Here is a 144179-nt window from a genome sequence, read left to right as displayed (position 1 = left end):
ACTGTTATTACTGCATGATATTTTTCACAGGATAGTTTTACTGCTTAAGAAAGCAAACCTAGTCCTGCATTGAATATATCCAGTGAAATGCATTACAGTTAAATTAATCATGATTCATTTAAATTTAGTAGATTTCAGTGAACTGTTGTAAACCTTGATTCAATGCTGTGCATATTATTTTATTGTTTTTCTGGCAGTTTTTAAAAAGTACATACATATTAATTTGTGGGAGCCAATTGAGTGGAATTGGTAGGATACAAATAAAGGTATTCCCTTACTGAGAATCACCTAGATATTACAGCTGTCAAATATTAAAGCTGTTAAATGAGGAATTCATTTAATTTTTACCATTCCCTCCCTATCTGAATCATAAGTTTCTTCTAAGCATTCCGAACAGAAACAACTGAACAGTCTTCCTGCAGGCTATCAATGATAACTTGATTTTCTGGATTAAATAGATGTTGGGGGTGGGGATCACATGAAAGAGTTGACTCTGCTGTAGTAAACACAGGCACATAAAAGGGAATGAGTTAGTTTTGGAACAAACTTCAGAGAAATCCAAGCAGACTACGAAGTTGCCCTGAAGATACCCAACACCTATGAAAAAAGATGCAAATAAGTAGTCTCAATTAATTAGTCCTCCTTTCAGCAGTGTCTCGTTTATGGAACAGCTGGTTATGTCCTTATAAGAATAGACAGCAGTCAAAGAACACTCCATTCTGATGAACAGCATTGCTGTAATTTGCATGGTTGACAGGCAGCTCTCTTTTATGTGCAGTAAAGCAACTGTTACTCTGTGAGTCATATTAGTTCTAGCAGATATTAGGCAGTCTTCTTTCCCCTTCTTGGGTGGTTAAAGATGGGCAAGCATTGATGGCTATAATTACCTTATTAAATGCTGCAGACAAAGATACATTAAATGCCTAGATAGCAGCTGGGTAAATTCTACCACAAGTATCTGAAGACCACAAATTTGGGATGAATCCAAGGCACTTGAAAAATGCCATCACTACAAAGCATTAAGGCTTTCTGAGCAAAATAAGTTAATCATAACAACTTGATAGCAATACCACATCACAAAATATCCTTCTGGTGTAATATTGAGCAGGAACATTTCAAAGTTATCTTTATGGGCCAATTATGCCTTGATAAAACAGCAAAGTTTAAAATCACAGAAGCATTACAGAGTCTGCTCTGGGCCTGCAGTGCCAGTGAACCTAGCTTGTCATGTGTGCAGCTGTGCTTGTATATCATGTGCCTTTCTTCTCCTTTGCTTCATTAAGACATTTGAGAAATTACAAGATTTTTGCTTCTTTTTAGAAGTTGCCAAAGTTTTACCAGCCACAGACCTTCTGATTTATGCAGATCAAGCCATCTGGAAAAAGGAAGGCTTTTTCCCTGCTAATTGGATGACAATTTTGTTTTCAGTGTGGGCAAATATCAAGACAGTTGAAAGGCTTGCACCCATAATGACTATTCTCAGTGGTGCCCAAATGAAAATAATCTTAGCTAAGAGCACACCAGGCCACATTGTGTTGTCCATGAACCATAACATTTTTTTCAGGACAAAAATTGCAGGTCACTGATACCAAGTAGGCATGACTGTGCTTTATATATAGATAGTGTCTGCTGTTTCTGGATGAAATACATTGAATGAAGTGCATTGGCTTCAAATGGTTTCTGTATTAGAGGTAATAGCTTGAATAGAATATCATGAACATATTTGAGTAAAATTGGATTTTGATTGCATTTGTGGAATACTTCCAAAATATCTAAAACAGACTACTATTGTCCTCACTACTAGTAGGAAATGCTGCACGTATCAAGAGTAGGATTAAAACTACATATTCACTACATTATTAAGGTATTACTATGTAAGAGCTAAGATATCATTATGCTAAATCTTGCTCATTTATTTTATATTTTATTTTACTTTTGTTTTAATCATACCATGGGTGTTTAATTTTTTTATACAACTTATTAACTGTGAAAACTTGTGAGATTGTGGCAGGACATAAATTCAGTAAATAAATGCTTTACTAAAACATGTGAAAGATTTGATTGTACAAAACCACAATGGGCAATGGGAGATCAAAATCTATGGGCCTATGTGGTACAGACCATGGCATATGGAACATTGAAGAATGTGGTGTAAGAAGAGAAAATGATCAAGAATGTGAATTAACAAATGAAATGAATAAAAGAGAAATAGATATGCTGTGTATCTGTGAAACTAAGTTAAAAAGGAAAGACGTAATAGATCTTAATGAAGGTGGAGTGGAGTTGTTTAAAGAAGTAGGTTTAATCATCAATGAAAGGGTTAAAATGTGCAACTGAAAGCATGATTTGATGTCATCTGTGTGGTTCCAGGTGCATACTTTTGGAGTAGGTGAAGAAGGCTAAGCAAGAAGCCTTAAGGGAATGAATGGATGAAATTGAATTGAGAAATGATGGAAGGAGCACTTTAAATATGTATATGGAAATAATAATAATATGTAGAAAATCAGAATTGGAATGAATTGTATAAATATTATTTCTCAAAGAAAAATGGAGTTCTGTGGAGGAAAGTTCTATTGACTAAACAAGGTTAATATTTAACAGTAGATTAAAAAAATTGTGGATATTTATTTGTAAATAAAATTCCTTGTAGATAAGTGCATCAGTGTCTCAGCAGGTGGAAGCAGATGGACTCAGAAACGAAGCTCTTGGAGCTGGCTAGGACTTAGGTAGGATCACTAGGGAATAGTGGGGCTATAGATTGGACTGGGAAGTCAAGTCAAAATCAAATCAAATTTTATTATAATGATCAATGATCAGTAATACTAAAAGAAGTTAAATAAGGATGGTAAAAATAATAATATAAAATTAGTAACATTAATAATAATAAGATAGTAAAATTAATAAAATAAGTCCAAGCTTGAAAATTTATCACATTTGCACTACAGGTACTCCTCATTTAGTGACTGCAATTGGGACTAGCAACTCGGTCATTAAGTGAAGTAGTCACTAAGTGAACAATCACGTGATCCAACTGTGCTTATGATTTTACTTCAATTTTCCTTTGCTTTACAGCAGATACAACCCCAAACATCTAGGTGAGCCCAAATGGTGGGGAAGGTTTCTGGAACTCAAGGAAGCCAGATAAAAGTACAAATCTCATAGCCCTTTTTTCCCACTTCTCCACTCTTTGGAATGCTCACCCCGGCACTGGGATAATTAGCAAGAAGAGAATTAATGTTTGTATTTACATTCATTGGAAAGGATTACAAGAAGTAAGTAGGCACATAATGGGGAATACACACTGAAAGGAATGTGCTAGTACCTGCTATTTGCCTAGTGCACTTGTAACTGTGAGCCACAAGCCACTTAGGAGTCAAAAGAAAGTCTTTAGTGTGAAACTTGATTAGGGACAGGCAGCAGCTGTGAGCCTTCTGGAGGGTTCTAATCAACTAATTAAGGTCACAGAGCTGAGCTTAACTTGAGGTTAGCACTTTTTTAGGGATGTGTTGTGCTGTGGAGAAAAGCAGGTCAGGAAAAGATAGCTTGTATAGGCAACCTTTCCACTCTGCAAGGTTGGGGGGAAGTAAAAAATGGGTCAGGCACAGGACAACATGTACTAATTGAGTGTAATGGTGAACATGTGACAGAGAGAGGGAGATGCTGTGACGGTCGTAAATGTGGGCATTGGTCACAAAGTTACTTTTTCATGACCTTTGTAACTGCGAATAGTCACTGTCCAAGGTAGTTGCTAAATGAGGACTACCTATAAATGTTGCATTGTTTTCACTGAAGCCACACAGAATTTGGCTACTGTGTTGGTAATAGTGTGGTTGGAATTTGAGAGGGGAATATTGATGTAGTATTCTTCTGTCCTCCCTGGGAGGCGTTGCAGCAGAGGAAATAAGTAATCCCTATGCAGATCCCTGTAAAATTTGCAGTGAAAGAGCACGCGTTGGATAGTTTATATTTCTCCAGAGTCACATGGGCAAATGTGTTCTATTTAACAGAGTTTTAGTAAATCTGGCCTCTAATAATATTGATGGTAGCACATTATGTCTGACCCTGAAGAAATCCTTCCTCATCCTTGGAAAGTTCAGTGAATGTAGATGTATCTATGTAGATAGTTGGACAAGTCAAAAAACATCAGAGAAGAAAGCAATGGCAAATTCATTTCCACATTATCATCATGAAAATTGCATGGTTATGCCAATGTGATTAACAAGACTCAAGCTCACACTCAACAGTGTACTATTTCAAATGATGAGTTTGAAAGAGGTTTTGTTTATTATAATAAGTATCAAAACATGAAGAAGAACATTACAGGAAAAAATTAGTTAACAGTTTGGGGATAAAACTGTAAAAAAAGAACCATCCATCAGGGACAGCTCATGAACTAAGATTAGTTTAGTTTAGTTGTTTAGTTTACTTTCTCCCCAGTTGTCAGAGATGTTTTTGGGGGAATATGATCTACAACAGCTGGTGGAAACAATAAGCAGATCTAATAAGCAGATCCTTAGCTATGAAACATTAATGACAGAAAAGGGGGGATCCAATATTCCCATTATAAGGACAACATTCAATTAAAGAGTTGCTCTTCTGTGTAACACATTAACCAAGCAAAAATTCATTTTAATATCTTCATGTATAGCTTGGTAATGTTTTAAAAATGTTCTATTTTTAATGTGAAATTGTCATTTTTTTTTTTTTGAGGCATACAGGGTGGAGGACTCTGCAACTCCCTTAGTGATCAAGCAAATAGGAATGAGCAAATGGGAATTTTATCAAAATTTCTATTCAAACCAGATCAGATTCAACCAGATCTACTATGAGCAGAGAAAAAGCTGCTGCTAGTGGTTTTTGCACTGGTGAGCATTACTAAGAAAGGAAAAAGCTAGACTTGGTTCTGCCAAATCTTGAATGTTCTCCAGAATGGACACTGGTCTTCCATCTTTTACTCGGCCAGCAGGACTTGGATTCTGTGCTTCTCTTCTGCAGAGCAACGCTAAGTTGTTCTATGGACTGTGGACACCTAAGTCTAGGGATGGGAAACTGGATGGATGGATGGATGGATGGATGGATGGAAGGAAGGAAGGAAGGAAGGAAGGAAGGAAGGAAGGAAGGAAGGAAGGAAGGAAGGTAGGTAGGTAGGTAGGTCTGGGAAAGTGTAGATACCAGCCATAAAGAGACGAGTATATGTGTAAATTTATAAGCATCTTGACAGTGATATTATACCTTGTGATATGAAGAACAATAATTGAAATAATATATAATTGCTCTGATATGGAATTATTTAAAATTGAACACTCTAGAGCTTAAAGATTAACATTAACATGTTAGCACTTTGGCTAATTTCAAAACATTAAGTAGGTGGGGCCTAGTTAATTTTTGGATGGGAGACTACCAGAAACCATGAAACTGTTGACTATTGGGAAATTGAAACACTTTCCAAAAGAAGGAAATAATACACCACTTTCAGATTGCTGGCAGGACAGTTATAAGCATATGTTCTGAAATGAGAAGAAGTCAAACTCAGCTGGAACTTAATTTCATCCTTACATCACATCAGGTAATCCCTTGCTTTTGAATAGAACATAAATAACTCCTCTGTACAGAATATCACATTTTGATAGCTCATATACTTTTCATTAAGGCACTGGCTGGAGTTCTTTGTTAGATACAGCATGCCTCTTCAAAAACATCTACTGTGTCTTCAAAGCATGCTTATCAGTAATTTTAATTAAATTAAATTAACTATTCTAATAATTTTGATCATGACATGTTGCATGACAAATACTTGCCGAAACTTGTTCTTTCTGAAAAAGCTGGTTGAACTTCAAGAGAACCCTAAAAATAACCCTATTACACATGCAATCCATGAATTTATTAGTTACATCTGAAAACATGATTGCTCAGTATTTTTCCTCTTTGGTGAAAAAGAATTTACTGTTGAAATTATTTTATGAAAGAAGTAATCCTATTCCTGCTGGAAGAAGCTTAGTGCACATTTTTCATCCTGATTTATCAGCTATGCTGTAACTGTCATGTTTACTTATTATATTTATATGCTGCTTTCCTCAAGGCTCAAATCAATTTGCAAACAATTCTATACTCAAATCACCATGGGTTTGAAGACATGCCTTCACTAAAGTGGTAAAATGTCCACAGGATCCAGGGTCTACTAAGGGCAGGCAAAAAACTTTAATCTGGATTCCTTCACCGAGTAGGGGTTGGATTTAATGGCTAAATGGCCATTTCCAACTGTGATTCTCTGAAATGGAAATATTATACTAAAAGATCAAATGTATCTCTGAGTATGCCAAGAAGTACCACCAAATCTCATCGCTCAGAGACTGTAAGCAACCACATAAGGACACAACTAATGAAATTGAAATGACTGGAACACAAACGCAATATATGGGACACAGAAAGCTACTGCAGTGTCAATAAACAAATTAGTATATGTTAAGATGATAAGCATATACTGTGACCAAATTCATTTCACATGTCACATGTTTGCATCCAGCATCCTAAAGAGACAATCCCATTGGGCATGGGGGGGGGGGCTATAAGGAAAAGTCAGTTACCCACCTCCTTATATTATTATTATTATTGTTGGTCACACAGTTAGCCAGATGTTTAAACTGGATTTGGCATTTTTATCCACCTATCGAGTCCTTCCTGAGAACCTGGGATAGGCAGATGTTGTTGTTTGATGGTGTTAAAGGTATCATCACAGGAAGTAAGCTGTTCCAAGTAAAGCTGCCTTTTGCAATTGACCGATGGTAATTTTGTTAATGCCGATGGTGTTCAAGTGGTACTCCAGATGTTTTCAAATTGCATCCAAGGCACCTATTACTATTGGTACTATCTTTGCTTTTTTTGCCATAGTAGTTCTATTTCTATTTGCAGGTCTTTGTATTTTGTGATATTATTATTATTATTATTATTATTATTATTATTATTATTATTATTATTATTCCTAGCTCTCTGGAAAAGGCTCTAATGGTGGGAAATATGGAAGGAAAGAGATGAGGATGGCCAGCAGCAAGGTGGATGGGCTTAGTTACAGTGCCTATGAGTGCATTGTTGGAAGATCTGAAGACCAGATTAAGAGTCAAAAATGACTAATGGCACATAACCAATCCAAAAAATGCACATAATTATCACAGCATGAATACAACAGTTCTCCAGGAAGATTTTTAGGAAACTGGAGAACAGATTTCAGCAAAGTATTAATTCCAGAATGGAACATGGAGAAGCAGAGTAAAGACTTTTTAATTTTTCAAATAAAACTTGGTAATGACCTGAAGTTCTAGCACAACATTATACTTAACAGCACTCAATCTGTAGCTGTCTCCTTTAAGTCTGCTTCCATAGATATTTTGGCAGAATAATAATTTTCCTCTCATTTGGCTCTGGCAATGTAGAGACAGTATTATTAGTACAGGAAGTGGTCTATGCTACTATTCTTATATTCAAAAGATCAAAGTGTTTTGCTGATCATTAGGTTACCATTAATCTTCATAGTATTAACAGGATGTGGGTTCTCCCTCCATCTTGAAATGCTGTGGTTTTGATTTTGCCTCCCACCTTCCACCTACAAAGAATATTGGTCTGGAAAGTACCATCCACAGAATACCAAAATCTGCCAACATTTAGAGGAAACGTTCATTCAGGAAATCAGCTCTATTCATCGGGACCATCAAATATGTTCCTATTTTAAAATGATGTTGGTGAATACCAAGGAACAGAACTATGTCTGAAAGGATATTGTCCTAAAGAAGCCTAAAAATCTTACTATATTAAATTGCAACCCCCCCAAACAAAAAGTTAAATATAACTTTTTATTTTACTTCTAAGAAGACTGAAGAGATATTTAAGACTTACGTTCTCATATCAAAAAGGTCTAAGTAAGGGTCTAGATAAAAAGCAAAAAGAATATTTTTTCATAATTTTTCAAGAGATTTTTCTTCAATTATGTATTTTGTGTTGCGATCCTGTATGCATTTCCTTCTGAGGAAAATTTATTGAACAATCCATGAAGACATGGATTAGATCACTGTTTTATTCTTTGATGGCTTTGAAATAAAGCATTCTTTCTCTGCATTTCAGAGATTGCTGGATTAGGCACTAAATCAAGTTGAAGTAAATCAAGCATGTTCCTTTCTCTTCCAAACCTTCACTCACAAGAAATTAGTTTCAGGCAAGTTTCTGGTGAGTGGGTGATTCAATGTCAACCTCCACTTACTTCCATAATGGAAATGCCTTGTGCCTTTTTTTTTTTTTTTAATCTGCACTCCGTCATTACTGACTCTGCAGTGACTGCTTGGACAAGTCCTTGCAGTTTTCAAGGCAAGTGTTTCGGAAGTGGTTTGCCAGAGCCTCCTTCCTAGAGCAGAGCCCAGCTGGTGCGCGCAGGAGGCGGGGTTTCCGTTGCTTCGCGCCCTTTTCGGGCAAGCGCGGTTTTCGCATTTTACTGGTAACTGCTCCTGACTCCTTTCCAAGGCGCCACCAGCATTTTTCCTCCCACCAGAGTGAGAGTCCCCATTTATCTACTCACGTGAGTTTTCGACCTGTTGGGTTGACAGGAACTGGGGAGGAAACAGGAGCTCACCCTGTTTAACGAGAAGGCTGGACTCAAACCGCTGAAATGCCAGCCATTTCTGGCCGGCAACTTTCAGCGTCATTAAGCCGCTGCGCCACCGCGTCCCACCTTGTGCCTTTACTCATATTTAAACTTGAATGGCTTTCAACCATTTTCATCTCATACCGACCCATTTTTGGGTATTTGAACAACTGACCTCAGGCCATAACTGTTTATTCATCTTGTTAAATAACTAAGGACTGATATTTTCAAAACCAAAATTAAAAAAAAAATCTTCCATTGGAGGTGATAATCCTATTGGAGAAATTGTATAATATATTCTGTTGTACAAAATATGAGTGACAAGTTTAAACTGAAAGCTCTTTAACTGCAATCATATTTATCTTTTTTTTTTAATCCCTATATTAAAAATGAAAGGAAATATCCAGTTTAATTCCTGGATCCATATAATTGAAGATTAAATCAATTATCCAATTCAATATGTCAACTACATGTTTCCATAATGTTTTTTATCATTTTTTCAGATAAACACTTTTCAAGGCCACTCTATTAACCACTGCTCCATTTAAATCACTTCAGATAAAGTAACATGGATGGTATCTGACATATTTTTTAACCTCCTATATTATTCTAATTGATAACTTCATTTGTCCCAAGTGCGTGCTTTCTTCTCAAAACTGAGAACTCTAAATTCTTATCTTCCAAATATTTACTTTAGTGAATCTATAGCACTTTCAGTCAATGTATACCCATTCCTATTAAATCATACCAGGAACCTTCTGTCCTGTGGAAAAAGTAATTTGCAATGATGTGATCTGGACTCTTTCAGTACAGTAGCTTTTTCCCCAGTTGAGGTTTCTAAGAATGCACCTACATATCTGAAAGTGGAAATGTGAACTACAATAGCAAATTCAATTTAAGTCAAGGAAAGCATTATTAAAGATAGGTTTAACTTAGATTACATCTCCACTCTGCTGTGCCTTCTAGTATTTGTTAGTTAATATGGACAGCAAAAGGCTTCTATTCCTTGGGGTTTTCATGACAGGTAAAAGTGGATCTTATAGCCAGAGACTGTGCTCTTGGATGATAATTCTCATGCCAATAATGATCTATGCAAGTAAGACATTGCTGTGGGGATGACAATCTTATTTTCTTCTTAACTCTTTCCCAAGGTAAGGATATTATTATTGTTGTTCTTAATAGAAAGGATGAGAAGTACTTTAATGGAGCTGTACAATGGTCCATCAAACAGCCTAAAAATCCACAAACTAGATGTGTTCAGCTGGAATATTAATTTATTTAAAATTTCTTAAATTAAAGCAGATTTGATTTTGGTGCTCTCTGGAAGTGATTACCAGGATTAAAGAAGCATGTTTCCTTTTTTAAAAATAAGAGATTATATCAATCAAAGAATAAACCCTTCCAATATTGCCACTTTGAATCTGTGGATATACCAGGTTGCATGGACTGTTTTTTACCCACTCGATGAAAGACAATGGCCTGCCTCAGATCTATGAGCTTTAGACTCTGAGAACTACATGTTTACATCTCTGTAGAAGTTGTGAGGAAAGAGCCGTGCTAATAAAGATAACTGCACCCTTGTGCCATTCCTTTTATTTTCTCCTTTTAATAGCTAGAGGGAACTAAAGATTCTAAGTAGAAGGGGAAAAAAATACAAGCCAGCTTTTGGTGTCAGTTAACTGGGACTTACAAAATGACACAAAACTGGCTCTGTTCTTTGAAGAATGGAGTCAGAAATTAGTAGCTACAATATCAACAGTGTCAGTAATGATGTCTGATGCTATGGATAGATTATGTCCAAAAGATGTTAATAAGCAAATTTTGTCTGACAAGACAGAGAAAGTCCTGAGAGTGGAACTACACATAACAGGCCAAGAGAATGATTTGGAAAAGGCTACTTTATTGAATATATGAAAGAAATTGGCTGAAGTTTTAAAAATTAAAGGGTCAGGTACAGGACACTGTATAAGAGAACTTTACCTGAATGAGACAGGAGCAGCCAGTGATCTTTGCAGTGTCTCTCTCTCTCAGTTACGTGTTCACTTAGCAACTATTTCACTTAATGAATGTTGTCAGAACCAATTGCAATCACTAAACAAGGACTACCTTTTAAAGACCACCAAAAAGCAAAGTAACTATAGATAAATCTAGTTTATACCAACATGATTCAATATACCTATGCTTTCTATCCTCGAAAAGCATCCTTGTTTCCATGATGTTCATATACTACTTCATAAAGTATTCACCTATTTTTGTTTGATAATCTCATCAAATAAAGCTTCATCCAACCACAGCTTTTTCAATCTTCCTTTTCCCCTTGACCAATTCATTGTCTATGTGTTTGTTTTGGAATCTGATTCCCAATTTTTTTTTTTTTTTTGTGATCAATTATTTCAGTGCACTTCTTTGATACTGGTCACATCCATATTCAACTATCACTTATTCACTGAGGATCCTGTTATCTTGGTTCACTTTTCTTAAGGGTCCCATTCCATCTTTTGTGTGTGTGTGTGTGTCTGTCTGTCCCTCATGTCAGTGTTGACTCCGGCTAACTGTCTGGACTAGTCCCTGCAGCTTTCTTGGCAAGATTTTTGAAAGTGGTTTGCCATTGCCTGCTTCCTAGGGCTGAGAGAGAGGGACTGACCCAAGGTCACCCAGCTGGCTTCATGCCTAAGGTGGGACTGGAACTCACAGTCTCCTGGTTTCTAGCCTGATGCCTCAACCACTACACCAAACTGGCTCTCATTCCAGCTACATTTCAGTTATTTTTCAGTTTCTTTTGACATAACCAGCTCTCACCTTTATATAACAAAGTCAGCAGAAGCACACTACTGTACATAAAAGTGTGCTCTTATTTTGACAAATGTTTATTTTTTACAACACATACTAGCCACTACCATTGACCAGCATTTGCTCTTTTAAGATTTCTCCTTCATTTCCCCATCTTTAGCCAAAATCCTACTGAAGCACACAAAATCATTTGTTTGGTTTTTTTTTTCCTTGAATGTGTAACTTGCAATTTTTCACTCTCTTATACCTGTGAAAAACAACTACCCTGGTCTTTGGTGCATTAATTTTCAGATCCATACTACTGAGCATCATGTATGTACAAATGTACACATACTGTATGTTCACATCCACAGCTAACACACCTCTAACATCACCAACCAGCATGCCTTATACATTTATACATAAAGACATTAAACAAAAAATCAAAGAAACATCATGTTCTCTCATCTTACACCCTGTTCAGTACTGAACCACATCCTAAGCACTTATGATCACACATGCTTTTATTCCATCATATGCCACTCATATTCAACAACCATTGTCAACCATTTTCTTACAAAATTTTCCATAATTCAAGCATATTTACTTTATGATATATTTGTTCCACATTGACAAGCATAGAATAAACTTTATTTCTCATATTCCAAATTTTGCTAATCATTAGCTCTCATGAAATTGAATTCTGAATATATTATGGCACAATATTCAGTGTGCCAACTAAGAGAGGTGCGTAGTTTATAGTTTGCTTACTGTAAGAGATGTAAAGATTGGTTGAATGATCTTCATATACAAATATTCAGATTAATAACAAACTAAAAATGAGAACAAAAATATTTGATGGTTTGCAGGACTTCAACGATTTGGTCTGTGTATATCTTATAATGCATTATGGAAGAAAGTAAGAACAAAAATCAAAGGAGGTTGTTATGGACTTACATATTTTAATTACAAAATTAGCAATAATTTTAATCCTAGAGAAAGCTTCACATAGTACATGACCTACATATTCTGGGACAGAGTCTCCCAAAATCTGCCAGTTTTAAAAAATGAAGCATTAAATACAGCATTCGCTTAAAATCTCAGTCCATTATTACTGATTAATCCTCTGAAAATTAATTTAATTGCTATTATCTCACAGTCCCATCTGGGCATTGGAGAAGGGGATGCAAATTTCAAAATCAATCCTAAATGAGATAAAAACAACAGGAACTAAGACAAGCTGAATTATTTCAGTTCAGAAAAAAATGAGGCAAGTTCTGTGTCTCCTGCCCTAAAATCAGTCCTCATATTTTCACCTCTGCTAAGTTATTTCAATAGCAAAGATGTTACCAACTTTATTGTAATTTTTTGGTAAAGTTCTATGAAACAACTCTTCCATATTTTATAACAATGTATAGATGTTCCACATTATAAGAGCAGCCTAGATCTTTTGGGTTCTTCCCATACCAGTCATACAACACGCCTATGAATTATCACACTTCCAAAATGGCAATCCAATCACAAAGACAAGTGCTAAACTACTCAGAAGTTTACACAATAGGCGCTGCCCCTTTGTTTTATATGTGTGTACCATTTTTCTTCCAAAAATTGCCCCCAAATTTCAATACTAAACAGATTGAAACTCTGTAATTCGAATCTTATTCCAACATTCTGCACCACCAACTTACAGAAAATATAGGAGACCTTGGCTGAATATAGCCTTGTATAACATTAAAAACTTAAGGAAATATGTCAATACTATTTTCCTCGTAAGACACTTAGGTTTCCATTTTCCTTCACTGAGCATTTTTGTTCAGTCCAAATCTTCTAGATGTTGAAATACTAATTTACTGAGCATGGATTTAAATGCAAAACCTATAGCCCAGTTTTCTAACATTAAGTACATTTATAAACAAGACTAAATCATGATGTTTACATCATATTTTTGGTACTCTGACTAGATTTTTAGAGAGCAGCTTTGATCAACATGCCCTTAATGTTACTTTGTCTAATGACAGAAAACACACATATTTTGGGCAGGGAACATTTTTCAAAGAACCAAGTCTAGACAGTATTTTATAATCTTGTTGCCAAAAGTTGCAAATCATTGCACTTACATGTCAGCACTCTCTATAGATTTATTTTGCTGCATATCTTATGATAAGCAAAACAACCTTGATTTTATAGCAGGAAAATAAGTTAAATCGCAACTGGATTCTTAATAATTCTATAGCCCATAAATACTAATTTTTCTCTGTGGTGAAAAGTTTTCTTTCCAGCTGACTACAAGATAGGCCTTGCCTAAACTCTTTTGGCTGAAAATTGTATTTGCTGAAATACTGTAGTCCCTTTAAGTCCTCCATTAATTGACAGAACAGCCCCAGACTTATGTAGAAAAAGCCACTACTAAGACAATGGTCAGATGAAAGAGGGCTAAGTCCAGGGCAGTATAATGTCATTCGAGAAAACATCTCAGACAAGACCCTTCCTAATTCTCCCGAAGATAAAAGAAGGAAGGGGGGAAACATATTCAAACTTGCAAGATTCTGTTACTGCATTTTTTACAATAAAACTACGATTGGCCTACATGACCTTGGTTTCCAGTCTGGTTTACCTTGAAGGGCTGACATTCTTGGCACTTCCATGTAAGGTTTTAATTGCACAAGCGCCCTCAATTTCTCATAATATGTATGCAGGATTCAGGCGATATCATTATATCATCTATAATTCTACTATATGTCCTGCCATCTCTTCCCTTGTTTTTTTTTCCCAGAGAAAATCTGTCAAGGAAGAAAAGGTGGAACAATTGCACAGTAACCTTTACAGTAACCTTTGATTAAGAAATATTGAAACTGTCTAGGTAATGTGAATCCATGCAGAATATATCTGTTCATTACTTCAGCCCAGTTAGACAGCACTTCCTATCTTGCTGTGTTGTGCTATCTGAGAAGCCTCAAACAATGTTAGTAGGATTTATCTCTAATCGTTGGAAACAAACCTACCATGTCACCTCTTTGGGTCTGTTCTTTAACCTATCACTGTGACTCCATTTTGTCTGGAAATGTTATTTGAAAAAAATAAATTTCTTTTTATTACACATATTTTATAGGTGCCACAGATTCTTATACCACCCAAGATACCTACTAAGATCAGCTAGGCAGGACTTGCTCATGGTCCCACCAATGATTCAGTTAACAATGCAGTGGACAACAGTGGGACCTTCTCAGTAGCAGCACCATTATGGAACCCATACTGCCCTGATATAAACAACTGAAGACATGTCTGTTCACTCAGCCATTTATGAGATAGCCAGTATCTTAGTACCTGGTCTTAGTGTCTTGTTGTCTAAAATAAACTTTGAAATTTTGGGTGGCGTATAAATTTAAATATGTATGCATGTATGTATGTATGCCTCCAAAATCTTGAGCAGAAATCTTTTCCAGATTTGCTAGATGATAATTCCTCTGACTGAACTTCACATCTTCTATGTGGAATGCATGAATCATATCAATGAGCTCTTCTTTGGATCATAAAGGCAAACCCCATTCTTGATTTCCAGTGGGAACTGATTAAGAAATTGTGTGCTTTTGTAGAAAACTCTTAAGGTTTGGGGAAAATGCTAAAGAAATCATGCCAAAGAGATCCTCCAACTAGTCCTCTACTTTCTCTCTCCCATTATAAGATACATATTTGGAAAGGAAGAAGGCAATAAATTTCCAATAAGGAAAGTCTGAAATACAAGTGTGCTAAATATTATCTGCATATATGCATTTTAATGTATATGCATGTGTAAGAAGTGGGGTGGGGTGGGAAGAAGTTATATCTCCATGTTAATTAATCATAATTATTTCCTAAAGTTTATTTGTAAAGTGCCAAGGAAGGCAAATCAATAAGAATTTTTGTATGACCTCTTACCTGGCACTCTTAAATTATTCTAAATAATGAAACTTTAAAAGTGCTAAAATTCTATTCCCTCATTCACATTTGTAGAACTTGTAGTGGTAGGAAAACTAATGACTCCCAGATATTTTGATATGGGTTGAAGACCAAAATGTCTGTTGCCTATTCCTGATATATTCTATTGAAGGAGTAGAGCTAGAGTCAGGTGCTGTAACAGGACTTGCTCTAAGTTGGTGAGAGAAAAAATAGGTGGGAGATCATATGGAAAGAAAGAAAGACTGGTTATAGGAAGACTTTATAACAAACTTGATTTATTTGTTCAAATAGCATTTGACCTTGTATTTTGATTTGTTATGGGCCTTTTTACAACAAATGATACAATCTGGCCCTTCTGCAAATACACTCAATGGCACTTCTGTCTATCGGCTGCAGATCATCTATTTGTGGTTTGCTTTAAGGCTGCCACATAATATGAGTCCAGGTGAAAGAAACTACTGTGCAAGACAAAAACATTTTTAAAGGCAATGTTAAAACAATCCATGGATATGGCCTTGTTGCTCAATCACAGGACTCCTTGGGCTCATTTGTGAATAATCCAGATTTTTCTTAGTTGTGTCATGTAAAGACACCTTTAGGCATCAAAGTGGAACTAAAGAAATGTGTCTATCACTTCCTCCACCCAACCACTGTTTTTCCAGGGGTTCTCAATTTATTTATTTAATTAATTTAGCCAGTGCTTCAGTGCTACATTGAGAGCTTTTATGAAATTAAAATGGTAGTTCCATCAGAGCTCTGTGGCTGTCTATCACTGTGAAATGAGATCACATGTGTAATTTATCAGAAGGTCATTTTTCATATGGAACCAATTTCCTACTAACACAAGATGAGATTTAACCATCTTAAAGAGGAGATTCTTCAGTGAATATGTATACCTATCTGAAATATATATAGTACCTCCTTGAGACATCCTACATTCCTTGACTCAGTGCTAACAGTTTAACTACAGTGGTAAATGAAAGTGATTTAAACTGGAGGTTCTTCTATTCTTTAAACACAATACAAATTGGAAAGGTTTACATGTCCCAGGAGGAACAGGATTAGTGGGTGTGGAAAATGTCAAAAGAGAAAGATAATCCATCATGTGATATACAAAGAATGACAAGTTAGGTATGAAGAGTGGGTCTTGGGTTAGGGCTTCTAGGCAACAAAATGATATGGTATAAGCAACCTTCTTTCTGCCCTTAACCAATTATGTATCTTTGACATGCTTACATGTTCTGTGAAACAAAAATATTTCTTTAAAGAGTAACACACTGGAAAGGGCACAAAAATAGATCACTTTCAAAATCCCATGATTTCAGCTGCTGTGAAGATTGGGGCCAATGAATAGAAGCAGCATTATGACCTAGCCCATTGCTTTGAATTAGTTTTGTTTGTTACAGCTGTTGCCTAGAACTCTGAAAATTACTCAGGGAGTCATGGCTCTGATCACAATTCAACATTCAATACAGCATGCTCAGGTCTCCCAAATGTTAGCATGAATTAACTAAACAGTTTATAAAGAAACAAGTTGGCACTCATGTATCTGTTTAAGCAAACACATCCTCATGGAAGGACAAAAACATATGAAACAATTTATTTCTACAACCACTTAATAAGGTTAGCAGCCTCAGTAAGCCCTTCCATCAGACCAGCATCCTGAGGAGACTTTATTTAGCTGCAATCTGCTATTATGGGAATATGTATCAGAGAATGAATTCAGAATGGAGTTTGGATTCACTTGTCTCCCCTTTCACTTGCATAACAGGGCATGGTTACTCTAAAGGCTTTGAAAGGAACCACTTGTAATAATCTGATGTGATGGAAGGGAAACAGGATGAACCTGAGGACCTCTTGCTTAGTTTTTCCCCACCTAATATCCATTGTAGGGCATTTCTACTCATGCCACCTGCCATGGTGTTTCATTGAACTCTCTGTGTGAAGCTAATGTGGAGTTATGTTGGTTGTTGGCTATATTTATTCTTCCATTCACTTATACACACATTCCCTCCTTATCTCAATGGGACATATTTTGTGGCTTAACATGCAAACAGACATAAACTGAAAAGAAGATCATACTGCATTATAAGCAAGCTACGAAAGTTGTTAAATTGAAAAATAGTAATATCTATCATAGCTATATACAGTACATTAGTATATACATATCATTTATACATTTAGTGGCCTCTAGGAGGCTAGGAAAAAGAAATGAAGTCTTCTACCGTACACTGGCAGGAGAGTTGACTAATCAATATATTTATTGTCTGTCAACCCCTTTGGTCTCTGTGCTACATTTTAAGGAAGGGCAGGGGTGTCCACTGACAGGATCAATAGTGTCAAAATGTTGGCCACAACTGGGTGATTAAAGCCCTACCCCTTTTAACATGGATTGTACTTATCACATGCACATAAAAAGGGGCAAGCCTTTGATAGCCTGAGCACACCCACTATATTGATGATGTTGATCCCTCCCCAGCCCCCCTTGTGGAAGGAAGGGGCTTCCTTTCTTACATATCCAGCATGCCTGGGCTAATGAAGTGGGATGGATGTGTGTTATTAAGGAACAGCTTAATTTCTTTCTTGGTTGACCTTCCTTCCTTCCTTCCTTCCTTCCTTCCTTCCTTCCTTCCTTCCTTCCTTCCTTCCTTCCTTTCTCTTCTCTTCTCTTCTCTTCTCTTCTCTTCTCTTCTCTTCTCTTCTCTTCTCTTCTCTTCTCTTCTCTTCTCTTCTCTTCTCTTCTCTTCTCTTCTCTTCTCTTCTCTTCATTTATTCCTGCCTCAAATGATTTTTGCATCAAATAAAATACAGGAAATTTGTGCAGTTAAAAGAAGCCAGTCTGTCTCCTCCAGCCTGGAATGTTTTTCTTCTGTACAGATCAAGTGATGAGACAGAACAAGGGGGTCTAAAGGCAGCTGGTGTCACACAGACCTTGATTTGTTCCCAAATGAGAAAGTAATACTGTTTTTCCAAGGTAACAAATTGTAGATTCTTCAAATATTTCCTCACAAATGGCTAAAACAGACAAACAAAACAAACAAACAAACAAACAAACAGACAGACAGACAGACAGACAGACAATGAGAATGAGCATACCCAAGGAATTCATGGGGTTGGAGATGGCAGCTACACTACTGGATGTGGTTGTAATTTGTGTACATACTGTATATATGCTGCTACAACACACCAGTAACTTTGCAGGGAAGGGTACATTTGTATATCTTGTTCCTTAATTATATATTTCATGACAATTATCTAGTACAGTGGTTTTTCAGAATATATTTGGTATTTTTGGCAATACCGCCTTTTCCATAAATTTGATTATTTCAACCTTTGCCGGAGAAGAGATGTTCTACAAAAGGAAACTGGAAAGCTGGCTTATACTGAGTCACACCACTGGTCCACTTAGTTAAGCTTTGTTCATACTGATTGGCAGCATCTCTCCAGATTCCAGATGAGAGTCTTTCCCAGCACTTGCTGAAGAGGCCAGGTGTTAAACCTGGCTCCTTCTGCATTCAAGGTAGAGACTGTAACCCTAAACTCCACCTTGCCTTTTATTTTGGAAACATTGGTGGGCATTCTCTAGAGAAAGCTGGAAAGACAAATATCACAGAAGATTAACAAAGAGTTTCAAAGAGCTGTTATAAAAGAAAATAAGCAATATTATAACAACATTTATAAAGACATAGAAGATGGAAACAGACATGAAAAAAAAAGGAAAGTCTTACAAAAAGTCTGTGAACTCAGAAGGAGGTTCTAACCTTGAATTGGTATTCTGAAGGATGCCAATGGACAGAGAGTAACAATTTAAAGATCAATTTATAGAAGGAGTATACTGAAACACTGTACAGTAGAAATGTCAAAATCCAAGATATGTTAGAAGATGTTCCCTATTTACAAGAACCTCTGATGCTAGAAGATGAAGCTAGATCAGCACTATATTCATTACCAAGTCAGAAGGCTACAGATGAAATACCCACAGAAATATGGCAACCAAGAGAGGAGGAATGAGGAAAGGTTCTAAATAAGCTATGCCAGCAAATCTGGAGAACAACGCAATGGCCAACATATTGGAAGAAGTTAATCTACATTCCAATACCAAAAGAAGGAGACTTAACAGAGTGTGCAAACTATGGTGCAGTATCATTAATTTCACATGTTAGCAAAATAATTCTTGGGCTCATCCAGTGCAGATTGGAGCTCTGCACAGAAAGGGAGATGCCAGATTTACAAATTAGCTTTAGGAAAGCCCAAGGAACATGAGTCATTATTGCTGATGTATACTGGATAATTGAAAATGCCAAAGAAAACCAGAAATAAGTCAATATGTGCTTTCGTAATTATAGAAAGGCCTTTGATTGTGTTGATCATGTCAACAGGTAAAATGTACTTAGAAAAATAGGAATCTCAGAACATTTCATTGTCCCCATGTGAAACCTATATACAGGTCAGAAAGTCACAGTACAGACAGAACACAGCATTATCTGCCTCAAGGTTGGCAAAGGAGTGAGACAAATACGTATATTCTCCCCTTATTCATTCAACCTATATGTTGAATATATATTAAGGGAAGCTGGATTGGCAGAAGATGAGGGTGGTTTTAAAATTGGAGGAAAAAACATCAATAACCTGTGCCATGCTGTGGACACTACTCTGATAGCCAAACAGCAAGGATCTGCAAACTCTAGTAATAAAAGTCAAAGTGAAAAAATTGGATTAAAATTAAACACAAAGAAGACCAAACTAATGACAACAGGTACAACGACCAGCCTTAGAACTGATAATGAAGATATCAAAGTGGTAGATAACTTCTGCCTTTTCTGATCAACCATCAAGGTAAAGGTACAAGCAGTCAAGAAATACACGGCAGACTAGCACTTGGTAGAGTAGCCATGAAGCTCCTTGGAAAAGATATGTGGATGCCATGATGTATCCATACTTCCAAAGATCAGAACAGTGCAAGCCATGTGATTCCCTGTGACACTCTATGGAAGCAGAAGCTGGGCTTTGAAGGAACCAGATAAAAAGTGTAGTGCCACTTCTGAACTTTAGTGTTAGAGAAGACTCCTGAGAATACCATGCACAACCAAGAAAACAAACAAATGAACAAACCAACTAATTTGAGGCTCAAATTACCCTACTTCAAATATTTATGCAAAGACCTAGGTCTTAGAATAAGAGACCATCCTGCAAAAGCTACATAAAGAGGAGTAAAGATCTGATTTCCTCTCTCACGCACATACGAACATATACATTATGTTTCAGATCCATGTATGAAGTCCAATATATCCTTGCCTCTGATAATGGGAAGGTATATTTAAAGGTAAATCATAGCATATGTTCCTCTGTTATATTGCTCTTTAGTAATTTTAACTTGAACGTACTTTTCAATGAAGACATTTGAACTTGCTGTGAATCTTCTGCTTTTCCCTCTAGAAATATCTTTTCTTTCCTCTACTGAAATCTGATCTACTAACACCTTATTTGGCAGGCATTCAATTCCAAACAAATGAAAAGTGAAATGCATGCCCCCTTGTCATTCCTTCTGTTACCATTAGAGAAACAAATGCTAGAGTTTTTATTGCAGTTTGGTTACGGCATATCTTATTTGGCATTCATTCAGAATTATTTTCGCTTTCACGTTTCCTAGCAGAGAAAAAGGTCAGATGGAGATGGAGAAAGTGTGTGGAGGAAGTCGAGAAAAACAGACTGACATAGTAGGCCAGGATGGATTCACTTTTTCAGATCACATGATATCTCTTCATTAACCATTAATCTATGTCTGTGTGCAAGCTTTTTATTAGTTTCAATCAGAAATTTGGCAGGTCTGACACTTAAAGCGTAATAGAATGCCTGAAAATGTTAAGTTGAAAAATATAGACATTATAGGCAATAGAAGTACAGCTGAGACTTCCACTGAATTAACTGGAAAACTAAAATAGGGGGAAAATAATAATAATAATAATAATAATAATAATAATAATAATAATAATAATAATAATTCAATTGGAAAAAGCAGCTTTACTTGAAAGAGCTTATATCCTGCAGCAATACTTTTAACACCATCAAACAACCACATCTATCTAGGTGGATAAAAATGCCAAAACCAGTCTAAACATCTGGCTGGCTGTGTGACCAACCATAATAATATCAATATCATTTACTATATGAATTAGGATTTTAATAAAAGCCAAAGCAACGAACAAACAAACAATAATAAACTCCAGTTTCTATAATCCTTGGAACTCCTTAGAACTCTTAATTATTACAGGTGACACATGAGATTCTTGTCACTAGAAAAAGAGTAAGGAACCAGCTGTGTCAGTTAACTGACCACATTTATTATTTTCAGCCAGTCTGACTGAAAGGCAATCGACTGGGCTAAAATTATAATTATACTTCTGCAATAGATGTTTGCATTTAAATGATAAAATAAATGATTATTGTTAGCATTACATAACAATGCTGGGAAGCCAACTATCCCTTCATGCAAATATACCTGCAAATTTTAACAGTACATTTTAAAGCCTTTGTGACATGTACAATGTACATTGAGAAGAAGAAAGCGTGCATCTCTGTACACAGTTCTTTTCAGCCTGTGTATATGGTTCCATATGAGACATAGTACTTATCAGTTCAAATGCTTATGTGGACATGCAACTAGTAAATTTTTCTTAATAGTTAATTGATGGGCTATATATTTATACTGTGACTTTGTTGCTAAATTAGCCTAGATTTTTCGTTTAAATCATTTTACTGAAGTTTTTAATAAACATAGTAAAAACTGATACCAACTAAACTAGGAGAAAAAAGAAAAAGAGAAGTTCAGAATGTGCAGGAAAAAGAAAAACAAAAGAGAAAATAGAAGAGAAAAGAAAAAAGGCCACAAAGACAGTAATAAAAAAATGGTTTCCAAACATCATCACCCCAAGCATAAGCTAACATAGTAACTTTTCACCCTACTTTAAAGTTACAAATAAAAAACTCTTATCCCTATAGCCTAGCTTTTATCTACACATAATCCAGAAATCATCCTCTTTTCACTCCTAGTTCAGCAAAAAGTGAGTTACCAGAAATATCAAACAAATCGTTTATGCCTAGTCCAACTTTATATTCCTTCTTTTTTGCTCTGCACAATCTCGACCTTTAAATCATTCCAATGGCATTTGATCTTAGATTTGATTTTTCATTGCTCTTTGGCATTTAAAAGAAGTCTTCAAAGCTTTCACCATCCTACTTTGTAAATCCTATAAAGAGGCATCATCCAGGATTTCTTGTGACAGCTGCTTGATGTCCAGATCCTTTTCTTTATTTGTCTTTTGCATTTCCATTTTGGGGATCTCAATTTTGTTGTCTTCCATGCCTTCAAACTCTATAACGTCTATGTTAGGTAGAAGTTTTTCTCATCATCTTCTAAAAGTTTATCCATTGAAACCTGGGTTATTAGTATTTCAGTCCATTTTTCAAAGGACTCTTTAAGACAAGAAAAAGTTATAGCCAACTTTTAACTCTTTTCTGCCTGGCCCTTTAGTTCTCTCTAGTGTCCATTTGCAACCTTCATCATCAAGCCTCAGTTCCTAATATGGCTTTAGTTCTATTTCAGTCATTTCCCAAGAGTGTATTATTCTATTATATACTTGTTTTTCAAATCTTACAGCAAAAATAACCAATATCCCAAATCTTTCTGGTCTCCTAATCCATTTAAAACTTTATTAAATCAAAATCCTTTTTTTTTTTTTTTTGCTTTTTGCCAATTGTATATTATTTTAAATGCTTAAGTCTCTGTTTAAAATTTCTTAAATCCAAAGAAGGTAAACCCCCCCAGGTGTCAAATTAAGCTTGCCATTTTGAAGGTCTCTAATATACTTAAAGGGGTTAAATTGAACATTTACTAATGTGATTAGAAAGTGAGTTTGGCTGACTTAGTGTCTTTATTAAAGGCTTCACCACTGCTGAGAGCAAAGATGTCATCTCCCTCGGCCCCTGGCGCTTCAACCCATGGGAGACAGCTGTTTTATGGTCTCCTCATGAGGAGCTGCCATTCAGAGCACTGAAAGGTGATCTCCTGTTCTCTCCTTTTCTAAGGAGATTCAAAGGACCAGTCTCCTTGCCGGTCTTTCATTCTTCACAGTGGTCGTCATCTCCACTCATTTGTTGGGACATCTTTGGTCAGTCATGATTCACACCAGCATAAGTGTTTGAATTTTCTTATATCACTAAGGACTATAAGACTCTCCGTTTCTGTGTATTCTAGCTGAAAAATAAATACACTTTGCTAAAAGCTTTAATTCTTAATAATGTATTGCAGATTTGTGGCTTGGCATGAGGTCTGGTTTTTTTATTCTTTTTAAAATAACAGAGAAAGAAAGAAAAAAGGAAACAAAACACAAAAATATATACATTGTCAAATAAAAATATATAACAAGTGCTTAAAAAGAAATAAGTGAAAAGAATACAACAGAAATATATAGTATAATACATTGTTACAACAATAAACAGTTACAATTCTATATATAATTTTCTAATACAAACATTATGCAAGTATATATTTATTTCTAATACATTTGTATAACTATCATGGGTTTTTTTTAACCTACTGTATTTTGCATAAATGAGTCCCAAATTTCATTGTACTTAAACATACAAAGTCTGCATCTGTGGCAATCCGCTCATAGGTGGCAAGTGCAATCAGGTCTTCAATCCATTGAGTCAATGGGGCCATACATTTATCTTTCCGATGCTGCAATATGAGTCTTTTGGCCCTAGTAAGGGCATGGAGAATCCATTTACGTTTTCCAGTTGTCAAATTCCATATACTAGGTATGTAATTCAAAAGAATACTATGCTCTGAGAAGTTTAGTTTTTGTCACACAGTCACATTTATATGGTCTACTACTTTCTCCCAAAACTTAGTAAGTATAGGACATTGTAAAAACATATGTTTTAAAGAAGCATTGTCCTTTCTACATCTCCAACAAAATGCTGGAGACAGTCCTTTTCTAAACAAACATAATGGACTCCAATAAATTCTAAATACTATTTTTTGTTGTATAAGTCATAGTTTAAGGTCCATTGACACTCTTGCTATAAAAGTTAAGGCACTTTCCCATTGTCTAGGCAATATAGAAACCTCTAATTCTTTATTCCACTCATCTCTTAACATCTGCATAACAAATTGATTTATTGATAGCAAGTATGTATAAAAAGTAATAGTAGTTTTTTTGGTTTTAAAGGGTTTAAGAGGTTGTTCTGGTATCTCAGGTGCCTCACTAATGGCATAAGGTCTGCTTACACCCTCTGCTCTATGTGCCTTTTTAGTTCTTGCTTATTACAAAGGGAAGAACTACATGATACATTTTCAATTCAAACCTTTATTGGCATTGCAAACATTAAAATACAAGGAATTAGCATATCATAAGGATGACAGCAGGAAAACAATACTCAAAGAAGAGTTTGGTTACATTTCCTTTTGAACACTTCCTCCAGGAACTTAGCAACAATTTGGGTAATCTCAGGTATAGCATCACAAAGCAAATACCGGCAGGATGACACAGGATCCACATCGTTCAGAGGATATTTGCCCTGCAAGGGTCTTAGAAGCAAATCATGTCGAAGAGACACAAATAAATTACAATCAAAAATGATATGATAGATTGTATCTGGGCTGCCACAAAGACAGAGCCTGTCATGGATGGGAATGCATTTATACCTTCCAAGGAGCACCTTAGATGGAAAAGCATACACTCTAGCCAAGAAAAAGGCCCTTCGCTGGGAAGGTAACACAAGATTGTTGAAATAATGCGCCATCTTGCCCTATACCAAGCATGGCAGGGGAGCATACATGAGGTTGGGCTGGTCTGAATTTGTGGTATTCTCAGTCCAAAAGTCTCTGTTTAATAGTGCTAAATACAAAGCTTTCATCTGAAAGGTATAGGTCCTCAATTGCAATCCCAATCAGCTTAAGCTTGGATATAATATGTCGCGACCACAGCGAGATGGATACATTTAATATACAGCTTAACAAACTGTAGCTATGATTTTTCAAGGTGTCAGCATCATCATGACCAAGAATTCTGGACTCATGAGAAGGTGAATTGTGCAAAGCAACTAGCTGGAGAAAAGCAATTGGAATGGTGAAAATGTCTAGATCTGGATCAAGCTACTATATGCTTAACCTGGTATAAAGGAAATCTTTAAAGTGTTTTGCCCACAGTTGTAGTCTTCATTATTGGATCCCTCCACATCCTACCTAAGTACCAGAATTGTAACAAAAGAGGAAGCTACTCTAAAGATGCACACACATGAATTTTGAAAAGATCCATTTCTAGTGTTTCAAAAGATGAACAAGAAGAACATCCAAGTGGCAGTCGTGGCTAGGAGGGCCTTTGCATAACTTCATGTTGTGCGGCAGTTACGCCCCTTCATGGATCAGGAGGACCTCTGCATGGTCATTCATGCCCTGGTCACCTCCGGGTTGGATTACTGTAATGCGCTCTACATGGGGCTACCCTTGAAGAGTATCCGGAAGCTACAGCTGGTGCAGAATGCGGTGGCGCGGACAGTTCTCAATGCCCCTAGGAGGGCACATATAACACCGCTGTTGTGTGAGCTGCATTGGTTACCAGTTTGTTTCGGGGTCCAATTCAAGATGTTGGTCATCACCTTTAAAGCCCTTCATGGCACAGGACCAGGTTATCTGAGGAACCGCCTTGCCCCGGTCATTTCAGCCCGCCCCACTTGGTCCAGCAGAAAGGGTTGCAGACCCCACCAGTCAAGGAATTTCGATTGGTGGGGTCTAGGCAGAGAGCCTTTTCTGCTGCAGCTCCCGCCCTATGGAACATTCTGCCTCCTGAGATCCGGTGTGCCCCCTCCCTCATGGCCTTCAGGAAAGGGATTAAATCCTGGCTTTGCCAGAAGGCCTGGGGGCCAGAGGGGGGCCCACACCTATGGAGATGGCTGGTGGGATGATGGGTTTGTCCCCCCCCCCCAGCATCTTGCAGGTTTTTAGGGCTAAAAATTATAGGAGGTTTTTAGGGCATTTTTAATATATGTTTTTTAATTATTTATAGATTTTATCCATGGTTGGAGGGACTTGTGTTTTTTCCTTTTTTATTACTGTGAGCCGCCCAGAGTCACCCTTTGGGGGAGATGGGCGGCATACAAGTTTGATAATAAATAAAATAAATAAATAAAACATCATGTTTAGTTATATTAATTGAAAGCTACATTTCAAGAGTTTTTTTTCCTCACTTACATGACTGCTCAGTGTTAGAGCTCATTCACCATCTCAAGCTGTAGGGTTCTGGCATTAACCTGATGATGGTAGCGAAGGCATTTAAAAGCAAGTTAAAGAAATCCATCTTGCTTTATGTTGACACAGCTGGTTATATTCTAAAACATTCATATTCAGTAAGTTTATGTGGATTTTAAAACAGCAAGTGGAGCAAATTTGTGTAGCTCATTATTATGGAACAAGTTCTGCTTGAAGACTTCGTTTGAAAACAAACCACGCTACTCATGCAGCTCTTACCCTAGGAAGATCTGAGTGGTTTTGTTTAGCTTGCCATGTCACTGTTGCTTTCAGAGGACAAAGTCTCCATGCTGTTAGAACTTCATGAAGGAAACTTATGAAGAGATTGGTTGTGTCCAGTTCTGAATATGCATTTTCATGCAGCTAATTTAGCCTATTACAGAACTTCTGCTACTTCTTTCCATCCTGGATCATCTTTGAGGACTGAGGCTAAGGCAGTAGAATAGAGAAGTCCAAGCTGTAGCTTTTCATCTGGGGGAGGAAGGGAAGATGGAGACATGACATGACAGCTTTTCAACTGTTGGACTTCAGCTCCAATCAATAGTTGGAGATGATAGGAGTGGAAATAAGCAAAATCTTAAAGACCAAAGGTTTAGCAACCCACTGGTTTGCCTACTAGTTTCAAATGTGAATTAAGTAAGATCACATTCAGAATTCAGATATGAAAAACATTAAATCCTCCCTGATCTTTACTACTATCTCTACTCAGCAGATGAAGCAATATTTGTGACACATGCTATTTATCACTTTTTCCATTTGAAACATATATTAGTGATGAAAAGAGAAAGATGTTGAGCTTTGCTGAGTATGTCCTAAATCTGAACTCCTAGTGCATTACACTTAGGGAGATGGGAAATTCCCATCAGCCCATTTTCTACTCAATGAATCCCTCATTCAGTAAATCTACAGCCATTGTTTGAGCCTGGAACATCTGATCTAGTAAGTAGTCCAAATGTATGTACTGTACATGTTCATCTTATTTGAAAGAAGTTCTTCAGATCTTGCATAAGTGCAACACCTCTCTGCTAGTCATTAAAGTAGCCTATCAATATGAGCCTGAACAAAACTGCAACTGCTTTAAAGAGTCAACCTCAAGGTGACTCCTAAAGGAGATGCATCTTGTTTCAGGCTTGACTGCAGCCTGAATAAAGAAGGGTTGCTTTAATGAATAGAAAAGAGATACTATGCTTATGTTCCCTTAATAATCAAAGCATTCTATATGAACTATTTTTTAAGCATCCATGACCCTATTTGCTAATCCTTGTTTCTCCACTGACATGGGATTTTATGAAGATGACTCCCCCCCCCCCTTCCTCCCATTAGCTGTTCCCAGATAATGCCAATATGAGCAAATACAAATAATCTAACTGGGAGGTAATTAGGGCATGAGTGATTGTGAACAGGACCTCCTAGTCCAGCAGTGGTCATAATTTGTACACAGGTTATAGCTGTGCAAAAGCTCTCCAAACCACAGCTGCTACTTGCTCTTCAAAGGAGCTGTGGACCATCTCTGAGCAAGGGAGAACAGCCCAGTTCAGAGATAAGATGAAATGTCCCTAGAATTGTTGGGTCCACAAACCCAAAGCCATTCCACCTTGGAGGGATTCAGCTTGACTGTGTTCTTCTCTATCCAGACCCTGATATCTTCCAGGCATTATGTCAGCATTTTCATCACATCACCTGTACAGCTTGGAAATGAAATGTATAACACTAACTCCACAAACGAGAGGTTTTAAAGCAGATATTGTCCTATTCCACTACTGCTGTCTGGAACTGCCCCTTCAATAAAGAAGGGTAACCATTGCAAGTCAGTACCCCTTCTCTGGTCGCTCAGATACAGTCCAGAAGAATATCTTGGTTGATGCTATCAAGTTACTGAGCCATCAAGGAGGACTGAAAAGGTTGCAGTTCCCCAATCCCAGTCTCTCCATAGATCATTCACAGGTGTGACCAGTGCAATTTGCCGGCCATATCCCAGCCTGAAACCTGTCAAGGATCCAAATAATTCACTTCCTCTACGAATCTCTGCAGTTGCAGGACCACAATTTTTTCCACATTTCCTAAGAAAAGAAGGTTGGAAATAGGTCTAAACTTGTCCAAAACTGCTGGATCAATTGATGGCTTCTTAAGCAGAAGGCACACCACAGTCTCCTTTAGAGATAATGGAAATCCCCCATTAATCAATAAACCATTGATTATTGCTTCAGGCTAATCTCCTGACACCTCATGGGAAGCCTTAACCGACTATGAGTGTCCGGGATCCAACTGGCAAATGGCAGAACTGACTTTATCTGTTTCCTTAAGAGTCACAGATTCAAAATGATCCCAGATGACTTCACAAGTCAAGACTCCAGTCATCTCCACTAGGACTGTCTAGCTGGAATCCAGATCCTCTTGAATTTGAGCACTTTTCTCTGTCAGTGTTGTCAAATTCTTCACAGTGGCCTTTCATATAATCTTGGCAAGCATCCTTCCTGAAAAGAGTGCAAGTCATCTTAAAAAGGGCTGCTGGGAGGTATTCAGCACACTGAATAAGTATGGCAAAACACCTTTTTGCCACTCAAAATGCCACTATGTAGGCTCAAATGTGAGCTCATAACAGTGTCCAGTCAGACTTGATCTTCCTCCAGCAGCACTCTAGGCATCTCCACTGCTGTTTCATCTCTCTGAACCAATCACCAAACCAGGGAAATGCAGAAGATCTGGTGACCTGGATGTCCCTTTATTCCACTGGGTGATCTGATCTAGCCAAACAGTCTGCCAAGTCCTCAGAAAACTTCCCAACAACTCTCTGAAAACTCAATGTGTGTGGGGGATCACACTGCAAAACTCTACAGCAACCAGAGAGTATTCTGTCCTTGACAAGGGACAGAGCTCAGCGTCTTCCACTTTCTGTGTCAAGCACTCAATAACTTGGGTCAGGTCCATGTTTGTCATGGTAATCATGAACTCCTTTGCCACTCCAGACCCCTCACTGAAGGCAGGCAGGTTAAAATCCCCCAGCAACGCCACCTGTATCTGTTCCCCTACAAACTAAGTACAAATACTAATTCAGCCTATATTCTGAAGGAATCTGGTAGCAAAGATATCTTGATCCTTATGCAAAGGCAGTTGTTTTGACTTCTGTGTTATTTGTCTAACTAAATTAGGCATGGCATTTTAGCATATTTTTCACATGAGGTTTTATTGACTGTTTAATGCCCAAGGGTGTTTAATTATCCTGTAACTAAGCATTTATTCCTTTGTGACGATTTAATTTCATAATCAGAACTCATATACAGAGTATGTGTGTTTGTATATGTATATATAAACTCGTATGCATATACAAAACAAAGATGGTAACTTGGTGGGTGAGATTTTATATCTGTCTAACTGCCTGTCTGTCTATCCATCAAGTTAAGCTATTATAGAAAACAATTGTTCATGAAGAATATTTACAATATTGACTTACCAAAAACGTACTGACCGAAATCATCCCAGAAAGGTTACAAAAAAACATGAGGTTTTTTTTTTAAAATGTACTCTAATCATTTCAGGGATATAAATTTACTTCTAAACCGAAGCCTTCTCTTGGATGCAAGAAGAGAAAGTTCCCAAGGAAAGGAAGCCGAACAGAATCACTTTCTCTGCCTTTTTCACAGATTTGAAGATCAGCAATACACATTGGCTGCTGCTCAGTTCCCTGGGTGATTTCGGCATAATTATTATCCCAAATTCTGATTTTTTTTTCTTTTGTAGGAAAACAAAACGCAAGTTATTCATGCGAAATGCATTCCCATCTCCCTGCATTCCCCAGCAAAAAGTACAAAATGATTGAATGCACATTTGTGGTTCCTGTGGGACAAACATTCAGCAAAGATTTAAAGCAATGTCAGCTTTGTGTTACAGAATGTTAACCAGACCCAGAGAGATTAAATAGCTCTGTCTAGGTCTCTGCCTATTCATTCACATTTGCTTATGCTCTGAAAATGAGTCCTACAATCTAGATCATGTAACCCAAGAACAGTACGTCAACTGTATAATATTTACAAACTTATCAATGACAATATCTAGAAATAGCTCTCATGCTTATATGCAAAACTGGACATTTTGCATATATGTGGAGTAAGTCATTCTAACTTCAGCTTAACATATGTTAAGTGTTGGCCTAAGATAGACTGAAAACTGGGAGTAACCAACTATTTCATGAACACAGGGCACTGTCAGGTAATTGCCATACGTTAACTTATTTTTATGTGTCAGTTTATAACATGTTTTACCCAAGAAGCTATGCAGAAATGCAGGGACAGTGGGAATCACAAATACAATCACAAAAGTGATTGCCAAATGATTTTAAACAATTTATATTGCCATGAGTAACCCATAAGGAATTTATTGTTGTGGAGGTATCTAAATAATCTTAGTCAAGGTTACTCAACAAGGAAGAGTTATCTCTTTTAATTTTTTTTTCATCTATATGACTGTGAAAAGAAATTCATAAAGCAGGTGTTCATAAAACTGCAGAAATAACAAGCTCTGTGAAATATCCAGTTGTGCTTCCAGGACATCAGAAGGATTTCAGAGCGGACATAGGTTGATAAAGTTAGAACCAAGCTGTAGCACTGACACATGAAGAACCACAATTTTTAGGTGATTCCTTCATAATGAAATCTAGATCTGAGATAAACTAATGCTAATGTGTTAATTACACATATGTGGGTGGGGATGCAGCTAACTCTGTTTTGTGATAGCCTGCTGAACCTATAAAAATAAACCTGATCTGCACATAAAGTAGAGAGATCAGACAGAACCAACTCATCAGTTTCAGGGCACATTGATGTATTCGCCAAATCACTTGTGCACATTCCACAGTGTTCAAGAATGTACCCTTGGCCTACACTACCCTGAGAGCAAGCTTTATTTATTAGGCATCACTTTTGCCATTTATGAAACAAGGTTCATGGAAAGTCACAAAATGTTCTTATGACTATCAATATGAAAGCTCAGTGAGACAGGCCAGCTGCCTTTTAGGCAAATCTGTAGGCCATTTATGTTCTTTTACTCAAGAAACAGTTAGTAAGCTACTCTGGAAGCTTCAGAACGTAATACTGGAAACTCTGCTCAACAGGCAAATGTATAAAAATTCTACAAATTATGTATACATGAATGTATTTATTCAAACAGATTTTCTGAAGATTCTCATTTATTATATTTACTCACCACAATGTTCCATTAAGGCCTAATTCAGCAGAACAAAACACAGCCCAAGTTGCCTTAAACACCATGGAAAAAAATTGAATGGATGTTTTGTTTATTTCTACATCAGCATGGGATAAAATTCTTAGGCACAATAGATGCTACTCAGATGATCAAAGCTATTTAATTTCAGAGAGACAAGTGCAAAGGGTTTTGGAGCTTTTTTTCTTATAAGAGTTGTAAAGCAATTCTATATGTTTATACTCAGAAGTAATTTCCTGTGAGCTGAAGATTATACCCGGGAACAGGAACGCTAAATTCCTGGACAGTGGGGATATATATGCATATAGAACTACCACTGAAACCTGAATTCTTTTAGCATAAAGAGGTATAGGAGACAGCGATTTGCCTATTTCTATACCATGTATGACTGTGTATACAACTTATTTAGCCAATGAAAGGAAATTACACCAACTACAGGCTTGTCTACCTTTGGATTCTGATGGAAAGCACTTACGTAGAATATAATTTCATAAACACATAAAGGAAGCTTCATACATGTTTTCCCAAAATAATGCTGAACTATACAGGCAAATAGTAGTGCAAGTATTAGGGATCACATTAAAGATTTCTTAACTGGTCTATCAGTTTAAGCTCCCATATATAGTCCTGGATAGCACTACTATTATTATTCAGTGGCCTATTTAGAAACCCAGGAGGGAAGCCAGAGTTTATCTGTTTCTACTCTATCCCACTGATTCATACACCTGACTGAAGCTTGGCATGCCGGCCATTGTTCCTGATACATTTTGGAGTAAACTGGAACCACTGGCTGGATTTACATATCATCAGTTTTTTTCAAACTTGGCAACTTTAAGATGTGTAGACTTCAAGTCCCAGAATTCCTCAGCCAGCATGTTATGTACAGTATGTATTTGGTTTGGACTTAGTGTTTCATATGAATGCAGTTATTACAGTTTGCAAACCCTGACTAAATGTCTTAGCAAATCTATAAGGCTGTATATCATGGCCTATCAAAAAGTATGGTGAAATAAACCATGGTTTGTCATGTTGCATGGACAATGTTACTCTGCATAAAAGACAGCTATTATAGAAAGCAATCCCAAGTTAACAGTGATGAGAATCATATGAGTCTATATTTCTATAGGATAGTTTATTAATTAAACCTATGTACAAAATCTAAACATGAAGATGAAGAACAGAGCAGACTATTTACAATTAATTTTACAAAATGTTTTTACAAGAAACATTGTCTCTAAATAACATGACAAGCACAATCCTTTTTTATTACATACATAAATAAATACTGACTTTTAAATGACTGTTATAAAAACATAATTTCTACAGCCAGTTTAGTTAGCAAATATGTAGCTCTGTTTTCTTCACACTACAATATAATTACATAAAAGGGGAAGTATTTTTACATATAGATCATCTGTTAATTACTTTTTAAACTGTACCTTACCATTATATTCAATAGAGGTAAACAGTCATACACTTCACGCCTCTAACTGAATTATGATTTTTGGCATGCAAAACCTAGAGATCCAACAACATCCGGAGGCATTAATTTCCTTTTTTTAAAAAATAAATTTTGAGGTTTTAAAAAAGCATGCAACCATTTAAAAGCATATCTCTGGACTACAATGTACAACTGTATATGACATTTATAGTTATGTGTCCACAGGTATTAATCAAAGATTTAAGAATACTTAACAAAACCAGGACAAATAAAAGTAATGCCATCTAAAATAAATAAGTTTTTATCACAACTGCTTGTATATCTTTTAAAAGAAAAAAGAAAAAGAATGAAGTTACTAACTCCCATTTCTACATTTTTTTTTTGAAGACAGCTAATTTGTAACTAAATCCCATTCCTGCATAAAAGAGCACTAATATAGTTTGATAAATCTCAGTGATTTCAATATTTAAAATCTACTTAACAGAAACCAATTAATAGCTTTTTCCCATGTATCTCCCACACACGTAACTGGATTTCTCAAGATACAATTGTTTTCAACTGAGTGAAGAAACAAACTGCGCTGAACAGTATTGTGTTGGCAGCATTTGGCAATTTTTTGCTTTTAAGCAATTAGTCACTGAAAACACTGAACTAACTTATAAAACATACCGGGGACACCTGGACTCACATTGGTCTCATTTGGACTAAATATTTTGTTTTATTTTTCTTGAAGTTAGAAAAATAAAAACATTAAATGAAAATGAATACAGACAGACTATTTCAACCTTTTCATAACCTGAACTGTTTTAAAAAATTGTCTTTCCATTATTTGTTTCCATTATCTGAATGGAAACCATTCCATTATAATTACATAGAATCTTAAGCACATTTTATGCATGCAAGTCTTTACAGATATTGTAGCAAGTAATGAACATGTGCAAATCCTCTGTAATCATATCTGCATATACAAGCTAGGGAACAGATGCTTGAAAGAATCATACATGTTCTGAAATAATTCAAGGACAATCTTGTCTTTGCTTTCCTGTCTGCTTTCCAAAAACATTTATTTGGCCTTTTTTTTTCTTTTAAGAAAGCAGGATATTCTTAATCTTCTTTATGAACATCAAAAAGTAATCAGATGTATTCTGATTAAACATATATGCAGAAAAGTGTCACTACCCTGTAATTTTCTACTCAAGCAGCTGTGAACAGCATTGTTTTTCCTTAAACTTGATACAAATCAAAGCATGTAATGTAGAGATAATGTCCCTATAAAAATAGAGTATCCAAATACTAATTTCTTCTAAAGGACAAGAGAAAAAAAAAGTTTAAGTCTGAAGTGTGATCTACAACTGTTTCGTTTAAAACATGTGGAAACTAGTTAGTTAGTAAAGTGTGACTATGAAGTTCCCTATACTTTATTGTATAATTCAATAAAGTTTTGTTTAAAATAGAGATGCTGGAAGTTTTCAGATTTAGCTCAATTCAATTGATGCTATCAATATTTTAATATTTAATAAAATAATTCTGTATCGTGAACTTGGTCACCATGTGTCCTGCAATCTTCTCCCTGTATGGGGATTCCGTTTTCCTGAGTAAGCAGATATTTGCCCAAAGATGTTCCTACACTGAAATGAAAAACAAGGTCCTATTGGATGGGATATACAATGTATATATTGCTGGACGCAGAGAAATATCTTTATTGGTTATCAAGCACTGGAAAGGGTAACTATAAGAATACTTAGTTCCTCTTGCTTTCTGTCACAACTTTGCAGAATCAATTGTTCCTTCTACTGAACTCACATATTGCCAGCCAGTGTTCCCTCCTGCTACCTCATGGGACTGTACCAAAACCCCATCTGACATTCTTCCCTCATTCTGCCGTCGCCAATGTGTGAAAGGGCCTAGACTTCATATGATAAATCTCATATTATCATATGATAATACTAAACTACTACTAAAGCAGAAATCTAGTATCAAAGATCTCAACTGCAACCCTGGCTTTAATTTATCCATTTTGTGATGTATTTGATGATACTGAATAGCACATAGCCATGAGACAGACTTTATTTACATTTTAATTAGTGTAATGTTACTCTAGCTACTCCATCTGGTTTCAGTTCCCAGTGTGAAAAACTCCTGAAACAAAAACAAAAAAGTTTGACCATTTTTCTTCATAACTTGGGGGGAAAAATCCACTTAATGAAACCCTCAGAAGTTAATGTGTCTACTTCATGGACATAAGATAGTTTCTTCCTCAAATGGACAGGAATTTTTTCCATTTAATGGGATTCCTGAGAACCACATTAGGTAGAAACCTGAAATTCTGCCCCATTACCAAACAGGTATTATTAGGCCATGTGGATATATATCATGAAATAGACAGGAATTGTTATGTTTTGTTTTTCATGTATCAGTCACAGATAACCTAGGTTTAAATGAATGGTTAAAATCTGTTTAAAAAGCTATGTAAAGATATTAATGGAGAGTGATAAAACAAGGTGTCATGTAGCATATATTACAGTAATAGGTAATTGCTATAATTATATATATATATATATATATATATATATATATATATATATAATTTTCATAGATGCTGAATAGTCTGATTATGTGAATATAGCTGATCCTTGCACTATATACTGTATCCTGGAATTAGCACAAACATGCTTTCTTCAGTCCATTTCATACAGATTTATATGCAATTCATACATGATAAACATTCACTAAAACAAGAGCTCATTCCATAATTCAATAAAGATGCATTTTTCTGGTCTTCTTTCAAGAACTCGGTTTGCATTGTTTCCAGCTGGTTAATAATTCAGGGCAACTTAGTACTTTTCAGGTGGTGGTTTGTAGTGATGTGGATGGTGCTGCTTCAGATGAGGTCCTAAGAAAGGAAAAAAAGTTACCATAACCCTAATTCATAATTACTAGATGCTGGCAATCCTTAAATCCCTACAAGTTGGTCCCTCAACCCACAGCTTTGTAATTCTTCTGACCAACACAAATTCAATCTGTAATCCTGTGACTTCTATTCACTTCAGAAGCAAATCAATTAAATCTTTTGTTTGACTCCAGCTCAAGCAAACTGCAAACTGTGAGGTACCTGGTGTTCTTTGCCTATTCCCTGTAAATCTGAGTCAAGATTCTCAGAGTAACTGAAGAAACCAGGATACTGATACAATTAGAGCACTGATTTCTGATTGATCAGGGATCCATTTCACATACGGTCAATTCACTCTTGGTATGAATTTACTTATTTACATACATACATACATACAATTTATGGGCCACCCAACTCCTAACAACTCTTGATGGCTTACAGTTAAAAATATGAAAAAGGATAAAAGTCAAAAGATAACACAAGTAGCCCAAAGGCAACATATAATGAGAAAAAGCTCATTCATCAAGGCCTCAACCTTCATCCTGCCCCAAAGTTGGGAGAAAAGCTAGGTGATTAATAGCTTCCTGAATGTAACAAGGTGAATCTGGTTCTCTGGGGCAATATCATTCCAGAGGACAGGCACCATGACAGGGAAAGCATGCTTCCTGGGTCCTGCTAGATGACACTGCTTGATTGATGGGATTCAAAGCATACCCACTCTGCACCACCTCACCAGATGGGCAGAAACAACTGGAGACAGGTGGTCCCCCAAATAACCAGGCTTTATGCTATGAATGACTTCATAAATGATAACCAGCACCTTGAATTGCATCCAGAAGGTAATCAGTACAGCCCTCAGAGTAGTGAGGTCCCATGGGCATAAGGGCATCACTGCATGCATTGCTGCATGCTGGACCAGCTGTAGCTTCTGAGTGGTCTTCAAACCCACATCCATGTAGAGCGGGTTAATCTATTCATGAAATGGCTAGGGTGTGAATGACTGTCTGAGGGGCCTTCCAGTCCAGGAAAGGGTATGAGTGGTGCACTAGATGTATCATGCAAAAACTCTCTTGGCCACAGCTTCCACCTGCTTTTGAGGAGGAACTGTAAATCCAAAAGTATCCCCAAATTGCACACCAGTCTTGAATGAAGAAGTGTAACCTATCCAAAAATAAAGATGGAAGGTCCCTGGAACCAGGGGGCCCAAATATCTGCTGTCAGTCAGACTTGGCAAGATTGAGCATGGCTCTGTTCCTCCCTCTGGGGCAGGACCTCAGCACCACCACTTGGTCAGCCCAGAACTGAGATGTACAATTGTGCATCATCAACACGCTGATGTTACCTGACCCTGAACAAATAGGTGATCTCATCCACTGGTTTCATGTAGATGTTAAATAGAAGGGGTGAGAATGTTCACACCTGAGGCACCCCACAAGTAAGGGGCTGTAGACTGTATGTCCTCCTCCCATAAAAACCAATTAAAACTCATCACAAAGAAAGGAGGACAACCACTGCAAAATGGTGCCCCAATTCCAAATCTTGCAGCTGGTCCAGAAGATTACTGCGTTCAATGGTATTAAAAGTTGCTGAGAAATCAAGGAGCACAAGGATAGATGCACTACCCCATCCCAGTTCTGTCACAAGACTCAACAATAGGTCATCTTCTAGATGCTCTTGACCAACCAGGTTGGACAAGGATCTAACAAACAGATGGCTTAAAGAACCAAGATGTTTTTGTTTGATTTGGTGAGGTCATGAGAGAAAGCACAATTTTGAGTTTGTTTATTAAGCTTACACTAGCCTGTTAAACTTACTGGTGGACAGACTTGCCCATACCAACCTTGCTGGTTTTTCTTCTGCGACTCTTGTCTAAATATGCAGAAGCTTTGACAGCAAGTGCTACTTGTACATCCCAAATAACTGTGATCATCAATGAAATGAAACTCTGTTTTTAGTATCATCTTCCTTTCTTTCTTTTCCTCATATGGCCATCCATATGCCATAGAAACTCAGATTTTCCGACTGCAAATATACCTTCCTAAACTGCTTGCCATTACCCTAAAACTCTCCAAGTTCTTATCTGGCAAAACACAATACCCCACTTTAAACTTCTTTGTCTTTATTATGCCTATTAGAAATAATAAAGAAATAATTTACCTGTCTATTAATAATATGGATTAAAATATGAACAAATTATATCACTATTTGTATATTTGTATTTGTATGTTTCTCCACTGTAACTAGTACAGTATATGATGTATTTCTTAGTACTTCTATAAGACTGAACCAGGAAACTACTAACCTAACCTAACCTAACCTAACCTAACCTAACCTAACCTAACCTAACCTAACCTAACCTAACCTATCTGTCTCACAGTCACAACAAATTATTCTGCAGATATAAATGCATGGTTATATGCACACAGGATCAAGGACTCACAGTAGCAGTTTTAATTTACATTCCATTTTTCATTTAGGAGCTCTACACAGGTAATATACACAGCACACCCTTCTCCTACATTTCCCCGAACCAACATTCGGCTGAGAAAGAGTTCCAAGTCACCGATGGAGCTTCCATGCTTACGGGCAGACTAGAACCTGGGTCTCTCTGGTCCTAGTCAAACACCTGGACCACTGTGCCACACAGGCTCTCCAGCTAGAAAAAGAATAGCTCTTAGTAACTGTCTCTGCTTCTTTTGGGAAGCTAAGTGAACACATTGGGCCACTATGGAGTAAAACAAATTCTAGTAACAGGATTTTAAAACAGGAAACAGGCAGTTTTATTATCTGGCCCATATCTCAAGTGAAACAAGCATGTGTCCTCACATAAGTATTATACTTCAAAGTATTAACTGTATCTCAGAAAGATGTAACTTTTAGCAAGTTGAAACAATTATTTAACTTGGAAAATTAGACATTTCTTACTAGTATATGAATAGAATTCAGATGCCTAATAAATCACATGAATAGTTAGAATAATTATGAATTGTTTTCATACTAGCCTGTAAACCAATTGTTTCAATAATTTCCAATATTAAATTTGCCAAGTGATGAAAACTATATTGTCTTCAAATAGAAAGTGGGCGTCAATAAAGCAATCTTTCAAAAAATGGGACAATAAATCACTTTATTTCAGAGTACATGCAAAGTCAGAAACTGTGATGCATCCTGTGATATCATGCAGTCACTCTGTTGGATTCCTATATTTGCTAGTGTGTCAAAGAGAAAGGGCTATAGCTGAGTGATAGAAAAAGGTTTGCATGAAAAAAAATCAGCTCCCAGAAATTCCAAACAGGACTACAAAAGACTCCTGTCTGAAGCTCTGGAGAAGCTGACAGTTGTGGGATGTTGTCTGATCTTGCATGACAAAATTGAAGTACTTATAGCTGCTCTCTCAGAGTTGCTGCTTCCTTTACCCAAAACTTACTTTGAAGATGGCAGAGAATTTGAAAATAGGCCCACACCATACCTTAGAAAAGTCTTAAGACTTTTTAGTCTTAATTCTGTAATGTTTAGCAACATACAGAATTATAGAAACATTCCAGGGTGGAACTGTGTGAGATTCTTGAATGCAAAGAATGAACATTCAGTGTAACATCTAGGGAATCATAAGGAGGCTGGATACAAAAGAAAGTATAGATTTGGACTGCACCCGTTGACAAAAGCTATTCTAGATAGATTTTGCCAGCTTTCCCTTTGTTATAAATATTGCAATTTAAGCTGGGTGAAATCCATTAATGAGAAAGTCTGTAAACAAGGTAAATCGAGTTGAGCCAAATATAAGCTAAGAAGAAGTTTCAGACCAATCTGACTGCCAATTTCAGATGGATTCTTAAGCATCTCCTCCCCTAAATAAATTAAAGACTATTCTCAAGCTGTTAGGTCAAATGGAGAAGAGCATGTCTAAAAATGCTTATAACACATTATATTCCATATAAGAGAGTAATGTCAATGCATGCATCAGAATTTATTATTGTAACATGTCAACACTCACTGTGTGGAGACGTCAGCAAATTGGGTGTTCGAAATGATTTTATTGTAGCTGGTCCCTCACCACTTGTGGTTAATGCTTGAACTTCTAAACGGTAAAGAGTTGATGGTCTTAGGTTGGGTACTGTTAACATATAGTGATCCTAAAAGGAAATGGAAACAGTGATTTGAAGTAAAAGAAGAATTATATTCATGCCATTCAGTGTCATTGGTCACACTCAGCTTCTTCCTTTATTCTCCCCTCTTACCCCACACTGAAGAGGTACACACTTACTACTGGCAATATTTGTGACTGGGAGATAATGCTGTTTGGTAAGCTGTTTTGCCTGCTTTCTGTTGTGACTTCTGCCCAAGTGACTTGAAATCCCGTCATTGGTTGGTGAAGATTTGCTTTTGATATTTTCCATGAAAAATGGCCTGTAATATTAATGTCCTGAACAATGAAAGAAGCAGAAAGATTCTCTGGTTTTGCCAATATTTTTGAGATAACAGGATCTGTAAAACAAACACCACCACCAAACAAGAGAGAAGTTAGCATCTCTGTCAGTCTTAAGTACAATTTTAAAAAGATATACAGTGGGGCAAAAAAGTATTTAGTCAGCCACCAATTGTGCAAGGTCTCCCACTTAAAAAGATGAGAGAGGCCTGTAATTTTCATCATAGGTATACCTCAACTATGAGAGACAAAATGGGGAAAAAAATCCAGAAAATCACATTGTCTGATTTTTAAAGAATTTATTTGCAAATCATGGTGGAAAATAAGTATTTGGTCACCTACAAACAAGCAAGATGTCTGGCTCTCACAGACCTGTAAATACTTCTTTAAGAGGCTCCTCTGTCCTCCACTCGTTACCTGCAGTAATGGCACCTGTTTGACCTTGTTATCAGTATAAAAGACACCTGTCCACAACCTCAAACAGTCACACTCCAAGCTCCACTATGGCCAAGACCAAAGAGCTGTCGAAGGACACCAGAAACAAAATTGTAGACCTGCACCAGGCTGGGAAGACTGAATCTGCAATAGGCAAGCAGCTTGGTGTGAAGAAATCAACTGTGGGAGCAATAATTAGAAAATGGAAGACATACAAGACCACTGATAATCTCCCTCGATCTGGGGCTCCATGCAAGATCTCACCCTGTGGGGTCAAAATGATCACAAGAACGGTGAGCAAAAATCCCAGAACCACACGGGGGGACCTAGTGAATGACCTGCAGAGAGCTGGGACCCAAGTAACAAAGGCTACCATCAGTAACACACTACACCGCCAGGGACTCAAATCCTGCAGTGCCAGACGTGTCCCCCTGCTTAAGCCAGTACATGTCCGGGCCCAACTGAAGTTTGCTAGAGAGCATTTGGATGATCCAGAAGAGGATTGGGAGAATGTCATATGGTCAGATGAAACCAAAGTAGAACGTTTTGGTCTAAACTCAACTCGTCGTGTTTGGAGGAGAGAGAATGCTGAGTTGCATCCAAAGAACACCATACCTACTGTGAAGCATGGGGGTGGAAACATCATGCTTTGGGGCTGTTTTTCTGCAAAGGGACCAGGACGACTGATCTGTGTAAAGGAAAGAATGAATGGGGCCATGTATCATGAGATTTTGAGTGAACACCTCCTTCCATCAGCAAGGGCATTGAAGATGAAACGTGGCTGGGTCTTTCAGCATGACAATGATCCCAAACACACTGCCTGGGCAACGAAGGAGTGGCTTCGTAAGAAGCATTTCAAGGTCCTGGAGTGTCCTAGCCAGTCTCCAGATCTCAACCCATGGAAAACCTTTGGAGGGAGTTGAAAGTCCGTGTTGCCCAGCGACAGCCCCAAAACATCACTGCTCTAGAGGAGATCTGCATGGAGGAATGGGCCAAAATACCAGCAACAGTGTGTGAAAACCTTGTGAAGACTTACAGAAAACGTTTGACCTCTGTCATTGTCAACAAAGGATATATAACAAAGTATTGAGATGAACTTTTGATATTGACCAAATACTTATTTTCCACCATGATTTGCAAATAAATTCTTTAAAAATCAGACAATGTGATTTTCTGGATTTTTTTCCCATTTTGTCTCTCATAGTTGAGGTATACCTATGATGAAAATTACAGGCCTCTCTCATCTTTTTAAGTGGGAGAACTTGCACAATTGGTGGCTGACTAAATACTTTTTTGCCCCACTGTACATTAAGGGAGCTTACAACAATGTGCTGTATAAACTTTATTATTATATGATGAGGATGGAATGCTTATTCTCAACTGAATTGTTCACCAATGTAATACTTACCTTAGCTATCACTAATATAGTTTTGCTTCATACACCGCACTTCAATTAGTAAACATCAGAAATTCTAATTTCATGATTTGATATTGTTCTGTAAATGATATAGGCCCATTTCCTAAGAATTCTAAGAGTTATACTGCATATTATCTATGTAAATCAACTGTATTTGTATACTTCATATATGACTAAAAAATTTGTTCAAAAAGTAGTATTACTATTTATTGAATTGGGTACTTGCGCCACTAACAAAGAATACAATATTTTGTCATATATTTATGTAGTGTATTTTAAACAGGTAGCGTATTCTTCCTACATATTTTTAAAAACATCAGGCCTTTATATAAATATTAATCAATTAGTATTTGAAGATATTACATTCATTGTTTCAATATCCAGGATATCAAATATCAAAATATATCTGATTTATATTATATTCTGTATCTGCTTAAAACTAATTACATATTTTGATATATTTGAGGCAAAATGTCTCAGAATGCAGATATAAAATATAAAACACATGCATGCTTATTCCAGAACAAGGTTGATATGCTGCATAGAAATAAAGTAACCCCCACCCCCAAACACCCCACATCCTGCTATCTAAAGGTCCAATGCTTCTGGCTGATTGACTAGGAGAAAACTTTTTAAAAACCATTGTTCTAGCATTTTCTAAATATTATTTTTGTTTTAGTTTCAAAAGAGAGACATGTGACTCCTTCAAAAATCTAAGATATTAGAGAATATTTGACCACATTTTAGTTTTATTTATTGTAAAAGTTTTAACAAATATTAAGACAATTTGTGGCACCAGATCCGAAACTATGACTTAAAATACTGTATTTTTTCTATCCAAAGAAATTGCCTTAACACTTAACCCTAATTAAGATTAATCTTAATAACAAAATTACAAAATAAAAATGAATAAATATTTATCTAAATAGCTTAGTGGTATTTTCTTTCAAGATCTTATTTTTTCTTTATTTATTTCCTTTCCATACTAATTCTATGGCTCATGAAAGCTTGAGAAATAGTAACCAAGCCAATGAGCTTCTACTGATTCCACATCAGCAATACTTACTCTGGCAAGCATCCTATGTAGTGTAGAAATTTACATTTTTTTCTAACAATCCCTAAAATGAACTAGAGTTAGCATAACGCTGTCCAACAAACTCATAGCTATTCCTTCACTGGTATGCAAACCTTTGTTAGAATATTTTGATTTGGATAATCATATCCTGGCTTATCAAGATAAGGTGTAAATAAGTCTTTGTTTATGCATGCAGCTCTTTGGGACACAGAGTTTCCTTGTCCCCTGAACTGAAAACTACGGTGATCTGCTTAAAGTTACTAAACCAGTGTCAGCACTGGCACCACAGACTCTTTCTTCAGCCAAAACAGGACACAGCAAATAAACTAAAGAGCTGTGACTTTTCAAAGAAAAGATAAGATTGTTGGAGATAGCTTAGATCGGCCGTGAAAGGCACCAAATCTCATCAGGAAAAAGAGGTGTACAAATATGTAACATTTTGTTGTATCTAATGCTTATATTCTTGTGTTACATACAAAACTTGTAAAATAATTTTGTTTAATATTGTGTAAAAATAAAGTAGCGAGGAAGGTCACACTGAGAACTTCTAACTGACTGACTGTAAAATCAGATTACAAAGAAAATTAAACTTGTAGTTGTTTCTTTTGTATTTCTGTATTCTTACTACTTAGTCTGCTGCTGCAGTACTAATGCGTGTTAATGTAAGGGGTTACATTAAGAATTTTAAATATCTTCATATAGTGATGGAGGCAATCCATTTCAGAGACTGGCATTTGAATATTTAGCTATTGAAGCATTTTATTTCATTGTAATTGTTTTGAATCTTACCTCTTTCAGCCAGGCAGCTGATGTGCTTGTGTTTTTTCCCTTTAAGATCAGAACAAGGTGGAGTCGTAAAGAAAATGCTTTCAGATTTCAACCGACCTTTGGATCTTACTGGCTGAACTGTAACTTTATATTTGCATGAAAAGGACAGGTTCTGAAGAATTATATAGTTTTCCTATGGAGAAATAGGAAAGAAGAAATATAAAAAAAGAGATTTTTATTCAGAGAACAAGACAGCTTACAAAATATGCACATATTCTAACAAATAATTTATTTATTATATAGTTAAATATTGCTTTCAATCCTTTTCTATTAAATTGAATAGATTTAGGCCAAAAGCGCCTCAAAAATTGATCGTAGTGTTTTCATCCCCTCTCCAATAATAGATTAAATAGGTATAGCTGAAGGCAACACATTCAGCCCAAATCTCTAGATTACTTCATCCAGAGGAATGCAAGTTGAAAAGGAAAAAAAAATGTGCCACAGGTTTTAATGGAACCACAATGGTATGGTTCATCAATATGGATTCTACTACAGCATGGATGGGCAATAATTCTCCACCCAAAAACTTGCACAAATAAGTGTCTATCTGGTAAAAGTGCATCAAAAAATAAATTATATAGATAAATTTAATGCAATAAAGCATATGAAGACAATAGTTGATTTTTAAACAGCACTGCACCAATCAGGAAAAGGTTCCAATTACCATGAATGAGGATTTTCTAACTGGTTTAAATAAATTTAAATACAAGAGGATGAGACTGGCACCTCCCTGAGGAATTCACACTGTTGTGGCTGGAGGATTTGGGGAATTGGGGTTTTAGTCTGAGAAGATTCTTGCTAGAGATTGAAGCTAATAAACATAGCTGAACTGAATTAGCATGGTCTCTTGGAGTTCCTTGGGCTAGGCCTGACATCAATATTGGGAGATGCCAGTCTCATCCTCTTGACCCTCCCACGCGGTTCTGGCGAGCTAAGAAAATGTTTGTCTCCCTGATCTCGGCCTTCATAATTCCATTCCATCACACTTATATAATTATATATGCAAAATTGCAAGTATATAACTTTGAGTGCTAGCAATCTGGAGTAGCACCAAGGGACTTAAAGTTGGATAAGTAGGCAACACCGTTCTTGAACTTCTTTTTGTTTTCCCCAAAGCATACTACTATATTTATTCAACAAACCCAAGAAAAATGGAAACTTAATTCATACCAGTTTTAGCAGGTGCTTTTTTTAAAAAAAGATTCAATTATCCATAACAAAATAAACCCCAGAAAGCCTAGTGCTGTCTCCATCTACAGTATGACTGCCCTACCAGCTGCAGCTACTGACCATCTAAAAAGATTAATTAAAAATCTGGCTCGTCATCCTAATGAACTAACTCAATCAACCAGCCTTCCTCAAAGTAGGACACTTCAAAGGATTCAAGTCACATAATGCACACCCAATATGGCTAATGGACATATCCACTCCATGGGAACTGCAGCCAAATACATGTGGAAGATTCAAGGAGCTGAAGACACAACAGCTTCTCATTATAAAGGACAAAATGAATGTCTTGAAACACAGAATGAATCTGTATTGGAAATGTATGAGAGATCATAATGGAATCTTAAAAATCATTTATACTCCCCCATACAAAATGAAGGATCATATCTTGTTATAGTTTTTGACAACTAAAACTTAACTTACGTATGTTATACCATTGAATTTTTCAAGCTCTTCTGTATTGTTGTGAGAACATAATTCTGGGAACCACTGAACATGATATCCTTCTCTGCTGGTGGCATCTGTCAGTGAAATAATATGGGAAGAAAATTAACAGAAGCTTACACTTAAAGTTTTTGACTTTTTTTGAACAGTGCACGCAGACACACGCACAATACAGGACATATTTATAATTTATAGGACAAATGTATACATTGAAAATGTATAAATATTCCTTTGAGAATATTGGCAGTTAGTCTGAGCAGATCTGAAAGACCTCAGGTTGAGCTGGTTTAGCAGTTTATATGCAGCTGTATTGCACCATTAAAATGCCACACAGAAGAATGGTATTTGCAGTTAAAAAGCCTGCAGAAAAGTGGAAGACATACATAGCTAAAGAATGATTATAAATACATAATAGTATGCTACACATTTAGATAATCTGAATATGTAAGAGTAGGTGGAAACAAAATGATAAATTAACCATTTTATTAATAGGCTACCATTCAGCTAATTCTGCAAGTATTTTTACTAGGTTACTTTAAAAAATCATGGAAGTTCTCTCTCTCTCTGCTTTGATTGGTTCTAACAAATACAAGGTTATCAACATTCATTTGTTTCTTTCCAGAAAACCAATTTACTTAGATGAAGTCTCTCTACCACTTCAGCTAAGGTACAAGCATAATACTGAAATCAGCCACATTTTTGTTCCTTGCATTTTTTCTTTCTTTTTATTCTGTCTGTTTTCTGGAACTTGAAAATAAGCATTTACTTTGTATAACAGTTGCCCTAATAAGGGTATTTCTTCTAAATAGTAAGGTGTAATAAATCATAATTTATTATTATGAAAATGGAACTAGCCTTCCTACAGATTTATATGCTTACACTCCTCCGTTCTGAAGCTTTGCTTGTGATTTAGATTAACTGGATCTCAATCTGAATTGGATAAAGTATGGTTAATCTAGTTTAGATTCTAAATTACAAGTGGATTTAAACAAGATTACTTTTCCAACTCTATACATGTAAGTTATTTGCAACGTATATTACAACTATTTATCGTACCTTCATGATAAAATACAAATTAACTTCATTTATAATAATATTTAATCATAACCTAAACTTTAGAATATTTAATTTGCAGGTAAATCTAAGTAGGTAATCAAGAGAACATAGATACAAACTATTATACTGGAAAACTATCAGATTCATGTGAACCACTGTCAGAAGTAATGGCAGTGACTGTGGATGCTTGGGGGTTGAATAGTTTTCTGTACATAGTTGTATCTCAACACTATACATTGAAACCTTTATAGAAGTGGAATGTCCTGTGGGTTTGTATACAAAGAAAACATAATGGAGGAAAGGACCAAGAAAAGACTATTGATGTATAAGAGGATTCAGCAAAAAGAGAAGGCTATTATTATTATATGTATAGCTTTCTAACTACTCCCTCCCCCCACACACAAAAATTCTGATCTAACTCTGTATTTAAAGCAAATAATGCCCACCTACATTAAATGCATTAACTGCATCTGCTGATAACTCCAAGATAAAACAGTAAAATTATAATTATTGAATTATAAATTCTATTAATATATTAATTATATTAATTACAATTATTTGAGTTATGACAAAACACAGATGTATCCTTAGATTTAAACAATCTTTAGACATCTAAATTTTGGATTATGGAAGTGGGCAGAGCTCAAAATTCTATATTGTAAGCTTTTGAGATAGTAAATAGTCATTTTTCCCTAAAAGGGTATGTAACAGATAGTATTTAAAAGGTATTGCTTGAAGAATATTATTACTTTCAGAATATCTCTGGAAAGTAAAAATGAATATTAGCCATGTGGCTTCACTAACATGATTAGATTGTATTACTATACTGTAAATAAATGGTAACTTGTTTTATTAAATCACAGATAACTGACAAGCATAAAAAATTACTGGAGTCACTGAAATTATATTCCATGTTGAAACCTAGTTCCCACTAAATCTATGCAGACAGTCCTCACTTTCACGTATAGACAATGAACTGTCTTCACCTTTGTTATGCCACACCTATATCTTCTCACATAAAGGTTATAAGCTCATACGTCCAATTATCCAAGAGGGGCAGATAGTTTAATTATTTGGATAATACTCTCAGCCAAGAATATGACTCAGCAGAGAAACAAAAATGTTTGGATAAGCAATCCCATACTTGTACAAAAGGAAAAACATTCATTTAAAAGATCTCAGTCAGCAAAACAATAGCCTAATTAAGATAATTTACTTGAAGTGGGATATCTGTACACACATATCCATTACTTTTCTGTAGGCTGCAGAGGCTTAAAAGTACCCAAAAATTTCACTTGGAGAGTGATCTTCTCAAAATGTTATAAAAATAAGCTACAATGCTTTAAGGTTTCTTTCAGGGTTTATTATTATTGTTTTTTTTATATATATTTATTTTAACTGAAGTCCTATTTCAAGACCTCTTCTTGAGGTGGGAACTGTTCTTGACCTGCTGAGTAACATGCAGAAATAGTTCTCCAGTACAATGGACAGGGCCAAGACAAAGCAGAGGGTAGGAAAATGATAAAAGTTAATTTTGATTCTATTTAATTAAAAGTTAAATGTCAATAAATTAAAAATAATTTACATTGCTTGCCATGTATTTATTAATTTCCCACTCATAGGACATCAAAAATTAGAGTTGTAAAAAGTAGATGAACTTTTGAATTGTTGAAAGTTGAAACAGCCACATTCTCTGAAAGCTTGCAGAGCTGCTATGAAGACTGACCTTGGTTGTCCAAGTCCTCATCTATACTACACCAGCAATGTAAAGTGATTATGGATGAAGACAGCTTTTAAAGCAGCCATTCAAGCTTTACAAAGAGTGAAGCACACTAAAGCATAATTTATTTGCAACATTTGAAGTGCCTGGGGGAGCAGCAAGCAAGATTTCGAGCAGGGTAAGTTTGGCTGGCCTGCTTATATGAATTAAGAAGGTATGATTGTCATGATGTAGCGAATCAGTAATATAATTTATTTCATGAAAATACACTGCATTTACAATGCAGACTGCCATAGCAATCATATGAAAACCAAATACTGAAGTTCAAACTACAGCATGTGCTACACTTATTTACAACCAACTACTTTGGCTCTGCTCAAATACACAGTTGCACACCGTGAGTAACCCAAAAGAAGGTTGGGTCAGCATCACACATTTCTTTTTTATGCAGAAAGAAACCTTCAGTAGATCTTTTGTTTGCTTTTCCATAGTATTTGTTTTATTCATTCTACCTTTACCAAGCAATCCAGTTTAACTAGTTTATTTCACATTCTTTAAGATTCCTTTTCTTATCTTACCTAAAAGTATTATTTGCTTTATATTAAGCAAATATTAAAATAAGTTATTCAGATGCCCAGTTTCACTAAACTTGATAGTCATTTAAGATGTAGGAAGAGTAGACAATCTGAGTACAAACCAAGCACAGACAATTTCCACTGATTAAAGGCTAACCCAACACAAAAGTCCTTTTTAACAGAGAACTGTATATGAATTAAAATATCAAGATGCTACGTTATTCTTGAAAAAAAAATAATGTAAGCAATTTAAAGCCATGCTGATGTGTAATTTTAGAACACAGAAGATCTAAGCACATACCACTATTGCAAATACTTGCCTACCCATACAGGATCCTACACAACTGTGCTGGTATGTTATTGTTAATTATCTCTAAATCAGGGATGACTTATGACTCAGTCTTGCTACTCAGTAATCGATATGCATACCAAAAGATACAGGCCATGATCACGCTAAAAATTGGGTGGGGTGGGGTTCTGAGACTGTAACTATGCTCTAGAGTCTTACCCAGATGATTTGTCCAGGATCTACATGCTGCAATAGGAAACTTATGTCCACATGCATTCTGTGCTCCTACATGGCAGCACCTCTTTCATCTTGACCATCAAAGGGCATGGCAAGGCCATTTCTTGAGTCATTTGTACAGCAATTATTAGTCTCCCATAGGGAATCTTCAGCAGATCACTTAACTGCCATTTCCTTTTTAATATAGTTAATGGTTTCCTAGACCCATTAAGATTCTAACTGATCTGTCAAGAGCAGCCTTCTACTTGAAACAAAGAACAAAAGGCCTCTATAACTGATTAACAAAGATAACCTGATTTTTGTTTTATCCATAGTCCTATATGTTATCTAGTTTCATAGTTACTCCATGAAGGCAAAGTAGCTATTAGGGAGATAGCAAGCATTTGAATGTTGCAATTCACAGAAATGAGTGCTCCTAATCAAACATTCAGAAACAGTATCAACACAAGCCTTGCTTTTGTCAGTGCTTAGAGTTCGAATGGCCCAACATCTATTAACTTCATTCAGAGCACAGGAAGGATACAGGTGGATGTAGAAGAGGGCATGACCAGAAAGCTTTATATTGCAGCGATATCAGTCTCATAAACTCCCATAGGAAAATGACTAGTTCCATCGCTACAGCAGGCTTCATTACATGCATTCCTGCCTTCTCAATGAGCCAGCAACTTACTTGCAACAGTGGAGATGGTGGTGGTAAGCAAGTACAGCTTTTTCCTTCTCTTTTACTACATAGCTCTCTGATTCGGGGATCTTAGTATGTCCACCAACGCTACCTCCATTGCTGCAGGAAAGTTGCTGCCTCCTTAGGATGTAACAAGAAGAGAGGTGGTTATGCCATCAACTTTTGAAATCAATCCCATGAAACACTCATAGGAGCATGATCCATTTTAGGTTTACTTTGCTTAGTTTGGAAATCTACAGATTTCCCCCCTATTTTTTCCATGCCAATCCTATCTCCCTTTCTCATTCCTATGAAACTGGATGGTTTAAGAAAAGATATCTGCATTTGTTTAATGACAACATAGTCTCCATTGCTAAGCTACAAATGAGAGAAAAAGCTTCTAAATATTAAGTGAAGGATATTTATGTATTAATCAAAACTATATGGCCACCCATCTCACCAAAGGTGACTCTGGGTGGCATACAATAATCCAATAAAACAACACATATATAAAAACTATATATATATCAGTGTTAAAAATTAAATATTATTAAAATTAAAGTTAAAATATACAAACCCCAAGTATGGAGAGAGTGAGTATATCCACCTCAGTAATGGAGCCATCTAAACATGTCTTCAGTTTCCTGGCATCCCCAGGCCTGGTGATATAACCAGGTCTTGAGGGACTTACAGAACATCAAGAACATCAGAATATTTCATTGCAAAAAGCCTGACACTGAAAGATCCTAAAGTTTTCTCATTTAAATGCAAGTACTTCAATTCTCAATTTTTCAATTACAAGGAAGCAGAAGAGTGACATGAAAAACCTTTATTTATTTCACTGCCATTATCTTACATAACTGCTATATCTTTCAGTGACAACTATCCTTAAAAAAAAGTAAGAATATTTCTCAACTATATTACATAACCTGGGCATAGAATTAATCATGTTAATAGGAATCTTGAAATACATGTACTACTGCTTTCATGAAAATAATATTTCAGCCAAACTTTCATTCATGATGTGATTTGTCTGTTATTTAGTAATTCTAGACCTTATATTAAGCAAGGTTATCCACATGAACCTGGATGTTAGATTGTTTATTGTGTGAGCAATATATCTAAAAACTCCTAAATAATATATGCTTTGGGTTCAAGGGAGTTCAGGAATTGTTCCATTATCAGTCTAATTGTTTGATTGTTATTCTTATTTGCCTCCCAAACCAATTATGACGTCTTATTGTGGATTCAGAATTAATTTTTAAAAACCTGCTTTGATGAAGTGTTCAACTTTGCAGTGTTTTTGGAAGCAGGAGATGATTTAGTGCTACACTATACTACCATAAAACAATCAGCATTTGTTTGAAACTTTTATCAGATAGGTAGACTTTAGGACTGTTAGTTGAGCTTGAATTTTTCAAGCTATAATCTGGGAAAGAAAGGTGGGGATTGATAGGATGGAAAATCTCCATTTGGAAAGAAGAGATAAAAATAAGATTCCCTTTAGCTTACACCATTATTATTTTCTATTGCTTTTTGCGAGAGTGAATAGGCAAAAACTCCCTAATTGTGACTACACAATTTATTTGGCAACTACATGGAAGTGTGGCAACACTGCCACCTTCATTTTTCTCTCCTAGTTGAGCCTATAGCCCAGGAGTTGGCTTGTGATCACCGTTCCAAATATTAACTAGGTCTAATTCTTCTTAACTTTTTCAGAGATTAGCCAAGGTTGACTAAGTATTGCAACTAGTAATAAGGTTTTTACTAGAATAGTGTTGAGATAAATATTAGGACCTGCAATTTTGTTCAAAGGTGAGAAGATGAACATTTTTCCCCCAAGACATCAAAACTGATTGTAATAGCCAGAACTACCGAGGACGGTAAGAAAAGGAACTGCTATTATCATGGTTGAGAAGATGAAAAAAATCTTTTTCTTTAGTATCTAGATCAAATCCACACTAGAAAAAAACTCAAGGAACCATAACTGTTGGGTCATATTGATGATAAACACTTTATTTGCATTTGTACACGTGGAAAACAATCATGCATCTCAATAAGCAGATTCTTCTGCTTCATTCTCTTCCAACCGTGTGCTCAGAGGTTTGGAAACTTTTCGTTCCACATTAGCTTAAATGATAAACAATTGTTCATACTAACTATAATTTGTCTGAAAAATCCAACAGTATATCACAGATCAGTCAGATTTTCTGTATTTGGATGTCTAGAATTACCAGGAAGCTATCTGAATCAAAGTTTATTAATTACCAACAAATTACTTAGGGAAGGTAAGATATCGTTTTACAACTACCGTCTGTTTTCTTCCAGTAGACTTTCACTTGAAGCTGATCATCTTGGTAAAAAGGCACTCCAATTTCAAGAAGATGATTAAGTCTACTTCCTTTGAAGAATGGAACAACATCACTTGCTTTTCCAATGGTAGATATCCATTCTTCTGTAAAACAAAGTATTTCTGGAAATTTGCCAGTTGCATAGATGGCTGTATAATTAAATTGTTTCAAATGATACTTTAAAATTCATCTAATAAGAGATCACTGGATTAAAAAATTAAAAGAATAAAAAGAATAAAAATACAATAAAAGGAACAATACAAATTTTAAACTAGATTTAGCGATGAAAAGAGAATAAACTATTTGTTTTGCAGTACTGCAGAAGAACTTCCATTGAAATGTTAATGTTGCAATATTTAATTAATGCATTAATATTCAAGGAGCCATAACTATTTATTCCTAATTTACCAAACATAATTCCAATAATGCGTATATCAACTTCTCATGAGCTAATTATTAAAACAAGGCACACAAGAGAAACACTACTTTAAAACTGTCAGCTCTACCAAATGTGTCCAAGAGCTGAAATTCCTGCCACATTCATTCCAGGGCAAATAGTGAATTTTAGCAAGTCATGTATAGTCATCTATGGGTCATATTTTCTCTGATCCTGCTTTTACTCAACTGTCAATCTAAAATATGAAAATCCACTAACAGGAAGAAAAAAAAGATGAAGAATTCAACAAAGTTCACAAAAATGTAAGCCCTTATAGAGCAAAAAGGAAGACCAATAAAGTAGTGAAAGTAACTCTGTATTTCCCAAAGTAGCTTAAAGAATGAGTCAAAAATTAATTGTGTTATAGGAAAGAAAGGGTGCCCTTGAAGTGAATGTAATCTGATGAAACTTCCATACATGAGGAAATCAGGGTAACTGGACCTTGATTGGCAAAGGTTTTATCTGCTATGTAAATTGAATACGATCTGCAGCAGGGGACAGAAACTGGTAACTATAAAAAAGGAGTTTGTATCAGTTACCTTGCTGTAGGGTACATACAGAGATTAGATGAGAAGTATCAGTGCACATAGCAAGCACTAAAGAAAACAAAAATATGGCGTCTCATTAAATCTCAGTTTTGAAATCCTCTAGCAAGTCCTTGGAAGTCTCATTAAATCTCAGTTTTGAAATCCTCTAACAAGTCCTTGGAAATCAAAGCAATTTCAAATATTTAACTTATTAACTAACATTAACACTAGCACTTTACAGTAGAATGTTCCCAGTGTACTAAACAGGGAAGAACAAGGTATATACAAAGGACATGCATTAGTCTGCTTAATGTCTCTTGTTGGACACCAAAACCCAGAGCTGTTTTAAGCATACTGAAAATTGACATCTAGTTCTTTTTAACATCTCCCAAAATAGATAACAGACTCGTGCTTTTCCTGTTTGTATGCTGTATGTGTTCGTTAAGGGTTAGATTCCTATTCTACTTTTCATTCAGGACCTGAAGGTGTTATATATATAGTGCTCTCTCTTCTCATTTTTTCCAACAAGTCTGTGAGATAGGTTGGGCTAAGAGAGAGTGATTGGCCCAAAGTCAATGAGCTTCCATGGCTATGGATAAATTAAAACCTGAGTCTTCTCACTCATTGTCCTTAACTATAACCCATGATGATGGTGATGATGATTTATTTTTATATTTGGAAGATCTTTAAATATGTACATATTGTGAGAACTGAATATCAGTACTGATTCCCTATATGTGCCCAGGAATAAAATGAGATTATTAGCTTCACATTATTCCTATATGTGAAATATCCCCTAACCAAACGAATATCCTGGAACAAGGAGAACATGCCCAGTAAACTATTTAGGAATGCAATAAAGATTCCTTATGTGAGTGTGTGTGTGTATGTGTGTGTGTGTGTGTGTGAGAGAGAGAGAGAGAGAGAGGAATGTATCTCCATAAGCAAGATTTCTATTGTTTTATGGAAACACCACTTACTATTGTTGACAGTTGTCTGAGTAGAACTGAAGTAGAGAGACACTTTTGCACTTTTCAGTCGCACTTGACCCCAGTATGTAACTCCCTGCAGTTCCACCATGTAATTACTATTGGGTTGAAGGCGTTCAAGGATCACATAATTCTGGGACTACAATGGAATAGAATTAAGTTGCATAAATCAGTTATGGTTTTACAAACACTGGGACAGTTCAGCTGTTGCATATTCTATCAAATGAACAGGGTATTACTGGTTTCTTCTGTACCAATTCTGTATAGGAGATTCAAGAAAATTTTACTATTTTACTTTATTAATAGTATTTTCAATAGTATATTGAATTTTACCAGACTCTACACAATATACAAAAACATTATAAACAACTTGTACAATAGAACATTATAAAGCCTAGTACCCCAAGCAAAGAGTACAATAATCCTTCCCAAAATAGAGAAACAGCAAGAAAAAACAGCAGCAGCCCATTAAACTTTGAAAGCCTGCCTGAATAAAACTGCTTTAACAGTCTTGAAAAATGGTGGTAATGAGGGGCCAGGAATACCACCTTGGGGTAACACAGAGAAGGCATTCCATTCCATTCCATTCCATTCACATGACAAAGTAAGTTAGGTAAATGGATAAGATTAAGAAAGGAACACAAACATTCTATCAGGACTAGCATGCCAGAATAATTACTATCATATTTGGAAGCAAGATATTATATTCGCAAATAATACTAAATTTGCCATTTCAGTGTTTCTGGATAAGCTACGTTGACCTGCTTTGCATTCTGCTTTATTATTTTGTGATTTAAATACTACAGCAAAGAAAGACATACCAGAAATCATCACTGCATAAATTCAGTTCAAGAGCTTACCAGGCCCTTATCAAGATTTGCAAAATCAGAAGCCTCAATAAAAATAAGGCAGCACTGCAATTATTGTAAAAACACCTTGTTTAATTCAGTACATTATGATCGTGCAGGCTGTTACCACCTCAAATCTTTATAATGACTGCAGTAAATGATCCATAAGTGGCCAATAATATGAAAACAATTTATTATATAATAGAATATTAAAACCATATATGCATTAAATATCCAAAAATGAGTACTAATATCGTATATTTATCATTACAAATTATGGATTAAGTTGTATTTGTGATAACGGCTGAAGTTAGTTATTGTAATATTTTACTCTGTTTTGATGTTCACACTGGGAGTCTTTATGTGATTATAGAAATTTGATAAAAACATAAATTTGGTGAGTAAATAAATATGGTAAATCTTTTTCATATTCACATATAAGTACTTAACTCATGGACACATGCAGTCTGCCAGGGGGACTAGGTCTATCCCTTAATCCCATGTTCTGCCTCTGAATTATACCACCCATAAGTTCAACCCTCTTGTTCTGCCTTGTGCTTCTTGCCATCCCACTTTCATTATCCCCATCCCTTCTTCTTGCCTGTCTCACTGTTTTTCCCATCATATCCCAGCACCATGTCCTATTCCTCTATTTTTGTTCTACTTCTTCTTAATCCTCTTGGGGATCAAATGAAACATGAAGGAGCAGGTATCACTATACCTCCACGTGCTTGTATGAATGTGGGAGAGCATGCACAATTGCATGTGTGTGTGTCTGTACGCATGTGGGAGAGAGAGAGAGAGAAAGAGAGAGAGAGAGAGAGAGAGGATGGAAAGAGAGGAAGCAGAAGAAGGTTTCAATAATATATCTAATTCATTACAAATCCTGAAATCAGGACATGGGAACCATAAGTTCCCACAACCTAAAATTTAACAAGGAAATAATTTAAATAATATAATGTAATTGATTTAATGTCTCCCCTGCTCCCATGACCTTCTAAAATATTTAAGTGCTCCTTTTCCCCCATCCTCTTTTACAATGCGGTCCTTAAGATACTGTTCAAAGACTGCGATGGCCTTTAGCCTAAAGAAAGTTGAACATAGTAAACAGAAGCAATTGAAACAATTAATTTTAGTATCTCATTCTATTTCTTTCTTTACTTACTCCATCTGTAGTCTTCCTTCTTTTTTTTTTTGCTGGGACAAGAGTCTTGCTGTTGACAGTCCAGCTCCAAAAGATTTTGTAATGATGGACTGGAATATCAGGTTCCTCTGGGACATCCCAAATAATCCTGATATTTATACTTCCATCACTGTTTACTGTAGAATTGGCAATCCTGAGATTAGATGGAGCAGGTGGAGCTGACGGATCTGGTAGGGGGAAAAAGAGCTTTGTTGGAATGAATAATTTCCTTATAATCAATATTAACATGTTCCAAAGGCTTTCAACAGGATCCCCTTTGCCCTTTTTGACAAGTGTTTCAAATAAGTGCTTGTGGTACAGGAACAGAATATCTGCATGGGCATCAAATTGCAAACAGCTGCAAAATGCTACAGGTTGCATGAGATGGAGAAAATGCATAGGGATAAAACTATCTGAAAGAAAGAGCCTGTCATCCCGTAAGCATAATACTAGCTATGTGCTTCACTAATTGTGCCACTTAGTTTAACCAAAGATTAGACAAAATCATGGATTGTAAGGCTGCCAAGAGCTTCTAATCATGATAACAGTACATCTTTAAATACCAGCTCCTGTAGCACTCACATGGGAGAGAAGGCTACACTCATGCTTTGCTTGTGGTCTTCCCATAGGCAGAATTGGAACCATGTGCTAGACAATACAACTCTGGTCTGATGAAGCAGGGCTCTTAGACTCATTAGTAAATAATCAAAAGTACATCAGAAGACAAGGATTTAAGTATCATAACAGAAAACACTGAATAGAGATTTCCTAAATTCCTAGGCATGCCCTTTCCCTAAATACATTTTTATTATAATTTTTTAAAAGACCTTTTAAAAAATATGATGCATGTGTTAAAGAAACTATAGTAAGATTATACTGTGTGTATGTACCTTTGCTATCCAAGTTTTTACATTTTAGATGATATGTATGAAATGTAAAATGAGAGAAGGAGAGAGAGAAAAGTAGCTTCATTTATATTGGCAAGGCAATAAAACTATTATTAGTTTCAATGTATTGCTCATAACGCAGTTCAAATAAACTGTTAGATTGCTGTTTAGAACTGTGCATACAATCATAACACTCAGTTTAGATTGCCTGCAGTATAGCACCTAATCATGCTTGACTTGGGGAATATTGAGTAACTGGGCCATTTTCTTTTCATATACCATTATTAAGACTAATTTTGACACTTTCCTTAAAAAAGGTCCTATCACACCCCTCTACAAGCTTTATTAGCAAGTATTCCTAATCCTATGATGCAATCTTTGATTCAGATTGATTGGTAGCTATTGTCTAGCCAGGCTAACCTTAGACCCACAAGAACAAGCTGTAAAGAACAGATTCATTAAAGTATCTTTTGCATTAGGCATCTCCAAGGTATTTTTCCTAGTCAAACCCTTCATCAGGTATAACATAATCTGTCTCATAAATAAGTTATACAACTCACACTGATGGATTCCCTTAACATGAGAAACCACTGGATGAAATTGGTACACCAGAGCAAAAATTGTTTTAGTGATTTATGTCACTGCAAATAAGCAATGAAGGCTCATAAAGACATAGTATGTTTCAGAAACCTTGCTATGTTATGAACGTTATATTCACTGTAAAATATTAACTTTTTAATAAAGCTATCAGTGCTTAAAATATCAAGAAAATTCTAATTATCCATTGTTAATTTAACATTTAGCCTAAATGATAATCATGGAATTAGCTAGAGTAAGTGCCAGAATTTTTAGAAAGATTCATAAGAGTAAATATGTTAGAAATAAGAATTGCTAAAAGTTCATAATAAACAAAAATCTACATAACAGATTTTATATATTTTTATTTTAAAAAGAACAGCTGAATGGTGATAACTCTTGGAAATTAAGTACCTATGAGGATGTTGTAGATTCTCTATAAAAATAATATTTTTATGTTGTTACATATCTATAAAACAACACATAAAACTGCCCTAAAAGTACATAAATACTTAAAAGAAAGGGCAACCTCTCATAATCCTGTTGTGCTCAACCCAGCAAAGGCTTTTATAAAAGAAAATCTGTTTATTTTTGTCAATTTTTTTGTTTCTCCTATGGCCCTAAGTTCCTGTAGAGAGAAAGGGAAATGACTTGACAGAAATATGCAAGAACCATTACATAAGCAAAGAGGGCTGCAAAAAAACCCTAAGACCTAGAAAACAAAACAATATTTGAAGTGGCTTGGGCAAATGATTCACTGGTTCACTTGTAAGAAGGAGGTGAGGTAAAGTACAATCAGACTTGTAAAATTCTGTAAGTATAGCCCATCTCATAAAGAATAGTTCCAGTCTTCCTGTGGAGTTGATTTTCTGGTTTGGTCTGCCTAGTGGGGCTGACTGTTCTACCTTGCAGGAGGTCCTCCAACCCTTTGACCAATATTTGAAATGGAATATATAAAAGGGAAGGTAAAGTATAAAAATTGCCCCTCCTAGTCTGGTAGATCAAACAATATTAGGTATGTGGAATTATAGCATTAGGTATAAACCACATTATTTAAAAACAGAATTAAAAAGTAACTTTTTTTTCATAGTCTAGGCCAAAGGGAATATTTATTTCAGCAAAAAAGTAAACATAAATGTAATTCATTGGCAGCTTCCTGCTCGTTTTCTGATTTAAAAGTTTGTCACAGAGTTTCAGAAATGCTATGGTTAACAAGCCATTGTCCTCCTTGTGAGAAGGCAGGGAGAAGTGAGGGCCTCAAACGAACCATGTTTGCTAGGGGAGAGCGCTGTGCACCATGGGGCAGCCTTGGGGGGACGGCAGGAGGGAGGATGGGCAGAAGGCACACTCGCACCAGAGTGGAGAGGGACGGCAGGAGGGAGGAAAGACTGCAGGCAAGAGGCACGTTCGCTCCAGAGTGAAGAGAAACGGCAGGGGGCGGCTGTCGGGTCAAGTGGGGATTGGAATGTGTATTGCGCTGATTGGATTCGGAAAGTGGAATGTCTGCGGTTTTGCGGTTAATTAGCAGCGCTTCGGGGCGGTAAAAAGGTGAGATTGTGAGCCAAGCCCTCGTAGGAGGGGGAGGACAGATAGGGGGTATAAAAACCTGTCAGACCTTGCTTCGGGGTTCCTCCATTGCTGCGGAAGGGACCCACCTTTGCAAACGTGCCCAATAAAAACTTCTGTCTACTGGATAACCGAACCCGTGTCTGTCGTTTTCTGACAAAATTGGCGAGCCAGCCAGGAGTCCTCGACGTGGACCGGACTGTGGGGAACCGGTGAGTAATCGGCCGTAACACCCCGTTGAGGTGTCTCCCGTTTTCCCCGGAGTCGGGTCCAGGACGGGACTCCAATCGCCAGTCAGACAGAAGTAAAGAGGAAGTCGGCCGACGAGGAGACCTCCGGGAGGTCTGGTGAGTACAGCCTACCCATAATCTCGGGGAGATTAGCGTGGTTACGAGGCGTTGGACGCCGCAAGGGGACAGAAGAGTCCGGGACCTTCTGTAAGGTGGGAAACGTAGTCAGGAAGGATGGGTAAGGCGCAGAGTAAGAGTGTAAGGCCAGGGGCCAATGGGAAAAACACAGTAGGGGGAATCCCCACGGATTCTCCATTAGGACAATTGTTGCAACAATGGGAGACACCCTGGTTGTGTCCATTCACCAGGGGTCTGGAAAAACCAACCATGATAACTTTGTGCACTAAAGAATGGCCAAAATATCCACTAGTGGACCCCGAATTCCCCTACCATTGGGATACTCTTGGAATCCCCAGTAATTACTGGGTGACCCAACTAAAAAACTACATTGTGGAGCATAAAATGTTAACACAGGAACCCTATGTGGAAGTCTGGTTCCATGTTCATTGGGAGGGGCCTCGACCCAAGTTAGCCAAAATTTTTGTCCAGAAAGAACAGGAGGATGAGGAGGAGGACCTCTGGCTGACTAGACCTCAATGGGGGCCGCCACCTCCTCCTCCTCCTCCTCTTCCTACCGCTCCCCCTCCGGCGCCCCCACCCTATCCCGGGCTGCGGAAAGAGCTGGACCAGCTGAACCAAGACATTCAGAACTTGCCCTTTAGTCTAAGGTCGGCCAGTGCCTTCCCCGTCCGGGAAGTCCCGAACGGAACGAACGCACAGGGGGTGACCGTCACCAGTTACGTAACAGTTCCCATCAAACCCAGTGAGTTGAGGGAATTAAAAAGACCCTCCCTCGTATGCAAGAGAATGCCCATACCGCCGCCGAACAATTGGAACTTTTCTCGGCCCGGTGGAATACTCCTGGGGGAACTGAATTACATTTTAGCCCACCTCTATACGCCAGAAGAGAGGGGCCAGATTCGGCGAGCTGCGCTCGGGGCTTGGGAGCGAAGGAATGCAAATGTCCCAAATGCCCCGGCCGCAGATACTAAATTCCCTCTGGCAGACCCAAATTGGGATCCCAATAATGCCGCACACCGGCAGAACATGAGAGACATGAAAGAGATGATTTTGGAGGGCATCCGAACAGCAGTGCCCCAGGGGAAGAATTTGACCAAGGCTTTTGAGGTAACCCAGGGGAAGGATGAATCGCCCGGAGATTTTTGTGAGAGGATCCGAGTTGGCCTGACCAAATTCTCGGGCGTGACTCCGGACACCCCAGCCTTTGAGACCTTGTTAAAAATGCAGTTCGTCACCAAAGCATGGCCAGACATTCAGAAGAAGATACAAAAACGGGAGGGTTGGACTGAACAGGGGATAGGGGAACTCCTAAGGATTGCTCAACAGACCTATGTGGGGAGGGAGGAGGCGAAGACCAGGCAGAAAACTCAAATGATGATGGCAGCCGTTCAGGCGGCAGCCAAGAATGAGACGAAGGGGGAGGGACTGAGGGAGGCGCGACCTTCTCCCCATCTGGTCCGGGGACCTTGGCCCCGGAGAGGTGGCGTCGACCCCAGAAGGGAGAGGTGGACTGGGGATAGGCAAGGTTGTTTCCGCTGCGGGCGAGTAGGACACTTTGCTCGGGACTGCCAGGTGGATCGCCCCACGGGTGAGAGGAGTTTCCCCCTGTACAACTAGGGGGGTCATGGTTCCCCAACCGGGACCCACAGGGAACCCTTGGTAAACATCACGGTGGGTCCCACTGGCGAGGAACGGCAGTTCCTCGTGGATACCGGAGCCTCTCGAACATCGTTGTGCCAACCGATCCCAGGGATTGCGAAATCCCGGGGCGCGTCGGTATCGGTGATGGGGGTGGGAGGTTCTCCGGTCAAGGCAGACGTACTGGAGGGAGTGAGACTGGAGTGGAATGGGAAGGAGGTAACTGCAGATGTGTTACTGATCCCACAGGCAGGGGTGAACTTGCTGGGAAGGGATCTAATGGGTAGTCTAGGAGTGGAGTTGTGGAATGTGGAACAGGCAGAAAGGATGTGTTTGTTGCGGGAGGCAGATGTGGAGGTTGTGAACCCTGAGGTATGGGCAGGAGAAGGGGGGGCGGGTCGGTTCCGCATTGCCCCAATTAGCATCCCCTTGAAACCGGGGGTGACTGGTTTGCGGCAAGCCCAATACCCGCTGTCCCGGGATGGGAGGCGTGGGCTGAAGCCCATCATAGATGGGCTGAGGCGGCAAGGGCTGTTGGAACCGGCTATGTCCCCCTTCAACTCCCCTATCTTAGCTGTGAAGAAGAAGGACAATAGTTACAGGCTGGTGCAGGATCTGAGGAGGGTCAACGATTTGGTCTTGGCCCGGACCCCGGTAGTGCCTGACCCCTACACTTTGATGGGGAAGATCCCTCCCGGGGATCGGTGGTTCACGGTGATAGACTTGAAGGATGCTTTTTGGTCATGCCCTCTGGCAGAAGAAAGTAGGGATCTGTTCGCTTTTGAGTGGGAAGATCCGGAAACTGGGAGGAAGCAACAACTGAGATGGACGGTGCTGCCCCAGGGGTACACCGAGAGCCCCCTCTTGTTTGGACAGGCATTGGAAGAGAAACTCCAGGGGTTCCGGGCCCCTGGGGGTTCTCGGGTGCTGCAGTATGTGGATGATTTGTTGGTGTCTGGAGAGAAGGAAGTAAAGGTGAGAGAAGATTCAGTGGCTTTATTGAACTGGTTGGCTGAAGAAGGATTGAAGGTGTCAAAAGGGAAGGTCCAATTTGTGGAAAGGGAGGTCAAGTATTTAGGACATGTACTCCGGAAGGGCGAGAAGTTGATTGATCCTTCTCGGATACAGGGGATAATGCAGTTGAAGCCCCCTCATACTAAAACGGAGGTGCGGCGGTTTCTGGGTCTAGTAGGATATTGCAGGCTATGGATAGATGAGTACATGAGCAAGGCTCAGTTTCTGTATGAGAAGTTGAAAGGATCATCTGACAGGGTAGAATGGACAGAGAGGGACACAGAGAAGTGGGGGGAATTACGAAGGAGCCTGGTGACGGCCCCGGCTCTGGCTCTACCGAACTTGGCCCTCCCCTTTCACCTATATGTTACAGCCCATGGGGGAACTGCCATTGGAGTACTGACTCAGAGACGGGCTGGGAAATATCAACCAGTGGCCTTCCTGAGCAAAGCCCTAGAACCAGTGGTGAGGGGATGGCCGACTTGTGTGCAGGCAGTGGCTGCCGCTGCTGTGCTAGTAACAGAAGGGAAAAAACTCACTTTTGGGAGCCCCGTGATTGTCCATTCACCCCATCAGATCTTAAGTGTGCTTAGTCAGCAGGCGGCTGCTTGGATGACAGAAGGGAGGATGTTGAAATATGAGACAGTTCTCCGGATAAGTCCTGATGTGGTGGTAGGAACAGACAGGAATTTGAACCCAGCGGAGTTTCTTGCGGGGGAGCGGAAAGAATGGGAGCCGGCGGAGCACGAGTGCTCCACCCTGTTGCAGCTGCAAACAAAGACCCGGGAGGACCTGCAGGAGGTCCCGCTGGAAGAGGGTGAGGTCTGGTTCGTGGATGGGTCTAGTCGAGTAGAGCAGGGACAAAGGAAGTCAGGGTACGCGATAGTGACTGCGGAGGGAGAGACAATAGAGAAGGGGGCACTACCAGCGGACTGGTCGGCTCAGCTGTGTGAAGTGCATGCTTTGAAACGGGCACTAGAGTTGGGAAAGGGAGTGTCCCTCACCGTCTACACAGACTCGCGATACGCCTGGGGAGTAGTGCACACTTTCGGGAAAATTTGGCTGGAACGGGGTTTACTCACAACTGCTGGGAAGGAGGTGAAAGCTCGGCAACTGATAGAGGGGATGATGGAAGCTCTTCAAGAACCCGACAGGATTGCAGTGGTGCATATAATGGGACACCAGAAGGGGGACTCGATGGAGGCAAGAGGGAACCGACTTGCTGATCGAGTAGCAAAGGAGGCAGCGGAGGGTGTCCCCATTGCCATCATGATTGCAATCCCCCAGATAGAAGAACCTCCGGCTTGGACGCCGGGGAAGTTGGATGAGGTGCTGCTGGAAAGGGAAGGTTGCAGGGAGGAAGCAGGTCGTTGGGTTACAATTGAGGGGACCCCAGTAGTGAGCCGTGCTGACATGAGGGGGATGTTGGAGAAACTGCACGAAGGGTCTCACTGGGGGTGCAGGCTTTGATAGATACTGTAAAGCCGTGGTACTGGAGCCTGGGGATGTGGACAGAGGCGCAGGCTGTGTGCTGGAAATGCCTGATTTGTCAGAAAACCAATCGCAAAGCCATGAGGAGAAGGGAGAGGGGAGGAAGGCCCTTGGCAATATGGCCCTTTCAGCGAGTCCAGGTGGACTTTACGGAACTCCCTCCTGTGGCTGGGTTGAAGTACCTGTTGGTACTCAAAGATCACCTCACTGGCTGGGTGGAAGCGGTGCCCAGCCGGAGGGCGACTGCACAGGTAGTAGCAAAAGTTCTCCTGGAACAGATCGTCCCCCGGTATGGGATAGTAGAGAGTCTGGATTCTGACAGGGGGACCCACTTCACCCACAAGGTGCTGCAGGAGGTCATGCAAAGCCTGGGGGTTCGATGGGAACTCCACACCCCTTGGCATCCTGAATCCAGTGGGAAAGTGGAAAGAGCTAACGGGGTATTGAAGCAACATCTCACCAAACTGGGATTGGAAACAGGGCTACCTTGGACAAAGACACTTCCGGTTGCCCTGCTTCGAATGCGGACAGCCCCTCGCAAGGATGTGGGGGTCTCCCCATTCGAGCTGATGATGGGAAGACCTTTCCTGGCTCCAATGGGAGAGCCTATCCCCGAGCTAAAGGATGCCTTCCTGAGAAAGTATCTCCTGGTACTGTCACAATCTCTCTTATCTTTAAGAAAACAGGGACTCCTCGCTCAGCGGCCCCCCTTGCTGGAAGACCAACACCCCCACAAGCCAGGGGATTGGGTCCTGATAAAGACGTGGAAGGATGAGAAACTGAAGCCGTCTTGGGAGGGACCATACCAAGTTCTCCTGACAACTGAATCGGCGGTTCGAACCCGACAGGGGGGTTGGACCCACTACCATCGGGTTAAGCGAGCTCCCGACCCCCGACCGTGGACTGCCCAACCAGGAGACGGACTCAAAGTAAAACTTAAAAGGAACTGAACTAAGGCAGGGGAGGAGATGAACAACATGAAGGCTTGCATCCAGGTTATTCTATTATGTCACTGCTTAGATGCTCTACAGCACAGCTCTAACAACAATTTTTTTGTAGAATTGGCACAGACAGCTTTGAACAGCACAACTTTTTGTGTGGGGCAACTCTTGACTGTGAAGGGTGTCACCTCCACCTGTTTCTTTGGAATGCCCATCAGCTTGGAAGCATTAAAGAATGTTACTCAGATAGCGAATATTGATATCACTGGGGATGATCCCCCGTGGGGGGATGTTCTATCATTTTGGGTCTTCTCCCACTCCAAGACCCTGGACTAATCAAAGGCAAATAGCTCTAAATCTCTTGGGGATAACCAATGCAACTCAATGTGTATATTTCAACAATACCCAGAACCGTACCCACCCACTGCCCTCAAAAGGTCCTGCTTTCACTTGTGGAGGGATCTATAATATCCCTTACGCCTCAACCCCTCTATACCTACCTAAAGGTTTCTTTTTGTTATGTGGACATGAAGCTTACACCTATGTTCCAGCCTATAGTTCAGGGGCCCTTGTGCCATAGGGCGCCTGACCTCTCTATATGCCCTGCCTCCAATACAAGCGCACCCATCAAAAGAAAAAGGGAGCTGCCATCTGATTGTGAGAGTGATGTGACACTCTTGTCTGAAACAGAAGCCATGGCTCTGGCCCTCTCCTTAGTAGGGGTTCCTGCACTAAGTGGAAGGGCTTACCTGGACCTAAGGAAGGTGGCCTGCCTCCTGGCTAAAAGTGTCAACCTTACATCCTCTCTCATTGCAGCCCTCACTGAAGAAGTCACTGAGATCAGGAGGGCGGTCATTCAAAATCGGATAGCTATAGACTATCTCCTATTAAGGGCAGGACAAGGCTGTGAATCTTTTCAAGGTCTTTGTTGCTTTAACCTAACCAACAATAAGAATTATGTTGAAGCAAAACTAGCCAAGTTGAAGACCTTAGCCTCTCGCATATCCGAGGATCCAGAGGGATGGAATTGGTCGTGGCTCACTAGTTGGTTACCTAACTTTGCTTGGTTAAAACAACTTTTTGTACTAGCCATTGGTTTCATTGCCTTACTGGTCCTAGTATGTTGCTTAATGCAATGTCTCCCTGCTTGTGGGAATTACCTGTCCCAGTGTGTGAAGCCCCGGGTCCGGGACGAGGGAGCAATCCTGTTAGCCAGGTTTGAGGCCCAACAGAGGCGTGAAAAGAAAAAGGGGGGATTGTGAGAAGGCAGGGAGAAGTGAGGGCCTCAAACGAACCATGTTTGCTAGGGGAGAGCGCTGTGCACCATGGGGCAGCCTTGGGGGGACGGCAGGAGGGAGGATGGGCAGAAGGCACACTCGCACCAGAGTGGAGAGGGACGGCAGGAGGGAGGAAAGACTGCAGGCAAGAGGCACGTTCGCTCCAGAGTGAAGAGAAACGGCAGGGGGCGGCTGTCGGGTCAAGTGGGGATTGGAATGTGTATTGCGCTGATTGGATTCGGAAAGTGGAATGTCTGCGGTTTTGCGGTTAATTAGCAGCGCTTCGGGGCGGTAAAAAAGGTGAGATTGTGAGCCAAGCCCTCGTAGGAGGGGGAGGACAGATAGGGGGTATAAAAACCTGTCAGACCTTGCTTCGGGGTTCCTCCATTGCTGCGGGAGGGACCCACCTTTGCAAACGTGCCCAATAAAAACTTCTGTCTACTGGATAACCGAACCCGTGTCTGTCGTTTTCTGACATCCTCTAAACCTTTCTCGAACCAAAACTGATGGGAATGTGGTTTACAAAATTAAAGTTGCACAGCCTATGCCAAAATGAGTTTTCCCATAAGCAAAAAAAAAAAATCAACTGTTTCTCTGAAGATTCAATGGAAAAAAGAACCAGTACACAATTGCTGTGGATATGTATTATACAGAAAAACATGTCTCATGCAGTTGTGTGATCCAAAATTCTATTGTTGGAAAGGCTTCATGACACAATTTTAAAGATGGCTGATTTGGGTCCTAGTATCTATCCTAATGAGCCTAATTTGAGGCAAAGGATTATTATTACTTTCATTACTTTTGATCAGTCCAAAAACAGGTTAGCCTAAGATGGTCCTTGATCCACTGATTCAGATTCATGCAGAGCAAGTGCAGCTGGGTGAATATAGGGAATTCAACAATAACTCATCCAGAGATTCTTTTTATTCCATTTTGGTGTTGAAATATTAGACATATTATATATACATTATCCAAGCTGAGCCATAAATGTGATTAGCAATTCTACTTCTCATTAGCTGAGGTGACTATTCTGAAATAAATTTGCAAGAATTTTTTAATGGATGGCAGAGCTCTAGCAAGCTACCATAACAGAAACTGAACTTAAACACAGGTGATAGGAGAGAAGTCAAGGAGGATTATGTAGATATAACATCAGAACTCTGCACAGTTGGCCAGCTATAAGGGTCTTGACATGAATCAACATACAGGTGGAAGAGTAGGACTGATGGAAAGCAAAGCTGTCCATCCTCTTGGCTCAGAGAACCTTGATTTGTCTGAGCACTACCACTACCACCCTTAAAAAGTAAAATATATCACATCTGGATGAATGTTAATGTTTCATTCTAAAGTGGTGAGAGGGAAAAAAAAGAACAAATGAATTCACTCTGCATTCTAGGCGATTCCGGGGAAAGATGGAAAAATCATTTACAACTATGTATATAACAGCTGTTTAGCTATAATTGAAATACTTTAACACTTCAGATGAGAATGTTTCTCTTCTAATTACAATGAGATCACTAACAGTTCTTAAAAAAACCCTGCAAATCTAAAGAACGGTGGAACTTGTACCATAGATGAACATCCAAACTTTTCATAGCATAAGCAAAGTGATAGTCTTTGCCTGGTGCACAAAACTGGTGCACAAAAACCAACTGTACAACAATCTAAAAAAAAAATGACTGGTTCTTTAACAGCAAAACAGATGTGAGGGTTAGAAATGGATGTCTGTTCATTCTATTTCTGCAGAAGCAAGAAATTACATATATACTATGAAAGCAGTGCCGTTAGTTTCATTTACTGTGCTCTTGTGGAAGGATTTTTAAAAAATGATTATTACAAACCGGCACTTAAAAAAAAATCAGGAAGCATAGCTCCAAAATGTTTGCAGCAATTTCCAGGTAAGCATGCTTCATCCTCAAGTACAACTAACATTATTGCAAATATAATCCCATTTTGCCATAAGAAATAACTGTTGCAGAATTATCTGTTTATATTGTCACATGATGGTATACTATTAAATAATTCATTCATTTATTATTTATATCCTACCTTTCCTTTAGGAGAGCAAGGAGGCAGGTATAGCACTCTATGATCATTTTTGTCCATAACAAGGTAGGGTGGGTTGAGAGAGAATAACCAACTTAAACTCATCCAGTTACCATGGCTGACCATGGATTTGAGGCCCCATGTCACTCTGACACTTTAACCACCATACCACATTGGCTCTCAGTATGAATAGAGAACTGAGTTCCCTTTTATCAATATTCACTGATTAACATCAGGTTTCCTAGAAAAATGCAGACAGAGATTTGCCAGACTACACGTGAGTCCCCTACAGCATATCCCTAGGAGTAAACTAAATTTAATCTTCCCTTCTCATGGAACTGTAACTAACCCTTATTATCCACAGACAAAAAAAAAAAGCATCAGCACACTTAAAGATAATTTTAAATACAGCAGTAACACAAGAGACACACAGAGAGGCAGAAGGTGATGGCCACAAATGAACTCAATGGCATGCAATATTAAGAGATAGGAGAGATGAAATGAGCTCTGGAATGGCAAAGGTGAGAGGGGGGGATATAGACAAAAATAAAAGGAAAATATGGAAGAAGTTTTTCAGAATTCAAATTGAGACTTTAAAATGCCACGGAAATGGAAGTGAAAGTTGCCAACAGAAATCAATTAAGAAATCCAAAATTTTAATTAGCAATGAACATAATTCTCCAAAATTTCTCTGAAGGAACTATTTTTAACTTCCATGAGGAATTTCCAAGATGTATGAATCAGAAAAGAAAGGAAATCTTAGTCTTAGTAATAATTACAAATTTTATCTAGCAGGAACCATTGTAGCATTACATACAATGCTCAGTATGTAACTGCCTGCCAAACTTCACAGGAGTCAGATTCTCAATATATTCATTCATCTCTCCCCTCCCTCCCTCCCTCTTCACATTTTCCTGTGGGTATGGGGTCCACTAGATAACAGAAAGATAAATGGGAGTAAAATCTCCTCTGAAATGCTTTGATAAACTATTAGATTGACCTTACTGTTACTTTTCTCACTTGTAGTATCCTTCCTGATGTTATCAACATGTACCATAAAATTTGGTGTTTATTTGCACTCTCCTATTACCTAAGCACAAGCATCTGGGTTCTGCTGTCTCCCCTCCAGCAGTGGATAGAGCACTGGGTGTTAGGTTATGCATTTACACTACTGCTACTACATACTACATACATACTGGGGTGTATGGGGTGTCCAGGGAGGGGCAGCCACACCCTGGTAAAGTGTCTCAGCAGACGGGCCAAACCAGGTGAGGGTAGCCAACGGATCTTCAACTCTTGGTGAGATAGGGGATTTGTCTATCCTAGCATGTGAAGTCTGGCCCTGGCAAACTGAATGGAGGAGTCCCCCTAAGGTCTCAGAAACATTACCATCAGCCCAGAGACTGCCTCAAGCAGACCAGGCAGAGAGGCTGTTATGCAGCAGGGAAGCTGCTACAACAGCAGAACTCCCAAATGATCCTTAAGCCCCAACCTCACAAGTAGAGTGTCACATCTATCTGCAGAGCAGTGCCCCTGCCAACCTTCAGGGTCTTCCTATAGACAATAACATACACACCCCACCCCAACCATGGAGTTGTGGTTGACTAATAATCTACCATATTTATTTTTATATTGTGAATATATAAATGTACTACTATCAGGAAGGAAAAGGAAGATTTCTGACAGTTTCCCACTAGCAGATTCAGTGGGGAAGCCAACAGAAAGTTGTAAGTCGCTCACACTCCCACTGCTTTTTTGCCCTTGGTCATTCTGTTTCTCTGTTTAGGCAAGGAAATATCTCTGAAATGATGACCCAATAGGTCATGGGTTGTCTAGCGTACTACAATCAGACATTTTCAACAAACTTCCAAGAATCCTGGGACTGACTAAATTTGAAGAATATAAAGTGTGACAATGAAAAGATTCATCAACAGTGGATGTAAATATATTACCTCCTATACGCTTTCATATAATTCATTCTGACAAAAACAAGAGAAGGGAAACCTATTAGAAGTAATATTTTTCAGAATTGCTACAATATGATGTTCAATCTGAACAGGTACCTTCAGAGACAAATCATATTGCCATGATTTGCATAAAAAATATAAGCAACAGGTAGAATACAAACAAGAAATCAGCATCAATATTAATCTTCAAGCTTAACAACAATTCCACTGCTAATAGATAGACATTGTTCAACTCAGCAAAGTCTTCTTTTCATGTTTCATTATCAGTACCACATTGAAGTAAACAGCCTTAACTATTACTGCTAATGTGTTTTGTAATGGAAAAGGGAAGCATCTTCATTCAGAGATATCTTGCAGCACAAAGCATTAGTGGAATCTTAAATGTATGTGGTTACTTCAAAAAACAAAATTTAAAAACCCTGAGTTATTTATTTGAACTCTCTGCTGAACTTAACACAGGTGCTGATTTAACTAAAGGTGGCTGTGGAATGAAGAGCATTAACACAAACCTTTTGAGGAGCGAAAGTGTTTGCTGGGAGCTGTAAAACCTCTTGTTCCATGCACATTTATGGCTGCTACTCTAAACTGGTACCACCTGCTGGGCCTGATGTCAGACAGTTGTACTCTCTCATCTGTGGTCTGCAAAACAAAATCTAGTTAACATACACATTTACCATTTTTGTGATCACCATCAACTGACTTTATGCTTTGCTTATTGAGACAGAAATTCCTTTTCCTGTTTTCCATGGAATGAAAACTAGGCTAGGTTAGATTTTTCAAATCATCTACTTCTGCCATCCATAAGTCTCCAGGATCTGACCCAGAGAGTTTTTCTTTGTCTGATCCAGTTTAAAAATAATAATAATAATAATAATAATAATAATTAATAATAATAATAATAATAATAATAATGATGTTACTAGAGATTGAACCTGGTACCTTTCATATATGCAATCCATATTACAGGTACATACAATTGTCATAACTGTGCATTTTTCAAATCATACCATTTTATACATACATCTGACCAGCTATATTTTATTTCTTTACGTACTAATGAGCAGAGCACCCTAAAATGCAAATATCAACATCTATCAACTCTTTCAAGGTTTTTTTTTCCTTTTTTCCCTGCTATAAATGCTTCTGGAACCCATCCCACAGCATTACATAGAGGCAGACAGTAAGCACATTACACATACACCAGGTATAAGACATATATTTTTTTAAAAAAAATCTTGTACATCATACTGTTACAACAAGTCATCATGCAAACAAGCCCAAGCCTACTCCTCAACACCATCTCCCTAAGCTCAAAGTCACAGAAAATTGAGACTTTGTATGATCTGTTCTTGCCATAGCAAGTTTACATAACCCATTCCAATCAGAGATAAAAAAGACACGTGCATGTAGGAAGCTCATTCATTCTGTTTCTAGAACAAAACAAATGCATTTATAACATCTGCAATAATGGTTCGATAGGGGAAGACTGATGGTATCTTTATCAAGTGCAAAAACACAGAATCACCTGACATGTTTCTACCAGAACAAGAGATAAGCAGCTTATACTTGTTGCTACCAGACCTCCACATACTTGGCAAGCTCCAAGCTGCAATGACTTATTTTCAAATTAAGCATGATCTCCCTTTCTCCTCTACAGCTTCTAAAGCAGACCTGAAGAAAGAAGCAGGAACTTTTCTTTGACCTTACACAGTATTTCAGATATGCAACACAAACTTCAAGGAGAAAACTCCATACTTCAGTAAAGGAGGTCCTGGGTACGTTTAGTGTTTGATGGCAGTTAACACCCGCCAGAAATGTTTAACCTCTGATTAACATTAATGATAATAAGGAAGATCTTAAAGATAATAAAATTATATTAAAAGGACTGACCTGTGCTACAGTTTGCCAACTTGTTGCATCATCCTCACTAGGATGAATCCCATAATTCCATCTCCTTTGTACCACATAGAGCACAGGTTCAATGGAGATATTGAATTTTGAAGACCATTTAATTTCCAGCTGTCCAGACTGAAGTTCACTAAATTTTAATTCCTTTCTGGGTTTTAAAGGAACACCTAAAATACACAATATCCATAAAAAGACACTGCATTCACAACTATTTGATTTGCAGAAGCAGTTATGTATCATATATATACATATATAGAATATCTATCCTCACATTTTCTCTATTATCTTAACTTTGCTTTTAGATGAAATATAGCACAAATAACTCAACTTGAATTAGTATATTAGCTTACACATTTATTATCCCAATAGTGAATGTACTTTTGCTTACATTGTTTAATTGTTTTACAATGATGCATTGTGTACTAACTTTAATACTGAAAAGAAAATGCTAATCAGCTGGCCTGTGAATGTATGTATGGAGATGAGCAGCCATTTCTAAGATTTGGTGGTTGTGATAAACAAGGTAATATTTGCAGAAGTGGCCCCTATTTCCTACTTTCAGATGCTGCATCTGTATATAGCCACTAACACTTTTTTAAAACTGATTCAGTACCCAGAAGAGTTTACATGGCAAAACAAAGCAGCCAACTTGGGCGAGAATCTAGGATGTACAGTGGTACCTCGGGTCACGAACGCTTCTGTTCACGACCAATTTGGGTCACGAACAGCACCGTTCGCAAAATTTTGCTTCCGTTCGCGAATGCCGGATCGGGTGACGAACAGAATCCGCAGCCATTTTCCCTGCTGTGACACGTGGTCGTGGCTTCCTGTAGGGAGGGGGACTCTCCCTCCAAGCAATAACCACCTCCCCACCAGCCTTCCTGTCCTCCACGCCAGAAGTCGTGCGAGCAAGGTTAGCGTTCTCTCTCTTCGTACTGTACTTTGTGTCATATTTTTGTGGTTTAAAAAAAAATATACATATGGTTCAGAACGGATTAACTGTAATTACACTGAACCTTATGGGAAAATTTGATTCGGGTCACAACCAAAATCGGTTGGCGACCAAATTCGGAGGGGCCAGAACAGATTAACCGTAATTACATTGAACCTTATGGGAAAATTTGATTCGGGTCACGACCAGAGTCACGGAATGAATTAAGTTCGTGAACCGAGGTACCACTGTAATTAGAAGATCTGTCATATAAAGAACTAAAAGATTACCCTATAATTCTGTAAGATATGTAACTTATGTGATGCTTTTTATAAGCAGAAATTAAGGGTTCACATTTGACTTCAGAAAAATTGATTTCTAGCTGAACCTTCTCATTATGATAAGTATGGGATCTCAGTGAAAACAGTAATATATTTCAAGTTTATTTCTACTGTTTCCACATTTTACCATTTTTCTAAAAAAAAAACTGATAAAAGACTTTAAATAAGTATGGGATAAGTACACATTTAACACAGAAGTACTACTACTAGAGCATGAAATGTTCTCTAAATTTGTATCTAAGAAAATTGTTTGAGAAACTACAGACATGCTACACTTGATTGAATTATTTTTTGCTCTGTGCTTCGGACTTGCTACAATTATGTGTGTGTGTGTGACTAAAATCATTCCCAGAATAAATCAGTTTATTTTTTGCCGGCCTCCACACTTTCCTTGATAAATCAATTGCCTTTTCTATAAATCTAACATTTTCTCTAACAAAGAAAGAAGGAAGAACAACTCTAAAATTATCAAGAATAAAAATGTTAGCAAATCAATTTATTTTTATATTAATAATAATCTACTTAAGAGGAACAGTTCAGCTTCTCAATAAAAAATATTTCTTTAATTATTATGTGCAATAACCCTATGGCCTGCATTCTAAGAAACTTCCCATCTGCTTTGCATTATGGTCAGTTGGGTTCACTTGACTGGAACTAACTCAGCCCCGCTGGTGGTTCTAATTGTGTGCAGATGGGTCTCATGCAGTAGAGCATAGCACAAGTGCATTTTAGAATATTCCAATACAACCAGAATAATCAATTTCATGTCCAGATGCACAGTTTCAGGTTAGAAACATGCTCTGATTCAGATAAAAAGTTTTATAACAATCACCAGAGCACACAGCAATCTCCTGAAACCTAAAGAACTTGATCTTCTATGACAAATATCTCTATCTTATCTTATCTTCTTATCTTATCTTATCTTTCTTATCTTATTCTGGAGAAATATCTGAAAAAAATTACTTGGCATGCCAAGCCCAGCCTCCACATTGGGTTCAATCCTTCAGAGACATTGGTATAAATTCAATAGTTTCAAGAAGTAAGAAATAGTGTCCATGATAATTTTTCAAAAGTCTTCTTGGCTTCAACTGCAAGCTTTAAATATAATATACCCATAATGGAAAAATATACTATTTTGAAGAACATCTATTTTTTTCCCCTACCAAAAAGAAGCAGTAAAAATAAAACTATTATGAAAATGTAAAAACTGGGTCTAATCCTCCAGATTTATGCAGGTATAATTAACGTAATGGGGTTTACTTTTGAGTAGACTTGAACAGAATTGCACTGCTCATTTTAATTGACATAGATTAGGTTGAACAGCTGCTGGACACAGTATTAAAAATGGTTCAATAGGTTGGATTTTAAATTTAGATATTCATTTCCACTACAATATACAATCCATTATACAATGATCTAACTTCTTATCTTTATAGGAAAAAATATTGTAGCACTGAAAGTAGGAAACTACTTAGAAATTTATACTTCATATATTCATTTATCTTGTATTCATTTTCCCCTTTTTTATTCTTCAATCAACCATCTTAACTGTTAATAATTCTAGAATATGACAGTATCTCAAGGAATAGTTTTCATTCAGTGTATAAATATGTATGGTTTTAATGTATTTCCCTATTTTTATGTAAAAATTCTTATGAAACATATAAAATACAATAAATTCTAACAATTAAAAAGAAATGCACTAGAGCCTAATAGGAAAGTCAAAATGATTACAAATGAACAATATTTTATTTATTTATTTATTTAAATTTCACATGTATAAATTTAATACATGTGAAAATTGTCTAGTATTTTCTTCAGTTATAATAAAATATTTAACTAAATATATTCACTATGGCCTAACCTAGACAAGGACAAACACGCATGGCTGAACCAATCCATCCAACATTCAATTGTTTAGGTTTAATTCATTGTTTAAAAACTGAATCACAGTGATGAAATTGAAGAAAGTTATATAATTTTAATAGCCTGATACAAAGAGATAGAGGGAGGGAGGGAGGGAGGGAGGGAGGGAGGGAGGGAAAATTAGATATAGAAAGGACAAATCACAAAAGAAGAATAGTGGTGGATGAAAAGCAGTGGACCCATCCTTCCATGCTTCTATGGACGCCCCAAAATACACAAGCCCAACATTCCTCTTCATCCAATTGTATCATTACCAGGGACCCCAACTTACAACATAGCCAAAGAACTTACAAAAAAGCTTAGATATCTCATAGAGGGAAGCAAATATTCTATCAATTCCCCACTAGAGTGCCTCCAGAAAATCAAAGACCTAAAAATAGAAGAAAATGAGATTATGGTTTCATTCGATGCTCCTGCACTCTTCACATCCATAGATCTAGAACTAGCAAAAGAATCCATGGCAGCAGTACTGCACAATCTACTCAAGCTAGCCAAATATACTAAGATCAAGTCTAAGTATATTTGAGTCATGGACCTCATCAACCCCTGCCTCACTACCTACTTTCAGTTTGATGGACAGATATACCAACAAATCAGAGGAACACCCATGGGATCACCACTCTCAGGACTCATAGCAGAGACTGTAATGCAGCGTCTAGAAACTACAGCGTGTAGAAACTACAGCATTCCCACACATACAACCAAAAGTATGGATCCGGTATATAGACAACACCTTTATCATAATAAAAAAGGAACAACTAGAGAAGACACATGAAACAATCAATATCTTCAAAGGAAAAAAAGTCACAAGGGAAGAAGAAAACAACAACACACTACCCTTCCTGGATATCCTCATCAACAGAGGAAATGACAGCAAATTAGAAACATAAATCTATCAAAAAAATGACCCACACTAATTAAGTACTCCATTACCAAAGTAACAACCCAACCTCCCACAAGAGGAGCTGTGTAAGAACATTATTCAGACGAGTACAAACAGACTGCAGCTGTGATAGAATGTGAGGGTAACCTTGGAAGATGGGGGAAGAGATGCTGCCTAAGGAATGATCAGATAAAAGAGAAAGGAATCTGCCCACGGAGTAACAGCCAGATAAAGAAACTTAGGAAGGACCCACAACTACTCAGGCAGTAAATAGGGAGGGCAGGATATGTGTACTTTCAGACTTGCAAGATTCTGTTAATGTAGCCTTACAATAAAGTAGAATTAGCTCATCTAGTCATATTTCCTGTCTGGTTTACTTGGGAGGGCTCACAGCAGCAACCCAGAATACCAGAAAAAGGAAACAGACCACCTATATAACATCTTCCAACAGAACAGATACCCATGCAACTTTATCAAAAAGTGCTTGACCATTCAACCCACTAGAGCACAACCAACACAAGCTAGGAAAAGGATAACACTATCATACATCAAAACATCTCAGAAACAACCAACAGATTATTACAACCATGTGGCATCACCGTAGCACACAAACCAATTAAAGCCCTCTAAATCATCTTAAGTAAACCAAAAGACCCAGTAGCCCAAGAAGAAAAAACAGGAATCATCTACAACATACAGTGTAAGGACTGTAACAGCCACTATGTAGTTACTCAATTACAATTACCATGAATTGCAATAATTGTGTCTTGTCCCCAAATTTTTATTTTGTGCACTGAATATTTGTGTTAATGACAACCTTATTTTATTCTCACCTATTGATATTTTGCATGATAATCTATTCTAGTGAAATCATTCACTCTAACACAGTAAAACAGCTATATAATCATTCCTCACTATTACAGATGGCCTAATCCTATTTCCACTAAATCTAAGGAGAGGAATGAGATATTGATTTTAAATATCATTTTTGTTCTTCAGTCCAAATTTATTTAACTGATTAAATTAACTGTACATTAGGTTTTATCATTAGACGAGCTATTTCTTTGAAATATGCAGCCAATTCAGTGTTTTATTAAAATGTCTATGATGCAGATTAAATTTTCACTTTTAAAATGTATAACCATTTAAACTTTTTTGAGTGAAGGACTTTATAAAACCCAGGTATTATATGGTTCTTATATTGGTTTGGCTTTTGTGGCTTTCCTTAAGAAAGTCTAGGAGTTATATTCTATAAAGAATAACCATTCTTGTCAAGGTTTCGAACTATCTTATTTGTGAGGCCCGTATGAGGCTCCCTAATTTGCCTCATCAAGAACTTGATGCGTGCTTAGCAGTATGATTCTCTTTGTCAACTCAAAGAGGCAATATTTGCCTCAGGGTAAATATCAGAGGTAACAAGCCTCACTGTGGCCACTTCCTCACAAAGGACATATAACATCTTCACAGCATCACCCCATTAGAAGTGATACTATATAAAACCTGTCCTCATTACTGTTGCTTTGGCACAATGATGTTTGGATGACTCTAGAAGATACTTTAAGGCACTCTTTGGGAAGTGACCTGTATCTCTTCCGTCTGTTGTTTGTAAAAGTCAGAATAGGCTTCTAAACAGGTATCATGTCTATGTTGAGGCCTCTTTGACTTTGGCAAAGATTGCTGGAGAAGGCTGAGAGAAAAGCACTGCCTTGCAGTTTCTTCCAAATTTTCTAGCAGCACTCACCAGAGTCAGAAGAGGATGTTTGTATTGTTCCTGGAAACTGCGCAGAAAAAGCTGATTTTATACCCTAGATGTCTTCAAAACATCAGTTCGGATTAAGAAACGTCTCCAAAATGATCAGTTCATTTTTTAAATTTTGGTATGGAAGATCCATATTTATATATATATCAGCACTGATTTACATTACTTTTTTGCATGAGTCAAACCATGCAGAATCTCACTATTCTGTTTAATTCCAACAACAACAGCAAAAATGAATTAATAAAGGAGGGGAAGGATATTCTGCCACATATTTAGGTCCAATAAAGAGTTAGATAAGATCCAATTAGTATTCACTTCTGTTGCTGAAAAAGAATTTTAAAAATTGTAATCCATAAGTCTGAGAAAAATAAAGGTACAGAAGTGTGCATTTGTGTGTACACACACACACACACAAAATTCATACTTGTTTAATAAACGAACATCAACCTATAGAAACTCATTCAGAAAACATGAACAATTGTGAATGCCATCATCTACTTCTTCACTTCTATACCTTAGCACATTTTAAAAAACGATTACACATTTTAGCATCTCATATATGAATTCTCCCCACCCACTTTAATACCAAATTATCATAATGCTAATTGTTAATACAAAGTACTATTTGCTCCACATCTGAATTTTTAACCAACATCAAACTTGTATTTTGCTTCCAATTAAAATCTAACCCTGGCCTGACATCAGTGCCCATATTATCACTAACCCCAGTCATAGTAACACAAGAAGAGTGTGGGAAAGCTGATGTACTTAGATGAGGTGAAGTGTGGATGAATACACACCCAGAGACACACACTTTTTCTCTAGTCACCTCTAATAATAATCTCTACCTTTATAAAGATTTTTGGGCACTTGACACGTATGTCCACATCCATTGGAACAGCACTTTTTTACCCCAGAGCATTCGTTGTCAGCCTCACAGCTTTCAACACAGGCAGCTGCAAAGCCACTGGCCTTCTCAGGTGCTGGGCAGTCTCCTTGCTTCACTGACAGGATGTATTTCAGGAACTCACAGCTAGTTAGGCATTCATAGTTCTTCCTGGGGAAAAGAGGCTAAAGGGAAAAGAAGAGAATGGTACACAGCCTTCAGTACAAAAAGAAATCACGATGATATATGTCCAGATTTCTGGAAAGATAACTTAGATTTCCAACAATTTGAGACCTACTCCAAAGTTTCATTTAACTACAGATGTTAGAGGCAGGTGTGAATCAGAAAAGCAACAGAGGGGAAAAAACGAAACTTTTCTTCCAATTCTCATCCACTGCTGCTTTTCCCTCATAAAAAAGTATCCATCAGTTTTCTGTTGCACATGTGTATATCATGCATCCCATGGTTTTTAGTAAAAAGTTTCATTTCATTTTGCAGATTCTCTTCTACACTTTTGTCATACACACACCTTTATTGGCAACAAATCAAATGTGCCCATTTTGAATCTTCATTTTGTTGTTTAGCTGGTGTAAAATAGTATTACTCTAATGATTTTATGAATAAAAGCAAATTTAACAATCCCACTTGCAACCAGAATCATTCTTCCCAGTCAGCCAACTCTTTACTCAATAATAATCACAAACTTAACATATTACTCTTACATTTATAGTCATGACAATTTCATCATTATTTAGTATAATTTGGATCAAGTATGAGTGCATTTAAAAATGAAAAATTTTGATTAAATTCCTTTACATTTAAAATACAATCAGTACAAACTTAATTCTGTTTTAGAGCCAAAATCCACAACACACATTTTAAGATTTACCAGAAATGCAGTACTATATTCTTCATTTTCATTGAATTATATTCTATAGAAATGCTACATATAATATAATCTAGGATGATCTATATGCAAGTGATAAATAATTTGGAATATAAACTTTTGATTCAAGAAATTGCATCAATATATCTAATCTTTCCCCATTTCATTAATACACAAATACGTCAGTCATTTTTCATCCAAGTGTAGATTTCTTTAACCCTGTTCTTCTGTATTATCAGTAGAACTTTTGGCAGATTTCTCTTCTTATGTGAATAATAATTTCCATTCCCCAAATGAAATACAATAAACAGTTGAAATACCCAAATGAAAGATCATAACAAGAGCAACTACAATAACAAATCTTCTGTTGCTATTTCTGCCAATAAAGAAAATCCTTCGGCCTGTTCCTCATTTCCACAGGACTAAGTCTACATAGCACCATTGGCCAAAAACTAAAATGTTCACTTTCACTTAATTGAAGACATTGTTAGCTACTGTGAGGGGGTTCTTTTGAGAAATGGTACAGACCTCCAACAAAGAGACTGTTATCTTCCCTGTATTTTCAGAGAGGCTTTTATTATATAAAAGTTTAACAAACTTATTTCCTAACCTCTACCCTAACACTTGTCACTAAACCTATGTTGCATTATACTAATGTCTATGCCTATGTGTTTACCTAATCCCTGAAGAGTCCTATGAACGCTTCTGTTCTCCTTCATTGCCTGAGCTTATAATAGTCTTTAGCCATCATTTAGCCACCTTCAAGTTAGCTGGCTTCTGTTGCTGTCAGCTGCTGTTCTGAAGTGCTGTCGAAATGTTGGCTTGGCAGTTTCTCAGTCTGGGGGTGAGGGAAGGAAGGTGTTTTACCAGCTGCTGGCTAGCTGTAGGCTCTCAGTATCTCTGCTGTGAGAGTGAAGCTGCTGGGCTCCACTTCCCATTTCAGCCTGTCTGCTGTTGGTTTGCTTTCCAGGAAATTCCTGACTTTCCTTACTGACAACTTCCTCCTTCAGAGGATGGAAAATTGCATTACATCAAAGCATCAATGCATCAAGTCCTTGACTGGATATAAGCCAATACAGAAGATTTGGCTGAAAGAGTGGAAACAGCAGGAACACTAGGTGAAACTGACCGTGTAATGCTGAAGTTCTTGATTCAAAGAGAAAGGCACTCAAATGTGTCACTTGGACTTAAAAAATGGATTTTTTTCAAAATAAAAGGAAAAGAGTCAATATAATAATTGCTTAATGAAAACAGTAAAATGCTTACAAAGAAATGGCAAAAGTACTTAATCCCTATTTTGGCTCAGTGTCACCAAGTAGAAGGTATATGTTCCATCAAACAATCATGCAGAACAAAATGAAGTGGCAGAATTGATGCTTGAAATTGACAGAAACATGGTCAGGAAATACCTATTTAATTTGAATATTTAAAACTGTAAAGCCCAGAATATTTGCATTTGCACTAAAGGAACCATATACTGATCTAGCTGAAATGTGTGTTATATTTGAGAAACTGTAAAGATCTGGGAAAGTAATTGAATGAGAGCAAATGTTTTCATTATCTTTAAAAAAAGCAGAGAAAAAAAGGATCCAGGGAACAGGAGATCAGTCACCCTGACCAGGAAGGTTCCAGAGCAGATAAAAGTAATCAATCTCTAGCAACTGAAAACAATGTGTCAGTTTGTACACTCAGCATGGATTAATCAAGCTTTCCAGGCTGATCTTGATTTCCTTAAAAGATTGTGATAATGCTATAGGTCTACTATATCTTCATTTTAGGAAGGTGTTTGATGAAGTAACCAGTGACATTCTAATTGGTTATGTTAGACATGCTTATAATTGCAAAATAGTTAAATGTGATATAGAAAGCATGACAATTAGATGAATTCATAACTGGATCAAAACTGGTACTCAAAGAACTCTCATTAATGATTGCTCATCAAACTAGACATAGGCACTGAGGGGGCATCTTATACTCAAGGCATTTATTAATAACTTGAAGGTATTATTAATAATTTGAAAGGTAGAAGGAATGTTTATCAAATTTGTAGATGTCACAAATGTAGATGGAATAACTAACCACATAGAAAACAGAAGCAAACCTCAAAATGATTTTGAAAAATTAGAAGTGGTTTTCAGAACATGGGTCATGACCCACCCAGGGCCTCACAGGAAACTAGGCAGAGAATGCAAATCTTTGTAAAAGATGGATTGAGCATACACAGGCAAAGTAAAAGTGCTGTCAACACTTGTTTCTGCTTTTTGAGGGTAAGCCCACCATGGGCTTTCACAGGCTAAGTGGGCAACCAAGCCCAGAGCAAGTTTTGAGAAATGGGTCTAGCTGTTAAAAACATCTGTCATGAAGCAGTGTTATTGTTTGTTATTTAGTTTTATTCATAGGAAATCCACATGAATTCATTTATTATTTTAGGTTAGGATTACCAAACTGTGAATCATGACTTGCTGGGAGTCAACAGCAAATCTGAGGGGATCACAATTTTTGTACATATAAAATCAGACTGCTGCCTGAACTTGCAACTGACTTTTTTGAGCAAAGTTTTGAAGGGCTACCTACATCTTTCTGCAGACTAGATGTTGTGGATTTATTTGATGTAGTGCCATCAAAACTTGCCCCCATTTTGTCCAGCTTGTCCAAGCAAAGCAAGCAGCAGAGCTCACAGAGAGCAGAAAATGCTGTGTGTACAGCTGTCTGTGAAAGTCATCCCGCAATTCCCTTCCCCGGTTCACCCTGCTGGTTGGTTTCCTGCTGTCTGGGGCAGCATTAATGATCTTTGGTTCTAAATGGGATTGCATTCCCCACACAACTGAAGAACAAGTGGTAGCCATGTTCAAGAGCATCTTTGCATAACTCTGTATTGTGCACCAATTGTACCCACTGCAGGATTGGGAGACCCTGCTCGTGTTCACTCATGCCTTGATTACCTTCCATTTGGACTATTCAAATGTTCACTCCATGGGCTGCCCTTGAAGACTACTGAAAAGGTATAGTTGGTCCAGAATGCAGCAGTATGGATAGTTATGGGAGCTGCACTGTCTTCCTATAGGTTTCCAGGTGCAATGCAAGGTGCTGGTTATCTCCTATATAGCTTTTAATGGCACAGAACTGGGTTAGTTGCAGGATCATCTACCTCTGATTATATCTGCCCTTGCCATGAGATCCAACATCATGGGCATGCTTTAGATTGTCTCTAAGAAACAATGTTTCTTGTTTGTCTCTAAGAAACAATGTTATCTAATGAGACTCAGGAGGTGTGCCTTATCTGTCATGGCACCCTTTGGAACAGCAACCCTGAGATTTGGATGGCTCCAAGCCTGTTAGGAGCCTCTACAAGGCTTTAAAAACTTGATTTTGATCCTGAAATTGAGACAGGATATTGGATGAGCCCATATTTTGCAAGAACCATTTGGTAAACGGTTTGGGATATGGAACTTGTTGTGTTTTGGCTTGGTTTATGCTATTTTATGTTGTGCTTTGCAGTTGTTATCCTTCTCTATTTTTCCGTTTGGGATTTAATCCTCTGTCAGCCACTAAGAATTGCAATTTGTGAACTGGGCAGTGATGCAAGTTGCATAAGTAAATAGATCATAAATAAACGATCTTCTGAAATTTCTATGAAAGTTGCCAAATTTTGTTCAGTTGTGTTTGCAGTTAGAAGATGTTGGATTTGAATTACACTGAAGTTTGGATGGCCTATTTATGCCTTACGTCAACAATTGCCAGCACTCTATGACTGTCACTAACTTCTGTCCTCTTAATAAGTTAATTTCTCATCTTGTTTTATTGGTTTATATTGTAATGTTGCTTTCTTTTGGCTTTGACCATAAATCAAATAAATAAACAGTTCTTAATACCACACTGCAAAACAGTAATAAGATTTGTATTTTAACTCACCTTTCTTCTCTGAAATTATACTTTCAGAACTACTTCTCCAATGCAGAAATAGAAAAATATGACTGGATTTTAAAAAACCCAATTGAAGCTAAATTGATAGCTGGTGCACTCATAACTGCTAAGAAGTAATTCACAGATGTCTCTTCCGACATTTCTTTGAAAATAAAATTCACAGAATGTTTGTCCCTGAATTTTTGATCAGTGTGCAAAATGAGTACAAAGAGTTAAGTGGGAAGTCTATAACATTCGGATTCTATCTGCAATAATCTATTTCTGTGAATCAGGATTTTCTACTGTCACTTCCATAAAGAACAAATACACATCCCAAATAAAATGTGAGACAAGAAATGAGAGTTGCCACTTCAATAATAAAACCCAGAGTTCAAGAATTATGTAAACCAAATCAGTGCATACATACTATAAAAAATACAGTTGTTTATTTACAATGAAAAGTTTTTGCTTTATAAAGCTGCAAGGTTCTATCATTGTTTCTCCTGATATATAGATTACAATTTCCTTATTAAATTAAGTAGCATATTTATTTCTTGCCAAACTCTAATTCCAATTAACTCATTAGTTTGATTCATGGGGGACAAGGTACAGTACCACACAAATCCATTCATCATTTTAGGAAGTCATGGCTTCACAAAACTTAAGAATCTCTGTTTGAGGGGGTCACTTTATAGTACAGTTTGAGAAATCCTGCTTCAGATAAATGGACAGGAAAATACAGTTAAATTTAACAAAGAAAAGTGAAAAGGTTTTCATTTAGAAAACAGTAATTAAATGCAGAGGTACAGGATGGTATTTATTTGTGCAAGTACCACTTGTGAAAATGTTTTTGAAATTCTAGTTCATCAGAAAGTAGATATGAGGCAAAAGTGTAATGCAGCTGTAAAAAAAGACAAATGCAACAGTATAAATCACAGGAAGTAAATACACTATTTAATTAATTAAATTATCCCTAACCTCAAATACTGTGTCCACTTCTGGGTAACACATTTTAAGAATGATGCAAACAGCATGTAACAGGTTAAGAATAAGAGTGATTGAAGACAGTGAAGGACATGTTTAGCCTTAAGAAGAGAAGGCTGAGGGGGAAAATATGATAGCAGATGACAAATATTTTAAATGAAAAGGTCAAAATACTTTGCAATAACAAAATAATGGATTTAAGTTACAGAAAGGTAGAACCCAGTTGAAGTTATAAAAAAAAATTCCAAAGGTAAGAGTAGTTCAATAATTGAATTAACTACACAGTGAGGGGATGAGTACATCGTCATTGGATTTGTTCCAGACACCCACTTGGGATGCTTTAATCTGAATTCTTGAATTGAGCAGGGAGGTTGGACCCAACAACCTAAATGGAAAGAAACATTTTTCTTCCTTTCCACCTCTATGATAATAAATGTCTGCTTTTGGGAACAATATGAACATTTCATAGCCTTCTTCTGTGTGATATCTCTTCAAATCTCTGAAGAGTGTTATCATAATCTCCATAAGCTTTTCTTCTAAAGATTAAAACTATCTGGTTCTCTCAATCTCTTCTTACAAACTTAGTTTGCTGTCAACCTTTGTTACCCTTCTTTAAACATGACCCAATTTGTCTGAATATTTGTCAAAATATGATGCCCAGAATGGACATAATAAGCGATATGGATATGACAAGTACAATACCTTTTGTCCTAAGCTTCTAAGGGAAACATTTCTGTTGTTTCTACTGAGAACAGTTAGGGAACTTGCCTCTCCAGTTGACTGCAATCTCAGAGAGATCTATTAGTAAATTTCACATTACTTTTTCTCATCTCTGAGTTAAAAGAATAAGTACAGAAAGGTATTACAGCACAAGGGAAATGTATGAATTATTTATGTACATACCAATCATATACAGGGGCCTAAAAAGAAAACAGTCCCACTGATAGTAAACTTTGAAATAACTGTTGTATAGTTTTAAAAACACTAAAGATCAGTCCTAGTTGCCTGTGGGTCAGACATCTTCCAGGTCCTTTGTAAAAACAGGAGAATACATGACAGATTTTCTATTTTAAGCCATGTGCCATCAGTCAACCTCTCTTCATATCACACATGAAATATACACAGATTTTTAAAGAATTCTTTCACAACTAACATACCTCACAAAAATTTTGGCAATGGTTTTTCTTCAGGTCCCAGGACTCTTTGCAAGGTTCCAAACACTGAAATGAATAATTTGAAAACACATCAGGAAATAAATAAGATACCAATTTCTTTAATCAAGATAAGAATCTAAAACATTGTTTTTGAAAAGACAAGAACTCTGCTATAATACAGAAAACTGAACATATGATGTAATCTGAAAGAACAGCAGCACAGTAAATTGGTTTCAGCATGAATATACTGAACTGCAATTATATTAGCATCTTTTATATTTCTTACCTATAATAACATTCATTTGTTTTCCTCCTGCTCCATAAATATGATCATCAACATCTCATCAGAGACTTGTGATATCAAAAAGAGTTTAGAAAAGCCCTTCTTTTTCTGGAAGGCTAGCAAATGAGTTGGTTCAGAAGGTTTATCAACCCTGTTTAAAGTGCCTGAGGATCAAGCATTAATTTTATAGACTTCATCACTCATGAATCATAACAGAAGACATTCTGATCCTATCCTCTATGGTTCCTTGTTCAAAAACCTGGCTTAAATAATGTTAAAGGCAAACTGATTAGGTTTCTGCCCACCATCTCCTCTAACTTTCCACGATATTGACTACAACCCAACTGATGTCTCTTTTTCGGGGGAAGGGGGAAGGGGGAAAGAGGGAGCAAGGGCAAGTAGGCACATTTCCAAACAGTAAAATTAACTATGGGACATAGTAGAATTCTTGAAAATGAATTCCTTGGGTTTAGTTCCCATTTATATTATTATTAGCTTTCCATTTATATTAATGTTATAGCTTCTCATTCATTTTAAATTAAAAAAATAAGATTAATAAAATCAAATGAAGTGGGGCATGGTTCCTAGCTCATGCCAACAGACCTTCTGATGGTGACACTGGTGCCTAAGGATGCCATGTTTGGAACCTAGGGCCCACAGTCTCCCAGGATATAAGCTTTTGATGTATAATAAAACCCTAATCATTCAGGATTCCATCTTATGTAGAGCTCTACAGGAAATTCTTTCCCTCCAATGTGTTCAGACTACAGTTCACAAAATTTCCAGCCATAAGGCCAAAGATGGGAATTTTGAGCAACATTTCATGAGGGTACCCAGTTTGTGAGCCTGGTTACTGACCATGGGGATACAAACAATGAGCCATGTAATCACCAGGATTAAGCAACAATGCAACCTCATGATACTCTTTTTTGCATGAATCACACTTCAAAGTGATTTGTATAATCTCTGGGTCTAGATTATTTTTTATTAATATTAAACATTAAAAAAACTTTTGAATATTTTCTAACATTCACAAAGCAAATATGTAAAACAAAAGGTGATATTTAAAAAATGCTTATAAGATTTCCATTGGCCTTTCAGCTTATTTATATTTATAGTCATACTAATTCAATGGACTAGGTTGCCTACTTGGTACTGTACAAAGGTTACAAATTTATTATATGAAATGCAAATGAATCTATTAACAAATATATATATATATTGGGAAAAACCCTCTGAAAGGACGATGAGAAGGAAAATAACTTCCCAAATATTCCATTCCAAACTTTTTAAAGATACCTTTAGGTAACTGCATATTGTCTTGTCAAAACCATCATTATTTTATTTCCAATATACTTTCAGGTTTTTGTTAAAATGCTTTCAAGAATCTGCTCCTTTTGGGGGGGGGGAAGGGTGATGTGCCTGCATATGAATTCAATGAAATTTTGCTTATCTGGAATTGAGCAAGAAGAAGAAAAACTAGAGGAAACTTCTTACATGTTTTATAGACTCTCATGCATATAACCTAATAAAGACAATACAACTGAATACTTTTACATGGTTTCTACTACACACAATCAGAAACGGGGAAGAGAAAGATTGTCTAAATCATTACCAGGCTTCTCTTTTTAGCTTTTCACTTTCCTCCTAGCCATCCACGTTGACATATTCAGCATTACTAAACAGCAAGGGCTATAGGGCTTTTCACTTTAATTTCACGCTATAATAAGATACAGTGGTGTTTCACTAAAGGATTGAAAAGCTTTTCTTTGTAAGACCTATTTGATGGTCAAGTTAAGTACCACATTTTGGCAATGGGCATCTGTTCTCCAAGGAGGAATGGTAGTGAGAAATGAAAAACACAGAGAAGAAAGATGTGGAAACTTTTCAAAAGTCATCTTCCTCATTAAAGAAATTAGGCCTATTCAGGTCTCTTTACACCAACACAAGTGAAGTGCAAATCAAATTAGCTTCTCATTGGTGAGCTGACAGATTATTTAGGGTTTACTATAAAATGGGGTCAGCTGTTTATTCTGATCACATTCAGTACTAAACTAGTTACTGTTAATGAATGCTATTGTTACATTGTATCAAAACAAGTTTGGGCATAACATGATTCCCTGCCAGAAGATTCCAAACTTAAATTGCAGATTTTCTGCCTTTAATTCTTGCAACATGAACAGAACTGTAAAAACTATCTGGGACTTTTAGAAATGGTGTTTTCTTGTATTATATTGAATGGAGCCAAAGTATCATGAGACTCTCCACTACCACAGCCAACATTAATAGCTTAAGATCACAAAGGACAAGTCTATGAAGTGGTACATCATAGAACTGTAATCATAGGATATTCCTATCCATATTGATGAACCTGCTAAAAAACATTACCAACACTAGATTGGGAAGGAGCTGAGTTGTGTAGTGCAGTTTCTTTAATATTCCATGTTTCCAAATTTTACCTTTGTGGTATTACTACCATTACACTAAAAAGCCTTCCCATACTATAAAAATAATGTCAGAAGGGATTCTAAGTAACTGTATCCTTATTAATGTATCTTAAACTCCATTTCCATGAAATTCTTGAAAGTATTATTAGAAATTCAAGGGATCTTTCTTGAAAAGAATCATGTCTGGCATCAATCTTTATGTAGCTGCATAAGAGTATTAGTCTTATTCTTGTCCTGGGAAAACAAGATGTTTTGGACTACAACTCTCCTCAGTTAGAGCCGGAATGATCATTAAGATATTACAGGGTTTATAATCCAGAGCATCTGCAGATCGCCTGTCAATTCATATGGTGTGGTGGTGTGTCTCAAGAATCCTGATAAATATTTTGCAAGAACCAAGCAGTTATTTATATTAACTGCAATACAGTTGGTTCCAACAGTTCAAAGTAACATCAGACACTTTGACCACATCAGAAGAACAAAATCTGTAACTCTTTGCTATACCGAATCAGCAACATGCTTATAGAGCTCTCTGTAAAGCTCCATGACAGGCAACTCATATGAAAGGTTTTTGAATGGAGAAAACCATTCAAATCACTGTCCAGTCCCAGACATAGTGCTCAGTATTTGCATATTCCAGCTTTCAGAAGCTATTATCTTCACATCAATTTCCTCTTGCTGTCATCTTTCCATTTTTATGGTATATGAAGCAATTCAACTTCTTAACATGCCTGGGATACAACTACAGTAAAATAAATACGTTGCAGAAATTCTTTCTCCCTCTGAAAATACACAAAGAGTCAGGTAAAATGTACAAGCCAGGCTCTGCCCATTGCTTTGGACATAGGTACTGTTATAATTGAGGAGCCTGGTTATCAAGGCTCTATTCACAGACACATACCAACAATCCAGCAACTCCCTGCAAAAACAACCTTTTCTTCTACCCAAGTCACATTTAATACTCTTTTAATATTTGGATACACATACTGGAAGTTCTAACAAAGTTCTGTGAGTAGTTATATAATTCTAACTTCCACCTCAGTGTAAGTTTGACAAGTGTATACAATAGGTGCATCTATAACTACAATATGAAAGAGATAACAAAAAATTGTCTTATATCAGCAGCAGACTGACTGTTACATATACTTCACTGTGTGTATTTTCTATAGCCACATACAACAAAGGGATTTAAAAGAGGCATTTCTTGAGCCCACCCAGAAAGTGAAGAACAAATCAGCAGGCTGAATTGGTAGCAGGAATTACTAGAGGGAAGATCCAGAAAACAATACCTCACTTTACTTTTATGAAAACCAATTAAAATGCTTATTATGATATATAATCCATCCTGATCTATAACACTTTCCTTTCATAGCAATTAAGTGACAGATTCACAAATGAAAACATCAGCAATTGCAGATTATGCCAGTCATACAGACAGAATAACTCTAGTAACAGACACAGAATAATTCCAGCATCAGACATAGATATCAAAGTTAACTCCATATCTATTCCGGTAATATTGTTATAGGACCTCACTATATCAACCACAACATCAAAAATTCATATCCTGCTCACATTTCAGTGTGATGTATACCATAATCTGTCAAAAATCTCTACTGCATTCTACAAACAGAACACACAAATATATTATTAAAAATGATAATATTAAAAACATTCTTCAGGATGTTCTTAGTAAAACTACTTATTACATTAAATAACTAACATGCAGATGGCCCCCAAGAGAGTTCAGTGCCACACTAAGAACATACATAGACAAAGCAGTAACTGTGAACATGCTTGATTATTCTGGATGGTTCTTCCTGCTGTTATGAATAGTTCTGCAATCAGTTGCTGCTGGAATGTTTGGAGTTTAGCATGTTATCTATCTATTAAACAAACAAATCAACAAGTCTGCTCCTCTTATGAGTTGAGACTGGAAGCCCCAAACATTCTATCAAAAGCCATTTGAGAGCAGTGTCAGGCATGTAGAGGACACAGTAATTGTAAGCTCATACATTCATGCAAACACATCCTACATGATTTGTTTCATAAATCGCATCTGTTTATAATTACCACCCTCCATACCTTTTTGCATTTAATTTCCCCCTGATCTATGCACACTTCAAATCATGCATGCATATAGACCCTACTGCAAAACATCCTTCATGTAATGAAGTAGATTATAGTCCAAAAAGTTTGACCTAAAAGTGCTAGTATTTAATGGATAAGACTTCATTCTTTTAATTTTGAAATGTAAATAAAAATGCAAAGAAGCAAGTTAAATCTGTATCATTTTATATAACATTTTACTGTGCACATTTTGGAGGAAAAAAATAATCTTGTGATGGTTATTGCAAAGAAAATTATTCAACCATAAAGTATCCAAGACAATTAATGCATGTACTTGAACTACTAGATTAACCATTGTGTATAAACTCTGAAATATTTTGACAAAACTACATAAATGCTTGGAAATTTCAAAACCAGAAAATGTCTTTAGCAAAGAGAAAAAAGAATGAAATCACTACCATTAAATACAACTATTCTACATTTATCAGAATTATCATACCGTCATTTCTGTATTTCAGTTGGTAACTAACAAGCTTCTTTTTGTAGAAAATTTTCTAATTAATGATTGACCAGCTAGTGGATGACCATCTCATCTTATCAGTATAGAAAATGGTGTCAGCTTCCTTAATTAAAGCAAAACAAGGAATGATTGTTTGATGCTATGAAAAAGAGTGGGAGCTGAAAAATGCCATCAAATAACAGTATTTTCCATTGAAAAAGTGCTTACCTAAGATCACTGATTACAGTGGACTTTGATGTGACTATTAACAATTTTAAAGATAAGCAATCATTTTCAAAATTTTAACATACAAACTAGATGTATTTAGAAAAAGAATGAGCTTATTAGTGCAAAGAGTCATCTGGTTTTGTTGCCTTGTTAAATATAAATCCAAGGATATGCATAATTGAGTGTGATAACAGAAAACATAACTGGCTGCAATAAATAACTTCAGTGATTAATGGCATAGACTGAAAGTAGGAAACAAGAGCTAAAGCAATTCCATGTTGGACTACAGTTCCCCAAATTCTCAGCAAGCTAGCCAACTGCTATAGGATTCTAGAGTCCTAATCCAACACACGTAGACCATGTCTGGAAAGGCTGAGCTTTATAAAACATGAAGCAAGATAATCATCTCCTTACACATTACCAGTATTCAGTCCACGTTTTCCACACAAGTCAGGGGAATAACATCTGCAAAAGCAGCAGCCAGCTTTGAATTTGTTCTATGAGCAGACAAATGTAAACCTTGTCAACAAATACAGTATTCAGAAAAAGAGACAATGAACATACTAATAAGGATTCAATAGAAAGCTATTCATTTTAAACAGTTTCTTCCTTAAGATCATATATTTCTGAACAATGTATGACAGCCCAAATTATGTTTTTGAATTACCATCAAGACTGAAAACTATATTTGATCATCTTTGTCATAAACATTCACAACTGCAAGAATTTGAATTATGGCGACTAAATATTAATGCATTTCCAAAGCCATTCAGAAAGCATTTTGAGACAGTACCTGACTAGTCAAAACAAATGCTATTTAACTTTTCTAGTTATGTGGTTTGTATTTATTTGTAAACTGTTAAGAGTTAAAATCAGTAGGTCATTTTTATAATAAGTAAAATCTATACAATGAATATTTTTTATAGACAAGAATACAAACAAAATATTTATTGTATACTTCCACAATGAATTGTTCAGCCAAAGCACCAACTGAAATATACTAATCAATACTGGAAAACGGAAGGAATTCTTGAAACCTGTATTTGTAAATAGAAAAGGAGCTCTTACTTTGTTTACAAATTCATGGGAAGCTTCCATCACTTATTCATCTGGCCGTCTAGCTGAATAAATATGTTTACATAAATACATCTCACTTTAAAAAGAATTGTGCAGTGTTTGTTTAAAATGCCATTTTGAATGAAACTTTCCATTATTTTTAGCACTGAATAGTTTTAAGAATAGAGTTTCATGAAGAAGAATGGGAAAATAGACCATTATAATATTTCATAACCTCTATCTGTCAGCTCCAATATTCTACTTGGAAACAAAACCTATCTTCATTGTTGTTAGTTTTGCATGCTTAGCAAAGTAATTGCTACGATTTTTCATTTGAATCATCATTTACATATGTCCAACCTATATATGATCATCTAAATTGTTATCCAAAGGGCAGCTCACATACTGATGTGTGTGTATGTTAAGATATTTAAATTTGTTGAAAGCACCAGTTCTCTGACAGTGGAAATCCAATAATCACATGCAGAGCTATGCATTTAGATTGCCAAGACTGGTACATATTTAGATAGAATTTTTTTTGAGACAGTGTACAAAAAAACTTAACAGTTTTCCTAAATCTGATGCTGGGACTATAATCTTCAAAAGCCAACTAGCTATATTGGGGAAGGTTGGCCTAATCCCCCAAAACACATGCCCGTATGACAGGGACCACCAGAAGGCATCATAGGAGATTTTTCCCCCCTTAAAACCATGTGTGATTATGTGAAGACTTAGGATTGCTCATTGCAATTTCATTAAGATTGCTATGAATATTTAGAATGTGACAATGAAATAAAACTTAATTCCTGGCATTAGGGGACAAATAATTCCAATAAGTTTTTTTTCTCTCTGCCTGCCTTTAACATGTTCTTTAAAAACTTCTTCATCCAAAATCCCAAATATCTGATTTTAAAGATGTACAGTACATTTGGAAAGTATTCAGACCCCCTTCACTTTTTTCAATTTTGTTATGTTGCAGCCTGATACTACAATCGTTCAAATTCATTTTTTTCCTCATTAATCTACACTCAGTACCCCATAATGACAAAGTGAAAACAATTTATTAAAAAGGAAAAACTGAAATATCACATTGGCATAAGTATTCAGACCCTTTGCAACAACACTTGAAATTTAGCTCAGGTGCCTCCCATTTCCCTTGATCATTGCTGAGCTGTTTCTACACCTTGATTGGAGTCCACCTGTGGTAAATTAAATTGATTGGACATGATTTGGAAAGGCACACACCTCTCTATAGAAGGCCGCACAGCTGACAATGCATCCTGTATCCGAGCAAAAGACATGAGGTCAAAGGAACTGCCTGCAGAGCTCAGAGACAGGATTATTGCAAGGCACAGATCTGGGGAAGGCTACAAAAAAAATTCTGCTGCACTGAAGGTTCCCAAGAGCACAGTGGACTCCAGAATTCTCAAATGGAAGAAGTTTGGCACAACCAGGACTCTTCCAAGAGCCGGTCGCCCAGCCAAACTGAGCAATCAGGGGAGAAGAGCCATAGTAAGAGAGGTGACCAAGAACCCAATGGTCACTCTGACTGAGCTCCAGAGATCCTGTGTGGAGATGGACAAAATTCCAGAAGGACAACCATCACTGCAGCCCTCCACCAATCTGGGCTTTCTGGCAGAGTGGCTAGACGGAAGCCTCTCCTCAGTGCAAAACACATGAAAGCCCACTTGGAGTTTGCAAAAAAGCACCTGAAGGACTGTGAGGAACAAGATTCTCTGGTCTGATGAAACCAAGATTGAACTGTTTGGCCTCAATTGTAAACATTATGTCTGGAGGAAACCAGGCACCGCTCATCACCTGCCTAATACCATCCCAACAGTGAAGCATGGTTGTGGCAGCATCATGCTGTGGGGGTGTCTTCAGCAGCAGGGACTGGGAGACTGGTCAGGGTTGAGGGAAAGCTGAATGGAGCAAAAGGCAGAGATATCCTCAATGAAAACCTGTTCCACAGTGCTCAGGATCTCAGACTGGGCTGAAGGTTCACCTTCTAACATGACAATGATCCTAAGCACACAGCCAAGACAACACAGGAATGGCTTAGGGACAGCTCTGTGAATGTCCTAGAGTGGCCCAGCCAGAGCCCTGACTTGAACCCTATTGAACATCTCTGGAGAGACTTGAAAATGGCTGTCCACCAACAGTCCCCGTCCAACCTGACTGAGCTTGAGAGGATTTGCAAAGAAGAATGGCAATAAATTTCCCAATCCACGTGTGCAAAGCTTGTCACGTCATACCGAAAAAGACTCAAGGCTATAATTGCTGCCAAAGGTGCTTCAACAAAGTACTGAGTAAAGGGTCTGAATACTTAAGTACATGTGATATTTCAATTTTGTCTTTTTAATAAATTTACAGACATTTCTAAAATTCTGTTTTCACTTTGTCATTATGGGGTACTGAGTGTAGATTAAAGAGAAAAAAAAATGAATTTGAATGATTGTAGTATCAGGCTGCAACATAACAAAATTGAAAAAAGTGAAGGGGGTCTGAATACTTTCCGAGTGCACTGTATATGGGGTTAATGGGAGGAAGTGCAAATTCCTTCCACTTGTACAGGAAATTCAGGCAGAAGTTGCAGAATATTCAATTTTTTTTGTTGCCACCTTTTTACTACCTGTTACCTACCTACCTACCTTTAACCGCTAGCATATTCTGACTTTACAATAGCAATGTTTTAAAAACAGAATTCTTATACTCTAATGAGAATTAAGATTTTTCACTTTTTTCCATATCACTTACTACCATGCTAATACATGTAAAGGAATGCAGATGGTATAGATAGATAGACAGATGGACAGATACAAGTTGAAATCATGCTCAGACCATTGATTGACAGATAAATAAAAAATGGCATAAAGCCACAAATCCAAATTACATTAAAAATTAGAAACGTTAATTATACATGCTGCTCAGTTCTTCCTACCACGAAACAAATACTAGGAATTCACCATAATGATTCTTATAACAATACTGGCTAAAGGGGAATTCATAATTTATTCCTATTTTAAATTCATAATTTATTCCTATTTTAACAAGCCAGTATAAGATTGTGTTTATCCTTCACTATTACTTATTGCTTGATATAACAGGAAAAAACCAAGGATCTTAGTTCTAACATACGGATAGTCCTGTACTTGTGAACTTTCGTGTTCTGATCTTTCACTAATACGAACAAGATGGACCCAGAAGTCAGAACCGGAAGTCAGGACGGAAATCGGAACCGGAAGGCAGGAGAAGGCAGGAGAAGGCAGGAAAGGGTTAGTTTGCAAACTAACCCTTTCTCACCTTCTCCTGCCTTCCGTTTGCATTGGAGGTTTGCACTGGAGTCAGAGTTCCCAGAAAGGGTTAGTTTACACGGCACACTCTGTTGCTGGGTGAGGCAGGAGAGGGGGTAGTGACAGAGGATGGTGAGACGGGGTGGAGGTCTCCTGCCTCGCCCGGCAACAGAGCGTGCTGTGCCCCACCGGCTCATCCTTCACTCCCTTCTTCTCCGTTATCACCCTCTCTCCTGCCTCACCTGGCGACGCATTGGCAGCAGAAGATAGGGCTCCTCTGCCCACACCACTTCCCTGCCTCCTGCCTCTTTTTTTTACTTTTTACTTGGTTGGATGTACAAACAAAACGGACTTACGAACAGTTTCTTGGAATGTAATCTGTTCATAAATAGGGGATTATCTGTAATAACAAACCATGTACGGGCCAGTTATATCTGTACAGCTGGTCCTGCTGGCAATAAGAGCTAAATGGGAACATTCTGACAAGCAAGAATTCTAAGTTATAGTTGTATTACTCCCAACAGGACCACAACAGAGAGGAGGAATAGCATTTAGCCACAGCAAATCAGAAGGTGCCTTGGTTACTAGATAAAGAAATCAATAGACCTGGAATCACTATCAGGGTGACTGGTGATAAATTGGGATTTTTATCACCAAAATGAACAAGGAAACCAGCCTTATGCTATTAGCGCCAGATCATTATGTCAGTCCATTAATCTAGTTTAATCCTGTGCACATTGACTGCAGAATTTCAGCCAGAAATCTTGTAATTCTACCTGAAAATGCCAGAGATTAATTCATGGTCTTTTTGCACACAAATACAGCAACAAACTTTACTTTTAATTGACTGGCTCAGTTATGTCAGAGACAGGAACTGTTACAGTTATTATATTCACTTTATCAGTCTATTCAAAGCACTGACAGGATAAGCTGCGTAACAGCAGTCTGCTTGTTTGCATCAGGATAAAGACAGTTTTTTAATCTTTCTAGCAGAAGGAAATTATATTCCAAGCACATTTACATACAAACCAGTTGATCAGATTATCAATATTTAAGTTCCAATAAAAGCTACATCTAACAACAACTCTATGTGATGTAATGCCCAATTTATTTGCATAATTGTCATACCCCTATACATTATATAGCAAGCTAGCCACGTTTTTAAAAAAAGAACACAGGTTGCTCAATCTAAAACTGTCTTAATTACTTACATAGATTCAGAATTAGCATTCACATGCTGTATTGCACTAACAAGAGGCTTTCAAACTGCAAATAATTTGTAATTCAAAAAAGACCTCTGGTCTATAGACTGAGCATGTGAAACATGTTTTGCGCTTAAAAAGTCCAAGACCTGTTGAACACACAAAGTACTGGTTTTCATGTTCTTTCAGTTAGTGAAAAACAATTACAATGGATGTGCAATCTGTAAGAAATGGAGGATTACTCTCACGGCAGCAAATTCATGTATCTTAATTAAATAGTGTCACATTTATCTAAGCTGTCTTGAACACTGAATTAATGTTTTAAACAGTATATAAACTGCAGATATTAAGATTTTTTTCCAGTGTGATTTTAGTCCTAGTCCTACTATTTTACCCAAATACAGTTTGAAAAAATAACTAAAACAATTGAAGCAGCTGCGTTCCAAAGCAGAGTAGTATTTATTATGCATTTATATACAGATTTTCTTTCATCATTAAGCTAAAGGAGTTGCACATTACTTTTCATGTATATCTCCCATCTATGAACAGCTAGACTGGATTCTCCAGAGCACCTTTCAGGAGTTGCCACTGGAGGTTTTAAAAATATTGTTGAATTAGCAGATGTTCACCTACGTAACTCTGATTCCAAGAGCAGGTTTTTATCTCAATAAAAATGGTCCCATAGATACTGCCAAAGTAGAGAGAGAAAGGAAAGAATTCCAAATCTGCAGAGACTTTTATATATACAGTATAAGCAGTATAATGTTTGAGGGCTAAGAAATATACCACCCCCATACAAAATGTTTCTGCATAGCTTCTTACTCCATGCCCCTACAAAGTGCAGTCTAAGCATACTGGAAACCTAAAGACAAACACTTCCTCTTAAAAGTTGAGAGTCGCTGGGAGCTGGGCAACATAGAAGTTTAAATTATTATTATTATTACAATATTTTATTTTATGACCTCTTGTATTAAAAAAATGCAAACTAGAACCTGTAGAATGGGTCATATTTCTTGCCTCAAAACATCTCTTTTATACACACATTCTATTCCTTATTGCTCATTTAACATTCAATATAATAAAAAGTTCGGACAGTTCTTATATTGTTTTATAACATTTTGGTTATATTTTACCATGTTTTAGCATCTCTGTAAAAGTTCAGAGATGATCCCTCTCTAAGCTAACCAGAGCTGAGGAACTAAAGTGTTTATTGAGCAGATTTCCCACTGGATTACTGCAACTCCCAGATCATTTATTAAAATAGCTACTCCACAGAGTTAACCCGCTAATTATACAAGGTTATCACACTAATTTTCTGATGACTGTATATTTTTACTCTTGAAAACCCAAGGTAACTCTTGTCAGCTTCAACTGGTTAATACCAATACAAAAAAAGGGAAATGAAGATTAATGCAATCTTACCCAGTCTTAAAAAAAATCCAATTAAAGATATACAGGAAAGGGAAGGGAAACTTTAGTTTTACACAGCTCTAAAGACTTTTGTAGGAAGGAAAGGATAATGCAGAAAGAAAAAGGTGACCCCACACAGACAAAATCACAACCAAAGAAGGTCTGAAAAACTCAGACCAACAACCATCAGATGAGTCTAGTTCCAGAAATATTTCAACTGGTGACCTAACAATCCTTTGAACTGCTTCCTGAGCCTTCATAAACTCACCAATGCATTTGTAATGCAAATTAGGTGAACATAGTGTCTACTGGGAGGAGGAAAGGCACAAGGGGAGGGCGAGTGGTAAAACCTGCATCACAGTATTGTGATGCAAACTCTGCCCCTTAGGTACTTGGTGTGACATATGAAAAGCCAGAACTTGCATTGTAATGTCATGATACATCACGTGCTTTATCATGGTGAAGAACAGATGCTTATGTGGGTGGAATGATCAGTTAACTGCCAGTAAATCTACTACTGAGAAGATAAGTGTCTACTTCACCAGAGCTCAAAAAGCTCAAGAATCTCTAAACTAAAATGTATGGTTGAACAACCAGCACAAAAGACATACACAAATCTTGCACAAAAACAAGATTTCTTTACTCTAGATAAATTACTTTTGGGATCCCCATAGCAAAGCAGCATAACCAAATAGCATATGCATTTTTCCTCCATATAGTCAGTCAAGACACACAGAAAATCTTTACGTATTAAAAGATTTGAATGAGTTAAACTTCTAGGGTGTATTCAAGTGCTACCCTCTGACTTTAAAAATGAACAGGGAAAAGAGATTTTGGCATTTCCTCGGACCTTAAAAAGCTGCTTCTTTCTACCCTAACCCTTAAAGCAGGCTGGGAGAAATCTTGGCATGCTGAAAAGACATGAAATTGCCTTCTTCTTTGTTCTGATAGGTAAATTATATCAGCAGAGCAACAGAGGGATATAACATCTAATATTATCAAAGTTCTTATTAATCTAATAATCAGAAGATATTTTTATGCACATGTTCTAAATAAATAAATCTAACATAGTTTAACCATTGAGGCACTTTCACTGTTATTCTCTTTTCAGATTTTTAAAACCAAACTTCTACTTGGCATTATTAACATTTGGAAAGGTAATAAAAAGCCACCCATCAGAGCAAGATCAATTCTAAGGTTCTTCTGCTGGCTGCGTACTTCCTGTTATTCATTAAACAGTATATTCAATTTCCATTTTTAGGAAATTTTTGACCAAAATTTATCAGCAGCTAAATGCTTCCAGCTGTTGTTCCAAATAAAGCAGAAGCCAGATTTGCATAATACAGATATTTGCTGAACAAACAAACATTTGATCCAACATTTGGCTGCCATTTTGCTCTATACTTTGAATATGAGGGAAATATGCAATTCATCAAATAAGTAAACACAATAATTTGTTTTTATTAAGCAAACAAAAGAACCACTATAAAGCAAACTAAGCAAACCATTACCATGCTGTGGCATTTTTGAAAATTTACCTTCAAAACAATCAATCTATACTTTTCTATACAAATGCCATTTCGGATAGAAATATTTAACATGGCTGTTCAAGACTGCATTTTTCATCAAAATTACATACATATTCATTAGCATTCTCTTTTTATAAAATTTTCATGGTTTGGGGGTTAGTTTTCTTTTTAACCTTACATTATTATTATTATTATTTATAGGGGCTTTTTTTACAAAATAATTTTTTAAAATTTTTTTAAAATTCAAAGTCTACATAAACTGGAAAGTGATATCTATAAAAGTGTAGCTGAATATTTATGAAAGGAGTGTTTCAAAATGCAGAAGAATAAAACAAATTAGGCAGAATACAACTTTGGTCTTTATTTCCAGAGGCCAGTTGGGGATCGGAGTACATACAAGGCAAACATCTTATTTAGGATGTTGGGATTTTTTTTACAAGACTCCTGCTAGTCTTTCTAATATTGAGTCCAAGATAAGATATTCTGCATACTTATATACTTACTTATTTTCTTTATTCCCACCATAATCTTATGACTCTTGTTGGTATACAGATAGTCCCTGGATTAAGAACGCCCATAGGTAAGAACGGAGTCTATTGTAGCAAAATTCGAGTTAAATACACAATGATTCAAGTTAAATACACAATGGTTTGAGTTAATTACATAATACTACTTATACAATATTATACAATAATACTGTTCCAGCTTATATACAAATTCGACTTAAGGACAGACCTTGGGAATGGAACTTGTTTTAAACTGGGGGTTATGAAAAGAAAAACTGAAAACATCCACAGTAGGATTAAAACACAAACAACATTTTAAAAGAATAAAAATAAACCACCACATACAATGTAAAATTTAAAAAGTAAAAGATGGCATAGCAAGTGAGTGAAAATTATTGGAACACTCTCTAGAAAAACTCAGTTTTTAATAACCTTCTGAAAGCCATCAAGCAGGCTAGCCTGATCTCTGCAGGGAGACTGTTCCATAACACCAGTGCTACTACTGAAAAACAGTACCTTCTAACCTCCCAGAAATGTGGGGCAGTGAGGATTTTCTGCCTGAGTACACTAGTAGGTTGGGCTGGTATAGACTGGAGGAGGTGGTCCTGGGTATACAGGTGCCACGCCATAAAGGTCTTTATTGTTTAAAATCAGGACTTTAAATTTTCTCAGAACTTAATTAGTAAGCAATGCCAGTCCCAACTGGTGTTACATGGTGCCAGCATCAGGAGCCCATTATCATATGGGCAGCTATATTCTGGACCAGTTCTAATTTCCAAGAATTAGAAAAAGAAAGCCCCACGTAACATGAATTGCAGTAGTCTATATGGGTAGTAATGCAGGTATGAGTTACTACAACCTAGTGTCCTTCACCAGGTAAGGGAAATTTGCCACACCAGCTGGAGCTGGGCAAATGGCCATGGTCTTCACCTGTTGTTCAAGCACGAGCTATGATTCCAGAAGGACCCAAAATCATGAATCTGATGTACAAACAAACAATTCTGTCTTGTATAGGTTCAACTTTAGCCTGTTCTCTCCCATCTAGATCCTTACAGCCTCCAGGTACGAGGAGAGAGCACAGACAGCATTTTCCCTCAACCTGGGGTAGTGGAATGTAGTTGGATATCAACAGGATACTAAAGATACTGCACCCCAAACTATTGGATGACAACCCCAATAGTTTCATATAAATGTTAAAAAGCAGGGGAGAGCACCCATAAATATTGGGCCATCAGGCAGACTCTCATCTCCCATAACAGACTGGAACCATCCACTGACGGAGGGGTGGAATTTCTGTACAACAGCACTTCCTATCTCAAACTTTCAAAGGCAGCCCAGATTAAAAGCACCAGGAGAAGCACACTACCCCCACTGGAGTAGTGTGGGGTCACAACAAAAGAGAACAACCAAAATTTCATACTTCAGCTGAACTCTGACTGAAAAGGGACCAGATAATCCACTTCTATTAGGGTGCTGAAAAGAGAAGGTCGGAAACTGACCTGTAGTTATCAAGAACTGCAGAATCCAGAGATAGACTCTTCTGTGAAGAACTCACACAGTGCTTTGGATGTCAACATGGGGTGGAGCTGGAAGCCACTGGCACCATCCTGCCTAACAGGTGGTTTAGGAGCTTGTCAATTCCAACTTATCAGAGTAGAAAGTACATGCGCATGGTGTGTGCTAATAATACTCCCAAGGAGTATGCCAGCTCAAATATTTTCTGCCACTGTTTGTTGGGCACTGCCTGGAGGAGAACAAAGTAAGGGATTAAGTGGTCTCATCTCTGGGAACTACAGCCAGCCAACATTAGTGAGATGATGTCTGGCAAGTAGAAGTGTTGCTATTGTGATATAGGAAATATGTAAATTTGTCTGGGGGGTGGTTTGTTATTTTGGATGTGAGGTCCCAGATGAGTAGTTTCCAACAGCATTGGAATCTGATTAATTGGATTGACTGGGAATATTTTTTTTAAAAAAAATATTTTTTTATTTTTACAACAAACACAAAACATACATGAACAAACAAAAACATAAAAAGGCATAAAAAAAAAAAGCATCTTCCATTTTATAGCGTGTGTCAACCAGTTACCAACTCGTTGGTGCCCCTTTCATAATCTCAAATTCTCATATCATCTATTCAAAATATACTTGTATACTTATCAATTAACAATTATTAATCATTCATAGCTAATCTATAGAATCATTTATTACAAGAAATTTTAACTTTCAATAGGATTAGTAATACATTTTCATTTATCGATTATATGTGTATATATATAATAATTAATATCAAATTTCTATTATAAAGTTTCCTAATCCATTACATTACTATATTTTCTCATCCAATCATTAATAAAAACAAGTTACTTATCTTCTTACTCTAATTTCAAATCTCAATTTAACTCATCTCTGCACATTTCATAATTTTCAATAACTTCCTCCTGCATAAGTAATTTTTAATTTTTCCAATTCTTAAAAGTTACAGTTCTAACCAGTATCAGTTACAATATCAGTTACAGTTCTAACCGGGTTACAGTTCTAACCAGATTCTTCACTACATGTTTCAACAAAAATATCTCTAGTTTAAAATCTATATGTTACTATATTCAACCATGTATAAATTTTAGTCTAATCTCTTAAAACATTTACAATCAAATACAATTTTTAACTATATATCTCAGATTTATACTTTATTCCAGCGCTTGGATAATTTTGAGTTCACCCTTTTCATTCAATATCCCAAGATATCTAGCTGTTTATTCCTTTTTCTATATTATTGGATAAGAGAAAGCAATAATAAATGTCCTTTCAAACATTCTGCTTTTTGAAGCTTCTGTCAGTTCCATCATTGTTGTATTCCCCTCGTTTTTTCTTTAAACATCTGAAGTAGTTTCTTTCAATATTGTTTTACTTCTTCTTTTTGTGCATTCTCTTAGTACGATTTTCCATTATAATCTTGTATAATCTTTTTCTCACCCTCAGTGCCAAGAACAAGTCTGTCCCTCTTCATATCAGTTGATTAACCCTTTTAATTCTCAGTTTATACGCCTCACAATAATTCTGTTTAATGTTTCTGATTTCTTGTACTATTTCTTCCTTTTCCATTGATCCCGTTTTATGTTTAATTAAGTCCATTTTAGCTTTAATATCTTTTTTTCTTTTCTTTTTTTGCGGGAATTTCTGCAGCTCTTCTTCCAGTTTTTTATAGTCATCCTCAATAGTTTAAAGATCTTTTTCTGCATTGTGTTTCTCGTATAGTTTATTATATTGATAAACCTTCATTGAGTCAAAGGATTCTTTATCTTTGTTCTTGCCAAAAATAAAAAAGAAAACAAAAAAAGGAGAGAAAGGGAAAGACTAAGTCTCTTTAAAAAAATCCAACTGAGGGGGGAATGGAGAGCAAAGCAGAGCTTCTAGCAGAAAGAAGAGCTACTGCCACTAATCAGGGCTCTTGTGACTAGCTCAAACTTTCCACCTTAATATTTTCAAAATCGCTTTCAACTCCACTTTCTTGTTTATAGTTACGGATGGCACCTGTATAAACATGCACATCCCACTATCTTTTTAGAAAGCACAGGGTCTTTGAGCATGCGTCACAATAGAAGAAAAAGAGCACTATGTCGAGCCTCTAGATGGCAGTGCAACTTTCTTTCATTTACTTTCTCTTAACTCCACTTTCCCCATTTCAAAATCAAAAAGTATAAATTTCTTATAACAATAAAGAAATCTTAGTCAAAAAAAAGGCTTAAGATAAAGAGTTATTGAGTATTAAAAAGAAAAAGCCAATCCAGTTAAAAATATATTTTTCTTAAGAGAAAAACATCTTGCCAATTCCACTAAAAAGGGAAAGTTGAAAAGAAAAAAAATTTCCCCTTTTTTTATAAGGCTCGATCTCGCCACTTAATCCACTTTTCTTCACTTTTAAAAATCTCTTTAAGTTACTTAAGGTGTTCTCTAAGAATAGTTGAATAGTAAAAGTCCATCTCACCCAGTTGACACCCTTCTCTTCCTTCTTCCTTTGGAGCTGTCCCGGCTTTCGCAGCCATTTTGGCTGGCTCTCCTCCGCCGGCTTCAAGAGCTTCTCCTGGGATCAATCTGGGACTTGCGGCGTCCCTGAGATCCGCGGGACGTGCCCTTTGCGATCGCCATCTCTACGGGACGGCTTAGGTCCATCGGGACCGTCCGGGGGAGGAGATATCGGCTGCCATCCTGGGAGCCCAGGATCGCCTGCCGTATCACCGCGATGCCAGCTCCGCCCTCCGGATTGACTGGGAATATTAAGGCTCCCTTATGGCTGCAAAAAGAAGGGAGAGCTACTCAAACCTGGAAGGAAGGAGACAGTCACATCCTTATAGTGTTGGGCTGAGGGAAGATACTGTGGGGAGCATTGGGTAAGCTATTTCAGGTTAAGGGAGACTTCCAGTTTGGTGCTGATCTCAACTTCCAGCCCAAGGGTTCCATCCTGGAACCACTGGCTGGATTGCTGGAGGCCTCAAGGCGCTGACAGTCAATGCCAGATCTATTTGCAACAAGACCACCTTCATCTACAACATGGTGGCTGGTAAAATAGCAGGCATGGAATTAACAAAACTGGCTGGGAAAGGATGATGATATTATCTTATCTAAAATCTATTCAGTTGGCTATTAGATCCTTCAGCAAGCTCATCACCAAGGCCAGGAAGATGGGGTGATCTTTCAGGGCTCCACTCCCAAGATACTGGGATGTGAGTGCCTAGAAACAAGCTTGGGATCCCACTCATGCACAGTTGTCCTACTGTCAGGCCTAGCCCAAGGAACTCCAAGAGACAATGCCAATTCAGTCCTGCTATGTTTATTAGCTACAACCTCTAGCAAGAATCTTCCCAAACTAAAACCCCAGCTCCCAAAGTCATCCAGCCACAACAGTGTGAATTCCTCAGGGAGGTGCCAGTCTCATCCTCTTGTTCCTCCCACGCTGTTCTGGCGAGCTAAGAAAATGTTTATCTCCCTGAGCCTGGCCTTCATAATTCCATTCCATCACATCTACTGCCTAGCAGGATTCCTCTTGCAGTACGGTCTGGAAGTTCATGGCCTCCATGGCAACCATGGACCAACATGTAGGCTCCCTTCTAGCTACAAGGTGAGGGGAGAGCTTGTCAATCCCAACAGAAGGTGATAGGGGCTGCAGCTGCTCCAAATGCATCAGCGCAGGCAGATACGGGCATGCCATGGTATGTCCATGTAACATTTCTGCTTCATGAGCTGCAATTGTTACCAGGTGGCTTCTGAGTGCAATTCAAAGTGCTGGTTGTTACCAGGTGGCTTCTGAGTGCAATTCAAAGTGCTGGTTATTTCCTATGAAGCTCTGATTATTTGAGGGACTATTTATCTCCAACACTTTTTACCCATTGCATATTTCTAAGAATCAGCATCCTCTGGGGCCCATTGATTAAAGAATGTTATCTGGCAGGATCCAGGAAGTGGACCTTCTCTGTCATGGCACCTGTCCTCTGGAACATCATTCTCCCAAGAGTTGTATGGGCTGATCCAGCTGATACTGTGATTTACAAAACCTTCCAGAAAATGTAGCTCCAGAAATGATGCTTGGAATATTAGTAGAGAAAGACTAAAAGCAAATCTAACTAAGGATGCTAAACATGTTCAGGTTTGAGTCTACAAAATCTCTTATTTAATTGGCAGACTGTTATCCAGTGGCCTTCTTTAAGGTGCCAATTCCCTTTCAGAGAGGAGTTATTATAGAGATCTCCCACCTGTCCACTGTGATCAAATTGCACAGCATTTCACTGACGAAGTCACTCAGTCTCAACTCCTCATGGACAGTGTCTTTGGTGATAAATAGGGCATCATCTTATCATATTAACTGGAAGTCCTTTTGGCCCAAGATGATAAGGTGCTTTCTAGGCTGTCCTCTGCCACAGTTTCACCAGCAAGGAACAGGTGGAAAAGTGAATATCTGTTGTGAGGTTGTTAATAGCAACCTGTGTGAGGATGAACTGCCAGCAGCCTGAAGAAGGCTATGGTATGTCCCTTCCTGAAGGTGCCAGAATACAACTCTACCTCATACATTTGTACACCAGCTTAGAATCCATTTGAAGTCAGAATGAACTTTTCATACATTACATTTATGTCATTGTTTAACTTCTTCTCCCAATTAGTTTTCAATATAATCCTTCATCCCAAAGCACATTATACCATTCACACATGCAAAATTTAGTACAGGCAGTCCCCAAGTTCCTAACGAGATCCATTTCTAAGTCTGTCTTTAAGTTGAATTTGTAGGTAAGTTGGAATAGGTACATACGGTTCTTATTTGGCGTCAATTAGTCAATCGTTTGTCTTAGTATACAGTATCTATTTTACCTTTACTATGAAGTAGGCAGAGCTTTTCTTTTTCTCATCATAAATGGCCTTGCAGCAGCTGAGGCCCTTGGTAACTGTATGATAAACTTTGGTGAACCTCTCTATATTAGGATCTTGTTTCTCTAACTTTGCCATTCCTGCTTCAATGAGATGAAAGGCTTCAGCTAACTCTTTCGTCAAAAACTTTTTCGATTCTGGAGTTTTTAGGTGCCAGTCTTCTTCCCCAAATGCTATCATCTGGTCACTTTGTTATTTCCACTTTATTTTCACTCGTGATCGTTTTCCTTTTGTTTGAGGTACCACCAGCACTTGCATTGGATTTACCCTTTGGAGACATGGTCTGACTTAAAATGGCAGTGTTCTCCTTCCTCAAGCTGACAAACTGCTGAAGCCATGCAATGTTTTCATGAGCATCACAAACTAGTGCGTGTGTTATTATGAACCATTGCATTGAACTCAAATTTTTAATATAATAGGCTTTATGGCAGTCCGTTCGTTAAGTACAAGTTGTCTGTAACTCGGACGTTCTTAACCCGGGGACTGCCTGTATCCCTAAACCAAGCATTCTATTTGAAAATGAAATAGGGTCATATGAAATAAAATCAGCAATAACATTATCTTTTCTATATATTTTTTTTGGTAGTCATTTGAGTTTCATATTGTTTTAAAAAAACAATCACTTTTACTTGAAACAAGAGTTTTAATAAGAATATCTGTACAGGAAGACACTGTTTAAAGGATTTTGGCTAATAACTCCTGTATCCTTATATCTAATCTACAACTGTACAAGCAAATTATGATTTAGTTACTTTACTATTTATTTGCATACACGTGCTTGGGCACATACACACACACACGGATACCTAGAAATGAAAGACATTTCAGGTTTTCTTAATGTAGGAGGGAAGAGAAAATGTGCATATTACAAGTGGAACATGCATCAGGCAAGCACAGCTTTTCAACAAGTAGTACATTTATCAGCAAAAAAAATATTTAAACAGTTGACTTATAGTACAGAAACCAATAAAATATTTCAACAAAATTACACATCACTTTGCTGGTTTGTTTTTGTTTTTTTTACTCAGTAAGAAAGTAGCATTTTATGCTTGCATTCCTTTATTTTCCTTGGAAGTAAGTGTTTTGAATGATATTTTAAGGATCAATTGGGGTCCACTGCCAATTAATTTACCAAGTCCTACAGATCTTATTCTAAACTTCAATGAATTTCTTTCAACTAATTATTCCTATAAGGAATACCATTAAACTAAAAATAAAATGAAGCACTGAATCACTCCCTTTGAAGGGTTTAAAATGCTGGATGGCTGATGGGAAAGGAGGCTAGAGAAAAACGGAAAGGAAGAAGAGGAAAAGGCAGGAAAGAAGGAATGGACAGGTTTAGGGATGTTATTAGAAGGGGAAAAAAGGATGGAACAAGACCTGGAAAGAAAAAAAGACCCAAAGGAAATTAAAAAGGGAAATGGAACACTGCAGATTTCTGTATGTGCAGAGGACCTGTGACTTTATCCATTCAATCCACACCTGAAGAGATAAAGGATGCAGACTAAGAAGCCCCAACTTATCAATGCTAAAATGTAAGATATACAAGAACAGAATACTTTAAAAAACATGTGCACACACGCACACTTACAGATCCTACAGTTCCTGCATGAATTACTTAATCCTTTTGAAGGGCAATTAACATCTTTTTCTCCCTCTCGTATACTGCCAACTGTCTCTTGGTCCTTTCAGCAACTTTTGTCTTGCCACAAGATTTCACTTTCCCTCAATAAATGAGATTTGTGGGTGAAGGCTAACAATGTACCAATGAACAGAGATATAAGGATTGCCTCCTCAATTGCAAAATCTTCCTCCTCCTACCCCCATGGCAATTAAGAGAGGAGAAACAAAACTTTAAATAGCAATAGAGGGTTTCTTTGTAAACGTTATTGAGGGGGACTGAAAGACATGGGTTGGAGAGAGAAAACTACAGAAATTGAGGCTAGTGGAATTTTAGATCACTTCAAAAGGCTGAAAAAGGCAGCTAAGACTAATACAATAACTTATGCTCTATAGAGACCATCTACAATTCTGAAGCATTTATGTTCAAATATAACAAGCATAAAGTAAATGAATTAGTTAATCCCAAGAAAAGACAATCAAGAGAACATTGACAATCTTTCTTTTTCCTTTCAAAACCCTGAATTTTTAGAAAGCACCTTGTTCATTGCAAGTAGCATTTCCCATTGTAAATAATAAAACCTTAATGTAATAGAGATTTTTTTTTTCTTACTACAAGGCAAATATACCAGAACAAATAAAATTACATGATATTGCTTTGAAAAGTTATAGAAGGGGAAAAGAAGAGAAAAAGGCCTGAGAGCTATTCCAGGCTCTGTTTTTGCTGCTTTCGTTGGAGCTGTGATCCATAATCAAACAAGGTCACGCCGTCACTGTTATCCACCACAATATAATTCAATAAGCAAATTAAATACAATAGTAGAGTTCATTGCAAGTGCTGACATACAGGAAGCAGATGCTAATGATGTGAATGTGTTACGAAAGGAATGACTGATGCTGTAACGGGCCAGCCTCCATTTTTACAAATCATGAAAGAGAAGTTATATCTGAAGAAGAGGTCAGTAAATACTTTTATTTATGTAAACGTTTAAATGTTTTTATAGGTCTTATGTTTGTCATTGATGATAATATCTAGTCACCTCATCCTTTGTCGGCCACTTTTTTTACTGCTTCAAATTATTCCATGTATGAGGATCTTATTAATGACTCTTGCCTTCACATTTCCAAAAGATTTAAGTTTTAACTTCATTAACTCCAGTGAGCAGTATGATTTTACTTCATCTAGTACTAAATGTTCTTGCAGTTCAAGGTATCCTGAATAACTGTCTTCAGCACAATTCAAAAGTGTCAGTGTTCTATAATTAGTGAAGAAACTGAAGCTGAAAATAGATTGGCTATTTCATAAAACAACAATCAGATACATATCCCCAAATCAATAATACACTACTTATAGGAAAGAAAGATGAAGGTTTTGGAATGGCCTTCATAATCCCCAGGCTTGAATATTACTGAAAATCTGTGGGGAGATCTCAAACATTCAATGCATGCAAGAACACATAGGAATATTTCTTAGCTAGAAGACTTCTGCAAGGAAGAGTGAAAAGGAAAACTCTTAGCTAGCTAATTAATCTAATACGTTCGATTCTAGCATATCTGGAAAAGTCAGATACAATGCTATTGTTGTGCAAATATTCTTTGCTGTAGTCATGAATCCAAGAAATTTAAATGAAGAGATATGTTTACCCAAAACAACCACCATTGGGCATGAAGGAAAAAAGAGACCCAACGTTATTCAGCTATCAACTGCACATAAAGAAATACAGTAAATACCACAAAGTACTATTTTTTCAAAAGGATACATAATTAAATAAGTATTGTTTTCAGTTATTTAAACACAGAATTTCTTTCCTCCAGATACAACTTTTCTATCTCTCTTTTTTAAAATCACCAAATGCTTTTAATGCTTCTAATGAGCTTTACATCTGTAGTTGCCACCCAGTGAGTGAGTAATGGCAGTTACACATATAAGACAGCAGTATAGTTCAAAACCAAATAAATATTAACAACTGGTAAGTGGACATATACCTTCCTGCTGAGCATGGCCAAACCCTGAAACAGAATTCTCACCACTAAAGAGCAAGAACAGCTAGCTTGAAGACATACAAACAAGACCAAAGCTGGATATGTTTTTTGTAAGGTGCCAACTAAAGTAAAACTTTCCCTAAATGAACATTTTCTCATTCTGGATAGCTTGTTACGGATATCCTCTGTGAAAAGGTATTACTTTATCACATATCAAATTTAGATCCATAGTAAAATACGGCATCTGTACGATCTTATCATTCTATCCCACTTCTTGGGAAATCCCTACCAGTCCACATTGGAATTATGTTTATAATGAAAAGGGGGTAATCTGTTTTATAAATTAATAAAAATAAATTGACAATTGAACTTAAGCAAAATATTTTTCATCACATATTGTACTAGGATACATATGGAGACAAGCTAAAACTGAAGCATAAATTAGTTTTGCATACCGTTTTGTAATGGAATAGAATTAAACTTGAAACTAAAGGCTCATGGCTACACAAGGACTTGGGAGCTCACTCCTTGTCCAACTAAATAGAATCCAAACACATCTACTTTTTCTTAAACACTTCAGATACCTTCAACTTGATTCAAGGCCAGAGAATTGAATAAAGGAGATTTCACATGCATCTTTTTTTTCCTGAAACAAGGTTTCCTTACCCACCCTCTCCTAAATTTGCTATTTATCCCAGAGGAATAAACACGCAGAAGAGAGACACAGAAAATAAACCATAATATTTGGTAATAATGGAGAAGAAATCAACTAGAAACAGGAGAAAGCTTCTAAGGTTACTATCTATTGGATTTACTTAGATCCTTAAAATTAAATATTTTCTCAAATAAGGACAACTCCCTCCCCCCAAAAAACCATAAACTGAAGACTTATTTCAAATGATATGTGAACATTGGGCTATATTAATAATTTTATAGGCAATTCATAGTTCCAGGAAAGAGAAACATTTGTCACAGAAAGGATTATTCATGTAATAGCTTTTATTAGCTTATTTTATAAAGAATCTCACTTTGAGTCATACTGGTTGTTTTGTTAAATGTTTTGTTGCTTTTAATATGCAGGGTTTTAACACGAAAGAGCAATACCGTACTTGATCATTACTGATATCAAAGGAGGAAAAGATATTTAAATCCTTATTCTCATCTGGTAGAAAGAAAATCTCTCTGGAATTTACCCTATGAGCAAATTCATTTCTTACACTATTTTCCGTTAAAATGTACTCTACATAAAATCTAGGGTCTGTGAAGTGCAGTTTTCTGTTATCAAATTTTCTACCAGGAGGAAATTCATCTAAACATGCTATAAATCATCACTTATTAAATTACAGGCTCTGAGACATGTTGAGATTTATTAAGTGAGAAACCTGAAATCAGTCTGTACACATGGGAAAAAAATAATTGAGAAGCATGTCTGATTTGATTCTTTAATATGAATGTTTGAGAAAATTAGTGAAGGATACAAGGATGAGATGATATGGATGTAGGAGAAACCATAATTTCACAGTTGAAGGGAAAAATGGATAGGGAAAAGAAAGGAAAGAAACTAGGTTAAATATTGAACAACTGCAGGAACAGAAAGTATAGATCCCATATGAAGAAATATAAGAAGACAGTTCATCTCTCAACTGAATAAATGGAAAGTAGAGATAAGGAATGAGTATGTGCAAACTCCTTGGAACAGAATGAAAATAATTATGTTACAGAATGCCACAGAAGTATATGAAATGTGTAGGATATGCTAATGTTATGCTAATGGAAAGGATGCTCAATGGAATGATGATGTAAAAGAAACTACAAATGAGACAAAATGCTTATAAAGAAATGATTGCTTGAAAAATGATGAGAAAAAGATATTATAGAATGTTTATACAGAGGAAAAATATAGTCACGAAGAATATAGTCAAAGATAGGGAGGAATATTTAAGACTAAACGAGGCATAAAATGCAGAAAGATTTAGTGGAAATTTTAAAAAATAGTTTTGGAAGTGGGTAAAAAGGGCTAAACAAGAAGTGAATGGAATTAAAAATAAAAGTGATGAAATTATTTGAGAAGAAAGCTGGAGGGAACCCTTTAAAAACTTGTTTGAGAGGGATAAGAGTGAAATTGAAATGACTGCTACAGCATCATAAAAAATGGCAAAAAGGAAGTCAGAAATGCTGTGGGAATGTTGAAAACTGAAAGTGCGGATAGTGTAACTGGAGAAATGCTAAAGTAGAAATGTGGTTTGAATATGTAGCGGCTATATGATTTGCTTAAGATTTGCTTAAGTAAAGCGTCTATGCCTTACTTCTAGATGGTGAAGGCCATTATTGCTCCCCAAAGGGAAAGCAGCTGTTTGTTAAGTGTGCCTGGGAAAGCATTCAGCAAAATTCTCACTGAAAAGAGTATTAGAGATAACAATGAAAAAAATGGCACTACTGTTGAAAAGGGCAGTATGATTTCATGCTAGGCACGAGGTGTACAGTTTAGGTTTTTCCTGAGAAAAAGTAATTTGGAAATGTATGGATGTGAAAAATAAATTTCAATGTATATCCATTGACGTAGAAAAGGCATATGATAAACTGAATAGGCTTAAATTATGGAATGTATTATGCAAATATAGAATTGAAATTTGGCTGCTGAATTTGGTAAGAGTGGTATGTGATGAAAGAAAAATATGCATGAGAATAAATGGTTCAACATTGAGCAGTGCACAAGAGAAGAATGTGTAATGTCCCCTTAACTGTTTAATGTATTTATGGAGAAGTATATAAGGAACACTTAGAAGTGGTGACATTAGAATTATTGTACGGGAAGTGATTTTATTTTTATATGCAGATATGTTATGCTGAGAACCTGAATAATTGTCTATGAATATGAGATACCTTCCATGATGAAATAAAGGTATGGATCTGAAAATTAATTTATCAAAAACAAAGATAGTTGTATTTGGCAGAGAAAATTGAGACAATTGCAAGCTATATATTAATGGCAAATAAGTTGAATATGTTTTGTTTCCTTGGGAGAATATTTGTTAAATATAGGAAATGGGCAGAGAAATTTTAAGGCATATACCGTATATACTAATAAAATGGTAATGGGTATTTCATGGGCTTCAGGAAGGAAGGAGTATTTGTAAAAAGAAGTGCAAGTGTCTGCCTATGTTAATGTGTTTCTGATTACATCATTATATAGAAGTGAGAGTTGGGGTGGAAAGTTCTACTTAAATGTGTGGGGCAAAAGAAAAAGAGATGGTAGTGAACGAATATGGACTGAAAACAAAAGTGAGTGACAAGCATGAAAGAAATATATTAAGGTGGTTTCATCATACAGAAAAGATGAATGAGGACTATATATTAAAACAAATATATGAAGGAAGAATTACTAATTTAAGAGGAAGGGAAAGAATGAGAGAGTTGTGTTTGGATCAATTTGTGGAAATCCTTGAAAAGGGATAAAGTTTAAATAACAAAGAGCAATGTAAGCAGAATACAGATGTGATGGGAAAAGAACAGAAAGATGTGAAGAGGTATAGCAAAAGATTTAATGATATTTCCTTTCTTTATTTTTTCATATTATGTCTTTAATTTCTTTGGCTTACAATTTCTTATTCTTTTTCTGCATGATGTTGCTTTTTCCTAAAGTGAGTAATGGAATGATTTTCTAAATTTAGATAGCAAACCCAAGAGACTTCAAAATCTGATTGTCACTAATAAAAATATACAGAACAGGAATAAAAATTAAATTATAGTATAATGAAAAATATTGGACATTTTATGTAAAAAATTGATATGATTTATGCAAAAGTTTACACAAATAATTGATATACTGTACTTATGATTTGGAGAAATTTTATAGCTATATTGTTCCATAACTTTGAACCATGTAAGGAAATCAAACATCACAATCCATTATATCTATTTTGAGAGACATATAGTTAAGACTTAATTTACCACAATTTTACCTAATATATAATTAATAAATTAATAAATGGAGCAAAATACTTAATCTCACATTCAAAAATAAAACTATTACCTTACTTCAACATTTCTGTATGCCTCAAAAATTTAGCAATTTCATGCTTTGTCCCCATTTCTAATTAAGGATGGAAAGCTTGAAAATGAGTAATACTTACAGGCATTAAGGACACTTGGATGAGTGGATATACATGAAGACTGTCTAAATGTTTTTAGTGATAAATTGGTTATTCACACTGCAACAGATCTGTTAATCTGTCACTCCCTATCCTTAAAAGTGTCTGACTGACTCTCCATCAATACTGACTGAACTACTGTTAGATGCCATTTAATCAACTACTAGCTTATTTGGTAGTATAGCTCAGCTGCCTTTGCTAACCGTTTTAGGAAAGTGTCATTTTTGTGCCAAGTAGCTCAAAAGGAAAAGAATCTACACTGTGAATATTCTATATTCTCAGTTCAGTGTTCACTGAAGCAGATAAAGCACTTAGTTCTTCAAAATGTCAGTATTAATGTATCTTCTTGTGCTTGTTATATAGCTTTGATACACTCATCCCCTCCCCTTTTTTGGGGGTCTCTTTTCTGAACAGGAGTACATAAACTAGAGGTAGAGTATAAAACAAAGCCTCAAATATTTTGTCAGAACATTCCAAGGTTTAAAGAACTTGGTATTCCAAAGTAGGCCAGTTTAGAAATTATTAATGATTCCATGTCCTCTGAGGAAAGAAAAGCTATATTAAACAATAAATACTTTATTCTTCAATTAGGTTCAACAATACAGCTATAAACTAGGGAACTGGGTGACTAAGCAACAAATGAGACAGATAATTTGTAGACAGACACCCAATAATTTTCTCAGTATAATGGCCCAACTGAGGTTATAATTTCAGTGGAAATTAGAATCAGTAAATAAATGCAAAGTGTTATTAAACAGAGACATGTATCCTCTTAGTATTAAATGCTGACAAGCTTGTTCTTTCTCAATCAACATAAAGTCTATAAGCCACATTTCATTCAAATACTAGTATGCCCAGCATAGCATGATATACATCCTACCCTAAAAACATTTGAAGTCAACTATTTTTAATTTGCATGTTAAAGATTAACATGTACTCCAGCTTAAACTTTTGTGGATCACATCTACTTTTGCAGTAATAAATAAGCTTTTTCTTTTGCATGCCACAAGACTCTTTGTTAGTTTTGCTGTCACATAGGTGTTTTTGCGGAAACTATTGCAATGAAACAAAATATTTGTGTTTCTGATAGAACTCCTATGAGCTATATATATTCTTGATCATTCAGAAAGCTAAAAAATATTTGATCAGAAAATTATGAAGTACAAACTGTATTTAAATTAATTTACCTTGCATAGATTCTTTCTGCTTTACTATTTTATTATTCATAAAATGTATATCTAGCATACAACCATCAATAAACCAAGTTGAACTAATACTAACCTTAATTTAGTGGTCATAGCTGAATAACCATTTTATATTGTTTTAATTTGCCTACAGTGGTGCTCCTAGTATGACCCCTATCAAATGCTATAGGACAGTAATTCTCCAAATTCCTATTTAGCATGGCCATCTGAAGAGTATTAATATATTAAGAGAGAGACCATGTTGATATAGATATTTAAATATACTGTAACTTTTTAAATCCTATTCTATTACTTCATAATTTTTAAACATCACAAAACAATTTAACCTTTACCAATACAAATTTATTGTTGCCTGAACTCTATAAGAATTACTTTGGTATTAAACCATCTAAGATATACAGAAGGCTAGATCCATTTCCTTTAGCCAATAAAGTATATTAACATCAAGCAAACATTTGTATATATTTTCAAAGTCAAAATATTTAATCCTATTTTCAAATGCTGGCTATATTATTATATTCTGTATATCTATTTTTAATATTAATACATTTTAATATAAAGCAAGTATTTTCTTTTAGCGAATTACAGTAGAGATAACAGTAAAGAAATTATCTTCCTCCTTTTCTTAATTTAAAATTTAAATTTAAAAGTATGTTTCCATTTTCTTTTTTTATGGTCACTATTTTTATCCAGCATCCAATTACTGTATACCTTTGTTTTCTTTTTAATATGGCAACTATGATACATATATACGTTTAATCAACAAAGGCTCAGCATCTATCAAATATACCTGCTACTCTTCCTTTTTTTTTTTTTTTTTAACAGAATCCTCCCTCCATTTCAGGCTAATGGTCTTCTCAAATGTACACAATGACATGATTTCAGTCTCTGTTCAACGTTGAAGGTACAAATGAAAACTGAACTTATATTTCAATGCCTTCAAAAGACGAGTGCAGCAAATCTTCACTTAGGTAATTTATTCATATTCCCACTTGCATGAGCTTTGCTGGAAGTCCTGAAGAGCTGTTCCCAGAGAGAACAGTGGAGTGTAAGTGTTCTAGAAATATGTCCTATGTTTATGTAGCTGCTGCATTTGCATCTTCAGTTATCTTTTCTTTCACAAAATCCCCTCTATTCTTAAGGTGCAAGTGGCCTTTTGGCCACACAGTTGGGTCAATCAATCAGTGACTACTGTCAGTGATGCTTTGTTAGTCCCAAGAAGAAAGAAAGGAAAAAGGAAAGTTGGGTTGCGATTCATGGTGCATCACAGTAAATCCCCACTTTTATATGTAAATGTTGTCATATAAGCATCCCTAAATTATGACTTCCATTCATTTGTGTTTAAATGGTTAAACTGAAATTTGAAATACAGGTAGTCTCCAGTTTAAGAACAAGTTCTGTTCCCAAGGTCTGTCCTTAAGTCGAATTTATATGTAAGGCAGAATGGTATGATTGTATAATACTGTATAAGTAGTATTGTGTAATTAACTCAAACCATTATGTATTTAACTCAAATCATTGTGTATTTAACTCAATTTTTGCTACTACAATAGGCTCCATTCTTAATTATGGGTCTGTAACTCAGGTATTCTTAACCCGGGGACTACCTGTATAACATTATCAATACCTTTGCCTCTCAGAAAAACTGTTAGCTTCTTAGAAATGCTTTGCACACAAAAGATTAATATTGGTTGGAGAACTTAATGTTATAAGATATCTTTGGTGTTCATTTACTATAATACAATGGACTAGTTCACATATTAGATGGGCTTTTTTCAGCAGTTGTCAGATGAGTTTTTCATTCATAGGATTAATGCAGTGTACAGAGTTGTAGCTCAAAGATTTCAGCAACACTCTTACTTTTATAATGGACATGCAGTTCAGAGCATCCCAGAAAATTCAGGTAACTGAGGCCGTACTTTTCTCATCAGTGTAAAATTAAATATATTAACTTTTTAATAGAGTTAAAAAGCAAGACAAGAATTTAAATTATATGTAATTCATATACAAGTTCAATGCAACACAAACATTGAACAAGTTATATTGATATCTGTGAAGAAATAGAAAACATTTTCTAAGGAATAGTCTTCAAATAAAGCCAAGGAAAAAGCTTTGAAACTTTGTATGTATCAGATATCAGCTCATCACAGTTTTCCAAGTATATTAAATGACAAACTTTGTTATGCTTTCATTTCTTTTTTCTTATATAAGCCTGACACTTCACTGTTTTGACTGATACCTTGATAAAATGCTTCCTTCTTTATATTCCAAATGGTGCTCAATCACCCCTTAAAATTATTGTTCATCCTTACTGAGCTAATAAATACCTCCAAAATACAATTTCCCTACACCTAGCAAATCTGGCCAACTATTTAGGCATGAAATTGAATAAAATAAATAAATAAAAATATTTGCTAAGGGAGGGAGGGAGGGAGTTTTTTATATCAAATTACCACGGGAAAACACTAGGAAGAGAAAAAAATGGATATAGTTAGCAAGCAGTGGACTTTTGTGAAGAATGGATAGCACCTCCCCCCTCAACTCATTAAGCTGAGATTTCACTGTATTTTATTTCAAATATTTCCAATATTTGAGTGATTGATCCAACGAATGGCTAACAATAAACTTGCTATATAAAGGAGCAAGCTATTAGAGCTAAGAGCAGAATGCCACAAGCTCAAGGGTCCTCAATATTTTGGATTGCAGGACTTATTTGAAAAATTAAGGCAAGAGTTTGTAAGAGTTTGTTACTTACAATTCACCAAAATACATTTTCATATCAATTATAATAGGCAAATTTGTATCCTGAGGCCCTTACTATATAGTAATTACTATATAGTAAATTACTAGCTGCAGTAATTTATTTTATGATTTTTTGTGAAATTAAGTTAGGCTTATTTTAAAAAGTCAGCACTTACAGTGGGGCAAAAAAGTATTTAGTCAGCCACCAATTGTGCAAGTTCTCCCACTTAAAAAGATGAGAGAGGCCTGTAATTTTCATCATAGGTATACCTCAACTATGAGAGATAAAATGGGGGAAAAAATCCAGAAAATCACATTGTCTGATTTTTAAAGAATTTATTTGCAAATCATGGTGGAAAATAAGTATTTGGTCACCTACAAACAAGCAAGATGTCTGGCTCTCACAGACCTGTAACTACTTCTTTAAGAGGCTCCTCTGTCCTCCACTCGTTACCTGTAGTAATGGCACCTGTTTGACCTTGTTATCAGTATAAAAGACACCTGTCCACAACCTCAAACAGTCACACTCCAAACTCCACTATGGCCAAGACCAAAGAGCTGTTGAAGGACACCAGAAACAAAATTGTAGACCTGCACCAGGCTGGGAAGACTGAATCTGCAATAGGCAAGCAGCTTATGTGAAGTGAAGAAATCAACTGTGGGAGCAAAAATTAGAAAATGGAAGATATACAAGACCACTGATAATCTCCCTCGATCTGGGGCTCCATGCAAGATCTCACCCTGTGGGGTCAAAATGATCACAAGAATGGTGAGCAAAAATCCCAGAACCACACGGGGGGACCTTGTGAATGACCTGCAGAGAGCTGGGACCAAAGTAACAAAGGCTACCATCAGTAACACACTATGCCGCCAGGGACTCAAATCCTGCAGTGCCAGATGTGTCCCCCTGCTTAAGCCAGTACATGTCTGGGCCCGTCTGAAGTTTGCTAGAGAGCATTTGGATGATCCAGAAGAGGATTGGGAGAATGTCATATGGTAAGATGAAACCAAAGTAGAATGTTTTGTTCTAAACTCAACTTGTCGTGTTTGGAGGAGAGAGAATGCTGAGTTGCATCCAAAGAACACCATACCCACTGTGAAGCATGGGGGTGGAAACATCATGCTTTGGGGCTGTTTTTCTGCAAAGGGACCAGGACGACTGATCCGTGTAAAGGAAAGAATGAATGGGGCCATGTATCGTGAGATTTTGAGTGAACACCTCCTTCCATCAGCAAGGGCATTGAAGATGAAACGTGGCTGGGTCTTTCAGCATGACAATGATCCCAAACACACCGCCTGGGCAACGAAGGAGTGGCTTCGTAAGAAGCATTTCAAGGTCCTGGAGTGGCCTAGCCAGTCCCCAGATCTCAACCCCATGGAAAACCTTTGGAGGGAGTTGAAAGTCTGTGTTGCCCAGCGACAGCCCCAAAACATCACTGCTCTAGAGGAGATCTGCATGGAGGAATGGGCCAAAATACCAGCAACAGTGTGTGAAAACCTTGTGAAGACTTACAGAAAACGTTTGACCTCTGTCATTGCCAACAAAGGATATATAACAAAGTATTGAGATGAACTTTTGATATTGACCAAATACTTATTTTCCACCATGATTTGCAAATAAATTCTTTAAAAATCAGACCATGTGATTTTCTGGATTTTTTCCTCCATTTTGTCTCTCATAGTTGAGGTATACCTATGATGAAAATTACAGGCCTCTCTCATCTTTTTAAGTGGGAGAACTTGCACAATTGGTGGTTGACTAAATACTTTTTTGCCCCACTGTATTTTATAATCAATCTGTATTCTAGATCATCACTTTGTAAAAGCAATAATTTATGTTTCTTAATTTACAAGGCTATAATTTCACTCATCCAAAAAAAAAAATGGCAAAGCTGTACATTATTTCTTAAACATTTTTGTCTAAAAATCCCATGAGACAATTGTTAATCTCAATTAAAATGGACCTATTTAATCTATTAAAACAAATTGCCACAAGACAATTAAGTAATCTTGAATTTAGAATTTATGCAAATATTTCAGTAGAACTTCTTTTGCAGTAGAAACCTGCAAATTATCATAAATGCTGTACAGAGAAAAACTATACATAGAATTCTGTGAACTTTCTAGTTTCTTTTTACATGAAAATATCTATTTGTAAAAATAATTCACTTTTAATCAGATATTACATATCACAAAATTGCTATGGCCTTTATTTATTACTGATTTTTTCTAAAGTCAGTTGTTAGACATAGATCTCGCATGTTGCTTTGTATCATTATGAAAGTTTGACTAAATAAGTGGATCTCTACCATTCCTCACCACATAGTTTTAATGGTTTTGGAGGGACTTTCTAAAGCAGGAATAAATGCACTCAGCATTGTGTATGAATGAAAAGAGCAGTCAGTGTCTAAGCCCTATAGTTCTTGTTTTACCCTCTAAAGCTGATGAATCACTGTTACTTCTCTACAGGCATCGTAGTGAGATGCTTTTCCAGTGGAATCAAATGGTTATTAGTTCACTTACACTCTAATCTTCGAAGGGTCAGAGTCAAAACACACACAGAAGACACAACTAAAACCAAATGAAATCTCCAAAGAAATTAAGACCTGAGGACATAAAATTACTAATAGAATAAATATTCAGCATCAAAGTAGGTCTTGGAATGTTAGAGAAATATGTTTCTCTAACTTCCTTCCTTGACAGACACTAGTTGCAGAATAAATATTATTAGGGACATTTTAGTGACTTGTTTATGTTACAAATGGAGACATTTCATGCTTGGACAGAAAGGTGGGATATAAATCAAATAAGTGCTTCCACCCCCACCCCCAAAGTAGCTTCTGTAGATTGACTTGCTCAATTTAGCCATGGCTAATCATTTTTAAGTCTCCCTGATAGCTAAAATATGCCATCAGAGTCAATGTAACCTAAAGGTACTTTTTTATATCATTAACTTAAATTGCTACTACAAAATCTTATCAATGAAAACAAGCAATTATTAGCTGTCAGCAACTAATATATGAAAAGTACCTTGACAGCTTTTTGTTGTGGTTGTTACAATTACAAGAATGATGTTATAATAGAAAATTACTCTAGTGCTAAACTGGGAAAAAATTATACAAATCCACACAGAAATTGATTAACACAATATATATATACATATAATGACTAATAACTAAGGCAAACACATACCTTTGAACATTGTTTGTGATTCTGACACCAAACCAAAGAACCATTATTCTGGAAAATAATAAAAAAAAAGAATAGAAATATTAATGGCATATTTTTCAGAAAAACTACCAGCATCCTTCAGCTAGAATTTGATTTTAGTACTGGAACTGAACTATTCAAACTTGCATAGATACAACATGCATGGAATATGCTCCATGCTAACTGCTCAAAATATAAATTGTGCAAGGGAATGTTTAGTTCACTGTCAATTTATACTATTATATGCAGAGGTAATAAAAATAGTTTCAGGTTGTTACTATAAAAGCTGATGATGGCATATATCTTCTAAGCCAATAGTAATATCCTCTAGTTTTAAAATCCTTCTACATAGACCATTGTCCCAATGATGACACCTAGACTGAAAGATAAAAGAGAAAAAGAAGATTCAACACTGTAACTAAGGCCATCTGATATATGTACATCCTATACTTAGATAACTGAAAAATACCCTCGTAATTAAACTATTTTAAATAGACAACCTTCTTCAGAAATTGGAGGAATCGATCAACACGTTATGCTCAAATTGGAGTCAGTATAGATAAAATGCTTGTTTACTCACTTAAAATCTTCGTGAAATGCACAACTATCCACAGCATACAAGATTAAAAAAAGTATTTTAAATACAATCGAATATCATAACATAAAATACCTAAAATTTGTGAATCAAACACATGGAATAACAGAAGTATGGCCATAGGACATTCAAGCACAATATTTGCAATGGTACTGTCCTCCCATACTTTCACATTCTGTTTGTGAGTATGTCTGTACAGGAGGTAAGTATAAGGATGCATTCCTGACCCTGCTATGTATATCACCCCTACTCTCAGCTAGTTAGTTAGTTAGTTAGTTTATTTATTTATTTATTTAGATTTAATGTGTTTACACACTACCAAACTCAAAAAATAACTTTCAATTGTTGAACTCATAAAACATAAAAACCAATAAGAACACAAACTACCATAAAACAATAGGAAAAATACAGCTATTCATACCACCAAAACTCTCCAATAGGCCCAGGTCTACTACTTCTTAGACCTATTGGATAAGTTTATACATCAAAGTATTCCCCTCCAAATTAAACAAAAAAATACAAGAATCAAACACACTTATATCTTTCCAGATCATACCCTCAGAAACACATTACTTCGTCAGCTATTAAAGATCAAAACTTTTTTTAGAGTAATGTTCTTATGGTTGGCAGCAATATCCACACATTTATCTTAAGTATATTAAAGCACATGTATAAATAAATGTGAAACATAAAACGAGCAAATCTTATGAAAGGATGGGAACAGAATAAAATTTAAGACTATGCCATAAATAACATACAGTTGACAAAGGTAGCTTTAGGAGTTTCTGTGCCAGCCAAGAATTTTATTATTTCCTTTAACAAAATCTAGCCAGTAGCATTGTTAAAGTAATATTCTATATACAACATTCAATCATTAATTCCCTTTTCTTCATATAAAGGAATAACAGAAGAGAACAAAGATTGCAATAACAGATTTAGTAGCAACTAGCTGCATAATTTTACAGTTCTGCAATCTCTTTCCACTAAGTATATTAAGTGCTCTTGCATTGATGATATACTGGTTACTTGAAATATCTCCACAGTAAATACAGTTTTGTACAGACTGTCCTTCCTCCTTTTAATGTTAAGTTATAACATTACAAAATTTAAACACAACATTAAAATATTGTTCGTTGAATTTTTTACTTATTAAATGTATAGACAGCTAATAAATTTAAATAAATAAATAAAAATCATGGCTCTAAGTGGCGTACAATATAAGACAATTTAAAATAATTCGGCATCAAACAATACATAAAACAAATGTCCAAACAATCCACAAGACAACCCTGTGATGGATCATTTATCCCACAAGGGGTCAGCCACCCATTCAGCTGAAGGCCTGGTAAGAGTTAATTTAAGAGCTATTTTAAATAAGATTGGCATAACAGCCATTATCTGGGGAGGTATCTTTCCAAAAGGCAGGCACTGAGTCACAGAGGATACTACACTTATAGTATACATACTTATAGATACTTATACTGGTCTATGACCGTAATAAAGATTAGATTTCTGTTGAGCCACAGAAGGTCCACTTCCCTGATCTTATCAGATGACATGGTTTAGTCAATGGGACTCAGTGCATGCCAAATCTGCCTTATTATGTGGATTAGACACACACTACAGAATACAGATCGTCCAGAGATAACCAAACCTGTGCCATCACAGGTGATAACCAGCATCCTGAATTGTATCCAGAAGCCTACTGGTAACCAGTGCAGCTCACAAAGAAGAGGTGTTACATGGCAAGGACTCCCAAATTGTGCACCATCCCTCAGGACTAAAGATGGAAATCACCGGACCACAGCCACGCAGTCTTGTTAAGGGTGAGCTTGAGCCGGTTGCTCCCCATTCAGATCTACCTAGCCCCCAGACCCAGCATCATCTGACCAACCTGGGGTTGAGATGTACAATTAGATGTACTGTTATTGTTAAGGAAGCCACAATTGTTTCTCATTTTTCATAGTAAAGCCATGAGACGTATTTGCATCACTAAACTTTGCCATTTAAAACTTTACTGTGCATATCTAAACTGCCCTTATATTTTCTGTTTTGAACTTCAGATAAACCATTTTTGATCTGTATTGATTAGGTATTAGTATGTTCATGACATAATCCTAAACTAATTTAATCAAGAAGCAAGCAGATATAAGAGCCAGTTTGTTGTAGTGGTTGAGGCACCAGGCTATAAACTGAGACCATGAGTTCTAGTCCTGCCTTAGGTACAAAGCCAGCTTGGGTGACCTTGGGCCAGTCACTCTCTTTCAGTCCTAGGAAGCAGACAATGGCAAACCACTTCTGAAAAACCTTGCCAAGGACTAATCCAGGTGGTCTCCAGCACTCAAGACTGACTCAAAGGCACTCACCCAAAAAACCAGATATAATATTCAAACCCAAATTCAGAGTTGCAATATGTCTAATGGTATACATTGCTTAAGCATGAATTAGATTTTGATTGATCCATATTCAGAGGAAATGGGATAATTCAGATAGCTTTTTCAGGGCTCTGAGCTACAGCAGATTTTGTTGAGGATTGGTGAACCTTCAGACCAGCATCACAACAACACTCTTAGCACTCAAATACAGCTTTCTTAGACAACTGATAGGGAAGGGAAAAAATAGAAATTGCATTAATCAGATTTTAGTGACTAGCATGTGTCCCTTCAATTCAAAGTACATCTAGCAATAATGAAGTTAGTAGGGCCAATCCAATCCCAGGAACATGTGGTTGCAATGTGATTTACTCTGTAGGGTTCTCATTTTTAGTCAGCATACTTCAGGCACTGTTTTTGCTTCCTGCACTAATTATTAATCAAAGCATTAATTATTTACTTTCTTATTAAGTTTTGTATAAAAGATATAACAGACACTACTCTTATAGCTGAAAATGTAAAAGAGATGGAAGCTGTAGTGATAAGTGTAGTGATAAAAATCAAGGAGCACAGTAAAAAAAATGGTACTAATATAAAAAAGACCAAACTAATGAAAACAGGTACAGCAACCAGCCTTAGAACTGACAGAGAAAATATTGGAATGGTAGATAGCTTCAGGCTTTTAGGACTGACTATCAATAGTAAAGAAACTAGCTACCAAAAAATACCCCATAGACAAGCTCTTAGTAGAGTACCAATGAAGGCCTTGAAAAAGATATTCAGATGCTGAGACCTATCTATACATGCAAAGTTCAGAACTGTGCAGGCAATGGTTTTTCTTGAATACTCTATGGAAGTGAAAGTTGGACTTTGAACAAGCAGGATAAAAACAATATTGACATTTTTGAACTTTGGTGTTGAGCAGACTCCTGAGAATACCATGGATAAAGAAACAAACAAATGGATTATAGAACAATCCAGAGTTCTCATTCTAGGCACAAATGACAACACTCAAATGATTATATCTGGATGCATTATGATCTCTTTAAAAATCTATAATGCTGGGAAAGGCCAAAGAAAAGAGAAGAGAGCATCCAGCAGCAAGGAGGTTGGATTCAACTGCAGCAGCAATAGATACACTGTTGGAGGACCTGAAGGGCCAGGCTGGAGATGTATCATCCTAGATAAGGTCCATATAAGCGATTGTTAAATGTTTACAATGACTTAATGACATATAATCAATCGATCCAGCAATTCAGAGACATAACATGCTTCACTTATTCCCATTTTAAGACCAATAATTATCATTCTGCAAACCATTACCTGCTGACCTCTTTGTGTTTTAATCACATTTTAATCAACTATACTCTCCTTTGCTACTTTTTTCAAACTGGACTACCACAAATATGAAAAGATAATTCCACAATGCCACCAAATATAACTGATACACAGCTATATGAGAAGCATTCTTTCAAATATAAAACATTGCCTACCAAATGTATCGGTCTACAGTACCCAGCATAGACTATGGCTAAGGTGATTATATGATGAAATTTGTAGTCTTACCCTTCAGAGGGAACCAGGTGGAGATAGCTAGATTACTATAGAGATATGTAAAGAAATAGGTTATAAGACAGTATTTTATTCTGTGCTACAAATGCAGAAGCATGTTCATTTGTGAATGGAATGGAATAAGTCCTATTGTGATCAATAGCATCCAGGACATCAATTGGAGATAAGGAAAAAGGAGAAAAATTAAGCAAGAGTTTATTTTATATTTAGGAAAAGTAGCAAAGGAGAGTATAGTTGATTAAAATGTGATTAAAACACAAAGAGGTCAGCAGGTAATGGTTTGCAGAATGATAATTATTGGTCTGAGAGAGAAGCCCCTAACGCCTTGGAGTTAGGGGTTCTAAAGTCTTATATCTGGAGAAGGACATTCAATGGAGAAATCTAGTCTAATATTTGGATATACTTGTGCTGAATCTATTGCAAATCACTAGGTAATGCACAAATTGTTTAAAAATTAATCCAAAGCCTTCTCTGTATTTTTCTTTTCATAATTAGAAATGACAGAAAATCATTTTCCAGACTATGGAAGACAATCCTTTTTAACAGAGGAAACACTCTTCTCATCTGCCAAGGGCAAAGGTTTAAATTGCAAATTCCTTAAGCATGCTTTTTGTATGCATCTGAAGATTTGATGGTGCTTGGAAAAAATGATCATGCAAAATGGACAGGAGGCACCATCAACATTTTATAAAGATCCTGATGTACACTGAAGGCCCTATTCCAATGGATTAACTAATGTAAAATACTATGATTAGGGTTAGGTCACTGCTCCACAAACCAGGGAAAAGATGCAGTTTCTATAAAGAGTTGCAAACAAGTGCTATGTTTGTGCTTCCACATGCACCAAAGTACCTTTTTGGAATTTAATCTAAAGTCCTGTACAGCCCTAGAAAATAGGATAAATTACTAGAGTATGGATTGGATGACAGGGTTTAGTTACAATCTATTATTCTCTTATTTTCTTTTTTCTTACAAGGATTTTTCAAGGTCAAAATGGGGCAATCTGCAATCTGGATTGTTCATAATCAAAGCATTTTACCCATTGCCACTAGCAGTCTATATGCAGGACATGTTTGTGAATGGTTTTGCAGTCTAAGAACTTCAATCAAGGGCAGATGATAGGGGAAAGAGAGTAAGAATGTGTTAGGTTTACGTTTCTTGCCCTCCCATCACCCCACCACATATTGTTCTGCTAATCGCTGTAAAATATGAGTATATGAACAGCAAGACAAATGTTCTATTATTCCCTTTTCTTCTAGTGTCCTTATCCTTTAATGTGGAGACTAGGAGTAGAGATTTCAAGGAGAATCTTGGTGAGGCATAGGTAAATTGCTACATCCCAGCTTAGACCAGAGATTCCCACCCAGGTTTAGCACAATTAGATAATATTGTGGAATATATAATTCTTCATTCTACAACAGGAAGAAGCTACCTCTCCAAAACCCTCAAGTACCAATTATAAAAACAAGTTGTAACAGCATTTATTTCAACTCACTGTCATCTCACAATGACACTTCGTAATATTTTACACTAGAAATAAGATGAGCAGACATAAAATACCAGCATGAAAATGACACTATGGCCCTGTTTGCATGATATCACTGGCCGACTCTGTTTGCAATTCTCAGGTAAATGATTTACCTGGTGATCCATGAGTAGCCAACCAATGAAACCGATACACCTGGTTAAACGGAGAACATTAATCTTTGTGGCTGAATTTGCAGCTAATATATCTTTTTAAATAAGTCTACAAAAAACCAAAACACCAAACCATACACATCCAACATCCATGGCAATAAACTAATAACAGAGACTAAAACTGCATCTCTGTTCCTCAGTGTCCACAGGTGGGAAGGAAAAAATAGTGTCAGATTAACCTCTCTTCCAAATTAAAAAAAACTGTAATACCCTAGTTAGGTATAATAACTTATAATTTACTTAAGATTGTGGGTTTGAGAATCCCAATGATGTGGCCATTTACCTAACAATAACCAAGCTGAGAACAGAAGTAATTACTGCATTGTCAATTGGTTAACATCAAACTTACATTGCCTGGAGACAACTGAAATATAAACATGATCTTTCTGAGTAATTAGCTGTGGCATTTTAATTTATTATTGCATTTAATTTCTTCTTTTTGACTGGAACACAAGTGATCTACCAGGGTAGAGAGGTTCTCCTAATTTTATTCCCACAACTACCTTGAGAGATAGACTGGACTGAAAAATAGTGACCAGCTTAGTAAACTCCATGTTTTGCTTTAGCCCCAGGTTAAATAAACCACAATGATAGCTTCATGCATATTAACCATAAAGTACAATTTACAAATGACAAAACCTGAGTTCACACATTGTCAGCCCCACTAGTAGACCAGAACATGAAATAAACTCCACAAGATAGCTACAATTACTTTAGTGAAATTGGGTATAATAACAGAATCTTACAAGTCTCATTTTGCTGTACCTCTTCCTACTTCTTATAGTTCAGTGAATTAGGGAGGTGCCTGTCTTAGCCACTTCTGAATGTTATCTTGACATTCTAGACTTCAGCTCTTGTTCTCTTGGCAATGTAGTCTGCGTATCTCTGTTAAGGTCATCTTCCTTACTCTCTATGCATATCATAGTAAGCCAAAACCAATAAACCTTCCTTTGTGGGTTAGCATAATGTATCTACCACACAGTGGTAGATCCCAAGCAGTCAAATCTTTGAATTCTGCAGTTGGAATAATTTTAATTTAATTTTAATAATTGCAGGGGTGGGAAAAATTTGTACTGGACTCTGGAAATCAGTTCCATAGAACTGAAAATAGGCAATTCTAAGCTAGATAACGAAGGATAGTATTTGGCATAAGATATCTTCATAACATGTTGTTTTATAGTTCTTAAATGTTATGTAGTTTTTCCTCCAAAAAGAAGCCACATTTATTAATGCTCTGTTCAACTCAGGGAAGTTGACATACTTTGAATATATGGCAACATTTCTTCTCCCTCCATGCTATACATGATGGAACTTGTAGCAGGAAAACATGGTATAGTTTGAAACATTAATCCAACAAAAAGAACACGAATGCTTGGATCTTACAGCCCACTATCAACTCTTAATATTTTCCTAACTTCTTTGGGTCTAAGTTTGTTTTCTCCTAAATCAGTCTTCCTAAATCTTGCATTAAATCTGAATGTGAGTCACCACACAAATAAAATAAACATCAGATAAATCTGAATGTGAGTCACCACACAAATAAAATAAACATCAGACAAATGGGAGTCAAGGGAGCTACGTGATTTCCAGTTTTAACAAGCTACTTTTCAAGACATAAGCTTTAAGAACTAGACTGAATTCATACAAAGAGTTCAGTGCCAGGAATTAATAAGTGAATTCATATTTAGTCAGTTAGAGATTCCCTTACGTCTGCCCTAAGCAAACATGTGTAGAAAACCAAGAGTTCTTTACAGAAATGTTCTTTGGATTATTTCCAGAGACATGACATACCCCACTGACATAACTCAGCTCTGTTTTGAACAGTATGTGTACCTAACAGCTAATCAACATTTATTAGGTAGCATTCTTTTGCTACCCTTTTGCAATCTGCCACACTCCACAATTCTAAAGTAGAAAATAAGAATGTAAACTGTATTACATCTGTGCACAACATATCAAAACACTAACACTGTTGTTATTTTCTCACCAAGAACTATCTACAGACTCTAGGGTCCAAATCCCTTTACCACACTGAAATCTACAGAATGCTTTCCAAAAGCATCCAAGATGTCATTGCTCCCAATTGTCTTGAAGTCAGTGGGAAAGGTGATGCAATCAAGTTGTTGGCTTGCATGAGGACACAAGAATGAGTATCATTAAATTAACCTTTGGGGAAGGGGATAGTTTTAGTTGTAATCCTTGCCTAGGCTCCTACATAAAGTCTCAGAGGACTGTAGATGATTTGCTTGCCAATTTCCCATGCACTGCTATCCCACTACCTTATGATAGTCTCAGTCAGACATAGCTGGGTGAAAAGCAGATGGAAGAAAGGGAGTTTAAAAAGGAAAAGGATATAGGAGTGAGAATTAAGACTCATAAGCACATACATATCTAGCTTTTTAATATCTATTTTAAGAACTGTAGGGTTTTTTTAAAAAATAAGGAAGTTATGAACTAATTTGGCATGCAATCCTGGGTTACAAAGGTGCAAAACCAACAAGATTTGCTTTGGACAACCAAACTTGTTTAGTCAACGTATTTTGTGGACTAGGTAAACTAACATTTTATTGTTAAAGTAGACTAGGCAGAAACAGAAAAGAAATGGAAATAAAGAACCTGCCAATAGTGATTTTCAAGCCATTTTAAAAGTTTATTGGGAAAAAGTGCTTTAGCTGTCAATGCCCAACATTCACCTAAGAAGCCTTTTTTCCCATTGAGGACTCCTTGCCAAAGGATAAATACCAATTTCTGGGTGTACCAGAGGCCTCATTTGCCTAAAAACTAAGTTCAGACTTCCCAAATCTTATGGCTGAGGGCTAAGATGTACAGAGAAGACAACCCAGTGCCATAAATATTTGTGACTTAAGGCCCAAAGGCATACTGCACATTTCAAGAACAGAACAAGCATATTAAGGAGTCAGAGCCCCAAAGAATTTTTCCAAGGACCTTTATAGCTGTATGTTGGAGCACAATGGAATCTGAATGGCTATTCCTTTGTAAGCCATCTATTCTAAATAACCATTGCTAGCAATACTCTCTTGTTGCATTTACTCCTGACTTAACTTTTGAACTGATTTTGGACTCTGGTTTTAGATACTGATTTTGCTGAGCACCTATCTCTTGCACAAATCTTGGTTTAACTTTGGTGAAAGCTGTGGGCTTATTACACTTCTGACAATCACATTCTACAGGGTTTGGCAGACTACTGCTATATGAGTGGTCAGTTACTTAATTAAAAAGTGGCAGAAAAAAGTGGCAGAAGGGTTCAAGGTCATAGATTTACCTCTGTGCGGTGAGATATTCCAATGGTATAGGAAGACACCTATAGATATATCTTGGTAGCTTCAACAGGGAGGAAATGTTATAGAAGACAAAAATAGATCAATAACCATTGGAAGATGGTTTCCAAAATAAATAAATAAATGCTTCCCTACCTTCCACATTGACTGAATATGGCAATGACTCCATGGGGGGAAGAATACAAAGGATCTGTAATCATAACAATTTTATTTAAATAAAGAATGGTTTTCATGTTAGTCACATTGAGCACATTATCCAAAATTTCTTTACAGTCAGCACTTTTTCAGTGCATGTCAGAACAGCTGATTACAGCAGGATCCCAGGAATAATAGAGTCAATGTATAAATGGAACATCAGGATAAGGTTTAAGAAGTGTTTTGGTCCTTACAGAACAGCAAAAGCATTCACTATAGTAGAAGAAAGGGATTCAACAGCTCCAACTAAAAATAACAGCCAAAATGTTATCCTTAACAGCATTTAATATACCAGGTAGATATACCAGCTTCACTTCTTCCTCCTAAAAGTTCAAGGAATTGTATATGGCAGATAATCAATTCCATCCTAATATCAAATTCTTTAGATATCCAGGGAATTTTGCAGCTGAAATGTAGTTCTGAGTCCAAAGAAAATATACTCACAAGTTAATGTCAATATTACATAGTGTAGGTAGAAGATTCTAAATATATATGGAGGTTGCATGATATAAACATCTCCTACAACATAACAAGATCACAAGTCAGTTGGCATGCAACACTGATTTAGCTGACTTCCTCCCCACTTTTCCCTATCTCTCCCTGCCTAAACCTCTAAGTATCAATTACTACTCATTGTTGCACAAACATACTTTACTGATGAAATCATACCAAGCTTTTCTTACTAATTAGAAAACAACACAAAGTTTAGTCTTGTTTTCACTGAATCAGTTTACCACCAAAAAAGTTAACGTTTTGAACTTGAAAAAACAGCCTTAATAAACAACAAAATGTGCACTTACTTACTTTTTTAAAAAAGCATTATTAAACCTATCTTAACATTCTTTGAGACAAACTTACTACTATTAAAGCAAAGTCTCCATACGCTAAATCAAAGACTGGTGCAGATGATTCTGAGTCCCTCAGGACAGAGAAGGAACACGTCTTATATTTCTTACTGAAAAAGACAATTGCTCCCGCTGTTCAGTTATTTCAAGAGCTGGTTTCCTTTAAAATCTGAGACAGGTAGTGAACAATTGTACATGGAATCATTTACACTTTAAAGACTTTGAAACTACTGTGGAAAAGGAGCAATTGCAAAGTCATCTTTGTTTTCATGACCGAACAATGGTGCACACACCTGCTTGACCTAGTCATCTCTTGCTCATCTGAAACAGAGTGTTTATTGTGTGTATCTTACCCCTCTTCCCTTACTTGACCAATTTTTAAAAAGGTTAGTATTCACTAATGATATCCATTTACATTGGTCTATTGTTGTTTCATGTCTTAAATATATTTAATGCCCTCTAATTTAGTTGTAGAATGCTTTCACAGGTTACAGTTAAACACAGTGATTGGCAATTTACTTGAGAGGAAGGAAGAATAGCTGATTATTAACTGAGAATTTGCACTTTATTCTACTCTAGCTAATTAAAATGAAATCACTATTGTTTGGCAACATGCATTCTGTCAGCAGTTTTGTTTCAGAATGAAATGATGCCAAGAAAGTGTACATATAAAAAAAGACGTTTTGTAGGAACAGGCTGGTGTAAGTTATCTTTTTTAACCAGTTCAACTGTAAAACAAAGTGTTGCAACCAGCTGACAGCAGTTAAAAAACTAATTGCTTTTCAATATAATTAACTGTATTTAATGATTTCCTATATACCTGCTGAAAAAAAGATATGCCCCCAGAAGACACTTTCTCATTTTAAAATCCAGCACATTCTTGGTTATTTATCTGAATTTCTAATTCATGTATTTGGATATGTTTCTGTGCACACAAATGCATGTGCCAAATATATATATGCAAACTTTATCCATGAAACAAAATGCTCCTCAAGATGTTTTCTTTCTTCTTCCTTACCTATGGTTGTATTTATCATTAAATAATAAAAATTGCATAAATAAGTAACAATAAGGGTGGTATTATTGCAAGGACTGAAGCTGGTGAGACAAAAATCTCTGCTTCTCATGGCTGAGAAAGTCATTTTGCAAACAAAGGCAGGAATCTTCAAGATTGGGAACTGAATAGACACATGACCACTGACTCAAAAAGTCAGACTGTTGTTTGAATAAGCCAAAACTTCTATAGGAAGCATTCTACTAATTCTATCTACTCATTATTCAGTGAAACCCAAGCATTGCCTTGTATGTTTCACCATAATCTACCTTTCTCTAAAAAAAAAAAAAAATACTAAACCCCTTAAATTACAAATGTATCTAATCATTGTCCATTATAAACATCGCTTTTTTAAAAAGGGTGCAATCCAAGGGGACAGAACAATTATTTCAACCATGGGGAAAAGATAGGTTGTAGCACAGTGAAGCTGGGGTCTGCACTAGGTTTAATGGAGGTGTGGTAAAAGTTGTTTTCTGGAGCATCTGTAAAGATTTGAAGGGAAAAATTGTGGTAGTTCTTTGATGTGTTAAGCTTGTTACTCACCAAAAAAAAAAAAAAGCTAAAAATCATACCTAAGGCTTTTAAAGTTTCACACAAAAAAATCAAAGTCATGATCTATGGGGTATTTCCCCCAAAAGTCTGGGGCTCTTCATTTAGCAAATACATTAAAGTTGATCTGTATAAGAAAAATAGGAAAAGCAAGTAATGAAGATCTTGCCTGATATCTGAATTCTTTACCCCCATTAACAATATGTACCAAATTCAGGAAGGCTATAGAATTTATTCATTATGATTTTAGGAGCTATAAAAATATTAAAGGAAAGAAAAGCCATATTACTGTACTGCTGTGCCATGAGACATGTCACATCCCAGATACGCCATTTCTGTAATACTGTAATAGCAACTATGGTCTAAAGGTATTACAAACCTGCAATTTCCCCAAGGTTTAAGCCCACTTCTAGATATGCTGGTGTAAGCTCAGGGCACATATCCACAGTAGCTGCTCACATCATTGACTGAACACATTACAATAAGCTTGGGATGTACACAGCTAAGCCCTCTTATTAAACAAGGTACCTTTATTCTTATCTTGGATTCCTGTATATCCTGCTAGATGAAAGACTTCCCTATTGTGCCACTTAATTCCAGGAAACAATAGAAACCCCACCAGTAGAAGCAGATTCACAGATATGTGCCGTATATAATATTCAGTGACACTATTGAATATATTTCTGAAAGGTTCCAGCACAGAAGTTTATGGAACAGATTTTGAAAAGCTGGAAAAATATCCCAGTGGAATTCAGTGGGAGTTCTCAGTTGAGACGCATAGGATGTACAGGTGATGTATAATGAACCAACTGCAATTCCATTTTGTGAAGCTGAAAATGGGGAAGATGCGATACATAGTTTAAGCATGGTTAACAGCATTCAGAAAATCCGGAATTTCCTCTCCCATTTGCTCAGTGCAATCCACAAGGATACACAAGCACTCAATATACCACTTAGTTAATAGCTCACTTTTAAAATTTTAACAAACCATAGTAGAAATAATATCAGATGTGCATATACAAGCAAGTCATGGTGAAAAAATGATATACCTCAAACAAAAATAAAATGTTCATAATGAAATCCCATTACTCATCATCACTCTTAAGCTGAGATTTATTAGATCTTAAAAATGCAAGGAAAAGTAGTTACATCTTTTTATGCTTCATATATTCACATATGATACACACACACACTCAGATAGAATGATCCCAGCATGATTGTCTGTGCACAGATCTTCAAGCCACAATACACAATTTTATCAAAATAACTGTCAGAGCCACAAAAAAACTAAGTGGGTCACCTGTAAAGATCCACAGGAAAAAAAAATTAACTTCTGCCTCCAGGGGCCACTTAAAAAAAAATCCTGTTTATGAGTGCATAACCCAATTTTGTGCAGACTTGTGCAAGCTGTCACATCATAACCTATTTATGTCAATGGAATGAGACATTCTGAACTCTGATCCCTCTGAAAAGGATCAAGCAAATTAGTGGTTAGTAAACTGATCTTTTGCTATTCTTCTTATAAAGACACAACTGTTGAATCCAGCAATCACAAAGTTAGGAAAACTAAGATAGTTATGCTGTCTTGTTCTATTTCCAGCATATATACACGCACATGCACGCACGCACTTAGCCTTTTAATGGGATGATAATAGATTAAGTTGGCATCTATTAAAAAACAGTACAGAAAGCTATTCACAAAACTTCATTACTAATGATAAGGCAATGGATTTTTAATGTACATAGGTCAGATAGAAAATCATTGCCTTTTTATCACAGGTATATTAAATAACTAATTGTCTCACACTCCCATGTAATAAACAATAAACAAGTGAACGAGGAGAGTAAGGTGACTCTATTTATTATTAAATTTATATGCTGCCCGACTCCCAGAAACTTCTTTATCAACTGGGAATAACACAATAAGCTATATGATAACAGGGATTTGATGTATTTATCCATCAGATCCATATGCAAAACCATGTCATTCTATTTTGTATCTTAAATACCAAAACTCATGGCCAGTTATGTATCATGTGATATACAGTACATATATAGCTTGCTTATCAACATTAATTCCAAAAAGAAAATATACTCCACCCTACATGTGGGGGGAAGATGAGTGACTATTATGGATCTACTTTAACTGTGCAAGTTTACTTTAGGCAGGTTCCAGTCAACTCAATGAGATTTACTCCTAAGTAAAAGTGTGCACAGGATGGCTGCCTTCAGAAATGAACACTTGTTCTTTTACACATCTTCAGTTTTGTCCCTTAAAATTTGTATGACTTCGCATGAAGTAACGTCCACCTCCAGGTTTCAAAACTAGTTAAATTTAAAAGATCATGTCACCCTTCAAACCGCAAACGTGCCCGCCCCGAGCTTCAGAGGTTACAAATGATTGAATCGCTTCGGTCAACCGGTCAACCGCTTCTGCACTAATTAAAATCGCCACTTCCGCTGCCAGCGCGAGATGGAAAAGTAGCCAGGTCAACCACCGGCGCGACTACCAGAACCGGAGCGTTCATCCGCGGGCACGGCTCGCTTAGGGTCAAGAGATCAGCCCGATGCCGTCAGCTTCAAGGAGCTTCTTCCATCGATTCCTCTGGAAGAAGCGCGGCGGCGAGGGCGAGCCCAACTCTTAAGGCGCTGCAAAGTTCAGTGCAAAGTGGAGGGTACCGGTAGAACAGCATAGATCGACCTGTGCTGTTGCGAGCCTGTCTATCGCCCGGATGGCTACTCGGGAGCAAATTATGACGAATTAAATGGGCCTAATTCCTAGCCAGCGTGCTTCAGCATAGCCCCTAAAATTCGCCTTCTGCATCCCGAGCGCTGAAGCGGCGGCCCCCAACGGTGACCACCAGCCGAACTGCTGCCTACGGCTGCAGCCCAGCGCTTGCGTATCGGGGAGTGAGCCCCGCTGAATTCAAGGACTTCTTTCCGACTAGACCTGGCCAAGCGGGGAAACTAGAAGTCGCCCGGGGTTTCATGGATACGCGGCCCGGGGGCTGTTTGCCCGTGTGCTTTCCCCATACCTGGAAATGCTTGAAAAAGGCGGAGATGCGCGTAATCTGCAAGCTGAGACACCTGGAGCTGCATCTGGCTCCATAAATACTGGCCGCGGAGACGAGCTCGTCCTGCCGGCGAGCCGCCGCTCCCGCCTCTCCGGCCCCGGCAGCGCAGCCCCAGGAAGCCGTAATCCACAGGAGAAGAGTCCAAGGCACGCCGGGCTCCTTAAACCCCATGGCTTTGTGTGCAGGCAGCGGGGTGCGGGAGACGGAAACAACCCCGAGCAGCCCTGAAGGCTCCGCACCGCGTGCGGTTCCGCCGTTTCACCTCGCCTGGGGAAAGGGAGGCGGCGGCGGCGAAGTCTCAGCGCCGCAGAAAGTCAGCGAGGAAAAAAGTTCAATCATTCAACTCTCTTCAACCCCCCCGCCAGTATTCAGCTCGCAGCCCTCCCCTCACTCTCAGGAGAAGGAGGTGGGGAAAGGGTGACAGAAGGCTGCGCGATTGGCTGCGGGAGACCTGAGTGACAGGGCGGCCAGGAGGGGCGGGGTGTCTGACCGCAAGGAGGTCGCGCGAGCGGGGAGCCACGAGAGGAGCCGAGCGGCTTTGGGGTTCGTAACTTTTCCTCCCGCGTGCGCGCCGCGCTGTGGCCGGGAGCCGTTGTGAAGTGCCTCCTGCTCGCGCGCGGGCGCGCTTGTGGCTGCACCCGCGCGACACCTGCCCGGGCTGCCTCGCGAAGGAGGGCGCGAGAGGCAGAATCTAGCGGACGCCCACGTTGGCACGTGAGGCGAGCTGGGCTCCCTGGAAGGAGCCGGCCACCTTCACCTCACCACCTCTGTCAAGAGCCACACAGGCCTTTTTTTAAGGGTGCAATTCGGACAAAGTTAAGGGCGCCGAAAGCAAGTTCGATGTGCAAGGCTGCTGTCTTTAAAAACTCTCAACCTCAGCCCCAGGCGCACTCCTTTACGATTCATGGCCTTAGATCTTCTCCGTGGACACACCCAACCAGCGGCAGAGACGGCTGTGATTTTGGTAATGGTGCAATAAACCCACATACACAAGAAACTTGGCCGAAGCGGTAGCTCGTGGCGGTACACGTGCACTTTCCAAGATACTCGGCTGGAAAAATAACTTTGAAGTGCCGATGTCAATCAGATTGGCAATTGGGAAATAAACCTGTGGATCTGTGCCCGATGTAAATTCTTGCACTGAAGCAGTTGCCTAAACGGACACATCAAAAGATCGAAGCTATGAAGAACCGATTGTTTCTTAAAACCCGCTGATGCATAGAACCTATTAGTACTGAGAATCTATTGAGGCATAGAACAAAAAATTCTGAAGCTTGTCAGTTTTTTTCCCTCCCTGGCACTGAGTCCCTTTAGGCACAAATACCTATGTAGATTTCATTATGTAATACCTAGGACTCAAATTACTTCAGTCATAAGGTTTAGAAAGATGAGATTATATTCTAAAACTAAATTTTTAAGCATATGGCAAAACGTTAATGTTAAAATATTTTCATACAAAATTAGCATGAAAATGTTCCTATACAAAATTAGCTGAAGTGCATGTAAATACTACATGTAGTGACAAATGCATAAAATGAGGGTGAGGGTGGCAATCCATAGACGAGGAACATTCGCAACGTCACCTCCCAAGCGCTATGCAACCTCAGTTTGAAAGCGGGGCAGATCTGAATCCTTCCCTCAGCCCAAAATCCAAGGATCCAGCACTTTGGTGACATCACTAGTCACATTCTCTGTGACCCAAGAGGAGGCATAAAGCTAAAACTAACCACCCAGCCCCCACACATTTGCCCACCCTGGCATGAACAATCCTAACATAAAAATGACCTAAAATCTTTCAAATATTTGTCATGTTAATTTCTATACTATCTTTTTTGCATCAGATATTGAAGTAAAAACAAACATAATTTAAATGCAACAAAAACACAATAGCCCAATGCAGCTCTTGAGAAAGTCGAAGTCCTAGCCTGGGAGAGATGCAGAGAAAGCTGCCTCTGTGTGGTAAGGCAAATGGGCTTTTGGAAAGGGACGTATTTAAAAAAAATACGACCAGATCTATTCGTATTAAGTAACCAATCCTTCAAGTCGCCCCTGCTGTGTAAAATCCTGTTTTGTTTCATTTGTCCAAATTTACCCTGCCGTCATCCTTTTCAACCATATTCAGCATCTATAAATACATGGTTATAGGTGCAACCTAACAGCTGTTTACTTGTAGGTAAGCGATGCAACTTAATGGGATATCTCTGAACAGTCATGTGTAAATTGCTGAGCTGTATTTCTTAGATTTCCCACAAAAAAACAATTATTTTGTTCAAGCTTTATGTTGCTGCAGTGTCTAAAGCCAATCTGAATACCAGCATCATAATTTATGTTGAATATCAGCATGTGATGAAAGAAAATCAGGTGAGGACTCTCTATATGATTTTAATGCTTCCAAAATTTCTAGAATATTTGCAGGATTCTACACTAATCTTGCCAATTAGTTTTCCTGATATTTTATAAGGAGGTGATACAGCAGCTTTCTTCAAATTTAGCCCCTGTAATCTTACTATCTCTTTGAGCTACATAAATCTTATTCTACCCCTGAAGACTTTAAAAAAGAAGTGTCAAGAAATATAGCTTGGCAGTCTCGCCACAAATATATTTATTTGGAACTAAGCCCGATTGATTTCAGCAAGAGTTGAAACTAAATAAGCTTATACCACTTTCAAGCTGAACATTGCTGGTGAAACTCATATAAAATTCCAGTGTGTTGTTTATAACAAGTTCCCTGAGGTAAAAAGTACAGCATTTAAGATACTGTATATCTTGAGCTGATGAAAAAGAAAATGGATACCTCAGCTTCATAATATCTGAAACTTCAGGTTGAATCAGTAGAATAGGAATAGGCCCTATCATGTTTATAGCGACCAGTGTGCCTCTAGAACCTTTCTTAGTGCCTACTCCCTACCCCATCTGAATATATTTTTTAAACCCTTTTAGTTAAAAATAAGTAATTATCAACTTCTACTGTCATATTTATTTACAAAATTTGTCTGATATCCCATGTTCAGAAGAGTGCCCCCCCTCCCCAGAAGAAAAGGCAAAGAAAAGAGTCATACAGAATATTTTTCAGGGATACACAAGTAGCAGGAAGCAATAATAAATGGGTGTTAAGCTTCTACCATTTCCACTATAATTGTTGTAAGATATCAATGAGAAAAGAAGGTCATATATGTCACTTGGAAATAATAATGAAATTTTAACTGTTAACCTTTTTAAATGCTCCCCTTTAATTTTTTGCTTCAGGGACTAGTTAAAGAAAACAGAGAATACATTTGATACTAAAATAATCAGGTACTACAGAGCATATATTTGTATGGTATGATGTATAGTGCTTGTCATGGACTGCTACAGTGTGGTTTACATAGGGCTGTCTTCGAAGACCACTTGGAAAGTAGTTCATCCAAAATGTGGAAGCTTATATCCTGATGAAAAAGAATCATCACAGTTGCATTACTGCTGTTTTGTGATTGGTTGGCAGAATGTTTTCTGGTGCAATTTGAAGTGTTGATTTTAATGTGTAAAGGTATTTATGGCTTCGCACCTAGATATGTATAGGACTGCCTTCTCCATGTAGAAATAGCCTGCCTAACTTGTCCAAGATGTACATCCTATCAACATCTTCTGATGGATCCCCAGGCCAATGAGGCTAAGAGGTGAAGGTTCTGAGTTAGTGCTTTTCAGTTGTGGCCTCCATTATCCTGGACCAACTTCCTTCTTAATGTTAGGCTGTCTGGAAGCTTCTGAAGACTAAGTTGTTCTGGAAGACACTTGGGAGTGAAATTTCACCTTTGTACTTATTTTTACTAGTGTATTTTGCATTTGATAATTCTCTTCTGGTAATTTATGCTTTTATGATGTAGACTGTCTGGAATCACTGACATCCCGCCATATAAAAATACAATCAATCAAATCAATCAATAGCTGTCTTTTCTCAATGTAAGTATATGGGAATTACATATGTGCTGGCTTGCAAAGATAAAAAGGGATGGAGAGGTGTGGTTAATGATATTGATGTAATTTTACCCATGTTTCCTTTTCTTTTTCTTATCTCATGCTTTTAATTTGTTTTACATACCATGTTTTCTGTGCTCTGGGTAACATTGCTTTCCTCAAAAGGAAATAGTGTGATGGGTATGTATATGCTTTCTTTCTAGTTCATGTGAATTCACTATTCTTAAATAGAGGAATCCGCAAAACCCTGTTGTAGTGCATTCCCATGCTTTGGGAATACACTACATTCCCAAAGCATGGGATACATTCAGCCCTCAAACAGGAGTCTTATAATACAAATTTTTTAATGAAATTTCAAGGAAGATATAACTAATCCATCTTTACTTTCTTCCTTTGCAAAGCAGAGTCTCAGGTTTAGAGCTGATTGCTGATCTTCAGTTTAAGTGTTTTATTGCTTAACAAGGAAGAGGAAGAGCAAAGTATTTTTTATTTTCATATGAACTAACTCATATAGTACATGGAAGGATGGTTTTTTACAATATCATATACCAGTTCCTCTCTGAACCTTAATCTCTGATTTACATTAACATACTTACCAGTTGTAATTAGTATTATAGACCTAACAGTTTATAGATTGCTCTGAACATATTGTACCAGGCTGGAATTCCTTAACGTTCTATGTTTCATCTGTCATACATCTTACTTCCAAGCTGTTTTTAAGAGACAGTAATCCCAATCCATTCCATTTATTTGTGGTTTTTAAAAATTTGATTTTTTAAGAAACTCTTGCTGGATAGGACAATAGAAAATAACACAGAAAAACCTCAACAGTAGGAACCATGTTTTGCTTTCAGTTACATCCAGAGATTTAAAACCATTATAGATTCAAACCAGTTGGTGGCCAATAGTGGAGAATACCTGGAAGTAGTTCAGCAATATTTGGTAGCTCACTAATTTCCACTCCTTCTATAAGTAAAGTCTATATAAATTATAACATAATCCCTTTACGCTGTATTGATAATGGATGCATCCAAGGTCATGTGGCATTACTACATTTATTTAAGTGAGAGTTTCTTAAGGAAGCAATTAATTATATGCCTATTAATTATACACAAACACACACACCAGTTAATTTACTCTAGGATTTGGATTTAGTTGGTCCCTTGAAGAGCTGAAAAGTCATCATAGCATATAATGAATCATTTGTTAACAATTTGCTTGATTTTTTACGATTTTATTTTGAGACTTTCTGTAATCTTTATCTGTAATTAACTATATAGGCACTCAATGTGTCATTCTTCCATTCACTTTTTTCCCCCAAAATCTTATTGTTTCAGCTACAAATATGCTATAAAATGTACAAAGCAATCCTATCAATAGAATTTCCTCCAGGTAAGAGTGTAATTTAAATTATAGTTGTGTTCACACAACACACTGAACCATAACCACTGTATTTACACGACAGATTGCAGTTTACTTTAAATCTGGACTTGGGGAATACAACATGTTGTTTTCCCCTTAGTTGCTCTGTTGCTTGTTTCACATGCCACTGTTAGATTCCTAGGACAAGCATCTTCATTATAAAACAATATAAATCAGCCACAGGATCCAGGGAATTGGCATTTCCTATATCCATTTAAAGAGATTTAGAAATTAGTTACGAAAATATGGGAAACCAGATTTTTTTTACTTCTTGAACAATCCTTTTCTACCTCCAAAAAGTATCAAAATCAGTATATAAAAGTTTTAAAACTAGCAAACTCTACACTAACCAGCAACAAAATAAAGAGCAAGATTTTCTTTTTAGTTTAAAAGAGAAAAGATTGTTAAAACTTAGTTAAAATCACAGTAACAATGGGACAGTGTATATAAAAAGCTTTTAAGAATACAATTGGGTGTATTCAGAAATAATTCCAGATGAGTTCAACAGATTTTGATCACACATAAATACAGCCTGATAGTGCAATCCTAGTGTGCTCAAATGTAAGTTAAGTCCTACAGTGCATTTAAAAAATAATAATTTGTGTCTGAGAAAGCTCCACTGAATTTACTGGGAATAATCTCTAAATACTGGTGGTATGGAATTTTTCTGTAAATGCCTCTGTGAACCAAACAATATTGTCTTCCAGTTCGTTAAAACCACTGTTTATAAGAAAAATGTATCTTACAAACAAGGCATTGCCACTGAAAGAATCTGATTTATACAACAATTTAATAGTGCTATTCCATTATGTTAAAATAAGAGGCAGAAAGGTTTGTAGGTGGACAGTCATGGAAAAGTATATACTGGATTGTAGTAATATTTTTTCTCTTTCCAAATCATAGTGTAACATCATACAAATGCTGTATTGTTTTGGGTATAATCAATGCTAGAAAATAAGTTTAGCAAACTTGAGTAACTATTTAAAATATAAAATTTACTTCTATAAGCATTAGTAATCAGTTCTGTCAAATACTGTTACCCATTTTTAAAAGAATGCTTGAAAGCATCTCCAAATTGTCCAGTGAAAATTTTAGCATATATATCTTTCTAGTATAATTGTTCTATTGGTATAGATTGTATAACAGTAAAACCAAGATAATTAAAGAATCTACAGATTATTAAATTAAAAAACTACAGAAGTGACTTAGAATGCTTATTCATTTAGAAGTGCATGGGGATGCAATACTTACGTTAAAGGTTGTTTTAGAAAGATCATCCTTGACAAGACTGAGTTCTTTTAAAGCAGGGGCTTCATTTTCCAGATACAAAAGACTGTCCATTCAGCACCGATAAAACTAGATTCCCACATCAAATGCTGCTTTCTGAGGAGGAGAAATACCTAACCATCAACACATGTCATGGACATAAATTCTACTGATATCCAGTTAAG

The 144179-nt window shown here is 36.9% G+C and overlaps 1 protein-coding gene across 1 annotated transcript; it reads right to left on the bottom strand.

Moving 5' to 3' along the window:
- Window positions 1–35914: 35914 nt before the first annotated feature.
- Window positions 35915–137678, bottom strand: ANOS1 (anosmin 1). The gene is made up of 14 exons (XM_007437367.4): window positions 137314–137678; window positions 122082–122129; window positions 86253–86315; window positions 79285–79507; window positions 72579–72763; window positions 71198–71327; window positions 56897–57102; window positions 54875–55022; window positions 52892–53035; window positions 46022–46119; window positions 44333–44504; window positions 40455–40675; window positions 40185–40323; window positions 35915–36193 (listed from the first exon to the last, which is right to left on the bottom strand). The coding sequence occupies exons 1-14, from the start codon at window positions 137521–137523 to the stop codon at window positions 36135–36137; spliced, it is 2046 nt and encodes a 681-aa protein (XP_007437429.2). The 5' UTR covers window positions 137524–137678; the 3' UTR covers window positions 35915–36134.
- Between the last annotated feature and the right edge of the window lie 6501 nt (window positions 137679–144179).

The sequence above is a fragment of the Python bivittatus genome, unplaced genomic scaffold, assembly GCF_059951505.1.
Source record: "Python bivittatus isolate LINGU-HERP-01145 unplaced genomic scaffold, Pbiv_v1 ctg000350_np1212, whole genome shotgun sequence".
Taxonomy (NCBI): domain Eukaryota; kingdom Metazoa; phylum Chordata; class Lepidosauria; order Squamata; family Pythonidae; genus Python; species Python bivittatus.
Note: the sequence above shows the minus strand (reverse complement) of the source record. Positions and strands in the feature narration are given on the sequence as shown.

Bases quoted from the DNA above. Each gene is read 5' to 3' on its own strand.
- ANOS1 (XM_007437367.4), bottom strand. From the start codon at position 137,523: ATGGGGTTTAAGGAGCCCGGCGTGCCTTGGACTCTTCTCCTGTGGATT. The intron at 40,324-40,454 runs GTAAGTGTGTAC...ATTTCCTTTTAG, and splicing joins AGTCACAAATATTGCCAGTA to GATCACTATATGTTAACAGT. The intron at 36,194-40,184 runs GTGAGTGTTGAC...TTCCTTTCTTAG, and splicing joins TTTGCTGACGTCTCCACACA to GACCTCATCTGAAGCAGCAC.